Here is a 144,179-nt window from a genome sequence, read left to right on the forward strand (position 1 = left end):
GTACACAATAAGATGTGTGATGTAATAAGAATAGATAGAGAAACAAAGTGGGAAGTGGAGGAGTTTGCATCAGAATATGCTTTCCAGTGAAGCATTCCAACTAAGACTTTTGGTAATCAATTAATTCACCTCTTCTTCCATCTTATTGGACAGACGGCTAACACGTTTCTCATCCTTAACTTAATTTTCACTGTTAAATTATTTTTTTTTTTCGATTTATACAGATTTTATTATTATCTCAAAGTCACAAGAAAGAGCAGGAAAAAAATGTCTGATTTGGATTCTAGTTTTGATCCTTGTAAGATTTAGTTAAGCATATGAAACATATATGTGTTATTCAGACTACTTTTACTACGATATTATATATTACCCTCGCATGTATCAAATAATTGTAAAAGTTCAACAATAGACATCAAATAATTGAACACATTTAGCATGTCATAAGTTGTTAATTTGTGGACATTCATAGTCTTATTAGGTAACAATAAGGTTAAATATGTTTAATCATAAATTACAACATCAAAATTTTATAATATTTGATAGTGAACGGGTCGTTTGGTTTGAATATAAGTTATGATATGAGATAAGTTATTTTGAGATTAATTATGATAGAATAAGATATGTTGGGATTAGTTATGATTAGTTAAATTATGCTCAAACTATTTCTTATTGAGTGTTAGTTTGTTGTATTCAAAATAATATGCATTACATAGATTTTAAAAATAATTTATTTCTTTATGAAAATACACTTTATGAATATGAACAGTGATTAAAAGGGGTTTAAAGGAATATCTTTGTTATTTATCTATTTTATTTCGGGATAAGTTATCCCGCGATTACTATACCATCCAAGGCGAAGGATAATTTATCCCATTACTAATTATTAATTCAAAAATAAGTTATTTCAAAGTTATCAACCAAATAACAGATCAAGTAACACTATAATTTAATCCTAAAATTATTTGATGTTATCTTTCACTGGATTTATGGTGCAACTGATCAATTCAAGACTTGAGGATAAAAATCTTTAAAAAACAACCTTCACTTTGTACGAATTTGAATTAGTCGAATTAATAGTATTGGACTATTGAAGGCCTAAAAATAGAGAAAAGTAAAACTTAGGAATAAAGGATGGCCTGAAACTCAAAATGATGTACAAATTGCAATAGAGACTCCAGAGAATGAGATGTGGACATCCACATGCAGCCTCTTGTCACTTTCTTCTTGGAATTTTTCACTATCTTAGGATATGTAAATATATATCTACTATAAGTTTATGCAAACACTCCAAAGTTTCCTTCTTTTTTTTTCATCAATTCATCAATTTTCATTATATGATATATATAAAACTTTCCCCCATTAATTTTTTCTTTATAGGATTTATTAAAATTATCACAGTACATTTATTCCCCAGTTCCATAATTATTGTACGTTCACGTTATTTATAAAATCAAGATCGAATTAATTTTTAAAAATCATTTTATCTTTACATACTTTTTTGTAGTGTAAATAAGTTTGCAAGATTTCAGAAAAGGTATTTTAAGGGATAAATTAGTATAACTGTTATTTTTATTTATGATTTCTTAAAAGAAAGGTAAAGTAGAAAATAGACGAGTAATATAAAACAGAGCGAGTAAGATATAATGGAGAAAAAAATATACATATCGCATTCAAACCCACCAACAAAAAATAGTGCATTTGCGGGGACACTTCAGAAATTGTTTTGTCCATTCTTAGAATCTAGATTGAGTTTGCCAGACGCTACATATTGGCTACGTTAAGTTTGATCATAGTCTCCATTTATAGGTTGTGAATTCTTACCACAATTTAATATTAATATTACAAAAACAATCGAGTTTATAATTAAATATTTATGGATGTTTTGTAGAGTTTTTCAGAATCATACGAGGTCTAAGAAAAGCTATTGAACTTACTTGAATCGATGACCAAACTTCTAGATTTTTCTTCGATATTAATAACATAAAATTTTTAAAAAATTATTTTTTTCTCGTAAGAGAAATTTAAGTTTGCAACCAATTAATTAGGTGATCGGCAAGTACTTGGAATGATTTCTTTATTCAGATTTAGATAATTTTTCGCTCATAAATTAATTTTTGGTGGTTAAATTAGACTTATTAATAGTATAATTTACATAAATTAAATTTTATTGTATTGAGAATTAATTATATGATGGGTAACGGCTTAGAATATTATTATTTTTAAAAGTTTAATTTTCAAAGTTACATAAAAAATGTTTTATACATTTATGTCATTTTGAAGAATTTTTCGATAAAACATTGAAGGAAAATAAAAGTACATAGTGTACTGTAATTGATGCATTGGACACACAGGCTCAATAATGATATTATGCTGCCACAATATTGGATGACAACCCACCATGTAATATAATATAACAGACTATACTAGCTAGATCATAAGATGAGGTGACATTTTCCATATAGAATTGCACAATAATTAATTATCTACATACTAATTTAGCGTATATCTTATAGTATTAACATTATCACCCACACATAATTTAATTAATTAAAGCTATAGTTATACAATATTCGACACTAGTTTAATAATAATAATAATAATAATAATTTAATTAAAGTAGTGGAGTGGGATTTGCTGTATCGTGTTTGTGCCTTGGATATTGAACTCTAGGGATTCCCTCCTATCTAAGTATGACTCTCTCTGTTCAATCAAATTTAAAACAGAGAATTTTTGTTTTAAGTTATTAAAATTAGTGATGTTGATGTTGGATTATTCAACTACTAGTTGTAGTACTAGAGAATATTTTCTTTCTTTCTTGAACCTCGAGAGATTCATCTACCATATGCTCCTTGCTTTATCTCTCTGTCTTCTTCTTTCTTTCTATCTCAATTAACGTGATAGTTAAATCTATTAATTTATTCAAAATCGTTTGATCATGAATTTTGAGAAACAAAATCTTAAATTTAATAGTTGAAATACAATTTATGTAATTGTAAACCAAACAAAATATATTATAAATTATAATAATTGAAAAGAAATAATATTGTGATCAATTCTTTGAATTTCATAACAATTTTTCACTCATTATTCCAACAGATAAATAGTACTTCCTCAGTGTTTGATTTACTTTCATTTTTAGTTTGTTTAAAAAAATGACACGTTGCTATATTAAATAATAATTTTGCACTCTATGTATTTTACTCTTAGTGAAATGTCTACAGACACATAAGTTTCTAAAATTTATTTTGGACCACATATTTTAAAAGTCTTACTTTATTTCTTAAACTCTATATCGAGTCAATTACCTCACATAAAGTGAAAAAAAAAGTAGTAAATGTTTCATCTGAATTAAAAAAAAAAAATTAGTTCCACTATTTCATGAACGCTCTATTTGTTTTCCACCATAAATTTTTCCAACAAAGTGATTTGATGAAATAACTATCATATTTTATAATATAAACTTTAATAAATAACGATGACAAAAACCTTTGTTTAGTAGAGACATTGAAAGTAAATATTAAAGTAATAGAGGACATAAATTTATTCTAGACCTTACCCTTCACGTGAAATTAGCGCAAAAGAATTGATTTAAAAGAAACAAGGAAATGTTAAGTTTAATTAATTAATGAAATTATTATTTTTTTGTTTTCTCTTAAGTATTATATTTGTCTCAAACCGTGAAGAAAGAAGACTCACGTCGCCACCTAGCTAACTTTGTCTGCTTATTCTTTGTTTCAAAACGATTCCTTTTTTTTTCTTCTTTTTTTTGTGAAAGAAGTAAAATGGTGGGAGAATGTGAGAAGATGGTACTCATCTCTTCTTCCACTACTAATCAAATATGGCCACAGGTTTTTTTCCTTTCTCTTTCTCAATTATTAGTCTAAATACCCACCACCCCCATGACCCCATCTTTGTCTTGTAGCATTTGGATTTAGAATATCTCTACATTGGTCTTGTTATTATTTTTACCCTAAACTTATCACACATCCACTCTTTTAATTTCTCTGTTCATATTTCATACGATATTTTCTTTCTTTCTTTCTTATTCTTCAGATAGATGAGAAAAATAACTTGATGATGGATTCAAATGGTACTAATGCTGCTACTAGTAATAATATGGAGAAACCAATTCAAGATCCATCACAACAACAACAACAACAACCACCACCACATCTTAAATGTCCTCGTTGCGATTCGTCTAATACAAAGTTTTGTTACTACAACAATTATAGTTTGTCTCAGCCAAGGCACTTTTGCAAGGCATGTAAAAGGTATTGGACTAGAGGAGGAACATTAAGGAATGTACCAGTTGGAGGTGGATGTAGGAAGAACAAAAGAATCAAGAGACCATCAGTTAATTCTTCTTCTTCTACTACTACTACTAGTCATGATATAATTACTACTTCAACTCCAAATATTGTAAACCCTAGCCACCATCATCAACTTCATCATGGAGTAGTCCATAATAATATTGATCACCTATCTACTACAAATTCACAAAATCATCTTAACCCTTTATTTTATGGGTTGACACATGAGAGGTCTGATCTCAACATTCCATTTGCAAGGCTTTTTAATTCTAGGGTTTCGAGTCATGCTGGAGGAGTCGACCCTGAGGGACAAGTGTATTCCTTAACCGACAATATCCCGGGATTAATGGATCGTCGTATGGGGCTAGGGTTTTCAAATTCTTCTGGAGGAGTAGTCAATATGGGTCATGAGAATAATAATAATAATAATAATAGTAGTAGTAGTAATTATGGGCATGGTGGGTTCAATCCTATTAAGCAAATCCAAGATGTTCATGTCATGAGTACTAGTAATTGTACAACTTCAACTACTTCACTTCTTTCAAGTTACCCTAATATGTTTGGATCTTCATCATCAACATCAACTATGGCTTCTCTTATAGCTTCAAGTCTTCAACAACAAAAGTTCATGTCTAATATTAATGGTAACAGTTTTCACAGCTTGTTGACTCCTAATAATTATGAGGAATTGCAAATGTCAAGGGGGGAAAACAACAATACTAATATCAATAATGTCCATGAAGGTGGTGGAAATGGGATCACAATGTTGAAAGAAGAGAAAATGGATCTATCAAATCATCAAATTCATGAACAAATTATTAATTCATCTGATCCTTCACTTTCTTGGAATGGTGCTTGGCTTGATCCTTCAAATATGGGGTCTAATTCAGTCCCTTCTCTCATCTAGGACAAGTACATTTAAATTTGTCTTTTTTACCTTCTTGATCTCCCTCTCATTTTTATTAACATGTGTCTTTCCTAGCTAGGTAGGTACTTTTTCGTCTATGTTGCTCGGATCCTCCAAGAATGTTGTTGTACTCGTATCATATACACATATCCAGCAAATGAAGGATCCGAACAACATAACTTCTTTTCTCTCCCTTCTACTAAAATATTGTCAAGACCATATATAGAAGAAGAAGAAATATCAGGGCTTCATATTGATGAGAGGAATTGGATCGGAGTGATCATGTCAGCTGCAAAAAAAAAAAATCAGCCCTACTAAATTTTTACAGTCAAAAGGTTGAAAAAGTCTCTCATTTTTGCGCTGAGAGGAACCTCGGATCCTATTCATCCCACCACAATATCAAGTTAGCTTTATCATGAAGAGTACAACATTCAGAGTTGATGAAGAAGCTGCTTTCTAGTTCCAGTGAGTTAATTAGTTTTAGTTTTAATCTTAATTTTAATTTTAATCTTATTTTGTATGTATATAGATGCATGACATTGCAATTTTAATTTCTTGATGTACTTTTCAGAATGTGTATTAGGTTTTGGGTGGGGGTTACAATGTTGGAGTCCTCATTATAAGAGGACTTAACCAACAATGTTAACTTTTTTTCATTTGAGTTTTTTTTTTAATTCTAAGAATTTTTTCCTCCTTGTAGCTTAGGGGAAAATGGTTGGGGTATATTTTGGGTATAGAAGAGAGGGAGACTTTGTTGTTTTAATATGATTATCATTTTATTAAGTTTGCCATGCCATTTTCTTTTTTATTTCCTTTGCTCTTGTTAATTATTTTCCCTTAGCAATATTCTTGTTTTTCTATGTCAATTTGACACCAATTGAACTGAGGTATTAGATATCCATGATAATTGAAGTAGTAATTCATCAAATCATATGATAAATTTTAAAAAATATTTAAGGTGTATATATATATATATATTATATATAAAATCTACATTAAATACCTATAAAAATCAAATCTTTTATAGCTAAAAACAGATTTTGTAATGTTTTTAACTTATTCTTGAATAATAATGTCTATTTTAAAAAAATAGGAAAAAGGGAATATACTATTTTTTGAATACAACTCAAGGATAAAACTAAAAGACAGTTATAGATTCCCTCTAAATAGGTAACATCAATGTGGCATTTTTAATAGATGAATAAACCCATATATGATGGATTAATTTGTTGTAATTGATTGGTATGGAAGGTCTAAATTGATGTTAGAAATTATTATGGCATGGTGACCACACACAAAAAAAAATTAAAAAGATAGGGTGAGACAGAGAAAAAAGAAAAGATTCTCTATGTCAGTATATATCCATGAGAAAAAATAATGGAGTAGTAGTACTGATGGTTTACAAAGCTGAAAATTATTGGGAAGCATGCTACTACACTAAGCTTATGTCGATTCAATATTATTATTATGTTATGTGTTGGGGGTGGGGTGGGGATATTCTTCTTTACCCTGACAATTTGCTTTTTTTTCTTCATATAAACACATACACACCACATTCTAAAAAGCTTCATTTCACGTTTTTTTTTCGACTTTATCCTATCACATTATAAGCCCCCCACCCCCACCCCACCCCACCCCAACACACACACTCCACCACCACTTATCCCACCATTTTTTTCGATATTTGATACTTGTGTTAGAGTCTGTTACATTTAGATTCATGCTCCTTAATAAAGCTGACTTTGTATCTATGATGACACAAATTCGAGATTTTTAGGTTAAATGATGAATAAGTACTTATTACTCTATCACAACTTTAAGTGGTGCGTAAGCATTTTCATTTTTACATTGATTGTTATCGATCTTGAAAGGGGAATTCTAAATTTTAGTTTAAAAGTTTTGAATCACATTTATTTTTATTAGGTTCTGAATATATTAATTATATATTTTTAAATAAAAAATTTAATACCAGAATACATAGTTTAAACTGAAGTACTAGGTTGTGCTGAATTTGTAATCACAATATTGACTTAGGGCCTTGTCAATCTATTGTCATTTGTGACAACTCAATTTGTAGATACAAATTTGAATTTGAGCTCTATGAGGTTTAAAGTTGATGTTTAATTTGCATTATTATTTCTAAATAGTTTCACCTACTGCTTATAAGTTGTTTCAACATACTCACTAATTGATTACATGTGTCTTTGGCACCACAGTATCAAACCACACAACAAAAAACTTAGAAATTTCAGACAAGAATTTATTTGTCGAAAATATTTTTGACGGATTTTTTTCTCAATAAAACTTTCATATTTTTGATGGTATCTGATAGAAATATCTATTCAAAATTCTCGTTTTTATATATGTTAAGGATGTCCAACATCATTCTTGATGAAATAGTATGTATAATTTGATTGTACAATTAACATATATAATTCACTTCTTGTCATCGTATTACACTAATAATGTTACATTGTTGTGTATGATATAAACATTAAGAATAAATTATTTTGAAAATTTTGGGACACATCGATTACAAGCTTATCATTTTAAATAGTCCACTGAGTTTGTGTCAATTTTAATGTGAAGGAATTAGTTTCATTAATACATGCATGTGTCAAAGATATACGTTAATAATTTGGTACTGAATAAGTAAATGCCACTTCAAATTAGCATTATTTGATTGTTGACTGAAATTCTACAGTTGATTTTTGCCTCCATTAAGTGATGGACTTTTTGTGTGTCCCTATGTTTTTTTCTACCTCCACTAACACAGAATCTAGTCAAATTGCAAATTTCCATACTAGACTATAGTTTTTATTTTTATTTTTTTTAAAAAAAATCCACCTATTATCATGCACCTTGCCTTCTTCAACGTGATTGACGGTGTGATTCAACATTAGTTTGAATATTCAATTTAACAAGGAAAAAAAATTAAATTACGTTCTCGCACGATCATTAGTAATAATTATCTCAAAAAGTTAATTTTATAACAAAAACCCATTCAATTATTTGTCACATCAAAGTCACTTGAGTAACTAATTTACGTGATGTTCTTTTGTACATGTTGATTAAGTGAAATTATTTCTTTGAGCCATACTTTTGGAAAAATGAGAAAGGTCCAAATATGCTTTAAAAGTATTCAAAATTATGTCCTTCATTAATAATTGAATTCACATATGCACTAGATGGTCTAAACATGCTTTTTAATTTAACTCAAAACCTCAATTAAGTGAAATTAATAATTGAATTCACATATGCACTAGATGGTCTAAACATGCTTTTTAATTTAACTCAAAACCTCAATTAAGTGAAATATATGATTAATAAGCAAAAATAAAGTAAATACTAGGCTCTTAAAATATGTGAAATTAACATGGTTTTATTTTACATACATATATTCATTCCTAAAACATATACTTGTTGAAGAGTAAGTCATTTAAACAGACAGCTAGAACCTAGAGATGACCCTAACTTAAAGGAGGAAGAAGACACAAAAATAGCCCTATACTTAGCGATAGATAAATTTTATAATTAAATAATAATATACTTTCCTAATTTATTTAATGATGAATTGTTTAAAACTTATGTTAGCTACAAACAATTTAATGATAAAATTTGTAGAGACTTTCAAAAATTTTGTAGAAAATAAAAAAGGTCAATCCCCTACACTACACTATATATTTACCCATTTAATTTTAACAAGAGGACTGGATCAATTTAATAAAATAATGGATAATTTTTAATTTTTATGATATTTTAATTTAAAAGGTAAATAAATTATCCTTGCATTATCTATTGAAAATATAACATGAGTGACTATACAGGTGAGATTAAATAAATAAATAACTCATCTATCACTTAAACAAAAAGTTGACTTTCTCAAATAAATAACCTTTAAAGTGAGGTGGAAGAGTCTTGGTTATAATGGGCTTTGCAGTCTATCAATACTGATATGGGCCTCATGCTACGTCTCTTGGTGAAAAGCCTTTTTTTTCAGGATACATTTCAGATATATAGCTACTATCTAATTTTATTTTATTTTATGGATATAATTAAATACTAAATAGCAAAAATAATTATATTCAAATAATTTTTCTAATATATATGCAAATAAGTACTAAATGATAAATTATTAGCACACGCCTAATCAATTATAGTTAGGCACATTTTACGGTTATGTTCCCATGTTTATCGATTTTATCACTTTTCATTACTCTCTCGTTCAAATATCACAGATTTTCTTTTCCTTTTTTTTACAAGTCTTTGAAATTCATAATTTATTTTAAGAGTGATTTTCATGATTCTTCTTTATTAAGATTCTTGTAATTGTATTTTTTCCCCTTTTTTTGACGATTATATTTGTATATATCTATACTTTTTTGCTATTTTCATAAAGTTTTGCTTGAAAATTTTGTTTTCTCCGTTACAATGACGGAAATTAGTATTGTGATGAGGGTTATAAAATGTATACATTTATTTGACGAAATTTTAGATGAACTATCCTCTTTTGATTTGTGTGTTACTCAAAAGTATAGCAAAGAAAAATTTGAGGCTCTATTACTGGAGAATGAAAGAAGAACAAATAAAGAATCACAATTGCCCTATACCTTCCATCGTGTTGATATATTAATACAGTGGAATACTTATACATTTAAATACTTATATTGTATTATATTTCTTTGTTTTTTTTGCCTTTTTATTGTCCATTTATATTGAAATATTATCACAAGTTGATAGGTTGATTAACTACACAAGTACATTTGGATACATAAACACATTAAGTTTGTATTTTTTTTTAAAATATACTCAAAGCAACATTGTTTGCCCACTGTATCCAAATTTTGTCTAACAACAAGAGTATTTACACTATAAAGTTTGTCTGATAAGGTAAATCATATTTTAATTATCTTGTTCTAATGCTAAATTGCTATACTTTACTTTAATATATTGATACATTAAGTTTTATAAATATTTGTGTTCATTTGAAAACAAAATATTCATATGCTAACCGTTTATATTGAAATATTAACACAAGTTTAAAGATTGATTAATCATAAAATACATTTGAATACATAAATACATTACGTTTGTATTTTTTTTTTAAAGTACTTGAAGCAACATTGTTTGTCCACTGTATCCAATTTTTATATAACAACAAAGGTATTTATATGTATATTATATAGTTTTTTTTATAAGGTAAATTATATTTAAATTGTCGTGTTCATATGCTAAATTGCTATACTTTAATTTGTTTGATATATTGATACATTAAGTTTTATAAATACTTGTATCCATTTGAAAACTAAATATTCATATGCTAACCGTACACATAATAGACTAACCGTGGATAAAAAAATAATTTTTTTTTTATATTAAATCGCCTGATTAAAGCTTATGTAGATATACATACAGAAATCATGACATAGTTCATGATTTGAAGAGAAACTTATATCGGTACTATTTAATTAATTTAAGAGTACATGTTTGGTGTATATTCTTGTTCTTGTATGCATGAGTGTCACGTTCAAAATCAAACTTTTAGATGCTTAATGGTATGTGAATTGAAGAATAAATACAAGAAAGTGATAAATTAATTTAACTAAACAAAATTAATTAAAAACCTTTATGTTGACTAAGAAAATTAATTTAACTTAACAAAATTAATTGAATACCTTTATGCTGACTAAGAAAATGGAGACAATTGAAGAATTGAATATGACGTATCTCAATCTTTTTGTTAAATTGATTAGAAAGTTAATTTATGCATTGAAAGATATTTATAAGTTATTAATCTAAAATTGAGAAGTTGAGAATTTTGGGACGTAATTAAAGGTACTCAGTTATATTAAATACCATATTTAGTGCATTCTAATTATAATTATATCATTGTATAATTAAGAAAAATACATAAATATATCTAAATATACATATCTATAGTCGTTTTTGATAAATAACATACTTATAGGTGTTAAATTTCAATAATTCTATAAATATAATTATTTATGTAAGTTACTCTTCTTTTTATTTAATAAAAGAAATCTAAACTAAAATATAACTGTGACCTAAGTTTAGAATATTTTTTTCTTATTTAGCATAAGTTACTAGCATAAGTTACTGACTTATGCATGCATAAAGTTTAATTCAAGTTTATTGAGTTTAATCGCATACTTAATTTTTATCATTCATCTACCTCTACTTAACTACTCGTTAGATATCACTAATACAAGTACTAAGTAATTATATTCACCAAATTAATATTACTCTAGGTCTACGACCGCTAGGTTACTTAGAAAGGGCACGCATATATTATAAATAAATTATGGAGTACTTCTATAACAAGTACAGAACGTTGGTTCGTTTGATATTTGTCGGCATGTCAACCATTCATTTCTACCTAATAAATTAAATTAAACATTAGACAACATTTTAAAGTTTTAGGCAATGATAATGAGAAACTTCAAAAGATCAAAATGTTTCACGGACTTTACAAGGAGACACTTATATACATATTTAGAAAGCTAGGGAAAGGTCTATCAAATTCTTGTTACGACTTCTTTTATAAAATATTGTAATAGATGTAATTTTTCAACAAAAGTAATTCAAAAAATATTCTCATCGAATGTATATATATTTGACCATCCTTACTAATATAATAACTTAAAAAGAGACGACACACAAAAGAATAGCTGAATGATATGGGTGCCCACAGTTAACATCCAAAGAATGATCTTATAAAGCTATGGGTCATTAAAACTTAGTTCACGTTCACGTTAAAAATATCTTTGAAGCTAATAATGACTACTATGTTAAAGAGTGATAAAAAGACTCTAATGAGATGGGTGAACTAATTATAATGCTTGGACAATCCTCCTCTATTTGAGCTAGATTTTGGTGTGTGAGTTAGGCCTAAAATCTAATTTAACATTGTATGCGAGCAAGACTTGTCTCACTTGACGTTGGGACCCTTAGAATCATAATTGTCCACGCACCATATGCCAAGCACTGGGCGTGAAGTGAGATGTTAAAGAATGACAAAAGTCTCATATTGATGGTAAATGAGACGAGTGGACTCCTTATAAGACTTGTGCAATCCTCCTCCTTTGAACTATAACTTTTGGGGATGAGTTAGGCGTAAGACCTAATTTAATATACCAACTAAAAGAATGTGAAATAAGTAATTGTCAAAAAAATTATTACCGTTATTACTCTAAAAGGACAACTTGAAAGCAAAATTATATTAGAAGTTTTAGACGAGAGGCCCATTACATATATTTAGACATGATCAATTGAAATTTTCCTTCAAAACATGAGCAATTAGCATTTGATGAAAAATATTGGTTGAATCCATTGGTATTCTCTCGAAGTTGGCATCAAATTTTATTTAAAAAATTTAATTAGATTTTTTTGTTCATTTTGAATACTTATAGTAAGCTTTTATCGTGTCATTTCGATATTTTTTTTATTTCCAGATCCAATTTAAGTGCGTGTTGACAAACGCCTTTGTTGGAGGAAAAAAAAAAAGACCAATCTTCAAGTGACAAATAAATTCATTTTTAAAAGAAAAAGAAAAACATCACTTTTTTTTTCTCCAGATGTGTAATCCTATGCCCCAGACCCCCTTTCTTCATCTTCTTCCTATTCCAACAAGAACATAAAAATCTCCCAACCATTTCGTTCTCAGAAAATTCATTCTTCATCTTCTTTTTATTTTGTGCCTTGAAACTATTATTTTTTTTTAATAAAAAAAACCTCTTCTCCTCCGTTATCGATGTATAATCTCTTCTTATCCAACTCATTTCCTCCATCTTTTCTATTATGTATTTTCTTTTACCGGAAGTCATTATGACTTGTAGCAGCAGATACAAATATAAGAATTTCACTTTTTTAAAATATTCATTTATATTATAGTGGAAAAGAAGTGAAAGAAAATATAATAGTTGTGTATTTTAATATTTTGTACTAGTATTGAATGATGGATAAAAAATTAAATTTAATTTTTAAGAAAAAAGAAAAAACTAAGTAATGTACAAATTAAACTTAAAACCAACAAAAATTATATGCTTTTCCAAAAGTTATGTGATGATGAGGGGCGATCTATGGTTCTATAGATGCTCATATGAAAAAAATTAATAATTTATCACTATAATTTTTTTCGTTTATCCTTATTATTAGCTATGATAACATTTCTCTAAATTATAAGAAATTGTTATTCTATTTATTGGTCACTATTAAAAATAAAACCTGTGAACCGGTGAAATTTTATGTTATGAAATATGATTTTTTTGGTTATCCGCATCAGTTCGATGAAAAATGTAGGGTGAAAAATCAATTCTAACTAAAATAGTGAAAAACTTCCTTAAGTTTCAATAGGAATACAATGCTATTTTTTTCTCACCAATTCAGTTAAAATATCTAAAAAAGAACATTTTTCTAATAAAAAAATTGATTTTTTTTAAATATGTCTTTTATAGAATAATAATGAACAAGTATAAATTTTTTTCCGAAAAGGAGAAACAAAGTTGCCTGAAATTAAAAGTAAGTTGTTAAGGAATGTCACCAACTAACGTTATATTGAACAATATCTTCGTTAATTATACGTGAAATTCTTTATAAAAAATACATGTCAACAATGAAATATGAACCCTGATTAAACAACACTAAAATAGTACTAAATACCCATCCAAGAGCCATTGGATCAATTAGATCAGTTATTCATTAGATTTTTTATGTTAATTTTATATAAACAATATTTAATTTTTATACACGTATATATATCGTAAAAAAATTAATAGGTGCTCGAATACCCGACGAACTCCACCTAGGTCCGCCCTGGGATTACTAACCTCATTCTGAAGTTGAAACATCCGTTAGTAGAATAAAGTAACTTCAAAAACATTTTAAACATAAAAGAGAAGGGAATAATGATCGAACCCTTATATGTACACATTTCCTCCTCCTTTTTTAAAATTTAATAATAATAAAAATACTCCCCTTATTGTTGTTGTAGAGAGTGGTCCAATTATCTATGTAGTAATCCTTAGAATATTTCTCCAAATTCGAGGATCCAAAAATGTCATTTAAGAGACACCAAAAATAGGGTATGAATTATGATAATCTTCAACTTCAAAGACTACTCAATTATCCATAAGCCACATGTAAACGTGCATATGGATGGGTAAACTAAAATACTAGTACTTCCTTCAATTATTATTTAAATATTAATAGTAATATATAGGGCATTTAATTTTCTAAATTTTTTGATGATGAAAAATGAAACGAAGTGATATAAAAAAAATATGAAAGGAGAAGCAATACACGTGGGCTTCAATGTGGTAGGATTTAATCTATTTCGTATCAAATTGAAAATTACCTATCATTAGAACAATTCACAACATCGTAGGGGAAAAAAATGGCAAAAATTTAGCTAGAATGATAATTTTTTTTATGTTATTTTATTTTTTTAATTTCAATATATTTAAACTAAAAAAAGGATTAACTTATGTTAAAATAAAAAATATTATAATTTTTTTAATTTTATTATCAAATTCTGATCAAAATTTTCTGATTGTTTAGTACTTTCCTAATTTTACTTACTTGTAAAAACATGGTTATCTCTAATTGGCCAATCCAACCTAAATCATTAAAAGGTCCATAATATATACTCCTTTCATTTCATCATTTCTTCTTTTAAGTACATAAATGTAAAAATTAAACAAGATATTATGGCAGTAATAAGTATGTTGACAAAATGGTCCTGCTGGAGCTTACACGTACGGGTGTGTTTCGTACAAAGAAAGTTATTTCAAAAAACAAAATTAAAAAATTATGAGGAATTCAATATTATGAAATCTATTTTTTCATTAAAGGAGAAATATAATGTTGTTATTTGCTCTTATTTACCCTAAAAAAAATAATACTTCACTTGAAGAAATTTCATCAAAACATTTTGAACCCCCATTGACTTTACAGTTATATCAAGTATTAATAATCACAACAAAATACATATAAATAATTTAATTCATCTGGCTTTCCATGAGAATGCATGTATATGTAGCCCCCATTTGCTTCAAGTCTAAGCAAATTCAGCTAATTATAATTTTATAAATTTATTAATACCATTATCTTAAATTCCTTATGTGACACTATTTTATTATTTATTATTTTGTTCACATAAAAAAAAAGTTAAAAAGTTGAACCAGGTTGTTCAACCACAAGACTGGCTGACCAAATGATGGTGGAGCTGGGGTCCCACCAAAGTCCATAGCAATGTGGGACCCTTAAATATGTTCGAAAGGGTAATTAGAAATGATATATGATGGGGAAAAATTGTCGCACACTAGAAAATCATCTACTTATGAATGTGTCAATAAAGCCACACAATGGATTATTATTCTTGCATGCATCTGTCACTTGATCCCTTACACTTGTGCTTTTCTTTTTTTCCTTGTAGGTGAAAAAAAATATAATTTATTTATTTAAATTAAAAATATTTATATTTAATAGTTTTATATAAATTGTTATTTTTTATATTCAATAAAATAAATAAATTGAATCGTGTAATATGATTCTACTCCACACCCATCTCAAGATTGTTATGGATTATCATATATTTTTATATGGGACCCTCCAAGTCTCACACCATGCCCCTTTCACCTCTAAATTAATTTCCACTCAAGATAGATAGATTCTTTAGACCTGATAGACCTTGTCCCTTTCACGTCTCTTCAATTCCCACCTCTTGAAATTTCTGTTTCCAAACTATTCTTTTTTGTTAGTGCACAATTAGAGGTTATTCACTAATTAGATAAGAAATAAGTTATTTATATATTATTTAACTTTAGATAATTCTTGTGACGTTTGATAGATTGATGGATAGAAAGTAAATTATTTGTATGTAAAATTAATATAATATTTAGTACACAAATTTAAAAAATTGAGATAATTAATACATGTATAATCTTGCATAACTAAAGTACATTTATACACGTATAACCTTCGAATAACTAATATCCATGTAACATAATACATAAGGTCCTTCGTAACTAATTCTTATATTGCTAATATTCACTAGCTCTAATCAGTTATAGCTTACTAAAAAAACTAATCAACAATTAAGATGTAGGAAAAGTATAATCTTAGGATTAATAATCACTAAAACTATGTTAATGCTTTTATTTTCTTCGTTCGAGCTCGAAATTTTCGATTAAAAAAAGAGGATCGATTTAAATATGTCAGTACACCTTTTGATCGTCATGTCTCTTAAGTTAAGTGTACCAAAGAGTGTTCCTTGCGGAGAACCAATCAATTTTATTAGTAAAACGATGACGTTTAAACTTAATTTTTTTAAACAAGCAATTAAAAGTACGATTATCTTTGCATAAAGAGAAACATTAGTTAAATTTCGGAGTAACCATTTGCTTCCAGTCTGTTAGAGTGCAAAGTGCATTTGCATATACTCATATTCACGTGGCAATAACGATAGTGAAATATTTCCTCCATTTTATTTTACTTGGTCCCGTTGAGATAATATATTTCTTAAAAAAATTTTAATTAGAAATATATTTTATTTTCTTAGTAATATTTTGAAACTTCAAACCTAACTATTACTATGTTAATTTTTAATAATGAGGATATAATATGAAAAAAATAATGTGATAAAGGTCTCTTAAGTTGCTGAAATCAACCAGCAAAATAAAACATCAAATTTTGTATAGGACCCAAGTAAAACCAAATAGAGGGAGTACTTAATTTGTTCCAAATTATTTACTTAAAATAGAAATCTCCGTTCGTTATTATTTGTCATGGTTTTATTTTTAGAGTCAAACTATAAAAACTTTGAATAACATTTTAAGATGCATTTTTTCATCATATTAATATGAAAAAAATTGTAATTTATAGTACTTTTCATATAATTTTAGAATATCTAATTTTTTTATTTAAAATATCAAATTATTGTAATTTAATTTACCTTTAAAAATTAGTCAATTTAACTTTCGATAAATACAACATGACAAATATTTCCAGACGGAGAGAGTACATTTTACACATTTTTCTCAAAATTTTAAATTTTACATTTAAATTTATGACTTGCTGTGATACTTTATATTAATTAATTAACTAACTTTAATACAATCTATTATGTTTATTTCATTATGTGGCAGTTTGACTTCGACAGAGAAGCAGCATTTATAAACGTTTACTCTTTTAGACATCTCATTTATAGTTGCATCAGAAGTTTAGAACTCGTAGCAATCAATTTTGTGAATTTTTTAATATTAATAATGACTGTTATTCCATTATAAAACTTAATTAAAATAACAGACTCAAATTTTAAAATGTGTGAATTCTAGACATATATTAATTTATAGGTACATCTTTCTTGAGTGAACTTTTATCCAAAAATATATAGGATTTAAACCAAATTAAATTAGTGAATTATACCCAACTTGTACCTTATATGCTAGATTTTTTTATTTTTTTTTAAATAAAAAAAATTAGAGGAAGATGAAGGGATAATAGAAAAGGGATAAAAAAGATAGATAATCAAACTCTTACTATTTATTAACAAGGTAAAAATCTAGGTAGTCGACTAACTAAACTATTTAGTTTCTACAATTGAGCTGCTAAGATTCCTCATGAACCTCTGAAAAAATTGTCTTCCAATTTAAACACATCCAATCAATTTAATTTTCAATTATTTTATCCACGAATTTATTTATTTCATGTTGAAGGTAAATATTGATGGTTTGGGTAAAATTTAGAACCATCAAAATTAATTGATTTAATAATGAACGAGTTATTGACACATTTAAAAATAACTTAGGCTGAATTGTTGATCATAACAACTCATTCAATTTTTATTAAGTTTTATTTGCTTTGTTTATTTATTTTTTATTTTTTTAATATTTTTTTATTATGACGATATATAACATATCAAATTAAAAAATATTTTATTAAAAAAAGTGACAAAAAATTTATGAGCCAATTTGAACTATAATCAATCTAACTTTTGATTAATTAAAATATACTAAATTAAAATATGAAAGAATCAAAAACCTATCAAAGGACAAGTTATATTTTCGAAGCTAGTATTGCCGTCTCTAAAACCTACAAATATCTAAAATATTCCAAACTTCTTGTTTAATCAAATTTAACAGCTAGTGGAGTATTTTCTGTAGTACCATCATGCAAATTAATTATAGGATCCTCAAATAGTGGAGTATCCTACTTCTTACGAATAAAAATTATCATTATTTTAGTGTTCGAGTTAGGTGGTGTATTGAAATTATTCTTATTATATATATTTCTTATGTTTTATAAGTATAAATATCAAATAATTTTATTTTTTATAACTTTGATAAACAAAAAGCTTAATTATTTCCTTCATCTAATATTATATTTTATCCTAATTTTTAAAAATATTGTCTCCAGTTATTTGTCATTTCAATAGTTCAAGAAGATGTTAATTATTTTTATCCATTTTATCCTTAGTATAGTGATTGTTTTCTAATACTAACAATAAATCAATAAAGTAAATATTTAATAGAGAAAATAATATAATAAGAAATGCATAAGATCGATTATTAAAAGGAGTAATATGTTTGCATTAGAAAGTATAATGACCAAGTTTATTTATATATAATCATCCTCGAATAGGAGGAAACCATAGTGATTAGTCAGAGAATTCCTTTTTGCTTTAATATAATATAATATTAAACGTAAAACTAAAATAATAAATAAAATTGTTATTCTCCCAACAGATTTGATCATCCCATAGGAAAGAAGTCTAATTAGACCCAAGAGATTTTCATTTCCAACCTGCCAATATTCTCTGATGAAGATCTAAACCCATGGCAGACCAAAGATATGCCTTTGCTCGAAAACCGCAGCCCTAAATTAAATTACTTTATCTTTCTTTATTCATCATGTACTTCTAACTAACTTTATTAATTTAACCTAATGTGCTTTTAAATACTAGTATTCTCTTCATCTCATCTTTACAAATTTTCAACTTCAATGCTTTTTTTTAAAGATTAATCGAGAAAAAAAATTAGATAAAACCTTGAACTATCGTAAATGATATTTCGATACTTTTTGTCATACTTTTGAAATATTGGTGTCTCTGCCATTCAAAAAATTAAAACATATATATCATTTATACTAACAGACATACACGTGTAATAACCTTATCCATCGATCTGATATTTATTAAATATCGGGTCAACGAATAAAATTGTGTCAGCTTGTCCCTATTAAGTCTACTGTTTGAGTGAAGGACATACATGCTCTAGTTTTTGAACAACAGAGGTATCAATGTCCCAAAAGTATGACGACAAATATCTCTATAACATGTATAATAGTTCATAGATTTTTTCAATATTTTTTCTCAATTTAATTTAGTAACATTACTTTGTTAAAATTAGTGTCAAGTCAAAAACCAGATAAGTTTGAAACAAAAGAGTACTCTAATATTTATTTTTTTGAAAAATAAAAAACTCAAAGGTGCATAACTGACGTGTCCAACTTTAATTTTTGGTTCAGGTATGCCCACCCTCTCCCCCCATCTACCAAATCCATTTGATGATTTCAAAAGGGAATGTGTGCGTGTTGCTTTCAATTCATCATGTCATTATGAATTAAATATTCAAACCAGTACAACTGTTACTCCTTATATATTAACTACTGTATATGTAACTAGTTAGGCTAGGGCATATGCTAATTAATATCTCAAATTAATGCACAATATATATATATAGTAGCCCAAGCTAAAGAACTTTAGGAATTGAAACTTGCCCGTTGCCACATTAATAGAACTCCTAAATCATTCCATTGAATAGTCCATTAAGTCTTGTAATATATCAACAAATTAAAATGATCATGCATGCAAGTTCATTTACATATATATGTTCTAGATGGAATTAGCAACCTACCCCTCCACAGCTTCTACATAAAAGAGGCGTTTTATAGTGCTGGTTCGTGTGAGGTGGTGAGAGTAAACGCGAATTCAAGATTTAAATTTAATTCTGTCACACACTTATATATGATTAATTTGAATGGAAAAATAAAATAAATGAAGGTTTAGGAGGGCACATGCAGAAAAGGCAGAGAGGAGCCAAGTTGTCTATATCACTTTTTTGCCAAAGAGATGAGCTCACCACCAATCTCTCATCAGCTCCATGCAAATACTAACATTCTCTCTTTATATATATGGTTGTTTCCTTTTTGTAGACTTTTTCATACTCTATAAACCCTAAAAATATAACAAAGCAAAAAGAAAGTGTTTTTTTTCTTCTTCTTGCTTTTCGAACTACGTAACTGATAGAGTTAAACATTAATAAAGCTGAATTAAAGCAACAAAAAAGATAAGGCTCTAATAACATACAAACACATTTAACTTTTTAGATTAAAAGTTTGAAAAATACAAACCTAACCCAATCCAGAATTTCTCTATAAGAAGGTAAATACATCATACAATAATTTTAGCTAGCTAGGCTAAGGTTAACTCCCTTTTTCCCCTTCATGTCTCTTTGTATTATATTTTCTGCGTTTTACTAAAAAAACGCAGAGATTAATTACCATTGAAAAGTTTCTCTCATTGAAGAAACCTTAAATCTCATGGAGATGGGCCGAACCCTGGAAGATCAGGCCACTGATGATCATTCGGACCAAGAGATGCATTAGCAGCGGAGCTACTAGCAGCTCCGCTGCTAGTGTTACTGGCTGAGTTATTTGGCCAAATATTATTATTGTTGTTGTTGATGAACCTTTGTGTCCATGAACCCAAAGGCCTTGCAGGTTGAAACTGCAACGTTTGATCAGATGGGAAAAATGATGATTCCAAATTGGGCTTTTGGTAAAATCCAGTACTCTCCATTTGTTGATCAATTTGAACCTTAGGAGGAGGAGTTGGAATATTGAAATTACCAAATTGGTTGTTATTATTATTGGTGCCTGAAATTACTCCTAGCTGAGATTGATTATTGATACCTTGGGATAATTGACTCATTGATTGCATGGCAGCTAAAGAAGATAAAAATCCCCCACCACCAGCAGCACCGGTATACAGAGAACTCATTGACGGAAGTGGTGGCGGTTGAGATCTCGAATTGTTACCTGAGAAAAAAGCAGCTGCAGCAGCTGATAAATTCGGTATCTGCGGCGGATATAGTACTTGATGATGAGATCTAGATGATGAACTTTCACCAGCTGATGAAGATGAACCGCCGCCCTTCATTGTGCGTTTACCTTTACGGCAACCACCGCCGACGGGGACGTTCCTTAGGGTTCCACCTTGAGTCCAGTACCTCCTACACGTCTTGCAGAAATAGCGAGGCTGAGTCAAACTGTAATTATTGTAGTAGCAAAACTTGGTATTGTTTGAATCACAACGAGGGCATTTCTGCGGTGGTGGTTGTGCTGGCGAAGCTGAGTTGTTTTCCGGCATCTTCATTCTTCTTTGCTGCTGATTCCGATCATTCTCTCCCGATGATCTTCCACCTAATTGATCCTCCATCTCACTCTTTTCCACTTTTTCCTTGATTGAGAAAAGAAACTTATTTCAATCAGTTTTTATAGTGAAACTTCTCTTCTTCCACAAATCACAAATTCAGATTAAGTAAATGCACACACATGCAAGTCAACCCCTTCAGTCCCTAGAGATATGATTGTAATTAAATCTCAAACTTCTCGTCAACGTTTATACGGTCAATCCTTCCTTTGAGATTATCTAATCATATATATAAGGAACTAAAAATTGAAGAGCATGAGAATTTCTATAAAAATCCAACTAGTAGATAATTACCCTTTTGTAAATGAGGAAAATAGAGTTAAAAAAAAGACATATATAAGGAAATAAATAATAACTACCACCACCTGCCTGCCTTTTTATGGTTAATCTTCAGTAAAAAAAAATAGTCAGTTTACACAAAGACAATGTTTTACTAGTAGCTTAGACAAGTTTAGAAGGAAAAAAAAAAAGAGTTGGGTTGGGGTAGGGTGGGTTAAAGGGGGTGGGGTAAGAGGCGTGCGTGGCTACATATGAATGTTCAGAGAATAGTGAGATGGGACCGAACGAAGAGGTATGGTTTATGTTGTGTTTCTGTTGCGTCTGTGTTCAATCTCGTCTCAACAAATAAAGGAAAGAAGCCATAATTTTCAGTTCAACAAACTTCTGAGCAGACAAGAATTTCCCCTAATAACGACAAATTAGTTTTGCGAATTTTAATTATGGACAAGTACAGTAGCAATAGGAGTATGTGGACCACTAGGGGAGGAATTTTGAGGCGGCGCCGGCGCCGGCGGAGAGAGGGCGGCAGGAGGTGGAGGATCTGGCGGTTAATTGTTATATCAAATGGGTTTTGTGTTAGCTGTGTCAGCTTATTAGTCATTTTTTATTCTCCACTTTAATTTTTTTATTTCATTCTCTTTCTCTCTCTCTCACACACACACTTGTAACTCTGTCATGTTCATGCTTTATTAAAAAGTAACAGACCCACGTCCATGGTTCATAAGATTATTTACACCGAAATTGGCAACTCGATTGACTTGACATAAATTACCCTAAGGCAACTCAATTTATTTCACGCAAATTATTAGTTTTATTTTTGTATTTATTGATAAAATATGTCTTATGATAACTAGCTTAACGTGGATATATTATTGATTTATTACATGATAATAACATAATAATAAGTGACTTCAAATTTATAAAAAGTTGAGAATGTGCTGGAAAGTACTTTTAAATTTAACGAGAATTTAAAAGATAGATTTTACTTATATTGTCAGATTGATAACGTATTTGAAATCTAATTAATCAAATACATGTTTTTAAGACAATTGAATGATTCAATACTTTTCTCTTGTTAATAACTTGGAAAAGGGTTTCCCTCTTTTCTCATTTGAGAGTTCCTTAGCTATGTGTTTTAAGATGTTTCAGTAAAGATTTGATAAATTTATTATATCTTAAGCTTTGAATATTTCAGCTACAGTTTGTTCTGATCGGGTATCAGAACATAAAGTAAATTATTTTTCTTAAAGTAATATTTATAATATAATTCTGAAAAAAAACCTTTTCATGTAATTTCAAGGGTATATTTAGCAGTAAGTTAATCACAGATAACATACAGAAGGACCTTATTATTTCAAAAATAATAATAATTAAATTATATAAACACAGTTTAAACTCAAATTGAATAAGTTAATAACATAATATTTCCCTGGAAAAAAATAACATTATATTCCTCAATTTTTTGCCCTTGAGCCATTTAAATTTATATTCATAAAACGAAACAGAAGCGGATGCTAACTTACACGTAATTCGATTAATTAGCTAAGGAGGTTAAGTGTACGGATTGAGCTGAATGTATGTTTACTCAAGCTAATACATGTATAACCAGCTCAATTCACACTAAGTTTTAGTTTTATCATCTGTATGTATAATTTGTTATCTACTAAATTCTAGTTATTTGTAATTATTATTGTTATTACTATATAATACATCAGTCATAAGAAATCTTTTGTCCAAATTCTCATGAAATAACTTTGAGTTATATATAGACTCAACTTTTAGCTAGATGTATCAAAATGTATCGAATTTATAATAAATTAGACGAATTAACGATTCATACAAATTTAAATTGATATCGATATCGATATGGCACTTAGGTGAGGCACGTGACATAATGCATAGCTTTATTGTCGGAGGAGCTATGGATGTGGTGCTAGAATTAAGCCAATGGAAGTTACAACTGCCCCCAAACCATACAAATTAAGCCCATACTCCTTATTTACATATGTTGTGAGAAAATATAAATTGAAATAAACCTACTCTTCCAGTTATAAATAATATATATTTATATGCCTACGCCGTATCTTCAATGAATCATATATATTTATATATTTATTTATAAGTAACTATGCTATTCCTAGACGTGGATAATAACTATTTGTAGAGGTTGCTAATTGAATATAATAGCCCCTGCTTGGATAGCACCAGCGGTTAAATGTTGAAGTCTAAATTATTTTTTGGTTATCACATGATTATTAAATTAACTAAAAAGAATAAGTAAAATTTATCATTTCCAAACGCACTTTGATGTCGCTGCAACATTTTGTTAAGGCCCAACACTACTGGGCCTATCTTCAATTTTTTCTGAAAGATAGGCGGAGCCGGACATTATATAAAAAGTGTTTATAATTTTAAAAAGTACTTTTTGATGTGAATTTTAACTAATAAAAATGTTTAAAAACATTTGAAGTGATGTGAATTTTAACTAATAAAAATGTTTAAAAATATTTGAAGGGATCATACGAACCCTCAACCTTCAGCTCCGCACTTTCAACACTCATTTTATCATTGAGCCAACTCCTATAATTACACAAGTGTGTGCAAACCCAAATATATATTAAAAATATCGTAAATTTATTTCGTAAGTACGATATAACTTTTCGAGACAAAGGGTGCTCACTTGCGCACCCTTTATTAGTTGTAGCTCTGCTCCTGCTTCACAAGTTACAACCAATATATCGATATCGATAGTTCATAACCTACGAAAATACAAATTCGTATGAATTTTACTTGGAGCTTAGGTGAATAAACCTATCGAAGTTGGACCCAAATTGCAATTTCTCAACTCTTTGTTTGGATAGTTATATTTTGTTGTTAAATTAAATATAATATTTATTTTTATTTAAATTCTATTATTTTATATCATTCAAGTTCATTATTAGGTACATAAAAAAAGAACACATTTTATATAACAACTAATTAAATCACATCACTATCCTTAACATTTTCTATCATTCATTAAAATACAATACTATATAATAACAAACGATCTAATCTATCGATCGTTGAAACAAATATAATTCGAATACAATATATGAAGCAATACATTACAACCATCCAAAAAAAAGTGTAAAGGAAATAAACTTAAATTTCTTTTTCCCTCTTCCAATAATCTTCCCTCTCCTATTCCACCTTTAAGAAAATAATCTTAATGTCTATTCTCCTCTTTCTATAATCTTCCTTTTCCCACTAACTTCCAAGAAAATTATCTAATTATCTTAATGTCCATTTTCTATAATTCCATAAATCTCCCATTCCCTATTTCACCGTTAAAAGAAATAAATATTAAACGTCCATTTGCCTCTTCCATAATCTTCCTTTTCTCCCTTTCCTATATATTGCAGCTTACCTTAGATGCTATTTCAAATTCTTAACACAAAATTTATGTTTGTAAAAATGGAAGTGATATTTCCAACTAAAAAGAACTCCTGACATTAGAAAATATTCATACTTGTATACAAAAATAAGCAAAAAGGAAATAAGTCCTGCAACATATTAGCCCAAAAGAAAAACCTTTTATCACTAAAATTATTCAAATCAAACTTCCACTTCCTCTTTTCCTCAAAATTTCTTAGAATGACCTGAACCCCCTGCTGCAGGCCTCCTCTGCTCCACCACATCTTCATCCATAGTTTTCTCCCTCGTACGATCTTCGATATAATCATCAACGGACTTATTCTCGTCCTCCGCTGAACCAACAACAGTTTCCTTGATCTTCTGACCCGTCTCTTTCGCCGCTCCCATAGCATCCTGCATTGCTTGCTTAGCTTTATCAGCTATTGCCTGTGCTGTCTCAGCAACTTTACTTGCCCCTTCCTTCGTGGCCTCTTTCGTATCGTGCGCGTAGTCTCTCGTCTTATCAGCCATGGACTCTGCAGTGTCTTTGGTCTTCTCCTTCATGTCGTGGGCTCGCTCTTTGGCATTCTCCTTAGTGTTATGTGCCATTTCGGCTGCCTTGTCTCTCCCTTCTTTTGCTTTATCGGCTGCCTTTGCAGCCATATCGTTTGTCTTGTCCTTCATGTTCTCTGCACTTTGCTTTGTTTTATCTTTCATGTCTTTGGCTGTACGCTTAGTTTCGTCCATGGATTCTTTTACATCGTCTTTCGTTTTATCAGCCATCTCTCTCATAGGAGATTTCTCTTCTTTAACACCTCTATCGAAGTCTTGTCTTCTTTTTAAATCCTCCGATGCATGGATTCCCTTGAAACATAAATTGGAGACGCAGAATCAATGTAAAATATATTGTTGAGGGCAATAAATAGTACTTGCTCTGTCTCAATTTATATTGCTCTGTCTCAATTTATATGAGTTAGAACTAGACTTTTTTATATTAAATAAAATTTTAACTATAACACAAATTTTTGTCATTTTTCTTTCTTAAACTTTGCGCCAAATCAAACTAGGCGTGGAACGTAACGAAGGGAGTATAATCTAAATCCAAAGTTAAAAAGTATAAAAAGAACATGTACTAATTATTGAATATAGATTCCATCGGTTTAATACATGCATAAGAAGACACAATTTAAACATAAAATTAAAAGACATTTGGTACTATACATTTCAAAAAGAAGAAAAAAAAAATTAAAGAGTACCTCAGAGTGATTAGGGGAAGATGAGAAGCAGACATGGGAGATTTTGTGACGAATAACGAGAGATGTTGTTCGAGGAATCGTCTTCGAAGGGTAAAAAAAGGAGACATTGCGTCTAAGGAAAATTGAAGAGGTTCTAGGAAGTGACTTTGACAGGTTCAAAATGGCGTTTTTAGTGATTGACATCGCTGCCATTGTTGTTGCTATCACAAAATTTAGGCTCGATTCTCTGTGTGTGTGTGAGAGATCTGTTGCAGTTTCTGTGTTGCAGTTTGCACAAGTTGAAATGATTTGGTAATTTGCTTTGATGTTATAGTGACAGAGTTGCAAAGGATGAAAAAATTGGTGTCCTCGTGAGAGTATGACACGTTTGTCTTGTAAACGCCACGTATAGTGGATGCATTCAAAATTGTTACACGACGTACAAATTGTGATTGGTGTTACCGAGGGATATAATTGACCTTTTTTTTCCTCTCTCTCTTTTTTTTTTCATTGGCACAGTTGTGCTTTGCTTTTCTCTTCTTCATTTTTCTTTTCTCGCATAATTTTTGTACATATAGAATTAAAAAATACGATTCTGCGATGTTTTTATATCTCTTACACGTTGAAATGATTTTAGTTTTTATTTATAATGAAAATATAATAAGACTACTATACAATTGAAGCCTGAAGATGTGGTATTGCTGATATACTGTCGTGCCGAGTCAAGAATCAGTAATTGACTAAAAAAAAAAAACTAATTAATGAGAACTGTTTCATCAAAAACAGATTTTGGAAAAAAAAAACAGAGAAAATTATAAGCTAGCTTATTATTTTAAAAAGGGAAAATGTACCATGATTAGACACGTACATTCTATTATCTTCAAATTTATTTTATAAATAATTTTTTATTTCTTTTTTATTTATATGACATTTTATAGACCTAGTATGTGTTGATAATTTTTCAATTCTGATGCTACGTAAATCAAAAAAGAATAAAAAGTTATTTATAAAATAAATTTAAAAAAGTAATAAAACCTTAACAAATATATTTCTAAAAATTTGAATATAAATTAAAAGATATTTACGTATTTTCCTTTTTTAAAATTAAAGAAAAGCGAGAACGATATAACACTAAATAGAGTTTATCTTATTGTTAAGCTTTTAACTTCCAAGAACTTCAAGAGTTTGGGCTTTTTTAATTATTAACTTGCTTAGTACTCTTTATTATTAATTATTTATTCATTTTTAATTAACATATTTATTAAAATCGATATTATTTTAATTTTATTAATTATAAAGTGAACGAATTAAAAAACTTTTATCAGCATTTATATCTTACGAAATAAGTGTACATCCAGATTGAGATTTATCATACATCAAAAACGTATATCAAACTTATCATATATATATATATATATATATATGAAGTGGATGAATTAAAACTTTTTTATCAGCATTTATATCTTACGAAATAAGTGTACATCCGGATTGAGATTCATCATACATCAAATATATATATATATATATATTATTTTATTATTATTTTTTTGTTTTTTTATTTTTAAAAAAAGAGCTAAAACCCTCCACTCGGGCTTTACAATTGTGCATGACACTGTCTTGAGATTTGAATATTGTGTGAAACTTATTCTGGCTATCATTCATACTAAGGCATAGTGGTTTGCAAAAGTAAAGCTAGCTAGCTACTAATTAAGTCCATGGTACTTAACTAGTCAAAACTACAAATAAAAAAGCTAAAAGAGAAAACGATCATTTTCAAGAGGGTTGTGGTTTCTTCTCAACAATGGGTCTCCAATTGACATTCAAGCCTTTATCTTCATCCACAGGCTTTCCTCCTGCTTCTTTAGCCAATTTCTTCTTAAGCTCTTTCTCATCTTCCACCACAGTTTCCTCTTGAACATTCTCTGGATCTATATTTCCCACCACTTTTTCTTTCAACTCTTCAGCAGTATCCTCGATAGCTTTCCACGCATCTTGAGTTGTTTTAGTAGCTTTATCCTTCACCTCCTTCGCTTTATCAGCCATTTCAGATACTTTACCACCCGTTTCATCACTATCGGTCCCGTACAGCTTCCTGCTCTGTTTTTCCGATGGCTCCTCTGTTGCAGCAACATATCCTCCCTTTAATACATGAGTAGTATTCTAAGCATGTTTAGTTTCATGCCACAAAACAATAATTTAAATATTTTTTATGATTAAATGTGGATTCAATTATTAATGTATGTAATATTTGATAAATTTCAAATTCTAGGTGGATTTATGGCTTGTTCATTATATTTAGTGGTACATCTAGTATTTATGTAGGAAGACTCACCTTCCATATTTGACGACCGATGAAGACAGTGGAGGCTCGATGTGGGAAGGCTTTAGAGAGGTTGAAGATTGATTTTTTGCTTAACGATGCCATTGATGCTTCCTTTCCAACACTTTTTCTTTTTGGTTAATGAAATGAAAACTCAACATGATTTTCAAGGTTTTAATTAACTCTTTTTCGTCACACTTTTCTTGAGAATTTGGTTTACATAAAGGAAGGGGGTTGGGGTTTCTTGAGAGTGACACGTTTAGAGGTTTATGTGCCACTTAATTGCTACTGCTGGACACGTGTACAGGGTGCCCCCATGTTAATTTAAAGATCACATCAGTGGAACGAAATGATAACTATCCGATTATATCATCATATTTAGCATGATTTTATTTAAAAGATGGAACAGACTGTTAAAATGTGCTAAAAATGGTCTTTTTTGGTACTATATGGATGATGTTTGAAACAATAGAATAACTAAATGGATGAACAGTTCTAATATGTAATGTGAAATTGGTCCAGGCTGAGAAGTAGACAACTAGTGTTAAATTATGAATTTATAGAAGAAAGAACCTGTTTGAGAAGGCTGCATTTTGAAATTTACATAATTAACAAATAATCACTTGCAGAAAAATTAAATGGTACATCTGCAGCTATCCCAGTTGAAACATTTTTTTTTCTACAAAAATCTTAAAAGATACAAATCGAAGCAACAGGAAGAAAGGAAGGTCTTCATTTCCAGAGTTCTTCCATAGGAATGCCACGTTCTTGAGCAACTTCACTGAATTGCCTCATCTGCTGAACAGCAACAACAGTGGCTCTTGCATTGTTGAGGGCATTGTTACTTCCAAGCTGCTTACCCAAAGCATTCTCAACACCAGCCATTTCAAGAACGATCCGCACAGCACCACCAGCAATCACTCCAGTACCAGGGGCTGCTGGTCTAAGCATCACCCTTGCTGCTCCAAAGTCTCCCTCAGATCTGCAATTTAGTTGTTCATAAATGTTAGATCCCCAACTTATATACCAATATCAACATGATTCTTCTTTTTTGGACAATGGTGGTGTCCCCGCCAACTTGCAGACTATTCATCAGCTATCTTAAACTAATACACGTGCATACGAGTAACTCTACCCACTAAAACTTAAATAGATATAAAGAAATCTTCTAAAGTTTTTTTCTCTACTGAAATTTGAATATCATCCACTTCATTGGTACTAATTCTTTCACAATGAGCTGCATAATTCAATCAATTTTTTTTGCAACTACAGTCTAAATACATGGCAAGGCAAATGCTAAAAGAAGATCTCCTCAAGGCAAGATGTGGTAAATCCTTTAGACGAATCAATTTTACTCATCAAAAGGCTGCAAATATGTGCATCCCTCTAGGACAACAGTAAATTAAAGAGGATCAAAAAATACAATGATCTCACATAAATGTATCCATCCACTCCAGGCCTCTCATTTCATTCCTCCAGATTTAGCAATAGAGGAGCAAGGATAACCATGACAAGAAACTCAGAAAAAGACATCAACAGCTAATGATGCAACCAGGGAATCCTTTTTTACTTTTTCACTGCATATCCTTTCTTAAAGTTGAAGAGGAGGAGAAGCAATCATTTTTATGACTTTTCACATATTTTGGACTCAGATAGATGAAATAGTGGACATGTACATTATGTCACCTATTAATTCAATGAAAACAAACACAGAGACCAATAACACACACTTGTGCACATCTCATTTTTTGACACAGAGTCAACAACATGAGAGGTTTGTCATAATACAAAGACGTAAAATTAAATTTCAAATGCTTAAGATAGAGCTTATCAAGCATTCCAGTCTGTACCTCATGGGTGTTGTCTAGCGGTACTGAAGTGGGTGAACATCATGGGACACCAAGGTCAATTCCTACCCATGGTTGAGGTGTGCACGAATTGGCTTAATATATGAAAGGAGTAGAGGCGGCGAGATTCCAAAAGTGTTCCCAGGTAAATAGAAATTTTATATTTGCTTGTCTTAGGCTCAGTCCATAAAAGGAAAGGTCAAACCACATAAAGGAAGTTTTTGAATAGAGATCAATCAAGTATATCCATTACAAGAACCATATACAACTGATCTAGAAGATTCTTTGTAATTATATTTATTGGTTAAGTTTAAGGTAAAGAGGCACAACTAAAATGGGTGACTTTTTCTGAGCGAAAATCTGTGATCATGCCAACTTCTGGTTGCACAAGAAAACCATGGCACAATGAAAAACCTATGCAAAAATTATTCAAAAGAAGAAGAATAAAGAATTATCCAGCATCATTAATATATGGAAATGGAACTACTCTACTTCTTTTTCACTGAATAATCAGTCTTTTTGCATCTTCGAGCGACATACATAATGTCATCTCCCCTTACACCTCTATCCTTCTTCACCTTACTAGGATTGGTTCACCACAGGATTCAAACTTGTCCGCACTATACTACCTTTGACGAAGAAGAAGAAGAATAAAGAACTATCCAGCATCATCGATATATGATAGCAGAACTACTCTACTTTTTCTTTTAACTGAATAATCAGTCGTTTTGCATCTTTGAGCGCATAGATAATGTCCTCTCCCCTCTATCCTTTCTTCACCTTACTATGATTGGTTCACCACAGGACTCAAACTTGTCGGCACTATACTACCTTTGCCATATCGCTATACGAAGTACAACGACTCTAGCAACAGTTTGATCCTAAGAAACAAATCAAATGGCAAAGGTAACAGATAACTGATCAGCCATAACCTCAACCTTAGAGGAGTGAACTTTCATAGCTTTTGCAGCCTTATTAAATTGAACAAATGCATAAAATGGACCTCAATTCTCATAATTTTTAATGACATTAGAGGTCTGCAATTCCTGCACCTCAACTAATTCATAAGTACCTGCTACAGTCCACAAAAAAAAATTCCAGTAACTATGCTAGGTAGGCAAGAGCAGAAGGACTCGCACTGAGTGATATAATTGGTATTCTCTATGTTATTACTCTTAATTATTAACCATAAGAAGTAGCTGAGAGACCCGGAAAAATGTAGAGACAATTCCTGCCTGTACCACTAAGACTAAATGATTTGGTGGTTAAATACATTGACTAGACAATTTTGGCATTTCTGGTTCTACAGTGATGATCAGAGTCTACAAACCAAAATTCGCACCATGTAGCTCAATTTATAGATTTTCAAGCATCCAAACTAGCTGAGAACTACACAAATGTCCTACATTAATGCCAAAACTTAACTAGAGAAAGCACATAGCAGAAAATGAGAACATCACACAATTAACCATTTACCTGTGGGGGAAAGTTAAGTACTTAGTCATAGGCACAGTAATGAGATTCCTCCTGGCATTAACAGCAGACTTTTGCACTGCAGCAATAACCTCTTTAGCTTTACCAACTCCAACACCTACTTGCCCTTTTTTATCACCCACAACCACAACAGCCCTAAAATGCAATTGCTTTCCACCTTTAACAACCTTAGTAACTCTCCTAACTTGCACCACTCTCTCGTCAAACCCATCTTTGGCCTTCTCCTTCTTGGTTTTCCCAAACGAGGTAGTCTTTTTCACCTTAGAATCCATTGCATATATGTCATTCCCAAGAAAAGTCTCTCCGCTATAAGCAGCCCCATAAAGCTCTTCATACGCTTTTGCAATTTCTTCTTCAGACTCCATTGGACCGTCATCGAAAGATGCTGGTTCTATAAAGTCTTCAGGACGCTCTGGAGGGTCATAAGTGGAGATCTCCTCTGGGTCTGTGTTGTCAAAGAAAGTGGTTTCAGCAGTTGTAGAATTTGGTTTAATGGGGTCGAATTTTGTTGGGTTTAAGAGGAGATGAAATGGTGACTGGATGGTTTTTGGGATGAAGAATGTATGGTGGGGTTGGGATTGAAAAGGAGAAAAGCGAGATGGGGCGCGTAGAGAGAGAGAAGAGAAGGTGGAGAGAGAAGACGCTGCCATTGTTGTTTTGTATCAATGGCGAAGTAGAGAGGAAGAAAATGTAGAGAGTGTAATCTTATCCTTTGGATAAAGAAGGAACATGGGCCGAGTTGGGCCTAATTTTGGGCCTCCTATCATGAATGTAAACTTGTAAACCCGCTCGGAAAAAACTTATCTGCACTGGGTGTTTACATCCAATTAATGCAAGCTCCATTATTATGTAATTTAATAAAGTAAAACACATGTTAATTAATTAAGATTAATTAAAATGAATTATAAATTTAACACATGACATGCATGTATTGAATTGATGTAAATTATATACGAAATATCAATTATACTTGGCAAGCTTGATAGATTTATATAACGAGCTTGTACAGTAGCTCACAAACCACACATCAAATATAAATTACATTATGAAAGTTTAGTAGACTGAAAAGGCCTTTGAGGGGAAATAGTTCCTGATATTTCTCTATAGAATACTACATGTTGCATTAACTTCAATCACCCGTAAGAGTAGACGTATTTGAATGAGTTCTTTACTTAAGGCTAACATTTGAGTCTTATTTGAAGGTAGGTCACTCAAATTCTTTTTGTAGAGTATGACTCTAAATTACTGTTAATTTTACAAGTCTCCAAAGTTTCTTAGTCTGTACCTCCCCTTCCTCTTTTCCTCCTGCACGTCTCTGTCTCTAGTTTCTGCACTAAATACAATGAGCTGTGGAAACTATACTTCACGATGAGTCGATGACGGCACTCCTGGAAGAAAAACGCATCGAAAAGGCATGACACCAATGATACATGGAAATTATACTTCACAACTTGAGGAATTGTAATTTTTTTTGACAATATCACGAATAGTTGGCCAACAATCAAATGAACAGAACGCTGAGATTAATGCATCAGAAGGAAACTGACAATTCAGGGACTTGACACCAATCTAATCATTCAGGAGAAAAGCAATCATGAATAACAAAAGGTAGCAGGAGATCTATGAAAGTTTTGTGGCTTAACAAGAACAAGGAGGTTTAGTCACTGATACAGCCTTGCATTCATACATTTAGTTAAGTATCAACTTCCAAATGATAAAATAGAGCAGAAAAGTTTGAAAGAAATGTCGAAAGTTGGTGTCTGATACAGCCTTTCGAATAACTCATTATTCAAATAGTGATGTAATTTTGATAAGAGAATGAAGAAGGTGGCTGTTGTATCTTGATCCACAAAGAAGCATCAGGTCCATATCTTGATCCACTGGTCATGGCTCACTGAAGCTATGGTTCCACCCAAAGGTGAACCTGCTAGTGAAGTAATTATATCAGTATGTGCACTATATGACTGAGTTGTGCTGCTCTGGTAGAAAGGATTCCACAGCTCTAGGAACTGCAACAACATTAGACAGGTATAAGACGGAAAAAGAGAAAGCAAATCAACGACTATACATATGAATAAACTTCAAACATGTAAGCTTTCATCTGACACACCAATAACTCCATTAGGAGATCTTATATTCATGAATTTCCCTCAACGAAGAAGTTTCAAGCGCCGTGGAATGATCAGACACAAGTAGGAAAGCCAAAAATGTTCAGATGAAATCAAAATATGCAATTATCATTTTCTTTATTGAGACGAAAATATAGCAAAATAATCAGAAGCAAACCTCATATCAATCTGAGCATTTTGAGACATTATACGGGCAATAGAACCCAAAATCGCAGACTTCGCATATTCTTACCCTCCTAATGTTCTTTTTCCAGCTCTTAGATTTGGCTGACCAAGAGAGAAGTTCTTTGTTTTTGTTTTTGTTTTTCTTTTTCAGGATTGTTCAATATCCAAGCATCTTAAGTTAGGTTTGTTGTTTTTAAATTCTATGAGCTCAAAAACCTCAGCATAAATGACCACATTGTATTAACCATACCTCAAAGGAACCAATCACCAACACTTGAACGTGCCCTGGGTGAAAAGTGCATGACTGGAACTTATTGCCACCAGAGCACAATTCATATAAACACTTCCCATCACTAACAGACCATATCCGTGCACTATCTTCACTCACGGATGCCAGGTATCTCCCAGTCACATGCCAGCAGATTGAGCGGATGTCTTTGACATGTCCCTATAAATCGAAGGAAACGAAACCACATTGATAAAATATGGTAATGCAACAGAAAAGAAATTTTGAAACAAGTTTGATCAATGATCAAGAATGAGTATCTTACTAGTAACTTTTTTTGAATGCTGCTAGTTTCGACATCAAAAATATTTACAACATTTCCACTAGAACTTGCCAAAAAGTCCCCACGTTGAGGTTGAAATCTAACGTGTCTACTACCTCCCTGCATTTGTACCAAGAACTAATCAAACAATTTTGCAGTGAATGATAATAGCAAGTTCTTTGTAACCCACTCTGTTTAGAACAGTGAACAATGCATTGTTGAATGTGATATGGATGTTGGTTCATATAAGATTATGAAAATCCTTTTATTTCCTCAACTATGTATTTGTATGTCTATTCACACAACTTGTATGGACTTCTTTGTCCCCAGACCCTTTTTAGAGTTTTGCCATCGGAACTCGGCCTTCTAAATCACAATGATGACCAACCTGGTCTTGAAAACCTTGAATTTTCTCAGAATGAAGAAGAAAAAATAAAGAGAAACATTTCCCACAATAAAATGCAGGAAGTCATGAAAAAGAAGATTCAAGAATGATTTAGAATCAAGTAATTAAGTAATCTCCAAATTGAAATGGAAGCATAAAAGGAAGTTAAATATCAAATTATGGAGCCTTTTTATCAAATAGAGAAACCTCTTTATAAATATCTTTAAAAAAAGAAAGGAACTAGAGCCACCAACCTTAAAAATGAGGTCGCATTCACCCCTACTGACATCCCACAGTCTAATGTCGTTGCTGGTATCACAAGAACTGAGGAGGCCCAACTTTGTTGGATGAAAATCCGTAGACATTACGTGCTCAACATGCCCGACAAGGTTTTGGAAAGGGTTGCTTGGCTGGATAATGACAAAATGGTGAGATATGTACAGTATCAAAGTTGTAATAACTAATAGACACAGGTCAAAAAGTACCAATTCAAGAGATTAAGTCAGTTTTTGAGAAATCCTGATAACCAGAAGAAAAGACAAAAGGTTCTGAAGGTCTAAAGACTTCATAAGATGTATTAGTAACAGCAAGTCCTCAAATATCGACTCAAATGAAATGTATTATAGATAACATAACATGATGATGCTGATATTTGGTATAATTGCGATAAATCTTTTGAGTATCCTTACTACAGAGAGAAAGAATGTTGGCCATAAATGTCACGTTACAATTGTCTGAGCAGCTAAGAAAATATATATGTTCACGTTTAAGTACAAGCAAAAGAATCAGGATAATATCAGCACAAAAATCAGAAGAAATAATGTGGACCAAGAACAACGAAATCATAGAACTGATAAATATATATCCTGGTGATTGGACTCTCTGCTGACTGCTACTTGTGAGCTGTTACAACTTAAGAGAAGAGTAACTGAAAGAGTCATTCGACCAAAGATCTGCAATGACAAATAGAGCTAGTACCTTGGCTGCATCCCATATCTTCACAGTTCTGTCAAAGGAAGATGTTGCAAACACTGTTGAGTGTGGTCTAAAACGGACATCTGTAACGTGGTGAGCATGACCTTCTCCACTATAAACATTGTTAGTTCTCAACTTCCAAATCAGTACCTAAGCATAAATTGCGTACAAGTTTGTTAACAGGAGAAATTGAGATAAGGGCTCGCCTATTCGACCAACTAGAATCCTGTTGAAGATTAATTAGACAAACCTTCTTGTCGTGTCCAGCAGCAGCCAACAACTCTCCTTCTGAATCGAAGTGGCAACATAGGAGCTTGCTAGTGTTTGTGTGAAGGTTGCTAATCGCTTTCAATGAATTGCCTGCATAGCAAAATGAAGTCAATTATCCTTTATGCCGATATGAGATAACTAGCAATTTATCCATCAGGGTAAGAGCCTGACAAAGTCAGAAGCTACAGTGTTTAATCTCAAAACCTTGGTGGGACATCACATTCTTGTCTTCTTTCATTTTAAAAAAGAGTTATACTGAACAAATGTAAGATCTGGCAAATTTTTACGAGAGAAGCTTACAGACAATACCATCTATTTGTCACCGTGAGAAGCTGACAAACACTACTTGCTTTTAGGAAAAGAGGTTTATCACAAAGAACAATATCATATATCAAAGGTCAACCATATACCATCATATATGTGCTATGAAGCTTCCAATACAGTACCTAAAACACTACTGGCACCTGGAAGAATGAATCAGGGTATAATGCTAATAAACCTGCACCATTGGGTTCTCTTGGACAATTTATTTCTTCAACATATTAGGATTAGACACAACCTAGATGGGCGAGTATAGAACCTAACAAAATGGGACACCAGTTGTCTAAGGATTAACTATTTCTGTCAACCATCAATAATATAAATTGCAACCTTCTTAATATTAATCTTCTTAGGGACCATTAAGGTTGTTGTCACCTACCTTCCCGTTCAGCTTGAGTGCGTGCAGGCGCAGCAAAACTAGCGACAGGAGTTTTCTCTTTCCCAACCTACAACTCAGGAATATATAAATGAGCCAGGAATAAAAGCAGATGAAGAACATATAGACATTTCATACGCAAGCGTCCAAGTGAATATAATGGTGAAAAGATGATGATGTCTATCAGTGACGAGTGAAATAGAATCACCAGCACATGAAGGGCATAAGAAGTAGATGCAGAAGAATGATCTTACAGGTTCCAGAGAATTCAATGGAGTTTTCCTCTTTGTGCCACTCTGATACAGAACGCATGTAAGAAATTAGAAGCCAAATAAGGGCGTAGACATGTTTCCTCAATTCTGGTACAGCTAAAAGAAATTTGAAGACATTCAAATAAGCCAGATACTTGTGACAGCCTTTATGATCTAAGACCAACCTTATTTGGATACTGCAGTCCCAGCTGGTTTCTGTGCTCCTGCACTACAGGTTGCTTTCCGAACCTTCTCATAATTCCTCCTATTTGCTGGTCAGCTGGTGAATTCTCTGGGATTCTTAGATTTGTCTCACCAAGCATCTGTTCACCAGAAGAAGAAGAAGAAGAAGAAAAAGTAAGGCAGGAAAGAAACCTCAATCACATCAGTTTAGTAGGATAACCCTAAGTTTCTCGGACTCGGGTGGGTATCTAGAAGTCGGATCCTTCATGATTTTATTTTTAAGATTCAGGGACATGGATCCATGTGATGGATACAGGTGGGGGGATTTGCCTAAAAATAATTAAAATATGATATTATGTGGAGAACTTTGAGGAGAATCCTGGAAGGATATTAAAGAAAAAAGAGTCGCATAAAAATTTATATATAAAATGTATTCCATTTTCTTCAATTTCACCTTAGCTTTTGTATTGATCACAGAAATCATTAAAATTGTCCAGACTTTCCCCATTGATTTTGGTCAAAGTACCCAAAATCAGTTGACTAAATCGGATACGGATCCCACACACATACCCACGTTGTGTCGACACGGGTGCGGCACCAAAAGTAAAGAGTCCGAGCAACTTAGGGATTGCCTATTTTTGGCCCTAAAAATGTTGATTGTTGGACTATGCAAAAACTTCGATTTTTTTTGTTGCAGTTTTCTTTCTGCTACATAGGTTACTCCTTTTAAAGTTGAGTTTTTAACGTATGTTACCTTATTTGACTATTAATAACTTAATATACAAGGTCTTACACTGTGATTTCGAAGGCCAAAAAAATCTGAAAACCAATGGATGGTCTATTGCACGGCTAAAATAATTGCAGCATGATACAACCCTAGGAGCAGGATGGTTACTTCAGTATTCAACTTACCCCTGCATCTTTTACACTTGAGTCAGCTAGAGTGAGCATAGGAAAAAGATCTCCAGAACATGCAGGGGCAGGAAGTCTGAGCTTATCCCATGTTTGAACTGCCATGCTTGGTAAAACATTCTGTTGAGCGAAGAATGTACTTATCGGGAACTGTTCCTTTCGAGTTGGCACTATCACACTGGGATGCACAACTTGATGGCTAATGACGCGGGGAACTGAGCCAACGTCCTGGGTTAAATATGAAAGGAATGAATTAACTTAAAGTTGACGGAACCTAAACATCATAATGGACTAAACATTTCTATTGATGCAAAAGTTTAGGGTACTCACAATAGATGGCCATCCTCGATGAGATGCTTGTTGGAGAGATCTGTTGTTCCCTGCATGTACAATGCAAAAAGAAGATCAAAAGGAAATCTGACGGAACATTGTACAATATATCAACAACGACTAAGCCTCAATTCCGAGCTACTTGGTCACATTGTACAATTAATCGTTAAGAAGAATTAAAATTTCCTGTATATGATCACTGCAAGCACTTCTCATGGTGATTATTCTGAAGAGAACATGTAATGAAGAGCACCCATCACACTGACTATTTTGCTTTGCTGAATCTAAGTTTTGAAGATAGATTGTTTATTTCATAATCCTTCCATGTTAGTTTGCCTAGTGTCTTTTGCTGTGACAACTTCCAATTGATAATGTATCAACCTTCAAAATGAAACTGGAACTAACTAGAACTAAGAATCCACAATAATTAAATGTTGCTCAGCAAGTGAACGGAAATTAATTGCACATACAGTATCATCGTCAAAAACCAAAAGATGCAAAGGGGAAGTGCATTGTATCGAAGTTCTATTTTCAGAACTTTACTGAATGCTTCTGCCACATACTTCCTTTGGTGGATCGTATACCTAAGCTGTCATATGTTCATCCTTTTCTTACTTCAATCAGCAACATGGATCTTTACCAAAATGGGGAAGTGTCTCAGATATATTCATAGTTGTAAAGATTTTAACAAAGGTAATCTCCCATTGGCATAATCACAAAGCGAATGGGAATCAACTATAGATATTACAGGTGTAGTTTGATCAAGCCGGGCTCAGCTGTTCATCCTTGAGCTATATTATAAAGTTGAGCCCAAACTCAAGCTCAGATATCAAACTGGCTTCAAATTGGAGCAGAGCTCAATTCGAATATACGTAGACAAGTTCAAGAACGACTCGATATAGTAACAAGTGAATTAACAACCTTGAACTTGAGTTCAAGCCCAAACTAAAACTCACATGCACATATAGATGTAGTATAATAAATTTATACCTTTAGATCAAATTAGGAACTATTTTCATCTTTAATAAATATGTAACGATTTTTGTTTGCTATAAGTGTAATACTAAAGATAACTCTTAAGGTTGAGCGAGTAGAGTTATGTCAAAACAATTATTTTCGAGATATGAGTAGGCCTTAAGGCTACACACACCAAAATTGTTAAATAAACAGGCATATGTACTTATTAGTTGGATAACTAAGTATTTTTTGATAACTAATTAACAAGAGCCACCTTTGACCCATGCGAGTTGCATTTATAAATCTATATCACATGTCATTTCCACCAGAAGTGGTGCTTACGTGGCCTGGCTGGGTTTGGAAGAGAATCACATAGAAAGAACTACCATTCAAGAATCTTTTTTCCATGTTGGCTCTACGTGAGGCCTATTAAAGGCTAAAATGACAGTCATCAATCCTCCATATTCATTCCTTTCCTTTGATCTGAATTCGAACAATGGCAATTTAAGGATGTACCGAGGTCCCTCTTCTTTGAAGAGGTTAAACATCCTTACTTGTCTCGTATTGAGCAAGCAGGTGCCGCACATGTGATATGGAAGCACTAGCTTAAAGAATCATAGTGAAAATCGTACTAGTGATCGTCGTATTGGGCTAGTGTTTATAATCCAAGTATGTGATCACAATTAAGAAACTCATTTATAAGCTTACGCTAGTTAAAGAATAAATGATTAAGTTCTCACCACAAATAGTCCAGGTAATAGTCATATCAAGGTAGCATGACTCACCAATATATCATTCTAAACTAGTGTTTGTCCACATACTCCCAAATATTTTTGACAAATATTATTTGGGTGAAATTTCACCATGTGTTTGACCATAATATTTTTGATGACATGTTTTTGGCCATAATATTTGGGAAACATATTTCACATATGTCACTTTTACAAAACTAACTGTAGGTTTGTATTATACAGCAAGACAGAAACGTTGACAACAAGATCCATGAATTCCACAACAAGTCAATTGGATAATCATAGCAACAAATAGCAAGTAATGTCCATGATACTAGAGTAATGTGGTAGTTTCGAGTGAGTGCGACAAACATCATGCTATACATTGTGAAGTAGACAAAGCACATGATTTTATTACCCTGAGCCGATTGTTTGTCATTTTCAACAACCATATCATCACATTCATGATGTTCACGTCAAAAGTTATGTAATACAGTGCAAACAACTACCATAAATAGTGTTGTAAAAGTTAAAAGTTTGGTGTAGAATTTGATTTTTTAAAAGCTATAAAATAATGAGATTTGGCTCAAATACTATTTTTTCTATTATTAGGGAATTTAGGTTTTTTGCCGAAAATATAACAAATTATATGAACAAACACTATTTGTCAAATTTTTTTCAAAATTTCACTTGGGAAATCTATGGCCAAACGGGTCCTAAGTGACAACTTACCAAATGATCATTCTGGAGCAACACTATTGATAGCATCTATGTTGGCCTACTTGCATTAAAGTTGACGGGCTTCAATGAGAGATCAAGAAGGTATGTATCATGGAAGAGAAGCCCAAGAATGATGATGAAAAGTGGGTTAAGTGCTACACGATTTCATATCAAGTCCAAGTCTAAGTCCAAAAGGGGGAAAATTGGGGCTACATGGAGCCCAAGAGAACCCACATGGACTCCAAAAGAAGCCCAAAGAGAAGCTTATTTGCATGCTGAAAGTGCAGAATGTTTTTAAGGCCAAAAGATACTGAAGTTGCATGCCAAAAAGTGTTGAAGTCACTTGGGAGTTTTGGTGGAAATTTATCATTTCTTTCCTTTTTCTTGACAACTAATTTTTTACATGTTCTCCTAGTTTAAAGTTTCCTAATTATTATTTCCATAAAAGTAGGATTTGAATATTATGCTATTTGAGATATGTTTGTGAGTTTGTCTTATCTATAGGGGTGATTTGTTATCTTTATTAGACACGATTAATATTATTTGAGAGGTTTTCCTTCTTTACACCTTTGTGTGTGGTAACTATGGATTTACCTTCCAACCATATAAGAACGATTATACAAGAGGTTAGATTAATTCCTAACTTGATATCTTCGATTTCTATTAAAAATAAATTAAAAAAGACAATTAGTCTTTTACTAATTGTTGTTTCTAATTTCTTCGAATAAGAGCTAACCTAAACCATAACTCCTTTGTCTCACTAAAAATGACTTTGTTCATATATGCTTCAGTTGATTCTCATTATAAACTCTTTTACAAGCAAGGACTACTTGTAGGAATATACTTCTTTGTCAGCTCTAACCTCAAAATATTCCAAACACGCACAAGTGTAAAGAGGGAAACCTTCTATTCTATACTCCAAGATTAGTATATGATATAAAACGCTCCGACGTACAAACTTTCTCTCCTCCAGAAAACCCCATCCCCCCACACACACACAAAAAAAAAAACTATTCCAAGCCACACTATCGCTTGCATGAGTTGCATTCCAAGTTAGGATTCCTAGCGAGAAAAGTTCTATACGCACATTCAAACATATTGACGTGCATACCATCTCATCTACAAACATAAGCGGTTTGAGAGAGCATACTTTCATTTTATTTTATTTTTAAGACAACATACTTTCATTTACTTAATTATATTCTCAACACTCTCCCTCATGTGTGGGTCTAATTCTTTTTTTTTTTGGTCAAGCACGTGAAAATTCTTCATGACGATAGGCTGCGGCTAGGACGGTCATAGGCTTCGATGTCATGTTGAAGTGTGTGACTATCTCATCTAAAAGCTTAAGTTTTCATAAAGAGCATAGTTTATCTGCTTAATTATATTCTCAACAAAGTTGATGCAACTGCATGATTTTGTTCGAAAGTAGATAGTGTGGTTAGTAAAACAAAGATACTTGAGTAATTACCACATTAAAACTACTTGAAGAAGGTTAAAAGAAAAAACACTTTGAAATGATAAGAAGTAGATGGAACGCCATATCACTTTAAAAACAATATGAAGCGTTGTAAACTTCGATTTTTAAAGAACAAGAAACTTACTATACATGTAAGGCAACAAGTTCAAGGTCATTTGGAACAAACTTAAGTAGAAAGTAGGCCCTTTTGAATAGAACTAGTGTTGTAGATTGATGGTAAGATCAACAATCTTTTAAGATGAATGACAAAATCCTATGAAGCTATGCAATGACTACCGATGTTCAGTATCTCTTAGTTATGAGCAAGGAGTTGACATGTTGAGGAGGACACCTTGTGCTGCATCTAACCATTCAAATTGCCCATAATGTGATTCATGCTAAAGAGCATGATATGGAGATTTGTGAACAAAATTGTTGTGTCACAAGTCACCCAAATGAATATCACAAGGGCGCGATGTATCAGTTTGTTTTATGACCATTTTCTTGAAAATATGATCTTGGTCAAGCTTATCACAAATAACGCCACTTTGAATCCATTATATCTTTATTGATTCAAAATTATGGTTCTTACAAAATTTGTAGCAGAAGACACAATTACCTTTACGATACAGAATAACATTTAAGCCTTTATTGGCTGAGCATATTTATTTAAGACTTGTGTAAGAGAAAAATATAAAAGGTTTCTGCTTTAGTATGTATTACATTAATTTTTCACTCTTACAAAAATTTAAAAGGGGAAGACAGAATTTCTCATGGGATGTCTGAGAATTTCTCCATACTGACAACTAGTAAAGTCGTAGACATACTTAGAGCTTCTAATTTGACCTTGGTGAAATCAGAAGGACCTTGATTAAATGATTACTGACCACTTGCAGACGAGTAAACTTTGAAATAACTTACGTTGACTGGAAAATACTTCAGAATTTGTAGTACTTGATCAAGGTTAGGGACAACAACTTTTAGACACTTTACGATGGCTTCAAGCTGAGCTTCATTATCTGAGCTTGTTTGGAAGAGAGATCAGCTACATGACAAGGTATGGACGGATATTGTGACATGAGTTTCCTTTTGGATCCTTTCTAGCTTAACAACATAAAAGTCAGGTCCCAAGTTGAGAAATCTTGTGAGGTAGCAGGGACACCGTAGAATTAATTGAGGTGCGCACAAGCTGGCCCGGACACCACCGTTATAAAAAGAAGATTTGGGAAGTCTTTGGCAGCTCTTAAACCATTCTTGCTCCTCCTCTATGAGATATCATGAGACAATGGGAAGGACCCTTAGAAGGTAAAGCTTCTCATTTAGGTGGATCCTACCCCTTTCTCTTTGCTGATAAGGTCTTGCTGGTTCTTTACCACTGACTGACAGGCAGTGAAGTGACAATAGAGCAGGTATTTCTGTAAAAACTTCTGTATGTAGTTTGACCTGTGTTTTCTGAGCTTAAAATAGGGAAGACTGGTAAGTTTTATGGAATCCCAAGGGAACTGAAATGTGATCTATTTCCCTTTTACCAACCATTTATAAGTTTCCTTCATATCCACCTTAAGATATCCAACAGGCCAACAAGGTATTCCCCATCCCCTGAAAAATCATTATTCCAGTTTTCCCTTTCAACTAAACCTTGAATCACAGAAACTTCCTCAATGATATGCATCCTGGTCCATCACACAGCCAATCCAAAAAGATCTAAGATAAATCACTTACCCAAATAAATCTATCTCATCTGTTAAAGGTTACTTCAAGCCACAATGGTCAATTATCCATCCTAATACGACTGTGAGGAATCTTAGCCTATAGAACTTCAACTAAGAGACTGGCCATGCACTTCATCAGCTTCATCTTTTGTATCAAGCAATATTACTAACCTTCTAATAGAATATTCGTTACCTGATATATATCACAACTTGTGACTCTTCTACGTCCCTATTTGGATTTACCTTCATAATCTATTAAGAATACATCAAGAGTTCAATTTAATTTATTGTATGACACAACAAGGATAAATTAAATTGTCAGAATAAAAGAACATCAGCACTATAGCTTCAATCATGCACCATTCATTCATTCTAGATGTAACTATAGCCTCAAACTTAATTAAGCTTCATGCTCCTATGTGAATCCAACAAATGTACCATTACTTTATGGGTAAAGGCTAGATAGACAAAACATCTAAATGGTCACGGTACGTTTTGACCTGTGCACTGCAATAGCATTGCGTCCTTTTTCTACCAATAGCTAAAGCAATAACAACTTCTTGAAGAGATTCTTCTCCTCCTTATCAAAAGAAGAGCTTTTTCTCCCAACTCTCCAATTTGATTCACAAAATAGCAACAAGCATTTAATAATTTGGGGGAAAACAATCACCATCATCGAGTACTCCTTTAATACCTTTTGAAATGTTCGTATCAGAAGTTATTCAACACAATACACTCAGGGGGTACTCATGGATAAAGCTGGAATTACACGAGCATATAAGGCTCACTCAGTATATCAAGAAGTAACAGATTATGTCTCTTCATCCTTTTCAAGGATAATAGGTCACTCTCTCTTCGCACGACATCCTTTCCTAATTATAGTAACTAACAAAGTAGCAAATTTCTCAAAATGTCAACATCTTTATTTGGATGGAGAGTTTGATGCATTCAGAAGCAGTTGGTTGAAGAGCCTGATAGCAAGAGCAGCAGAGTATCTGTTATTAGTTTCCTACTAAAACAGAGGAGTGTTTAATTTGTACAGGAGGGACTGATAGCTAATTAGGAGATTAGCAAAACCTAATTGACATTTTCAATATATCAGAAAAAATTGAACGATTTTTAATCTGATTACATATGCATCTCTTAATTTGCTACACATTAAAAGGTGAGACAGTCTTCTTCAATATATGCACATTTATCCATCTAATGGATTGTTTTATACTAAAAGATTTTGCATATTATCATAGTGTTCAAACAATCAACATTATCAATGCAAAAGACAAAAATTATACCAACTAAATGCAAAACATAAAAGCTAAACTACAAACAAACCTGCATCAGAAAGTTCAGGTAAATCAGGCAAAGCGCTTGTAGCCGCATGAAGATGTGGTTCCGTTCGCATAGGTCCTCCCCAGTTTGCACCAAGTATGTCAACCTGCAAAGAATAAAAACTAGTCAATTATTTTCAACTAATTATTTTTTATAAATCTTGAAAATGTACGGGGAAATGTAAACGTACTCTCGCATTCCACTCTGCGGGAACAGTTGGCATTTGCTGCATTTGATAGCTGAAGGATATGGACATACAACACAGAAAATATGAAGATTCTGATAAGAAAATTACATAAACAAAGAAATGGTTCCATATACAAAAAATATTTGGACTATCAAGATAATGTAAAAAATCTTTCTCATATTACAGGCCAAACAATTGGTTCTACTTATTAGACTAACGAGCATCCCTTAATAGCCAAGTTTTGCAAGAAACTCTTCACATTTCACATATCAGAAGGTCATAATTAATAGCATGACACAGTCGTGATTTTGGTCAATATTCTATTGTTGCCTTAGAAGCTTAAGGCAATGATATCACATCAATTAAGTAAAACAAAACCCACATCGCGTTAAAGGCTATACCTTTATCCTCGTCGAAGTAACTAGGCAGACGTTGTATTAAAATGAGGCAAAAATAAACAGTTTAACAATAAACATAACATGCTATTTACCCAGCATTGCTTGCCAATGGAAGCATGTCACCTATTTCACTCATCTCGGGTAAGTGTAAGCCTGATGTCATGTCCCTTGGAGGAGATAAATCCAGTGACAGATAACTGGCATCAAAAGATGACAATAAAGCTGAAAGGCTAGGGTCCATAAGATCAGGACTGCTGGATTCTGGCATCATAGCAGATATGTTTGCACCTGTAAGATCAGAAGCATATGATTGATTTGAAGGACAGTAATCACCCACAACATTGTCCACGCTTTGTGCGACCTGAGAATTTAAAATCAAACATTTAGTTAGCAATTATTTCATACCAGTTAAAGATGAACGAACAGAGCATAGAAAAGGTCCACAGGTAACACCTTATCAAAGGATTCAACATCGAAGACAGGAAAGTCAGGAAACCTAGAACTGTATGCTTCATAAAATTTACTCCACCACGCTTGCAGAAATGCTTCATGAGGAGAATTTATAGCTGAAACGAACCACAAAATCAGAAAACATTACACCAAGCTTGATAGTGGAGGACAATTAATACAATAAAAACATCACAAATTATGTAATTACAACGTATTTACACAATTATCAAAAACAACAGTTTGACAATCCACCATATGGTCATATGTAGCAACAATTCTTTCAGGTAAACAACAAGCCATTATTAAAACACATATCTCAATTCATTATAGATTTGTTTTGAGCATCTGATTAAAAGAATAAAATTCATTGAAATCAGTTACTTACCGACAAGATTTTGATTAGCACGAATTTCGTTGGAGAACGCCTCACCAGTCCGATGGAAACCTCTTTTAGACATATAATCGAGAATGGCAAGTTCAAGCCTAAAAAAACACAAACAAAAAAGGGAAAACCATGATTAAGAACAGTCAACCAAAAGGAAAAAATCACATTCAACCAAATCAAAGAAAAGTAGACAGGTAAAGGTTATCGAGAGTATCAATCATTAAAAATGTAAGTATAAAAAGAAACTGAGGACAGTAGATTTTACTATAAATTAACTAGTGACCTAACACATAAACTTACGAGCGTTGAGCCTCTAAACTGGCCATGATCATCAAAAGCAAAGCCTTAATTAATCACAAAAAAAGGGATAGAAAAATTGGGCAAGAAAGATTGGAAAGAGAAGAAAGAGTCTCAAAAATCAAAATTCACTTAGATTACACAAAGAAGAACGCAGAGAGAGAGAGAGAGAAAGAGAGAGAGTTGAATTTAGACAATGAGATTGTGGCAATAAAAACAAAATGTATGAAAGTGTAGTAACTTGGTAAGTGACATACCATGCAAAAGTTAGAGAAAATAAAAAAGAAAATATTTTCTTTTTGGTATTTTAATATTTAATAATTAATTATTAATTTTTTGAAAATATATTTTGTTAATTGGATTCAAAATATATCTTCATTTTATTTCTCTCATTTTAATTTAACCCTTTAACTTTTTTTATTTTTAAACTTATTACCCTTTTTTCTTTCTTTTTGTTATTTTTGGTGTAAAGACTCTATCTTTTGTAATGCTGTCTCCAGGGTGGAGGGGTGGGGGGGGGGGTTGCGGGTGGGGGGTAGAAACTAATTTTGTTGATAACCAACCCATATAATCACTGAATTTTATTTCTATTTTATCGAAATTATAGTATCTGTTAATGAATGCACCAATATGTATAAAGATAAAAATTTATGATTTACTTCTTATAATTACGCTTTAATGAGTAAATAAGTTCCTCATTTTCTTTGTTAAACATTTTCTTTATCATAGAATTTTTGTTCTTTATAAATTCATACGCATTTCACTAGGTATGTTATTGTTATAGTAATAAGTTCTTATGCATTGTTTATTCTATTTTTTCAAAAAAAAAGAACAAAATATTTCTGTTGAGTTTTGTTCCTTTTCACTTTATCATTGAAAGTTGAGATAAAGTACCTTGAGTTTTTTTTTCCTAGGATATTTTAACTTTTTTATAGTAACAACAAATGAAGAAAGAAAGAAACTTAAATAAAGGTGTGAATGAATACAAGAAGCAAAGTCAAAACACAAGCCAATTCTAAGAAGGAATCAAAAGAGGCAAATGAAATTAATTGTTTGTACAAGTGAGAGTTTTTTAGGTGACAAACAGACAACAGGCTTTACTACAACAGTTAACCTCCAAAGCTTCGAACCATAAAAGGTGACGGTTAAATTTAGTGAACCTTCTTAAATTTGAGCTAGTTTAATAGACTTTTTCTAAGTGGCACGGATTCTTCACTTTCGATCCAGCAACCATGTTGGATCCTACACAAATACATTATGCTTGGAGAATCCGCCACACATCCATTGACATTTTTGAAGAGTCTGAGCAACATAGGACTTTTTCACAATTGGACAAAAACAATAATATATACCTAGTGTAATCCCATAATTTTTCTCACAATTGGACAACTATTCATTAATTTCTGAAAATGCCATTTCTGTTTCTAAGCAATTTCTACATTGAATTCCATTTAAGATGCTTAAAGCTCATAAATTCTCAACAAGAAACAACCCCCATCTTTTAAATTATTTAGGACTAAAAATTAACAGTATAAAAGATGATTACATCATCAGTGTTTTAATTTTGTATGGAAGTATTTACCATCTTATTAAGATTACCAGCCTATTTATTATAAGAAAAAGGGAAAAGGGACAAATATACCCCTTAACTTTTTGAAATGGAGTCTTTTGTTAAAAAAGTGATCTATATATACCTTGTCTTTAACAAATGAAACATATTTACCTTATCGTTAATAGACCTATATTTATTGAATTAAAAACCAAATCCTAAAACTGGTTTTTTAGTTCCAAAAATGTCGCATGACTATAACAAGTTATCGCAACCATTTTTAATCCCTCCAAATATGACACAAATGAAAAAAAAATCAATCCCTCTTCTATTCAATCATCAATCCGATGACTTGAGACCTAGGACGCTTGTTCGACTAAACTAGATCATCATCACGACTATATGGTGATGACTACATAACAGAGGGATTGAGTTTTTTTTAGTTGGGTTGAGTTTGGAGAGGTAAAGAAAATAGGTGAAATAATTTTTTTAAAGCCACGTGACATTCTATGGAATTAAACAACTAGCACTACACCAAAAATAATCTTTAGCGCTATAAGCTAATGACTATAGCTTAGTTGCCGCTAAATATGTTTCTCTTGAGACAATTAACACACTTTGTAAATGTCACTAAAGGTTACAGGGACATTGTTTCCAATGTCGATAAAGACTTTAGCATTCTCTATTAATGTGCATATTTGTTGCCGCGAAAAGCTATTTTGTTATAGTCCAAGTAACTATAGATCTATTAATAAAAGGGATAAAATTGCACCATTTGTTAAACGACGAGAGTATATATGTATAACCTTTTTAACAAATATATTTGCCCTTTCTCCCTAAACTAATTATTTTAAAAGGAAAGAAAACTACCAATCAATTAAAAAACTATAAGGGTATTGACTAAATTTGAAATGCTTGAGATTATGTGATCTAATTTAGATTTAGATTTGATTATTGCTATAACTTACCATATATTGGTTTAATTGTTGCTATAACTATTTTCAAAGGTCAAAAATCTTTTTAGTTTAAATTCTGCTACTTAGAGAGCCTGCTTGGCGCTGCTGTTGGAAGGCCAAAAACACTTATTTTAGGAAGAAAAACAGTATGTTTAAGAAAAATTAAGGTGTTTAGCAAATTAGAAAAACTATTTTCAAATGGAAGCAAAACCAATTTTTAAATTGTTGGGATGAAGCTAAAAAAATTTGCTTCTAAAAAAAACACAAGCAGAAAATTGTTTTTTTTTTCAAGACCAAACATCCATGAGATATTCACTAATATATCATTAATAAATTAGCATATTATCATTTAAAAACTTATTTTTATTTTTTATAATATGTTTATATATTATTATTTTATATCTTACATTTTGTATATTATTTATTATTTTATGCTATTTTGTAGAATTAGAAAAAAGAAAAAAATTAGGACATTATATGATTTTGTGGTAAATTTTATGTATGTAGTGATTTAATTTGTAGAACAGTTTTTAAATTTATTTTACCTTATATTTTTTTATTATATTTAGATGGTTGTGTTAATATAACATCAATATTTAATTTATTTTATTTTATTTATGTGTAATATTGATTGAAAATTTGAATATGTTTATTTAATTTGATAAAAAAAATTGATTAAAAAAATATAATTATTACAAACATATTTGTATTATACTGAATGTCTATTATGTGGAGTCCTTTTAGGATATGGTTAGGAATCTTATTTGAGGACCAAGTTAAAGATTGAAATATATGTTAGTTTGTCTAACATAAGGGGGAGATTAGATACAACAGAAAAGTTGTAAATACTCATATTGTGTCTCTTAAGGATAGAGTCTACGATATCCATGAAGCATGATAGACTAATCAATTCTAAATAAAATAATCTTTGAAAAAAGGGGAGGATCAAAGAATCAAAATGATCACAATAAGGACACAATGTGCACTTGAAGAGCCTACAACATAACACTTTATGAAACCTCATGAGGGGTTAGCTACCTAAAAATAATGAAGTGATGAGATCTCAATAAGTTAATGCCGTATTGTAATTGATACAAAATGATATATCGTTAAAGATATCTTTGATACAACAGCGCAATATTGTAAAAGATTATGATGATATAAATTCTACGTCTATTAAAGCATGCTGGTGTAGAAATAATTATCAAATGAAAAAGTGGAATGATGCATCTTGGTAAGCGTAAAGCTTATTTTACTTGCAATCTAGGCACTAGAAAATGTCATACGTTTAATATTAAATGTTGTCACTTGACAAAAATTGATATGAAAATATTCGTTGGGCTCAAAATTTAAAGCATATACAATTTTTTGGAGAACTTATTTATAATCCTCAGGAGGACTAAATAAATTCAAGATGCATAAAGTATATACAAGTATTGTTATGCAAATTGATGACTAAAATTGAATATCTTGAAGAGCTTTCAAAAGGCAATAGATTATTTGCTTAAAAAATTTGAAGTAAGGAACTTGTAGAAATCTTTGATCTAAAAGGTATAATTCTTAAAAGGAGATAGAAGGAAGCATACTTTATCAAAACTTTCTACACACATGAGCTCCCAAGAATGGTGATATCAACATGCAACCGTTTGTTCAAGTAATACTATTAGTTGATTTATTCACCAAGTCTCTACCAACTACAACTTTCAAGAAGATGGTGCACAAGCTTGAAATACGAAGATTCAAGTCTCTGGATTGATGTTCTCATTAGGAGGAGGTAATACGTGATATACTCTTTTTTCCTCACAAAGTTTTGTCTCATTGGGTTTTCTTGTACGATTTTTAATGAGGCATCCATGATGTGTATTATTGCATGTGTACTTTTTTTCCTTCAATAGATTTTTCTTCCACTAGGTTTTATCTAGTAAGGTTTTAACGAAGCACATAATCTACTGACATTCAAGGGGAGTATTATAAACATATTTGTATTATACTAAATGTCTATTATGTGGAGTCCTTTTAGAATATGGTTAGAAATCCTATTTGAAGACCATATTAGATTTTCCCTATAAATAAATGAATTTTCCTTCGGTGTAAATAAGATCCATGAATCCTGAATATAATTTAAGATGAATAAGAAGTCTTTTCTCTTCTTCCTAATTCATTATTCTTCTTGTTTATATAGTTTCATAATAATAATAGATATATTGATACTTGTAAACAGTTTTTAGCGTCAAAGTCAAACAAACACTTAATCTAAGAAAAAGCATCAACAGTTTAGCCTAATGGTCCATGAAGTGGATTGAGCACCGTGAAGTGTCAAATCCAATTCCCATCAAAATAACACTATGTAATTTCTTCTCATCTATTTTAACCTTGGTAAATAGAATTACCTGGTACATGTTTATGGGAGGTGACAAATACCCTTTTGCTAGAAAATGTAAAATATTTTAATAAATCTCAAGGCATTAAGATTATGTAACTTTTATTACGAAGAAAAATGCAACAAAAAAGACTTGATATGATGATATACCTAGGTAAGAAATGAAATTATTGTTCACTAGGTACCTTTTTTCATCAAGTTATTGAATTGCCTACTAAACTTCATGGGTTTCTAATGGTACTAGTTGTCAGAATGGCCTTGTCAAATTACAATAACCCAAGATTTTCATCAACTTCAGTCATACATGTATTCACTTAGACATAAGTAGTAAGTCTATCCTATCTACGCAATTTTTAACAGAATATTTTGGTGGAAGGACCATCAACTATCCTAGACTTCAATAATGGTAAGCTCGAGTCAAAAAAATAAATGAGCAACATATTTTTAAAAAAATAAAGATTAATGAACGATATTCTTTTTTTCTAATTTAAATATTAGTAACTTAAAGTTAGGTGTGTCAAAAGATATATCCAACAAGGGGTGTTTATATTTAGTAATAAAGTAAAGGTCAGAAACTTTTGTCTGAATGATTTTAGGTCTTCTGTTAGTTTATATTCAAATTAATTAATTATTATCTATATAATAATGTAATGTATGGATTTCATATGTAATTAAGTATTTTGGTATGAGTATTTTATATTTCAAAAAAAATCATTAAATATTGAATATCCTTTTTTATTAAATACTGATATTTTCGACCTCTAAGATAACTCTTTTTCGGGTGATGATGATGCAAGACTTGTTAAGAATTAATCACCAATTTAATCATATATTTATATAAAAGAGAACCCTAGGCCCGCCTACATGGCTCCACCGCAAGAAAAAAATTCCGTTTTAATTTATTTATTTCCAAAACTGATCTTCTTCTTTCATGAAAAGATGTGACTTTAATGAAAAGTTGCAACTCTAATGAAGAATTGCGACTTTTATCAAAAGTTGTGACTTTAATGAAGAGTTGCGACTTTTATCAACAATTGTGTTTTTTGTCAAAAGTTGGGACTTTAATGAAGAGTTGCGACTTTATGAAAAGTTGCGACTTTTATGAAAGGTTATGAACATTCCGAAGGGTTGTAACTTTTTCAAATAGTTGTAGCCTTTCTGATAAGACACAGTAAAGATTTGTTCACACTACCCTTTGTTTTTTATGAATAGTAGGATTTCCTCTCATTTTAAAACGACAAAAATTATGACTTCTTCTACTTCCGCAAAATTAAATATTCGTCCACTATGCTGCTGTTGAGTGTCTTACTAACAACATTGTTTTGTCTCTCATTTTAGAACAACCAAAAATTCTGATCTTTTTCTTCTACTTCCACAAAAATTAAACATTCGTGTACTTTGCTCATGTTGAGTGACTTACTAACACCACAATTTTTGTATCAATAAGTTGGTCAATAAAATCGTTTCAATCCTGAGAGGATGTAATTCATTAAACCCTTCGTATTGGAGGAGAATAGTTTTAAGGGGACATTATGCATTAAGTGGACTCGATTTTTTCCTTTCTACTTCATTCTATTTTTACATATTCTGGCATGTTTTTTTACATTCATTAATTTATGCTTATGATAATAATTATTGTTTTTGAGTACATGTTTTAAACTCTGTTGTTTATATTTCTGCAAAGTTATTATTTATGTTTCTGCAAAGTTATTATCTCATGTTATAATGAACATATAAACATATCGTATATATATTCAATGTGCAGAAAATAATTATTGTACTCAGTTCCAAGAATTTATGTTTTGATATTCTATATTAAAATCTATAACTTAAAAGTACTATATATAAGCTTACATATTATTTATTTTTACATAGATATGAAATTTCTCACTTTTCAATGAACGAAATTCATTATACAAGCCCAAAAGTTACAATTGCTTTCATGTTGAAGCATAATTTGTTTATTGAATATGCTCACAAATTTTTGAATTTTCTCCTAAGACATATATCACAATTGTATAATCTATGCAACTTAAATGTTTCTTTTAATTACGAAACGCTTTTGTATATATATTCTTATTTTCTTTTTTATTTCCCTTTTAATGTTGATTAAAGAACCAATGATTTATTATTTCATGAATAATTCATTCATTAGAAGTTCTTGAGTTTTGTGATAATAACAAATAATCAAATTCATGTTGGAATATTGTTAATATTTTTTTTAAAACCTATTTTTGTATTATTTTTAATTTATGGATATTAGAAAAAAAAATTATCTTTGCAAGTTCAATGCAATTATTATTTATGACCAGGCAAAACACGGGCATATTACCTAGTTAATATCTAAGACACGACAAAGAAAAAGAGTTGTAAAGAAATGAAGGAAGATCTCTAGAATGAGTATTCTACATTGAAAAGTCTAGAGATATTCTAGAAATGCTAGTTCTGGAATTAAGTAGTTGGAGGAACATTCTAGAATGAAATAGCAAATATCCTAAGCTAGATTTGTGATGTATGTAAACTAAAATAAAGTATGTGTGGCTCAAAACAAGAGCAATTGCTGAAGTAAACAGTGTTGCTGAAACAATCAACAAGAAAGCAAGCAAGAAAAAAAAAGCGAGTGCAAGAAATATTGAGGGTAAGAATTGTAAGATCAAAGCGGGTTCTAAGAGTCAAGTTATGAGCAACCGATTATGTCTATCAAAAATATTCAACAGGACTAACTTGCATATCCCTTGGCTATTCCACCACCTGCATCCTCCCATAAGTAAAAGTGTGTGATAACTCTTGTCCACCAAAAACTTTAGACAGATGACCAGAAATGACTTCAATTTTTTACTTCTGTTAAGGATTCCACCTCTAATCTTAATCATCTTCATACAACTATACTGATTGTAAAACTTCGCCATAAAATAAAATCAAATGAAGTTAATAAGATAAGTCATCACCTTAGAAAAACCTTTTTTTAAAAATTAAATAAATAGGTAAATCTGGAAAAAATATTGGTTCTAAAACAGTCTTTGTATCAATGGACTCTCAAGTTATCTGAATAAATATGTAACTTAGCATATATCAATTGCTTAGTAAACATGAGACGTAGCTTCACTAGAAACCAAAAACTAGTATGTACTGTGTTTCTTTCTTACAAAAAGAAGTAGTAATTACTCAAAGTGTTTACTTCCTAGTCCGTCTCAGTGAAATGGTCAATTTACTAACTGGAAACTAAAAAACATCCATCATGCAGCATGCTTATTTTATTATATTTATTTGTTTTTTCCATTTTTCCCAACACATATATGATTTGGATAGTATATTTGATATTTCTAATCTGAAAGTTTATTTTGTAAAGACTTAACACATTATTTACCTGAATATAGATAATATTTTATAAGTTCGAGTCAAACTCATTCTTATTTACTTTTTTGGTAGAGCACATGTTTTCTAAAATTAAAAAAAAATCATAGTAACGGCATACCCAAAATTTGCAATGGGATGCCGGATGGTTGAATTCGGAAGAAAAAAAAAAGAGCTGGCTAACTGCATTGGTAACCACTTTAGGGCTATTGTTTAAGACATACCCAAAATTTGCAAAGTACTTGAAAGTCCCAAACATGTTCAGGTCAGTATCATGAAGTTCAAAATGTGAAATTCAACTGTTTTTCTCAATTGTGTTGGACATCTTATTCTAGTAACGGCTTCCCTGGATTGGTTATTTATATGTGCAACAGAGGCGGACAGTCTGTTCAAATGGGGTGCATACTTATGTAATGTATACTTGGATAGACAATTTAATCCGGTTGATACTAGTTCTCGCTGCTTACTACTCTGTATACTTTAGTTTTTAATATGCCTTTCCACAAACAAACTTCTGCTTACAAGAAAGTTATATTTCTTTTTTTTAGCACCATGATCAAATTTGAATATGCAGTCGTTAGAAGAATCATAAGACCAGATTTCTTTTGAGTTGATTCTCGAACTTCTCAGATAAAGACACCACCAGCAGGCAGCAGTGACTGGTTGATAGTTGCAGTAAGAGAAGTGTGACTAAATTTAAATACATCACAGATAGTGGTTATAGTTAACAGCAGTCCTTAAAGTGGCTTTCAGAAAAAGATTTTCTCATATAGCTCACACAGGAGGCCCAATTAATGAGGAAGGTAACCATGTACGTCAATATTGTAGAGGCCAAAAACTTTCTGGCAACATAAAAACCAAAAGATACATTTGCATTCATTAATGTGACCTTCCTTTTCTCTTTTCCTTTTTCGTTAGGTGGGAAATGGAGCTTATTGCATTGTTTAAGAATAAAGTTAGGTTAGCATTAAGAAGTCTTACCTTCAAAGAAAGGAAAGCAAAAGGAACCCCTTTCCCTCAGGCATACATCAACTTGGTTAGCTTATGGCTCCCAAGAAAGGCATCTTCATATCTGTAGGGAATAGGTAATAGAATCACAGGACAAATAAATAAAAAGATAAATACAGATCAAGGGCATGAAGCTCCCCTATATATACATAACGATTTTCAGTAACATTTGTGAAAGACTAAACAAGAGAAAAATGAAATTCTTGTTGCAGCTTCCCTGCTGTTCGTGTTTCTGCTTCATTAAGAAGAAAAAAGGGAAGTCGAAGGACAAAGAACCGAAGGAACATTGAAAGAGCTGTTTTACAAGACCTTGAGGATGGCAAAGATTGAGCACAGGATCTACGGCACCCCTTCTTTTGCTTTTCTGACAAGACATATAGCTCAAGCTTGAGCTTTCACTCATCATGATTCTCACGCGCAAAATGTAATCTTAATGGAAAATCATCATGTAATGACAAATCTGATTTTAAAAGCTTCAACTGATCTTCTTGCTTGTATCTTCATCTCTGGGTGCCAAGCCTATTTCCTCCATTTGATGTTCAACGGAAACAAACCCAGTCTCTGCTAAAAACCTAAAAGGGACAAACATAAATATGCATTAGATCTATGCATTACATTCAACTATTGTAATGTAATTGAAGAATATAATAGTTCATAGGATTAAGTGAAACTTAAATTGACTAACAATGCAAAAGCTAGATGTTATATTCAATAAGTAGCAGTTCCACAGACTGTAGAGTGTAGACAAAAGCCAGTCTGCCACTCAGCGCCAATGGGAAACAGGAGGAAAAGAGAGAGGAAGCAGCTTTTGTAACATAAAACTACCATGAAAAGTTGAAAGCAGATTCATATGCAAAACCATAACATAATGTTAAACATTATGACCAAATGTGTTCCATAACTTTTTTTGATAAAGGTAATGTTGTATTCTTATCAATCTTCAGAACAAGTTATGTTTGTGATGATGGCGCACAGTTCAAAACTCAATAGATAATGGCTGCTCCTACCCCTACCCTTCTCAACTTAAATACCAAGCTCTTTTCTGTTGTAGGGTTTGCACTCATGATGTGCGTCTAAGACTCTAAGTCTAACTCAAACGTCACATGTTGCACTCTTACCACTAGACAAAGCCTTGAGGGGCCAGAATTAGTTCCAGAACTGGATGAAGCTAAATACAATTTAATCATCATTTCAGATTGCTCACACTGGCATGCAGAAAGATTGTAAGGCTAGCACAAGCTTCACAACTATTCTCTTTAACGAGTTGTGAGAGCATGAAATAATTTGGACTCAACAAACTACATGATGGAAGAATAAAAACAAAGCTACTTGATCAGCTACTAACCCAGAATCGTAAACTAAGAGCTGAAAGTCAAACAAGTATTCAATCTATAATTTAGAGGTTTGTCCTTTACTTTCATTCACAACAATCAGAATGCTTTTTTACGCCATAATCAACAAGCTAAATTCAGGTTCAATATCTCAACAAAGTAAATCCATTCTAACCATTAATCAAGGGATTGATCATACTCAACGGACTCTGAGATTTCAAAATTGTTAATAACAATAACAGTATTAAAGTTTCTCCAAAAGAATATCAAGTGAGATTTTATTTTTCCAGTCTTAACTTTTTTACTACTGTGCTAGGCAACAAGAAGGTCTGACATGCATTAACAAACAATCTGATGAACTGCCAACTAGCAACAAGACCATGTCAGCCAATTAATATTTAGTTCGTCTACCGTACTCTTAAATTTTCCAGTTCACCTCTCCAGGAAAATGGAATACTTCTCTCCCTGCATCTTGTAGAAGAATATGATACACACGGGGATGAAACACCTTAAGGCGGATCATTCATCCACTAGTGCTAATAAGTCTACAAAAACCCTTCTTTTTCCTAGAGATCAACTTCCCTTTCCCAAGAAATAATTCAACAAATGCATTAACTGGCTATTCATATGGTCCTGGAATTCTATAGTTCATCACTAACTGCGGGTACTACGGGAAACACACCTGGAAAGTAAGGATTCTTTACTTATTTATCTAAAATACAGAAATCAAATTATACAAGCTTAGTTAACAGTTTTGAAGTACATAATACATTAACATGTAAGCAAAAGAAGTAATACAAGTTAAATCAAATGATAAAAGCCGCAACATACCTACTAAGAAGTACAAAGAGGGTTCCAGTTATTAAAAAGAGGAACGCAACATGGAGAGTCAAAGAGAAGTCACTTGAAGAAAAAGCCAACCCCAACATAACAGCAAGACACACAACAAGCATCAAAAATGCCATCTTTAGTGTGTTCCAAGTAGGAGCCTGAATCCGGAAAAAAAAAAGTCAACTACTTGAATCAACAAATTTTAAAGTGAACGCATATTGTAAAGGAGGAAATTATACAGACGTTGACTCCTGGAGCCAAAGCTCCAACAAGAACTGCTTTTGCTGATGATAACTCTTCTCTGTTTGATTCTTTCGACTCCATATTTGTGATTTGTGAGTGATGGGATCTGATCGAGATTTGAGTGCTCCAAAAACAGGAAGAAAATAATGAGGAAGATTTGGGAATCGTGAGGGAAATACCCAGTAAATTGGATCAGTCACACCTCGGCCCAAATTAACTTTGGCCCAACATAAGGGTGTCGAGGTTTCAAAACTTTGACAAAGTGAGATTTGAGTGTTTACTTGTTTTAGCTAGAATTATCTTTTAAAAATATTAAATACAAGTTACTACTATATATACTACCATTACTTATACTTTTAAAATATTACGTATGTTATTGCTAATTAAAAGTTCTCTACATATCTAACATGCATGTATATTTATTACTAAATGCACAAAAATAAGCAGAAAGGCGAGCGAGATTGGGAAGAGAGGCGAGCGAGATTCATAGTATTCCAGATACATGCAAATCACACTAGATACGTGTTTTTATATGTATCCAGAGTAATTTACACGTATCTGGGATACTAGATACATGGGAGAGTGACGCACGAGATACGCTACGTATTCCAGATATATATATATATATGAATCCACTTGGATACAATATATCTAGAACAAATAACATCTAAATTTGAGTATACGTATCTTGAGGCACCAAAATCCGATAAGATATATAATGTTACATATTAGAATGTATATAAGTAACTAGCTCCTAAACTAGTGGGATTTATATATGTTTCTTTATTTTTTAGATATTTATTTTGCATTAGAAAGAGGCTAAACGTTTAATATTTGGTTAAAATGCCTCGTATGTGTAAGTACCAAATGTTTCTGACAATTTAGGTTAGCAAAAAGTTCAGTATTTTTAAAGGCACAAGCGTGAGACTAGGCGTTTTGCTTGATGCGAGGCCAAGCAAACCTATATGAAATGAGTTAAATTTTCAACAAACAACAACATATCTAATATAATCCAATAACAACCGTCTTTATGCTCATGTTCTACAATTCTTTGCTATAAACATCCACTGCAGATGACTTTTAAAAAACAATACAACTTCACAAAATGAGAAAAGTGCATTCATCTTCAACATTTCTACAAGTAAAAATATTCCAGATAACACTTTCTCAGTTCACAACCAATTAAAAGCATACATTTCTATATTTCATCCATCTAAATTGGTACAGATTTCACACTTAGAAAGTTTGTGATGCCACAATTCATGTATTTATAAGCTGAGAATTAAGGCAATGCAGGTGGAAAAATGCCTGATAGATATGAGTATTCATAAAGCTTAGTTCCCCATAAAATTAGGACCTTTATATTGAGACTCTGGTGGTATTTGCCGTTCTCTCTCTTTGAGATAGTTAAGAAGTGTTGGCTGCTCCTGTCTAAAGTCCATTCCAGTGCCACATACATACGGGGATGCTCTTTCGTAACCAAGAAAATGTTTACCCATTATTTGTTCCTCTGCACCATAGGCAAGAGGAGGACTTGGATGCAACTGTGGGCTCTCCAAGTACACCATGGGACTAGAAGCCAAGTGATTTCCCCACTGATCTAAGACATCAAACCTGGTAAGGTTGGTCGCGTTCAGGTTTCCATAGGTTGCTGGTGCATTTGAGTGAACAGGCCACACCGGATTGCTGACTCGCTCAAAGTTTTGACTGTTTCTGTAGTGATACAGCCATTCAGATGAACTCATTCCAAGTAATGGTGGGTACCCCTCAACAAAGCGTGGAGCACCTGCAACAAAATCAAGTGGTCCACGAACTGTAGATGGACTTGAGTATCCACCCACTGGTGATGCACCAAGAATACCGTCCCCTTCCTTGGTCCCAAATGCACTCTTGTTAGGGAAAACTGATGAGTTTCCCTTAAACCAAGATGCATCTTCCGGTAACAGTGGAGCTGAAGGCACTGGAGTGACATACGGAGAAGGCGTATCATGAATAGCTGCAGAAACTAGCATGGAACGAACATTGTGATCTCTAGTTTCTTTCAAGGAGAGACCAGATAAAGATTCAGAAGCTAGTTCATCAATTGGGCTTAACTGCTGCCTATTTATATCCCTTAGTCCCCTCTCATTTCTTGGAGTTTCCTTCTCAAGGACCCAAGCATTTAGAGATGGAGGTCCAGCAGGGAAAGCCGTAGATTGCTTCAGTGGCTTGCTGTACCTCAAGTTTGTACTTTCTGGACGGAAGCTGAAAATATCATTCTGTGGATTGCTTTGCTCAGAAATCAACGATGTGGCACGGCGCAAGGATTCATCAGAAGCCGCAGTTCCATTGATAACATTGATGGAGAATTGATCACATGAAGTGCCTGATGTATATATTGGTTCTGAGTTATGTCTAGTGATGGGCTTGAAAAGAATGACTTCTTCCTCATCTGTGGTAACGGATTGGCTGCTGAGACAAGAATGATCTTGACTCTCTCCGTTTTCCATGGCCATTCCACAATTATTTTGATACGTCTCTTTTAGCGGAAGAGTCGAAACAGATTCAGCTACTCCTGGCTTTCCCTTATCTGCTAATTCTGAGTCCATGATGTGGAATCTTTTGCCTGTTTTATCATAAGAGATCCATTTTCTTGAGTGACTGGATCTGTGAGCCAGTTTAGTTGCTGCACGAAAGATACGCTGTGAACGACATACACTCTTACTACTGAAATTATCAATGCATTCCAAATGGCTCGTGAAGTCCAAAGACTTGTGAGCATGGGCCATGGGATGAAACCCCTTCAGTTCATAGTCTTCCCAAAGAGCAGTACTTTCTAGAGCAAGTTCATTCTCACAAGGATCAAGGCGGTTCAGAAGATCAGCTAAAGCACCAAAAAAGTAAGATATAGCACTCTGGACCTTTTCATCTCTTGCGTGTGCTTCTGCTCTATCAAGTATGTTAACTAACCATTCTACAAACACACAGACGGTGGGTAAAAGGGGGCAAGTCTGTGTGCTATTTCTTGTTGAAGCTTTCTCAACAAGGCGACCAGCACAAATAAAAGTAGCAGCTACTGCCAGCTCTGTCAATGCAGATTGCTGCTTGTTATCTTTCTTTGGATCCACTCCATCCCCACTCTCAGTCAGGCTATGGAAGATAAAGATGAAAACAGAGACAAGTTGAAGAGCACGATAAGGGCCTTTTCTCGATAGATCCATTAATTGGTAAGACTCTAGAGAAGCCTTTAATTCATCAACATCCATTACCACCAGGCATTCCAATTGTCGCACAGTGGACGCAAGAGTAGATTGAAAGTCTTCCAAGCTGCATTCCGGAAACAGCTGAAGTCTTAGAGTTTCTAACATAAATATTGAGATCATTTAAAACTATGTGAAGGAAGCCACTAGCTTATCAAGATCTAGAAGCACCAACTTATATCCAGAACAAAATTAAAGTTAGTAGTAAGTAAAGGAAGAAAAAAAATGTTCAAAGGAAAAATTTGGGTGAAGAAGGGTTTAATGTGAGAAATCAAAAGGACAAGCCTAGTTGAGAAAATTTACTCAAAAGGCATGCATTTAAGCAGCCTAGAGTTGATCAATCAAACAAATTAGTTTCAAATGCAGTGTTTCACTAGAAACAAGGGATTTGAGATGCTGCATTACTTTTCCTGATATCATTGATTCAGATATAAAGAAAGCAGTTACTTAACGAGGGAGCAGCTTCATCAGCTTGTGTTACATGAAGCATGATATCCATGGAGATGGAGGCAAATATAAAACCAATATTTTCACCTTGTGTTTGGCATGGAAGTGTTTCAAAATACCACTCAAAATAGCAAAAAGAAACTAAAAAAAGATTTTTTAAAAAGAGAGAAAAATAAAAAGTCCACAAATTGCTCATGAAGCTATAAAAGACGAGAATTGATCCCAGGTAGTCGAAAGGAGTAGCAGGGGTCAGGGGAGACCTATTTAATCTGCACCTGGTATCAGCAAGCCACAAATAGCTGAGGTTACCAGTGACAAAATAATCTTTCATCAGACAAATACAACTAGAGAACAGTACATCAGTTTAATCCTTATATATGCTTTTAATTTAACAAAAGCAAGCAAATTTGTCGATGCACTAATGCTAACCTCGGTTTCCAGTTTTTAATGCCTACAGTGCAATGTTTATACTTGGAAATTACTGTTGAAAATATACATATCTTTAAGTTGGTTAAATCACGCAGAGCTAGTTAACTTCCCCCATAAAGAAAAAGCAACTACAGGGCGAAAAGGGATTAAGTGAAAAACAATAGATGATACATGTGAACTATCTCAAATAACTATTTGAATAACTTGAAAGAGTTAATGATGTGTACCTGGAGTACACGAGAAAGAAACTCATCAATCTAACAAACAGAAGCCATATATCAGCTTTTCCGGAGGTAACAGTTTCAGTGGTTTCTGGCATATTCTTGTTAAAGGAACCACTGGTTACGCGATTTATAGCATCCATGGAACACCATACTGAAGGTTTTAGCAAATCAAGGCAAGCTCCACCAGAATATGAATGCAAAATAGATGACCTGTTCTGCAGATTCGCAAGAAACAATGAAAAGTGGTTTTAGTCCGTAGACTTAGAAGGGATCACAGCAGATGGGGAAAACACTCATAAGGGAAATAATACACTTCAAGTTTCTTTTGCTCAAGAAAAGAAGAATGAAGACTAAGAGAAAATCTTTTGACATCACCTCTTCAAAGAGTAGCATAAGATTGTTCCAGGCATCAGGGAATGGTTCCTTAACAGCTAAACTTCTGACGCAATGGTATAAGGCAAGGAAAGGGTCACCAGTGTATGTTGCCAATAGTGCAAGCTGCAGATGAAATTTAAATACCTTAATAAGAGCCTCAAAGCGGATTTCTCTCAACTTTGATGCAGGAAACGAGAATTAACAATCTTGTATCTTAAAGTTTGTAAAAGACGAAAAGAAACATATAAAAATACAAGGTGTCCACAATCCAACAAATTTAACCATTGAAGTCTACCTGATTATGAGGATTTCCACTGTCTGGCCATATCCTAGATGCCTCGAAGTAGTATGTGGCCGCTAAAGACCACTTAAATGCATCCGGTTTCTTACAAAGTTCACCATATCTGGCCAGGTCTCCCAGACAAATTAGAAAACGGTGGCATGCATATTGGCATTGAGGCAGCTTCATGGGTACAAGAGGAAGTGACATGCTACCATTCTTACAGAGTAACAATTCCCTGGGGAGCCCACAACTTTGTCTGAGTTTTTTAGTTAACTCCTGATAGAACTCAGTAGCTTCAGACAGAAATGACTTGAGCCCTTCCATATGATTGTCAATCTCTCGGGCAGCACTTGAATCACCTTCTTGTGTTTCAATTTTCTTTTTTTCAGCATTAGCCTGCCGAATCCTTTTACGAAACTCATCAATGTGTTTATAGTGAAGTTTCCACAGAGAGAATTCAACTTCCTGAAGCCCCACTACTTCATAATTATTTACAATAATATTCTCATAGCTGGCACGGGCTTTGTGGTACAATTCTTGGACATCTTTGTGCAACAGGCCTTTAGAGTAGATTGATGTTAACAGTTGCTTTTCTGTATTGGCAATCTGCCATATGGATGAGAAAAGTGAGCAAATTTTCCATCACAAGAAGCACAAAAGGAAAGTAAAACAATCTGAACAGATTCAATAAGTCACCTCAAGAAAAGTACTCAATTTTTCCTTCTGATCGTTAAATGCTGCAGCTGAATCAGCATCCATGACTGCTAAAATAAACCTTAGTACCAATCAATATCTCATTGATGACACCAACAAAAATGTACCTACATAAGGATTCAACTACCTCTTTAGCAAAAGCACCAGCAACCGAAAGAAAGTAAAGGGAATTTTGTATGAACTACAACAAGAAAATCTATTAACTTCCGATGTTCTAGCATTGATCTTAGGATGCTAACCTCTCCTTTAGGCTTTAACTAGTTCCACAGCAACATCACATACATTTTGTAACTTGTGGAATTTTGAAAAGTTTATTCATAGGTCAGTCAACTAAACTATTATTCAACACCCATAAATATCAAGGACATTTAAAAGAAAGCAAAAAGGGTCAATATCCAACTTGATAGCCTTGAATTAGTGAATACTAGATCATCACAAAGGGAATTTCTTGCACAACCTCAGTTCATCAAACCTAAAACATATCTTTTCTACTGAATTTTTTACCACAAAAAATACATGTTATATATCCATTTAACTTGACAATAAAAATGATCTCTAAAAGCCAGTAGCCATATCTCCACAAATTCATTACAAAAAAAAAACAAAAACTATTTAAGATGTCTTCCCTTGTGCCCTATAAAATTCCAAAAATGACCAGTTTGAAGCACAAAGTCAACCAAAACCTAAAACTGATAAAGACTTTCAGATGACTTTCTGACTCCATACCTTAAGCAACACAAAGGAATAGAAAACTGATAAGAAAGAAATTAATAGTGATCATTTCATTGATCACCACCATAAATGAATACAACTAAGCTAGAAAATGATGCATTCAATTGTCAGATACATCCATACCAGTTCTCTACATAATTTATCTTCTTTCAAGCATAAATACAATCTCTAGAACAAAAAAAAAATTGATTTTTAAAATCTTGAAAGAGAAAAAAGGAAATTGGGGATAGAATGATGAACAGAAAGTAGCTATAGTAACTTGAAATTAGACCTATAAAAAAGAAGAATCTAGACAAATAGTCAAGCAAACAAGAATCAAACAAAGGCATAAATAAAGCTACTACTTTTGATAGAAAAAGTCAAAAACATGAAAGGAAGAAAACTACAATACCTGAAGAATTGAAGAAAGAAACTGAAACTTGAAATTCACAGATGCAGCAAATCGATTAAGTGGGTAAGAACAAAGAAGTACTTTTGATGAGCATAGAGAGAGGGAGATGGGGGAGAGGGAGGGAACAGTAGGACAGGGGAAGAAAGAAGTAAAACAACAGAATTTTTGGCCAACTGTTGTTGTATTAGTTGTGTGAAATAGACAAAACAAAAAGGTGGCTGTGTATTAATGAGTAGAGTGAAATGAATAAATTGCCCTTTGTCCTCTTATACTAGATGTTTCTGTTTTGTTCTGTTTTTTCTTAATAAGAGAAATGACGTTTTTTTAATTTACTTGTTATCATTATAATTATTATAGCATATAAATTTTTAAAATTTTTTGTTTTTCTCTTTTAAGTCATTAATTTATCTGATTTTTTATTAATATACTTGACTTTCCTTTTAACATAGTAGTAAATGTATTTAACTTTTTCTATAACGCTCTAATTATTCGGTCATTAATGTATTTGATCCTTTTCTTAAATTTCAACGCTTATATTATATATCTGTTTAAGAGATTTTTGCAATTATAAATTTTTAAGAGATATATTATAATTTTACCTTAAAAAGTATGTGAAATTTGTAATTTATCCCTTTTCTTCTTCTAATAATAATTATCTTATTTGAATATTTTTTATCAAAATTTTAACTTAAAGATTTCTCTCAAATTAATAGTTCAGTTGATTGATTACTTAAATATTTACCTTAATAATAATAGTTCAATTTCATATCTTCTGATTCATCAAACTCTCAATTAAAATTAAAAATAAAAAAGATTTTATAATTTTCAATCAACTTTATTAATTATCATATTAGGTATCAGATTACACTATTAAACATACATTTAAACCAATTTATATATACATCAATTATTCAATCTATAATCACATATTTTATTTTTGAGATTTGAATGTAAATAGAATCAAAAATGATTCTAACATGAAGTGAATTAAAATTAATTGGAGTTCCAATATGAATATCCAGTTGCCAATAAAAAGAAAAGACGGAATCATTTTCATTACTCATTTTCAATCTGTTTTTAGTTTTCTGACCAAGTAACTCCATAATGTCCCTTATAATCCAAGCTAAAATCCATTAAACTAAGTTAGATTCACAACTTTTCTAATATAGCATCCCAGTTTATGAATTTTTCAGTGATTCCCTGAATTTATTAATATTAGTTGAGTTGCATAGACAAGTCATGAAGCTACTTGTCCTTTTTCAAATCATTAATTACTAGAAGAAGTTTTATAAAATATAAACTGTATGTTTAAGCTGGTGGGTTGGTAGGATGTTGTCTTTAACTTTTTTTATAGAGCTAAAATAATTTTTATTTATCATGGATAAAGAAGCTTGCTTGCTTTGTAACCCTCTCACTTATCAATATAACATCTTTGGTTAACTAGAAAAAACCTTCATGGCTCTAGATATTTTTATACATTAAAATTACTAACATAAATTTTGGCAAAAAGCCAATGTAATTTTGACAGCAGAAGCAACCAACTCATAAGAATATATAATTTGAAGAAATACATATAGTGAAAAGATAATGGTCTATATAGTTGGTGTTAGGTTCATGTCTTGGTCCACATTTGGATATATAAATAAATAGATAACATTAATTTTTGTGCAGGATAAAGTGTGGGCTCGCCAGGTGGAGTCATCATATTAGACCCTCTACCCCACTTAGACATTTTGATTTGGGCTTAATTCAATCATGCTCCTATAAATATATTTGGCCTAAAAAAGGGAAAAACAGTTAACTAATCTTTACCATGTGCATTGTTCTATTATTAGTCTAAAGATAATACTTTGTATGTGAGTAGTTATGATACTCTATCAACACGAGTATTGAGTCTTGTGGGACAGTGCTGATAATATTTTACTTTTAATTAAAGATTTTGGATTTGATTTTTTGGTGTGAATAATTTTTTATTGAAAGTGTACTAATCTCAAAATATATTTAGTTATGTATAATTTAAATTTAACTAGACTTTAATATAAATATCGAATACGTACAAAAATCTTTTTTTAATGATATTCTAATATAGTATATGGCGGGTTGTGGGGACTTGAGATGTTACAACTTGATGAGGACCTTTATGTTCAAGAACATTAAAGAAAGAACAAAAAAGGGACATTGAGCATCCTAAATGTCAAAGAGACTTGACACATCTTTCATTTGATTTACATGATTAACCATAGTCCCCTTGTCTAATCAAAAGGTTAGAATTCTAGAAGATGGTGCATTATAAAATAAAACATAATTTTGGTTCTTTTGTGACAATATGTTTTAGAATATTATAAATATCTATTATTTTAATTTATATCTGAATTCTTTCTAATCTAATTACCAATTATCCTTAGAAAATGTCAAGAAAGACTAAGAATTGCATGTCTAACTCTTTTTATTACTCTAAGATCGACAAAATGTCAAAACGGCTACATGCACTTTATTTTTCATTAGAATGATTTAATTTTGCTGGTAGTTCATAATTAAAATTGTTGATGTCTATCCTTTAGGATGGTCCAATTATTTAGGTTTGGAATTTCCATGTTAGTAGTTTCAAGTTCCAAAATTTTTTGTCAACGAAGGTAAAAGATTACTTTATGGGTCGAACACTCAGTGCGGGTAATTAGTAGTAGTATTGCTACTTAGGTCTCATTTGTTTGCACTTAATTGAATTATGAATTTTAATCATTCAGATTTAACCCATTAACTGTGTTTGGTTTTTGGATTTAAATCAGAATCAATCAGATTCAGCCTATTAAGTTCATTTGTTTTATTTTTTTAAAAAAAACTCTTAATGGGTCTGAAGAGGTCTAAACTATGTTTGGATCATTGTTATCCATTGTATTGTATTGTATCATTACTATACCTACAATGTTTGTTGTATTGTATTATAAAACGATGGGTAATAATGATTCAAACAAAATGTTAACAACATTCAAACTTATTTGATAAGTTATCAAATAATAAATTCCAATTCTCTGCTTTGGACTTGCCTTTTTATCTCATAACTAAAAACTCTCTCTCTTTTCTCAGTCAAGCACCATTTTTTCCCTCTTGAATTGGTAAGTTGTGTTAAAAACCTGATTGCAATAATATTTTTGGTGTTATTGTTTATCAAGGTTTTTGAATGAAAAAATAGTACTCAAAATCGTTGATTATTAAAACTTTTGAATTTTTTTTAATCAAAAGTGGTATATTTTATTAAAATGAAGATTTATAATATTTTATTAATATAATGTTCAATTTCACTTGCACATTCAAATATTGAAAACAAACAACATTAATTATTTAGTATCAGATTTAGAGATAACATTTTAATATTCTGATGTGTATTCAGATCAAAACACCTAAATCTTAATATATATCTTAATATTCAGATGTGTATTCTGATTCAGGCCTCTTAATTTTAATAGAAACAAATGAAATCTTACCAGAAGCTAATAAGAACTTAGAACTATTGAATTCTTATACATGGGCTTTTCAGATCATGGGCCTGTTGACAAGTCCAAATTCATTCTAGGGCTTGAGTTTACATTTTGTATTTTTTTTCCAAGCCCAATTTGACAAATTTTTATGAGACATGATCAAATGGTGCATCTCAAACGTATAATAAATACAGTAGTTATCGTTTGATTTATTGGTGCTCTTTAGCAAACAATTGATTTATTTGTGTTCCTTAGCAAACAGTTTGATTTATTTGTGTTCCTCAGCAAACTGTTTGCCAGTGTCGCTTACCTCTCTCGCTTTATACAATATAACTGTATAAATTGTGTTTCTGTTTGTATAAAGCGAGAGAAAATTGTATATACACATGCAAATACATATATCTCCGTCCTATATACTTATAATTATGCAACACAAATATTTCCCTGCCCAAGTCTTTTTTGTCGTTCTCTCTTTCTCGTTTTATACAATTCGATTATAATTTCTCTGTATCTCTTTTATACAATTCGTTTTAATTGTATATTTCCTACACAAGTCTCTATTGTATTACTCTCTTTCTCTTTTTATACATATTCAAATTATATATATGTATAGCGAAATGGGCATAACTTTCAGTTGTATATGTATATCGAATTATACATTTATATATTTGCTACGGAGTGTAATTATGCAAACTTTACTATAATATATAAATTTAAATTTTATGTTTGCTATATGTGAAAGTTGTCCTATACTTTTTTGGGTTACAGCATGAAACATTATATTATCTCCAGGTCTGGACTTAACTTGTTTGTTGTCCATGTATAATGGATTTGCTAGGGAGAAGGAAATAAATAAACTAAATTATGGCGTGTTCGATACGAAAGAAATGTTTTGACTTTTTCATTTTTGATTTGGTTAAAAATTTTAAGAGTACTTACTCCAATATCATAGACATATTTGGAAAATAAATTTCACAATGTACATTTCACTTTAATGATGTCCCTCACACTATTACACCTCATCTTCACTCCTACCGTGTAGCACTCACCTCTACTTTTCATACTATTTTTCAAAATTATATATAAATAATTTTAGATAATTCCTTCGCATCAAGCATATCCTATCAAAAATTTTAATTCCCCATTTGAATCAGCAACATACATAGTGAAATTCCATTCAGTAGAATCTATAAATAGTAGATTAATATGTACACAAATCTTATCATTATCTTATTAAGATAAAAATATTGTTTCCGAAAAAACCTCGGTTCTCAATTTGTATTTTTGATCTGGATTATACAATAATGCACTGTACACCCATATAATTCATTTTTTTTTCAACAACTACTCTCATCTGTCTGTTTCTGCTTTTTGTTTTTGTTTTCTGACAACTATATACATCTAGTAAAGTTGACTCTCCAGAAGTGTGATTGTCACTTGTTATTGTCCACTAGATTCATTTGATTCACGTTATCGAATACATAAATTGACTTATTTACAAACGTAAATTTGGTAACAAATAATCTTATTTTTCATATCGACTCTGTATTGTCTACAGCCTTCTCAGTTCTTACTATGAGTTTCATTCTTTTTCTAGATTTATGTACATTAAAGTATTTAGTTAATAGGTCGATTTAATACTCCCTCCGGTCCTAACTTTAATATTTAACCAAAAATAAGTATATTTTACATAATTAAGAAGGTAGGAATTTATTTATTGAGTTTCTACCTAACAAAAAAAAAATCAAATTAATTTTGTTCTAAGCTAATTTTGTGTGAGAAAACTATTGATGCATTAAATCATAGACGAATGCTGCTATAAGAAACAAAACTTTTTTTTTTGGTTAGATAATTTTTTTTATGTATTTTTCATCAAATCTACTCAATTAAAAATTATACAGTGAAAACAAATTCTTAATGAAATAGTGAAAAGCTTTCTATTTTCTATGTTACAACACTACTTTTTTTTTTCATTAATTCAATAAAAAAAATTATTGAATTAAAAATCAATCAAAATATTTGTTGAATAAGTGACTGATCATTATTTTTGAGTGGAAACTTTCAAGAGGGAAATAATGTTCTTTCTAATAGTAGAGAAGTACGTGCACAACAGCTTTGAATAATGTGTTTCAAAATTTTGGTTTTGTCGACTTTTTAGTTTTTAATAAAAAATCACTTCAAATTCTGCACGGCTTTGAATTCAGAATTCAGACTGAAGTTGTCAAATTTTTGATAATTATTAAAACGAAAAAAATATCTATTTCTAAAAGGGAAAAATAATATCCTGTGGGGGGTTGGGGTCCACAAGCTGCCTTATGACTCATCATAAAGGCAAATTGAATTAATTAGCTTATTATCTTTGAATTAACTTAGATATAGTAATAATTAATTATTACAACTTGCAAGCAAACAATTCCCACATTTTTCTTCAAACGTTGAAAATAACAGAACTAACTAATCTGTTTGACGTATCAATCAGATGAAGATAAAGGGGAAACAAAAAGATCGCAACTATAAACATATATGAATAACTAAAAGGCGGGATTCAAGATACACGTATACTCATTAACGTTGGAAAAAATCATATCTATATATATATATATATATATATAACAAGACACTTGGTACTACGATAAAGAAACCTTCCACGCTACGTTTAAATTTTAGTGACCATATATGTTACTATTACTAATTATAAGGAAATAAAAGAGAAAGATAACAAGTAATCGTTCCTATGATGGAAGTAAGGGGTATGAACAATATATTGGGTAAGAATTTACATTGAAAAATAATACTCCTTATTATCCTGAAGAAAGTAATTACTTTTTTATTTTCTTCATTTGACAATATGAACAAACAAATAATTAGCTAACTTTGAATAAGTTTCTCTCTTGGTGTATTTCTTTTCTGAAGTATCACGCAACAAATAAATAAAGGATAAAAGAGTGACATCTTTCTTTTTGCACTTTTTGAAAGTATTTTGCTACTAACAAAATTGTAAAATTTGGAGCAGATAAGTATTGGACCAAAGACAATATGTATGGCTGGAATAACGTCCCTTTTGTTCGAAAGCAAATCTTAATGAAAATATCTTTCCATTATAAAACTAATGTATTTTGTTATATGATTTGAGAAATTTTATAACAATCATATTTTACCCACATATACATTAGATATTAAAATTGGGGAAAACATTTTTTATATTTGAGATTATGCAAATTAACTTATACATGAGCATATTGACACTTGGCATATTATTTACCCTACGATAAAAACAACTTTTAACAATATTACATATTGACACTAATAAAGAATGTTAAAATCTTTACCGATATTAATTAAATATTATTAAAACTAATGACGCTAAAGTCTATAGAGACATATATAAAGAATGACAATTGCCGCTAAAAATACATATTTAGCGACAATTAAAAATTAAATACCGTTAATGGTCATTGTAACATAAGCTTTGTGCTGCTAATCTTTACAGCCACTTTCATACCACACTTTTTTTTCCTTTTTTCTTTCTTATCATACCAAAAGATAAAAGACAACATACTGAAAGATAAAGAAAAGTATAAATTGAACAGACTTATTTTATGAAAATAATAATAATTATACTAATATCACTCGATGATAAGTTTTTAGTGTTCATAAAGGACATTTACTTATTTTCTCTTATTCCGTAAAGACTAGGTGGAAAGCAATTAAGCAAATACTCCATGTTTTATCCCAGATGGTTGTACGAATGTGATTTAAAATCATGAGTTTATATCACATGTTCAAACACAAACTTTAGTGAATAAAAGCCATTTTTTAATAAGAGACCGTTGCTCAAGTGATACTATTATATCCAACATATTTCTACATCAAAGGAACCATCCTACAACATTAGATCACAAGAAAATAAGCCAACACTTACATTAGGTCACTATCTAACCAAGCTTAAAAATACCTCGATTAATTCAGATAGAGTAATTTTGTCTGAGACAAATAAAAAGAATCATCCTGTTATATTTTCTTCCTTTCCCAATTCAAAGTGTACATCTTAACCTAACGTAAAAAGTCATCACATAGAGCACACAATTTCAAAGATAATCAAACACAAGAAAGTAGAAAATAGTAAAATTTCAACGCCGAAACTTAATGTAAGGTTCAAAAACGTGAAGATGAATTGCGTCAATACAACTGAATATAGCGACAATTGACAAGGACTCTACCATCACCCTATCTTACCAAGTCAAAAATATCATGCTACAATATACAATTATTTTTTTCTATTTTCCAAAGACAAGCTATCAATTTTATTAAAAACTCAAAGACTAAAGAATTAAACTAATAAAAGATGAAAAGTAGTCAACAATGACGGATGAAAATGTAATCATTTACCAACAAAACAAACTTATGAGAAATGATTGGGAAAACCAAAGGGTGACAAAAACAGTGCACATGTAACTCTGAAAGTTTGCATTCAATGACTCACCAACTTAGGATACTGAATCATAACACCCACATAGACCAAGAAAGAAGCAAACAAAAGAAAAAACAAGGCCTTCCCCACCTCAAAGAAAAAAAAACACCATTGTTTCTGGATTTGCTTTCTCCCTAACTTTCCCTAGCTTTATTTCCCCCTTTTTCCCTCTTTCCTCTCATAATGACAAGTCCCACTCCCACTTTCTCATGTCTCTATTCATTTGAGCAACCTACCCCTTTTTTGACCACCAAAAAAGGGGGCTCAAGGATAAACAAGAGAGCAATTCAAAGTAAGCATTAAAAGTGGTTCTTGACTTAGGATACTCAGCTAAATAATTATTATACACTTTATTTATGGTTCTAGACTTCATTTTGGTGGACCCAATTTTTATTTTCCCTTGGAACATTACTTTTGTTGAAAAATTCATGTGGTTGATACTGTTTGCCCTTTATCAATACCTGTAATATTTGACTATATTTATTGCTATTCATTCTCAGAATTCAATATCTAACTTCTTCATACCAACAAATTGTAATTATTATCCAAGACTTTTCTTCACTAAAAACAATTTAGAAATTAATACTAACATCTTTCTCAATCAAATTAGTGATGACTGGTTGACCTTAAAGGAACATACAGGGGAGCAATGGAGAAACAATCAACTATCTGTCTGTGATTCTCACTTGTAATTATTTTACCCTCATTGGTATTTCAACAATTCGAAGTTTGTAATCTTCAAAAATAATAATTGCAAGTTCACAATGAGAAGATAATGACTTTTGTGTTAGAACTTCTAGAACGAAAAATAATTTGACACAACTATTTTTAGAAATCACGACAACTAATTTGTGACGAATGGAGTACTAATTAGCAAATATGGATCATGCAGGAAACAGTACTAAAATGACACAGAGAACCACTTCTGAATCAAGCAGATGCAGAGATAAGGTTTTTCAAGTTATTGGTGAGCTGCAAGTAGTTCACAGTACTGTTGCCTCAAGCATTATTTTACCCTTTAAATACATCAGTGTGATCTTTTTAGGTAAGAGAGTACAATCAAGACTTTCTACAAATTTTCTACTGCATTTTTCTTGTTCTTTTTTACCATTAGAAACAGCTCCAAAGGCTAGAAAGGCTTGATGGATAACGTTTCCTCTTGAACATCTCAAAGTAAATAACTTGATCCATAGAGACTTAAAAGTTTTGAATTTTTTACACCCTACATTAGTTGAGAGCAAATGTTCAAACCTTTTAAAATTTCTTCTTTTATTTTTCAAACATAAAAGATGTCAATGCACTACCTTGTTTTGAAAGACAAAACTCTTTTCTTTTCACTTTAGATATCCAATCTCTGAAATTCGGGGTCGGACTAATTCAAATTCGTGCCAGATAAACTTTTTTTTTTTATGACAAGAGAAACCTGCCGTCGCAATCCTCTAGCTGCGAGGTGAAAACCCCTGCTCCTATTCAATGACTCGCAAATTACATAGAAGAGGTAATTCGTACTAGGCAAATCCATGCTTACAAAAGAAGCATGTACACTAACATATGCCTTTTTATTTGTCATTTTTAGCCTAAAGTTATCATGGAGAACGAAAGAGTGAAGATTCCTTGCCCATTCCTCTACTCTTCCCTCGACAGCTAGGTCCCTTTGCTAATCCTTAGTATCCCCATTGATAGCACCTTCTCTCCTTACTGTTCACTCATGTGAACTCCCAAAGAAGAAAAATTTAGTAATTAATGGCTAAAGTATACTAATTTAATAGGTCTTCCACCAAAAGAATTATGATGGCTTCCTGATTATACAGAATACAGAAGAACAGAGATAACTTGAATACAGAGAATTATATTATAGTTTTACAAAAAAAGAAGGAAAAATAAAAATATTTACACTGTAAGAAGCAAATCTTGCTGCCCATTTCATATATTTTTTTTTTGCTCATTTTCGTCAATTGTCCAATACAAATATCAAATATGTAGTAATATAACAACATCTGGCTTCCACCTTGATTCCAGATCATATTCTATGTGGGTAATATATGAAAATCATACATGAGATGAAGCTCAAAAAAGGGGGGAAAAAGGATCAAAAATGAAAAAAAGAAAAGCACATTTAAGAATCAGAAGAACCTGAAACTCTAGGGGAAGTCACTGGAAACAAGGGCAAAAGGCGGGGCTCCGATTCCCTTGGAGTACTCGCCGGCGATGGATGCAAAAAGAACCCTTTTGTGGCAATTGCTTTCTCTTCTGCCTCCAAATCCAAATTCTCGGTACTTGCAGCACTGTGAGGCGACCGGTTAAACGGGTCGGGTATGAGAGGGGTTACCGGGCTAAGCGCCAGCGCCGGAAAATCGAGAATGCTCGGGGACAGAATCTCTGGCGTTGCAGTTCTCGGAGAACCCGAAAACCCAGCAGAGAAAATAGATTTATTGACAACCCCAGGACCCAATGGGCTAATTTTGAAATTCTTCATGCTGTTCCTTCTCTCATACAGCTTTGAACTTGATTTCTCCTTCTTAGTTCCAGTTTTAATTGGAGGGATCGGATTCCTAACGGGCTCGGTCCGGCCCGAATTAGCACCAACCTTGGCGGTTTCAGAGGACCCAGTAAGCATTTGAACTACCTGTTTGAAAGACGAAGCGTCAGCTTGAACGAAGGTAGTCGGGTATGGGTTGTTCGGTTCGGATCTGGTGATGGGTAGTTGTGGTGGTAGTGGTTGTGGTGTAGTAGGCGTTGGGGTAGTGGGTGGTGTTGGGTAGCGGCGGTGATGTTGGTGAAGACCATTGTTGTGGTGGTGGTTAGAATTGCTGCTATTGCTACAGCTTGAACTGTTGGAGCTATGGCTATCTGGTGATGAAATTAGACATGGGCTGTGAAATTCTTGAGGTTTTGGTAAGGTTTCCATTGATGGGTCTGTTTCTAGAGAGAGAATAAATCTTGCTGAAATAAGGTGAACTTAATAAGAGAAGCTTGACAACAGGGGCATTAGGGGGTGGGGGGGGGGTTATGAGGGTGGGGTAGGAAAGAGTTGAAAAAAATGAGAGAGATCAGAGCAGATGTAAGTTTGGCATTTTTGCATCACTTCGTTACTTTCTTTAGTTTGGTAAGAAATGTTTTATAGCAAAAAAGGAGACTCTTTAAAATACAAACAAGTAAATAGCACACAAATTAATAATAAAATATATACATAAAAAAAATAATTTTAACTATAATAAGCGCGTATGTAATAAATCGACATGGGTGTAGGCGACTTCTTTAGTGGGGTGGCACCGGCCGTTTTGAGTGGTGGTACGCGGCGGTGTAGGGCGGTGGTGGTTAAAGTCCACCCAATTGGTGATTATTGGAAGCTAGAGCAAAAGGAGAGAAATAAAAAATTGTAGTATGAATTAAAGTTTCAATGTTTGCCATTGACTTAAAAGGGACCTACTTGAAATTGAAAGCTGACTATAGTCATAAAAATATGTGAGATGGGTTCCTTATTCTTTGTTTTATTAATAATAATATTTTTGTTTTTATATGGTCTTTGGCTTTGGGAGAAGTGGTGCACTAATCAAGATTAGAATAAAGACTTGATAATAATTTTAATACTAACTGTTGATTCTTTCTTTGATTGATCCAAAGTTATATGTAAACTAATCCAAATTAGCCTTGTGTCTGGAGTTCTTAATACCAAATCCCAACTCACAAGCATGAGCTACGCTATTGAGTTTTCTAATGGTATTTCCATAAAATTTGACAAAAAATAAAACAATTGCTTTCTTGTCCATCCTAGAATTTAATTTTAAATTTTCCTTCTAAAAAAGTGATTGTTCCGTCAATTTTTACTTATTTATCATAATATATAGATTTTTTTATCATTTAATTTTTAATTTATTCACTGTTTCGTTGGAGTTTCGTCATTCAAAGGGACAAAACAGATAGTGAGGTAGAAAGCCGCGCAAACAAAACTCAACTGGAAAAGTGTATTTTCTACCTAAGCTGATGATTTTCTTTAGCCATTCATTGCGTCTTGAGCCACGCTATTCTCTAATCATACCCCTTTCCATAAGTAATTTCTTTTTTTAGTCTGAAATTTCATATTCAAATAATGTTATAATAAATTTTATGATTTTATTTATTGCTTCAAGAAAATATGTTATATTAGGAGTATTCCATAATATCATTTTCGTTTAATTTTATTTATTGCTTCAAGTGACGTTCTAGTCTTTTAAATAAATCTAAAGTAAGTGGTTTTTCCTTATAAAATCAAGAATGTGCTAGTGGAATATTTTCCTAAATTTATCTACTCTTCTGAATACTGATAAATGATTGAACAAATTTCTATTAAAAAAGGTCTTTGAGGAGAGATAAATGGTCTTTATGTAAAATAATTTATATAATTATATCATCAATTAACTTTCTTAATAAGCATGTTAAACCTTTGAAAATCATTTTTAATAGGCCCGGAGGAAGTAACATTCTATTAACCGAAAAAATGGTAAATTTAGAAAATGAACAATTATTTTTTTTAGTATTCTAAAAGATCAAACTTTGAAATAAATTCAATCTAATAAATTTATAATATTTAAAAAGGAGGTGGTATTTTTCAATTTCAACCAAATATTATCCAAATGTCTATATTCTTTCTAATTAATGATTACGAATTGAAGACACAAATGGGGTAACTTGCATTTTGTTTTCACCTATAATTCTTCATTCGAGTAAAAACTAAATAATATCAATTGATCTGTGGAATAAGTCTTATCTTATAGTAAACATAAACGTCTCGTCACATTTGCTTTTCGAATTATATAAAGAAATTTGAATCTTACGCAACTTCTCTTTTTTGTTCGTTCACAATGCTTGAAAAGAAGGAAACAGGACAATTATTTAGCTAGTATTGTTTTGATTATATATCACGAGATTCGTATGAACAAGGTAACAAGTAAATCGTTTTAGACACAAACAAATATAAAATTATATTAAACTTAAATAACAATTATTAGACAACGATTGAAAAACAAACAAACATAGTCTATGTTCAAATCTATTAAAATGATCATAGTCATGTAGGGACACATTTTTTAATTTTTTTTTTTTTTTGGTAAATAGATGTGGCAAAGACATCTTAGGATTAATAAATTGTAATGCATAAAACACATTTAAATAAATCCAAATTCACCATTAGAGATGCTACCACTATTTACTATAATCTCTTAATGGACATTTGATGTATTACCAGTCAACTTGACAATTTCTTTACATGTAGTGTGAGCTCAAATAATTGACATATTTACACATTTAATTATTAACCAGTAGCTTTCTAGACTAACTTTCTAAAACACGTTTTAGCAAGTTGGCCATATTTTTGTTGACTCATTTGCATCTTTGTAATAAGGTTTTGTCATATGTAACAAATTGTCTAACTTTCCCATATGAAAATAACGGCTCATACATTCATACGTACTATACATTATAATTATGGGATTAATTAGCTTAACTCATCCCGCTAAATACTTTAATATATATTTTTCAATAAAAGAGACATTTTATTTCTATTGAAAAAATTTAAAGTCTTCATTTTGCTACCGGCTCATTAAAAAAAATCACCTACTTTAATTTATGTAAATTAAATTGATTTTTAACTTATGTCACACCTAACTAAAAGGTCAATATATAAATCCATATTTTCATCCTCTAGTTACCGTTGCTGCATTAAATTACAATAATGTATATACGAACTATATAGTACACAATAATGCTGCATTCATCCTCAAGGTTTTCACAAAAGTCACTCGATATTTTTATACATCCAGTGTTAAATAAAAAGTCCTTTTCTCAATCTTTTTAACCGTGATCATTTATTACAATATATTATACTTCCTCCCTCAGCCCTTAATTGGTTATCTATTTATGAATTGACACACTTATTAAGAAAATAATGATTGACATATTGAGTTTATCAGTTTATACCTATTAAAAACTTAGGAGTTTCAAGAAGTTCTACCTTTTTCAAAATAATTAATTGAGGGTCTGTAATAGGTAAAATAAAAATTGTTCTTTCTTGATTTGTCAAAATACACAAGTAACTATGAACAATTAAAAAAAAAAGAAAAATGGACAACTAATTAGGAATATAGAGACTATTATTATTAGTATGTAATATTTATCATCTCTAGAACATTGGGAATTATTGTCGTTGCAATGACTCCATCTACCACATAATATTCATTCAATCTCAAGAATCGTTTATTTGATGAATACGAGATTATAATTTGAAAGTTATAAGTCTATTCTATATTTGGTAGAAATTTTGATTATGAGATTAGCAATCCTTCAATTGTTCTCACTATAATTGTGTTTTTTTTTCTCATACTTCATGTGGATAACAACATTTCCGGATTTTCATCCCGAGAATAGACATCAAAAATGACATATTTCTCTTCACTAAAACTCTTCGTTCAAAGCCCTTAAGAGAGTCAGGGTCAAAATTGGAAATAAAAGTTTGTTCCAATTTACCTAATTTAACACATACATATTTTGCATATTCCAATGTCAGAGCTACATGTATTAAAGTGGCGTTAATTAAGACTTCTATGTTGAAAAATTACATTATATATCGATAAATATTTTTTTTAACGTTATATATCATATATTAACTCCTCTTAGTTTTTGAGTGACCCCCTTGATAAAAATAATTCTTGCTCTACGTCTTATTCTCAGTCTAGTAAGGTATTAAATAAGGAATAATCACATCATTATTAATCTCAATATTATGTTTCCATCACTTTTAATCTCCAAATTACTTATTCTTTGATCAAATAAATTAATGTATAGCTTTATCTCGAATCTTATTTTATTATACTAGTAAACATGGAAAGTCATAGTCTAAATTTTAGGACATGATTCCCCTAAATCACTTTTGTTCACGAGAACAATGAGGCCTCCATCTTGTTCGAACATTTCCATTTTAATTTGTCAACTAGCATAGTAGGGAGCATATATAATTGGAACTAGAAATTGAAAGTGAGGTACAAGATGCCCAAGAATATGTATTTTAGTGATTCACTCTAGGTCTCCACCTAGAGCCCCTCCCAAAATAAATTCAAGAATATGCTAAATTAGGCATTTGACAAGACATACAAAACGGAAAGAAGAGAAAATAAAGCAAAAATTGAACTAAAGAATAGTGAATCAAATTCTTCACTAACTTGAAAGACAATATGAATTTCCACAAAGAAAAAAAAAAGTGACCACCATTAATATATCATAGAGCTGCTTTTAGAAAATGGACATGTTCTTTAGTTTTGTGCTGATCTCACTAGAATATTGCATCTTTTTTAAAATAAAATAAAATTATGTACTTATTCGCTAATAATGCTTTTGTGAGGGAGGAAATGGAGAAGAAATGTTGAAATTTTTTTCATTTGGTTTTGGTAGTATTTGGCAATCAAAAGATAAAGGGAAAACGAGATTGAGCATATGAAGAGGAGATGTACAAATGACTCAATAAAGAGATTAAGAGATTGACAGTGACAAGTGTTGGGTTTAGCAAGTGTGAATGAGAGAAAAAAAAGAGAATACGAAAAGTGAGGGAATTATTTTGGAGGGAAAAATAAAAAGTCATTTGCAAAGTGCAAATGAAAAGTCATTTCTCCCATATCGACATAAGAAAGGGAAATTTATTTAATCAGTTTTTGTTAAATCAAATAAATCCTATTAATATTCTCTTATAAATTTGCGGGTAACGGTAACATTTCGAAAAGTTGTTACTTTCCGAAAAGCTGTTATTTTCCTAACATACACGTTTTTTCAAAAAATTGTTATTTTTTTCAAAAGACAACTTTCTGGATAAAACGGGTCTGAACAGATTTCTCTGAACAGACACGTTTCTTGCTAAAAATGGCTATAAAAGAAAATCAATTTTCGTTTTTTCAAACACATATATTTTTCTCTCAAATAAATCAAAGTGTCGATCGACTGAGTCTGTGTGACTTGTTCTTGTTCTGAAGTTCGCTGAAGTTAAAGAAGTTTGAGGTACCGCTATTTCTTTAACATGGTTAATCCGTTTTATCTTGGGAGAAATTAATCCATAACCTCGGGTACAGTGAGAGAATTAAATTTCTTAAGGAGACACAGTAATTTTTGTGGACTCGGATTATTTTGTATTTTTTCTGCTTAATCTTTTTTCTGTTTCTGTTTATTGGTTAACCTTATAAATACATGTTGAATATAACAACAAAGGTTAAGGAGAGATAGAAAATGTCTGAAAAAGTATTGGCGAGAGATAATTAGATAAGATATGATGCACCTTTCGTTTATCGAAAGGAGATGTATAAATGACTCAATAAAGAGATTGGCAGTGGCAAGGTTAAGGAGAGATAGAAAATGTCCGAAAAAGTATTGATGAGAAATATTTAGATAAGATATGATGCACCTTCCGTTTATCAAGGACATAAGCCTAGATAATTAGGAGTCGTGAAGGTTAAAAATTATGATAAAAAAAAAATTAGTATATAGTCAGAGTGTTTGTATTAGTGCATTCCAATAGCATTATATATTAATCTCATTGTTTCTTGCTTTTTGGTTTATGTTTAATACCCGTGGTTCTTTTTTCACTTATCACAATGTTTTTTTATTTCAAATATCACATTATTTTAATATTATGTTGTTATTGACTAATATTTTATATGTTCTGTAATGATTTTGTTATTATTTGTCGTATCTGCTTTGCGTTTGTAGTGAGACAAATACACTACCATGTGTGTTGTTGTTATTGTTAAAATTGAAATAATTTAATATTCACATTATCTTTCGATATAAAAAAGAATGCAATACAAGTTTAATATAACATATGAAAATTAAATAATGAATTATTATTAATTTTAAAAATTTATGAATATTCGTATGGAACTAGGAAGTGAACAAAAGCGCACACTATATGATAAATCATTTCTCATAAATGCACTTGCTCATCAGATAATATATCAAAAATCAAATTCATAAACCATTGAGGTGCCAAAATTATTATTTTAAACCAAAAAATTATGGAAAACTCATAGTGTTTGGTCTGAGCAAGAAACTTAGATTAGTTTTATCTTCAATAATTTTCTTGTTTTACACCAAACTAAACAAAAGGATTTGTCTATTCTTGTTTCTTTCCTTTTATTTTCCTCCATATTCGTAGTTTCCAAACGTAATAGTCAAGAAGCTACCTCGTGAGTCGCAAGTCACAATGAATTATGGTTTTTATTAATATTGTAATGTAATGTAATAGAGTTGGTAACATATTTTAAGAAATATAAAAATGAATATAATAATAAATTAATTTTATAATACATATGTGGATTGAGAAAGTCATACCATATGAATTAAATATATAGTTGGTTTTATCAATGGAAGTACAAGTCGTATATTGAATTAGCAATATATAATAATTCAAAATAGAAGCATCTTAGTAGGAATATGTAATTAAATAAGGCATATTCGACTATTTAATTACCACTATGAAAAAAATTGGAACTAGTCCAATATTAAAATATCAAGAGAAAACAATTCAAACTTCAAACAACAACCTATATTTTTAGATCTATAATTGATTTGAAAAAAATATAATTTTCAACCTAGATTTAGACAATTTTTAACAATCCTATAAACATTAGCCCTCATACTATTCAAGATAAGATTAAGACATAATTAAAAAAAATTGTACACTTTCACTAACAAAAAGTTATGGTACTAGATCTCTACCTTGTCAAGTCAAATTTTATATATATATATATATATTCACCCTAATCTTGAATAAAAATAAGTTGATTATTCCAAATGGCAAAATTAATATATGCAAAGGATCGGATTTTATTATATGTAGAAAAAAGAATCGTTCTTTAAGTGGAATAAAAAGTCACTTGGTTTTTTTTTCTTTAAAAAGATTAACAATTACCTCAAAAGCCGTTGAAATTTGGTGCCCAAAATTAAGAATAAAATAAAAAGCTCATGTCTTTTCTTTACGTGTTAAAAGAAAAGCAAGATTCCAACTTTTATTTAATAAAAAAATTATCCATATACCAGTTTATATGAAGCTATATAAATTTATTATAATTAAATAATTTACGAGGTAACACTGCATGCTAATTAGTCATGATTAAGTGCTAAAAGTTTGATGCTTATTAATTTTTTGTAAATACATATGTGAATAAATATTTTTACCATGAAGACTTATTTATGTTGAAATATTTGTGAAGATCACGAACAATGGCGTATCTATCACAACATTTCATAATTTTTATACGAAAATTTGTACAAATCTGAAATTTAGTGAGCTATTATTTAATCTTTGTCTCCATTTATAGTGTTTGAGTGATAAAGATGGTATTCATGCAACTTATATATATGTTACATAACTTAACAATTAGACACATAAATTTTATCAATCTTAATACGTATATGTTATAACTTATGAACAATTGCACATGTATAAAATAAAATACTAAAGTCATAACTTGTGAACAATTGAATACAGATAAACTTTGTTAATCCTACAAGATTTATATACTATCGAATATGAACTTATGAAAATGAACTACGTGCAAATACTATTAATCTGATAAGACTCAATGAACAATACAACAAAATAAGAAACGTGATTTTTCGATATTGCATCGGACAAATGTTATACACCGGTCGTTTGATGATCATATTTTATTAAAGGAATCATCCCTTTTAATACTTACCTGTATCAGTGATTTATGGGCTGGAAAAGTTGTGCAACTGTTCAACCACACATGTCCATCATTATTATTAATTAGAGGTCTGAGATTTGAGTCATACGTATAGAAAAATCATATTGAGCACCACTTCAGAATTTGTCCAATAGTGCATGATTTAAATTTTATCGAAGCTTTAATATAAACTCGAACATTGAATGAAAAATCAAAAAAAATATGTCCTATCACTCGTACAATTTCAGATGCCTAAGAATATGTACTTTTTTTTGTGAGACACCTAGAAAAACAAAATGTATTTCAAGAACATGCGCAAAAAAATGTTAAGCGCCGTACTTATTAGAAATAGAAATTCACAAAGTATGTATAAACAAAAGAAGAAATAAAGTATTAAATAAAGAAGAAATGAATCAAATTCTTCACTAACTTGAATGCCAAAAAAAAGATTTCCACAAAGAAAATATATAAAGTGACCACAAATTTCGTAGTGCTGCTATCTTTTCATAGAAAAAGGAGAACTTTTTTTCTCTTTCGTGCTGATATCACTATAATATCACATCTTATTTTCATGTATTTTTTTTAAAAAATATATAATTATCTAATTAAAGTGATTTATTAGAGGAAAAAATGAAAAAAAAAAAACAAGAAATTGATTTATATGCATTTGTGTTTGAATTCTACGCTCCTAAGTTCTTTATATACAACGTATTTTTATTTGTTTAAAACTTAATAATAAACAAAACAACACTTAAAAGTAGACTCGATTACAGAACTCCGTAACCTAAGAAATTATAAACTCTAATTTCTTCTACCTCAAGACACAAGACACAAAACTAATCCCTAATTTTGTATCTACTAACACTCTTCAAGTTCGTTAACTTGTCAAGCAACTCCAAACAAGACTCTTGAATACAACCTTACAATGCTCTCAACTCTCAACTCGCAGCACAATCTTCATAAGCAAAACCATTGCCTATTTATAGACTTTGATCTTCACCTAAGTCTTGTTCAACACAACTTCCTCAACAGAAGTTACACTCGAAATCGAATTTTTCGTAAAGCTCCTATTTTGTATTTGACTTGGACATAAACTCTTCCAGCAACTGCTTTCCTTTTTAATTAAGAAAACACGTTTTCTGCCTCAGGAAAAATTACCTCAACTTTCTTTAAATAACTTTGCTAAAAACCTGTTGAAAACAAAATTAAAAATTGAACTGCTGGACGAGCTTTTACTACCTGTTCTTCATGGAATTTACCATAGTTCAAAACACAGAGATTTAACAATTTGGATTGATTAGGATTTAGTGATCTAGTCTATAAATTTTTTAAAAAATAAAGCAATTAACTCGTGCCAAGAATATTTCTTCCTGGGTCAACTGGTCTTATCTTGTAAATAAAAAATTAAAAATATGATATTTTAAGGATTTCATATGATAATTATTAAATCAACTCGATCGTTAATTTATTTTAAGTTGAAGAAAGTTAAATTGATGGTGAACGTGGAACAAAACCTAATCTTTCTAGTTTTCTATCGGTGGTTGAGAAATTTCTGATAACTTCACATGTGATTTGTCATATATTACGACTCATTTTGTAATTTTATACTATGAAAAAAAAAATCCAATAAATTGACTTCAATCACAGTGAAATTTTATTATATATGTAAAAGATGTATAATGTGTTTTGTTTGGGAACTAGGGAAATGAAGATAAAATATACAAATGATTTAAATTTTCTTTGTTTGGTATGATGAGAAAATGATTGTTAATTATTCATATATATCGTGATTTAAGTTTATATAAATTTTAATAAAGAAAAGATTATTTTTTGAATTAATTACCTATATACATATTTTTATTTTTTATAATTTCCATCATTCCCTACTATTTTAAAATATTTTCAAAATTCCTCTTTTCCTCTCTCAAACTCCACTTTTCTATATTTTTCTTAATTTTCATTAATTCCTACCATTTCAAAAATATTCCCAAAATCCGTCTTTTTCCTTCCTCATACCCTATTGTTCTATATTTTTCATAATTTTCATTAATTCCTAGCATTTAAAAATATGTCCACAATTCTTTTTTTTCCTCCTCAAACCCTACTGTTCAAGATACATAATTCGTCAATATCCAAGCCTCTTCCTCTTTCACTCTCTCAATCTATTTCTAGTTTTACTCACTCAATCTTTATTTTTTTCATTTTTTTGTTTCAAATTTGTTCACTCTACGATCTTTAGGTTTTACACTACAAAATGTTATGTTTCTTTTGTTTTTTTTAAAAAAATTATAATCCAAGATAAACGTTAAATATTTGTGTGATCGTAAAATCCTTTTAGTAATAACTTTCCTTTTCTATTGCATTGCCAGCCTGATTTATGTTGTTGGTTTGTACAAGTTGACTGGTGGGCTGGATAGGCCGGTATCCATCACGGTCCACGATTTGAAAAGGCTTAATGGGCTGAGCGTTAGTAATTGGGCTTGCATCTTAGATCACATCTCTCTAGCTTCTTTGGGTTTCACTGTGGGAGGAAAATTATAGCCCAATGGCTAAGTTTTGAAGGAGAGTTTCATAGTTTATTGAAATCATATGGTTGGTTGCAGGGGTGTCAAATGGGTGGGTTGGGCTGAAATTTGAACAAGTTAAAAATGGGCTATCTGATAAAAAACGAGTTGAATTATAATCCGTTCAAATTTATTTTGGGCGCAAATGTGTTGGGCTCAAATGGTCTAAAACTCAGATTGGCTCATGACCCGGCCAATTTGGCATATTTTTTTTAAGAAAAATACTATTAGCAAGTAGAAATACAATACGATATTAAAAAATAATACAACACGACATTAAAAAGCAATACACACGTCATTAAGTAACAATAATCACACGATATATAATTAGCAATACAATACGATGAAATAATAAGAAGATATTAAACATCAAATAAGTTGTATTATATGAACTTTAAAACCACAGAGCAATATTATGTTTGTTTGTATTAAAATGTATCAAAATCTGCAATTGGATCAGTGATAGCATTAAATAAAATATGATAGCTTAAAAAAATATATCAAAATTTGACCGATACTTTTTTGCAGAAGGTTTAGTTTTATTTATTGAATGTGTATAAATAATAATAAAAATTTATGAAATCCATTGCATTTATAAATATGTACATATTCCATAAATTCAATAATACGTTAATAGAATTGAATAAGATCCTTATAAAATAAATTGTCAAATATTTAGATAATTCCTTAATTTTGACTAATTTTATAAGTTGTGTCACTTAAAATTAAGTATTGATCAGATTAATATAGATATTTTTATTCGATAAAATGAGTCTTATTAACACATTATTTTGAGATGTCAAATCAAGTGAGGTTCAATAAAATTTGATAGCGTGATATCTCAAATATTTATTACAGTATTATTAATTAAAATTAAAGTAATAAAATGTGGCCCCAACAATTAGAAGAAGAAGAAAGAGCTGATTTTGTTCCTTTTTGGCTTTGTTCCTTAGAAACTAGAATACAGTTTTAATGAAGTGGGTAGAAGTGGAGAATGTATTGGGTTCTACTTAGAATTAATTTAAAATGGATTTATTTGACTGGGTAGAAAATTGATCCAAATCTAAATCATGCTATACCCAACTCATAAAAGTATGAACGAATTATTAAGTTTAAGCTCATTTTTAACTAAGATTGTTTTCATCTCTTGTAAATATTTATTTCTCGAATGAACATAATTATCTATTTTGTTTCATTAAGCATGAGTGGTCAAACCTGAAATTCATGGCAACTTGATCAGTAATAGCTTTAAATAAAATAGTGATAGCTTCAAATAAAATGTATCAAAATTTAATCGGCACTTTTTTTATATAAGGTTAGTTTTATTTATTGAAGGTGTCTGAATAATAATGAAAGATTTGTGAAATGCATTGCATTTATAAATATGTACATATTTCATAAATTCAATAATACGTCAATAGAATTAAGTAAGACCCTTATAAAAAGATAATCGAATATTTAGATATCCCTTAATCTTGACTGACTTCATAAATTGTGTCATTTAAAATTAACTAGTGATCAGATTAATATAGGTATTTTTATTTGATACAACGAATCCTATTAACACATTATTTTGACATGAAAAATCAAGCGAGGTTCAATAAAATTTGATAGTGTGATATCTCAAATATTTATTACAGTATTATTAATTAAAACTAAGGTAATTAAATGTTGGCCCAACAATTAGAAGAAGAAGAAAGAGCTGATTTTGTTTCTTTTTGTTTTTGTTCCTAAAATGTATCAAAATCTGTAATTGGATCAGTGATAGCTTCAAATAATATAGTGATAGCTTCAAATAAAATGTATCATAATTTAAATAATTTAGGGACAGTAATAATTCTTCCCACAAAAGATGGTCTATGGTACTCAATGACATGGGATCTTCATTCAAATTAAGAATAATTTCACCTCTTTAGTATCCCATAATGATTGTGAAGCTGACAAATTATCACATGGATTTAATTATAATGATATTTGAGCCAAGGTGATGATTGTGTTTTGTGAATGTGGAAAAATGACCAAGGTGAACGTTGTAGAAAAAGACCCCACATCTCAATTATTTACCGACAATAATTGCGCGGTCAATGCCTTTAATGTTTATTATATATTGTTTCAATTTTTTTAAAAAATTATAATATATTTTTATTTTAAAGTTAAATGAATAAAAATATTTAAAAAAATAAAATAATATAAGAAACTATTATTATGATCAAATTTTCTGATTAAAAAGATTTTTTTTCTATTGAATATATTAATTTTATTATTAACATATAGTATTTAACAATGGAAAATACTAGCTCACCTAAATAAAATTACAGATAATTGATCTATATATACTAGAAAAATAAGGATGGATCCCATAAACCTTTTTATTTAACTTCACATGCGACGATTAATGAAAAATCCGTACAAGGTTCACAATACATAATTATTGAACTGGGAACTCATGCATTTGGGCATGAGCTTGATATTGACAGGACTTTCAATTCCCTCCCATACTTCTGTAAGAAACTTATTTTCTACCCGACGGGTGTATTTTGTAGGAAAGAAAATATTTTTTGATTTTATTTTAAAATATTTACATAAATTTTAAGAGATCAACACACCATTAAAAATAAAGGCTATTTTCATTTAAAAAATAAAAATTTGTGTTATAAAATATATTATTTTTAACGAACAAGTTCATCGGAAAAGTTATTGTCAATAAAGTATCGTAAAAGCTTCCTAATGTTTACATAAGTAAACACCAGTATTTTTTTTTTCACTAATTTAATCGAAATATCAGTAGAACTGGAAGCCAAATGAGGGGGTTTGGTTGGCTGATATGAAGTTCTTTCGGTTTTGATTGTTTATAAATTATTTACATAAAAAAATAATTCAAGGTACCTACTTTTACTTAGACCAAAACTGAAAAATCTTCCGAAGTTCCCTATTAATTCAATTAGAAATTTGCCGACTTATCGTTAAAAAGATTAATCATTCTATAATTTGAACTGTTGAATCACTTTGTCGGAGAACTAAAAATATTTTATGAAACTTACATTTTTAATAAAGGTTCAAAATTTATAAAAATAAATATATAAAGTAACTAAAAAAATTCGATAACTTCTATATATAAAATTATTTTAATCATATATATATAAATAATATAATTTCAATAATAATCTTAAGCTCCGCCCTTGCCTGGGATGTTGGTCATGCAAAAGGTTACTGCCAAGATTACTTTTTCTTTTCTTCGTTTTTGTAAAAATTATTTTGTAGCAACATTTTGCGACATGTTTCTGGGGATATGTATGATAGTTTCTTTTTTGACCAATTACTTTATTTTAACAAAAAAAGGGCGTAAATACTCGTAAACCAACCAAGCCATAATCATTAAAATTCACAAAAACTAGATAATTAATACATAAAACAAGAATTTAAAAAGTCTCATTTCCCAATAATGTAGTACTAGTAGCTAGCTTCTCACTTTCTCACTTCCCAACCATGTAGTACAATAGACCACTCGATCAACATCTCACAGTGTTTTGCAGGGCAGTTTCTTTGATGGTTCAAAAGCAAAAGGCCCCACATTAAACAGCTTTACTTCTGGCTCTGATAATGTCATTGGAGATGGTGGTGCAGGGATCAACATGGCTCCACTTTGCCCATTGTGGAAATTTGTTGGAACACTGCATTCTGCTTTTGGTGATTTTGCTAAGAACACCTTGCACTTGTGGTAACCTGCTGTGGTCAACCATTTTGGTTGAATAAAGAAGAACCCATTCTTGTCTGTTGTGCCTAGACTTGTTAAGTGATACTTTGTGTTGTTACATGCCAACTTCACTACCGCTCCTGTAACACAAATGAACATAGTCAAATTTAATAAAAAAAAGTTATCACAACATTTATAAAATATTTAGTACTTTGAAACTGAGACACGTAGAATGAAACAAGAGAGAGAATATGATGTAATGAAAAATTTCACCTTGGATAGGAGAAGCTCCTAAGAGGGTGTCAACTCCTCTATACTTGCAAGCTTTGCAGTAAACAACTCCTCTCACACCTACAAACTTTCTGACCGGAAGAGGAGACGGTGGTTTAACCGGTGGATGAGCTGGCGGTTTAACTGGTGAATGAGCTGGTGGTTTCACAGGAGGAGAAGGTGATTTGGTAGGTGAATGTGCTGGTGGAGTTGTTGGTATGACTGGTGGTGGAGATGAGTGGGAGGGAGGAGAAGCAGGGGGTTGGGAGTGGTGCTTAAGGTGGTGGTGGTGGCCACCTTTATGAGGCTTAGGGGCTTCAACAGGTGGGGAGCTAACAAGAGAATGAGGAGCTAATTCTGAAGCAACAATGCCAGCATCATTTTGGCCAAGCACAGTGAAGGAAGTAATTAGTAAAAATGCAAGAATAAACCCAAGGGACTTTGTTGGAACAAAATCCATTTTTTTTAGACAAATGGTGTTGTAAATTGAACTCTAAGTAGGTGTGGTGTGCAAGGGGAAAATGGATGAATTTATAGTGAGGGTTGAAGAGTCATATTTTGTACGGATTTAACTCTTTTTTATTATTTATTCTTTTCTTTTTCCACATATATACTTGAATAGAAGTCTCGTGTCAATATTTTAAATTAAAGGTTCAAATTTAAAATACAAATAAATCTTCACCTTTAGTTTTTAATTATGATATATGATTTCATTCCAAGTGTATAGTTAGAATAACAGAGAGAATAAATAATGGAGATGATACACTACCCCCCTCTTTTACAATTTATTTTTCAAAAAATTAATTTTTTTATACATTCTATATATCTTTTTAAAATTTAAACATCTTCTATATATCTTTTTAAAATTTAAACATCTTCTTTTACAACAAAAGGATGAAAAGACATATAATTTTATAATTTATAAGAATAAAGAAAATAAAAAGGAGCATGAATCATGAATTAAGGGTCCATCTGATCCTGTTTAATGGCCGAGACGTGAGGATTATGACAAATAAAAGGGGTAAAATTCATAATGAAGAAAATAAAGATATTGTACAGGTGGCTAAATGCTTGACATGCAGAGGACAGGATGGGGCATCTTAATTTTGCACATCTATCCATACCCTGTACAATTTTCCATAGGTTATGTGACATCTTACTCCTTTAAATGATTATAAAAGGAGAAATAGTCAGATCACCAGATTCAAATTGGCTTTTCCAATTCCAGCAAATTATGTTTAAATGCTTCTAATTAATATTACATATTCTGCAAAAATAATTAATACTTTTTTAATTATGTTAAAATAAAAGCACAAAAATATAATTCATTTTGAATTGGAGTAATAGTATACCTTTTTGTCTGGATATAAACAGAATTCCAGGAGTAACGGCTAAATTGGAGCAGCAGCTTGCCTCTTCAATTTATGGTTTACTTCTCGAGGAAACTCTCTTTTACATTTCAAATTGACTAATGTATATAGTTAAGTGAAGGATCAGTATTCCTAATTCCTCTTTAATCATATGTTAGCGATTTGAATTTTAAATATTTGAATCCTAATTAATTGAATCTTGAAATGATTGATATCGAGTTACATAGCTCTTATGTTAAATATTTTAAAGTTGAAAATTGATGGTTTTTGAAATTTAATATTTTGAAACTATTTAATATATCCACCTTTTAGGTGAAACAAATTTGCCTAAAAATTATTATTTCAAAGATAATTTATGTTCGATATCAAACGAGTCCAAAGAATATACTGTATTACTTTGACCCTCCAATTATTGAAAGCTGTGTAAATGCATTGATTGGAAATCAAAACCAAATTACCCGTTGGTATCAAACATTGGACAAGGGATAATTATTTTTCCTTTTCCATCTTTGCTACATCACGTGACAACAACATTTCATCTTATTGGGTTAATTTTTTTGAGATAATTTATTTCACTATGTATATATATATGAGATAACTTATTTCATCATTATTATATAAATAATTAAATAAATTATTCCAAACATAAGAATCAAACAATATATTTTCAATCTCTCATATCAAATGATCCCTCAAAACATACTTTTTAACTTCAAAACTGAAAATACTCTATTTATTATCTTACCACATAAAATTGATAATGTGTATCAACGGAATATGAGAGTAAGCATACATGTATCACTTTTGATTAATTGAAATCAATAGATAAATGCAGATTTCACAAATTTTCTCAGTAAAGGTAACTAAAAAAAAAGATACTTTTTTTTCTCAGTTTATTGTGCTCGAGGCCTCATCTAAATATTACAAGAGTTTAGATTTGAGGAACTTTGCAAATAGCTACTGTAATAAATTTTTTAAACTCATTATTATAGTACACTCGGGTCACCTTATAATTTAATTATACACAAGGATAAACATGTGTATAAAAGACATATATGATGCTATATTAATTAGTTTGATATAAATGTCGATTAAATTTCAATCCTAAACTTAAAGTACTCTCATTATCACATTTTTACCTTTCCTTTTTTTTTTAAAGAAAAAATTTATATGAGACCTCTTTTTCCTATTCAATTAAGAAAGGATTTAGACATTTTTTATATATAGCAACTCGTTTATCGTAGTAATCTCATATTTAGACTATAAGATTCTAAAGATACTATGATAAATTCGTATTTAATATAACATGGTCACTAATATAATTTACTTCGTTTTATCAAGAAAATTAGTACAATTTTTTAGATCAAATTACAATATAATTTTTTTTCAGGTTTCAGGTCTAAAGTTGCAAGACAGAGGGAAACAAAATTCATAAAATGAAAGTCAGGACAAGGCAATATTATAAACTTTTAACTTTTTTTTAATTGAAGTTGATTTCTAGCGCAAGTACAAAGATGTATCGTTCATGTGAAACTAGAGAAAGGAAAAGATAAAAGTATTTTCCTTGATAAACTCCATACTTTTATTTTCCTAGCTAAGTACTCCATTAATATTGAAGGGCTCAATTTTTACTTTCTGCATGGGAATTTGTTTGGGGCTTCGAATATAAAAGGCCCAACACCAAAGAAATCAAACATTAGGCCATGGCCTGGGCCATGATTACCCGGTGGCAGGATAGGTTTCAATTGAGCACCCGATTTTCCATTGTTGAAATTTGTTGGCACATTGCAAATTGATTTGGGTGATTTCACTAAGTATACTCTGCATTTGTGTACATCTGCTCTGGTTAAAGATATGGGTGTGATAGAGAAATCACCATTCTTGTCTGTCAATGCTGTTTGAACATGTGCCTTTCTTCCATTATTGTGACAAACTAGCTTCACTGAAGCTCCTGCAGTGAATATAAACAACAAAACCATTGTTAATTTTAAATGTAATAAGCTTGTAAATCACAATAATCAAGCCTAATTGTTCTATTAAACTATTTTAGTATGGCTATATGTAACCTATAAAATTGAAAAGAAAAAACTTTTTCGGGTGGCATTGTGTTTGTGTGTTGAGTAAAATGCAAATAGAATGAGAATATGGGTAATGAAGAGAAAAACCGTGGAGTGGGAAGGCTTTAAAGAGAGAAGGAAGGCCTCTGTTACTGCAAGATTTGCAATTCACACGGCCGACGACGATTAGAGGCTTTCCGGTGGGATGAATTGTTGGTGGTGGAAGCTTAACTGGTGGACTTAGAGTTGGTGGAAATGGTATAATAGGTGGTTCATTAATTGGTGGTGGCTCATGAGAAACGGGTGGTGGCTCCTGATCAACGGGTGGCTCGATGTCTGGCGGTTCATCATAATCAGTTGGTGGTGGTGGTGATGACCTGATAGGTGGTTTACTAGTTGGTGGTGATGGCGGTGGTGTTCTCCTTATTGGTACCTGAGTAGCTGGTGGTGATGGCTGCGGCGGTCTGTTTATTGGTGGCTGGGTAGGTGGTGATGGTGACTTAGTTGGTGGTGGCGGTGACTTAGTTGGTGGTGGCGGCGATGATTGTGATGGTGACTTAGTTGGTGGCGGTGGCGAGGGTGAAGGTGACTTAGTTGGTGTTGGTGGCGGTGGTGGTGGTGACTTAGCTGGCGGTGATGGTGGTGGTGATGACTTAGCTGGTGGTGATGGTCGTTTAGCAGGTGCAGGGGTCGAAGGACTTTTCTTAGGAACGCGTCCAATCCCTAACCCTTTGGTTGAGATGATTTCATTGTCCTCACGATCATTGTCTAATGATGAATTTTCAGCGACTTCACCAAAGCTGAGCTCTGAGAAAGAGGCAACTACTAATGATAAAACTTGTATGAGCACCATGGCCTTTGATGACCTAAACGCCATACTTAATTTGTTACCTCATGTAAAATGAAGGAAGGTGAGAATGAATTTATAGGAGCCATATATGTCACACTAATAAATGAAAGGTGATACACATTCAAATAGCTAATTTTTAATTAAAAATAAATTACTACTTATTACTTCACCACACCCCGTTAGTAATAATATATCTTAGATCATCGGTATCTATATGCTACAAGGTTAAGTTATACATAGATGCTGATATTGCTCTCTTAAAATTAGTGGTGTAAACCTAATGTTTTAATTAGTTTCCTCTTAAGTTTGTTTCAACGAGGAAGGAGTGAGAAGGACAAATATTTCTTATGCAGGAATCAGTTTGACTACAACGCAAGATTCAACAAGTAAGTAAGTAATTATGAAGTTACTTGCATTTCGCAATTACCTTAACATGTGCGTAATTGTTTTCTTTAGCTTTATATTTGCATCTATTAGTTATTTGAGTTGTGGTAATTAATTAATTAATTTTGTTGTTCCCTTTATACTCTCTAACATTCTAGGACCTGCACTTTTACAGAAAGAACTCAATCACCATAGCAAAAATTTGATGAAACATGGGGGCATGGACGTTATCTTTCACTGCCGGAATAAGCCATGTGATGAGAGTATTTCAGTTGGCTTACGAATCACCAAACATTTGACATGACATTGTTTTTCTTTTCTCATTTTGCTGGTTCTTTAAATAACACAGTAATTAATGTTCAATAGGTTATTTAGAAATATATTATAAGTTATTTAAATTTTATATTATTGACTACCTATAAATATAAATTTCATATTCAATTAGATTAATGATATCCTTAAATCATAAATTTTAAATTTTGAATCTAATAATTTTCGTTTTATGTTTTTCTTTGTCTTTTCTCGTAGCAAATAATGTTGTAATACAAAGTTATCCGGTATGAAAAAAAGATACTCACATGCAATTCGTTGCGGATTAATTATGTCATTAGAAATTTTACTTCATTGTATACATTCATTCTTGAAGAAATGCAAATGCAGGTTGAAACTGTAAATAAATCTTTGTCCGTAATTTGACTCTATTTTCCACCCCTCTTTATCATGCAAGGTAGGAAGTTTTTTGTATATGTTTCAAAATTTAAAATCGTCAGGTAGACTCCTGCTATTATGTTACAAAGTTTTAAATTAATTCCATGTCAAAAAATTTTGGTTTTGTTTGTCGATTAAGATCAAAGGTGACAAATAGACGGATTAAATTTGAAAGGTTCAAAACGTGTTGCAAGTTGATAAATAAACAAGTTGTTGATCCGTACTAAAGTTACTATGCTAACTCACCCAATTTTTATTGCATTTTGATTGCTTCATTTGATCTTTTCGTTGGGTATGTTTCAAGAATTGATGGAAAATAAAGGGAATAAAGAGAAACTTGAAAAGTTGAGAACTTGAAAAGTTATCTTATGCTTTAATGAAAAAGACATTTATCCCTCGTCGGTGGTCGAAAGTAAAAATAGGAGAGTTTAAATATAGAAATACTCCTACTAATGGTTAAAGGGTTGGAAAGAGGGACCCTCACGTCGTCGTTGTCGCTCTGCTTCAGCAAATCATCGAGAGATTATTTTTTGGACAAAGTTTATTTTAATTATTTAATCAATTTTTTTAGTTGATTAACCCAACCCGACTCGGATCCGCGTGCGGCCCATTTTATTCGGAAAGGTTGAGACATTTTACCCTGGGAGGTTATATTCCAAATCAAACCTCGAATACTAGAGGGAATAATTTCCTTAAGGGGACGCTGTGAGTTTAGTGGACTTGATTTTTTTCCTATTCAAAAGTTTTCCAGATTCTTGTACGTTTTACAGATTTCAATTTTTTTATTGTCAATTAAATTTCTGTTCATCTTTCTTACTGTTCAATAAATTTATTACTTCGTGTTTATTCTGGTTATTCTAACATAGATTGTCAATACTTTTACGAGTATAAACAATCGATAGAATTATGTTTTTATGAGTTAATTTTCGTATTAGAGATCATCAATTGTTCCAAATTGACTTAATTTTCGTATTAGAGATCATCAATTGTTCCAAATTGACTTAACAATACTTTATCATCTCCCAAATATGGACCATATATGGAGTTTATTGTAAATGCGTCGGAGATATTTGAACATATAGTTCTTTAACAACAACAACACTTTTAACTTTTCATATATATAATTTTGAGTTGTATATGACTCATTTGATTTTTTTTATACGTGTATATAAAGTTTTTTTTCCCCTCAACTGTGTATTGAAAACAAAAGAAAAAAATTATTTGTCATAGCTCAATGCCCTTAAACTTATTTATTTTTCTGTAACCGCATCCCATAAAATGGGACTGATAGAGGAATCGTGTATTTTTTACTTAGTTCAATAATACTATTAGCCTATGTTTTCTGTGAACAATGCTGTTATAATTTTCTATGCATAGCACATGGTATTTTGCTTGATGCTTCAAAAATAAAAGGTCCAACACCATATAAATCAGACATGGGTGGTTGTACCACTGCAGCGGTAACAATCGGTGGCTTAGGAGGTACGACATGTTGCAATAGAGCACCTGTTTTTCCTCCATTGAAGTTTGTCGGTACATTACAAGTAGGATTTGGTGATTTCACTAAGTATACCTTGCACTTGCCGATATCTGCTCCCATTAACGATTTGGGCGTTATTCGAAACTCACCATTCTTGTCTGTTATGGCTGATTGAACCATTGCATTCTTCCCGTTGTAGCAAACGAGTCTCGCAGAAGCTCCTGCAAGAAGAGGAGTATTAATTAGCATAACCTTGGAAATATAGTAAATTTCAAAAGAATAATAGTATTAATTGCAATTGTGCATCCAAACAGAACAGAACATGTGTAATTACATTGTGATAAACAAGCAGGTCAGTAGTAAATTTTATAAATTAAGGCATATGTGTGTAGCAATATGGAGAAAAAAGTGTGTTAATTAAGTAATTAGTACCTTGGATTGGGATAGCGTTGAGGAGATTGGGAACTCCATAGCTATTGCAGGGTTTACAGTAAACAACTCCATTCACCGTTAGAGTTGTGACGGGAGGAAGAGATGGTCCGCGTGGAATAACAGGTGGTTTCGCTTATGGTGAGGATGGAACTGGGGCTATTATTACAGGTGGATGAGGAGATGGTGATGGAGCTGGTGCCATTACTGGTGGATTAGCTATTGACGGAGGAGGAGCTGGTGGAGGCGATTTCTTAGAAGGTGGTGGCGGTGGTCGTGATGGAGATGGTGGCTTAACTGGTGGTGGAGTTGGTTGTCTTGCTGGTGGTTGTTTTGCTGGTGGTGGTTGTTTTGCTGGTGGAGGTGGTGTTAGCTTAATAGGTTGTGATGGCTTACATTGGGAAGGTGAAGGTGGTGACTTATCAACTGATGGTGATGATTGTGATGGTGGCGTCGTTGGGTTAATAATAGATGAGACGATGGGCATTAGAGGAGCAATTAGAGGAGATTTATCAATAGGGGGGATTAAAACAGGAGGAATAAAAATGGATGGGTCTGTTGACGGTGGTGGTGGTGACTGTTGACACGGCGGTGGTGGTGATGGTGATGGCTTGTTGTCCCATGGAGTTTGTCCTAAATAAAAATCGAAAGGTAAATCATGAATTGGGGGGAAAAATATATCACCCAAGTCAAAGCCTTTTACATGGGTGAATGAAGAGAGTAGTAAAACTAAAAGGTAATGTATTAGCACGCCTTTCCCTGCCATACTACTTAACTTAATTAATCATATCATTTCAAGAATGTCAAATTGTGAATGATTTTATACAAACCTAGTACACAGACAGAGAATTAGGTTCTCGAATTTATTTAATTGAAACATCATTAAGAAAATAAAAAAGAAATATTTAAAACCATATACTACAAAATTAAACAAGTCCTCTGGCTGAATATTAATACAGTTAATTACACATAAATATTTGATATAGAATATTATCTTATCTATAACTATACTTTGTAATGTTTTTATGACTAAAATCGTTATTTATCGTGAATATTGGAAATTTTATGATTTTATTATGTATAATTTTTTTTTATAACAGCTGATTTTTAATCACAAATCTGAAATATTTTTTCGCAGTTTACCTCTCTTTCTCGCACATAAAATATTTAGTAGCACAATACATAAATATATATCATTTGACTCGTTTTCATTTTATATTTATATTCTTCAACTTTTACATATATATCCTTCAATTTAGGGTGTGGCAAATAAATGTTTTGAACTTGTGTAAAGTTGAACAAGTAGACACATGAGTCATATATGATATAATTCACGCAGTAAGATTCAACCTGTCATTAGGATAACCCGTATGACGCGTGTGTCTATTTGTTTAAATTTATATAAATTTAAATGTCTATTTATGCACACTTAAAACTCAATGACATAAACGTGAAATGTTAAACGATATATTTATGTAAACTAGATTGTAAGCAGAATGACAATTCAAGTATTTTGCACTAGTAAGTAATAATACATTGTACTATGTAGTTCTTCTAAATTACACATTTCCTTCAAAATCTTCAAGAGAATTTTTATGAAGCGCTAGAAAAAAAGTACTTGTAATTAAAATTTGGAGTCTTTACACTAATTAATTTGGTTCGAAGAACCATTTATCTTTGTTTTAATTTTATGTTAAATAAAGTATATTACTAGAACTTATTATTTCTTTGATCTATTTCTTTAGTTAACAGTAAATAAACCATCAAACATTGGTCATGGCCATAAGCATATACAAAAGCCATGTCGTGAGAGTTTATCAGTTGGCATAAAATTAAAATGATGGAACATTAGGCATGGGATTGTTTTTCTTTTATGCTTTTGCTTTTTCTTAAAACGGACATACTAATTAATTTCTCTCTAATTTTAATCGACGTCACGTGTAAGCGCTCTAGCTCGTTACGATTTCTTTCACAAGAATTTAAAGTTAGATATGTTTCTTTTTATATAGATGCAAGTTTAAAAACGGGGAAGGAAAATATAAGCATTGAAATGACGGCTACGGATAATTATGGATATTTACTTCATGCCCTTGGCATCCTTATTCAGTTTGTAGGGAAGGCCAAAACGACTATTGTTCTAATATAGAAAAGTTGTAGAATTTAGAAAGGGTAGAATAATCTTATACATAAAGTTAGTTATAACTATTTTTCAAATAGTTAGTTACAAAGTTGTTATTAGTTTGGTATAATGAAGAGTTATATATAAAGCTCTTCTTTGTATATGTTACTCACGTTTTTTGACACAAGAAATATACTACTCTTTCTTCTTCTTCTTCTCAACTTCTTGAATTTTTAACCAAACTAAGTCATTATATAAAACAATTTACCAAAGTAATACATTTTTCTAAAATTTTACAAAACTAGTATAAACGTATTTCACGGTAACGTTTTAGGGTATATTTATTTTAAAAAAAAACTAACAGCATTAGGTTGATATACGTTACTGTAAGTAACGTTTAACTCCTAAAACGTTACTGTGAGTAACGTTTTAGGAGTAAAACGTTACTGTGAGTAACGTATATCAATCTGACACCATCAACTTTTAAAAAATAAAATATATCTTAAAACGTTACTGTGGAATACGTTTATACTAGTTTTGTAAAATTTAAGAAAAACATATTATTTTGGTAAATGACTTTATATAATGACTTAGTTTGATTAAAACCTCCAACTTCTTCTTCCTCTTCCTAGCTATCTCTTAGCTGGTTTTTTCTTTTTCTTCTCATCATAATGAAGCTTCCTTCATTAACGAACATGGTATCAGAGCTTTGTGCTTCTCAGTAAACACTGATGAAGCTAGAGAATCCACTGAATCAAAGAATCACAGTTGATTCATAGATTTACAGTTTTATTTTTTTAGAAAAATTGCAAGATCAAAGAATCAATTACTGATTCACAGAGTCACAAGTGTTACAAGTTCTGCTGGAAAGATCTTTAAGTTTCAGTTTATTGAATTACAGCTGAACATTGTTTCTCTTGCAGCAGCTAGGCATTGGCATATTCATCAAATGGATGTATTCAATGCTTTTCTTCAAGGTGATTTGGATGATGAGATTTATATGCAACTACCTCAGGGATTTGTTGGTCAGGGGGAGAAAGTATGTAGACTAACAAAGTCCCTATATGGTCTGAAACAAGCTCCCAGGCAATGGAATCAAAAATTGACTGAAGCTCTTAGGAATCTCAAGTTCAAACAAAGCCAACATGATTATTCCTTGTTTATTAATCAGTCAGAAGAAGAAACTATATTAGTGTTGGTTTATGTTGATAATATGCTAATTACTGGCAGCAGTCTTAAACTAATAGAAGACACAAAAAAGGCACTACAACAAGCATTCAAGATGAAAGATTGTGCCTAATTCACTTTCTCGTTAAATAATTCACGAGTGATGTTTGAGGAGTTGGTAACGCTGGTGGAGGAGATGGCGGTGACGGTGAAGGGCTACTGGGAGGACTTTCGGGATAGAAAGGAAAATCCCATTTATAAAAATCACTTACCTAAGCTTCTACAAGACTCAGCTCTGAGAAAGAGCTAATAACGACCAACATTGAAAGTTATAAAATCACACTAGTGGAATTAATTACAGCCATACTTGTTAACTCAACTCAAATATTGTGCCTAAAAGAAGGCAGATGGGAATGTATTTATAGGAGCATGAAAAAACAAAAGAAAGTACCTATTCCATATGCTTTAATTTAATTTAAGAGTCTTAATTTAAATAGACATGAAATTTATAAAATAAATAGAAATTTTTGAATCTTCTGACTTTAAGGAACTTAGAAAAATAAGTAACATAGGAATTACCGGAACCAAAAGAACAACAAATTTTTTCAAAATTTTCAAAATAGGTAACTCAATATATTATGATACAAAAAGGGTAACATTTTCTAACTTTTTCTAACGTTGTTTAAAATAAGGTTTTTGAAATAAGACTGAAATCCATATGTATTTTGTTGTTTCTTAATGTGAGTAAAATTATACATCATATCAAGTAACATTATACTTCATATCAAGGTAAAAAACACTCACAATATTTTAATATTTATAGTAAACATGAACCATGCATATATGTTAGGAGTTTGAAAACTTCAATTTTTTATTTTTGAAGTGTTTATTTTGAATTTTTAAAAAAAAGTACATGTAAAGATGATTAGTATTAAGTTTGAATGCTAAACCAGCATGGCCTACAACATCATAATATGTAAATAAATATTTATAATTTGATGAATAAAAATGACTTTCTAAATTTGTTAATGAACCATTGAAAGAATATTTGCTTGTCAAAAACTATTTGATAAAGATGATCTATTTAGCTTAGGTAAGAATTGAATTACTATTGATTTATTTCGTAGTCAAACCCACTATATATCACTTCAAAACCGCTTTATATAAATATATAGCTAATTAAGAACTATGATTCCGCTTTTAGGTCTTACATTTGTTTATATGTTTTCTTATATTAAATTTATCATTAATGTCATTTCGTCATGCATAAATACAAGATAGAAAAGAGATTAGTAGATTCAGAATCTAGAACCATATATTGTATTAGTACTTGATACTTTAACTTTATATCCATTTTTCAACATATTAGTACTAAATTTTTGGTATGGCAGGTAGTTCGTCACTATATTCGCAGCGACATGGTGGGAAGCATTGGAGGCTCATCACCTTGTGGCGGCATCACTGGTGGCTCCTCACCTTGTGGCGGAAGCACTGGTGGTGGTGGAATCACTGGTGGCTCCTCACCTAGTGGCGGCATCACTGGTGGCTCATCACCTAGTGGCGGAAGCACTGGTGGATCCTCACCTTGTGGCGGAAGCACTGGTGGCGATGGAATCACTGGTGGCTCCTCACTTAGTGGCGGAAGCGCTGGTGGATCCTCACCTTGTGGAGGCATCACTGGTGGCTCCTCACCTGGTGGCGGAAGCGCTGGTGGATCCTCACCTTGTGGAGGCATCACTGGTGGCTCCTCACCTGGTGGCGGAAGCACTGGTGGATCCTCACCTTTTGGCGGAATCACTGGTGGCGGAATCATTGGTGGATCCTCAACTGGTGGCGGAAGAACTGGCGGAGAAGGTGGTTGTTTCTTAGTCCGAGGAGTAGGGGGACGATGTCGAGGCTGAACTGGTGGCGGAAGAACTGGCGGAGAAGGTGGTGGCCTCTTAGTCCGAGGAGTAGGGGTACGATGTCGAGGCTGAACTGGTGGCGGAAGAACTGGCGAAGAAGGTGGTTGCCTCTTAGTCCGAGGAGTAGGGGGATGATGTAGAGGCTGAACTGGTGGCGGAAAAGGTGATGGCCTCTTAGGGCGAGGAGTAGGGGGATGACGAGGTCGATATCGATGTCGTTGTGGAGTCGGAGGCTTAAATCTAGATCTTAAAGATTCATGAAGAGCTACATCATGAGATGAATATTCATCACTGAATTCCTCTCCATTAGTGAGCTCTAAGAATGAGATAACTATTAAAACTGAAACTACAAATAGCCACTTCGTTGATATGATACCCATAATACTTGTCGTTACAATTTTTTCAAAAGTAATGTATGTTGAGTACGTAAAATAACGTTAAAAGGACCAAATTTATAGGACCATGCAAAAAGAACATTTATGAAATTGTAGTTGGGACAATGGGCTAAGCTATTAAATGAGTTTGCCCTATTTAAATCAAATTTATTGCAGCATATATTATCTAATATTTTTAACCTTTATATATATTATCTAATATTTTTAACCTTTATACTTATGTGTTCACGTCAAAAATAATTATTACTTTAACTGTTATTAAATATATATATTTTTAGCGATAATTAATATTTTTTATATATGTATTTAAAGCGTTTAACGATATTAATTCTGATAATATTTAACTAATATCGATAAAATATTAGCACTTTTTATTAATATTTATATGTACTGTCGCTAAAAAATATTTTTATTGAAGTGTCACACGTTTTATTGCTTTATTGATCCAAAGTGATAGATTTGTTGTATCAAGATTTAGGAGAAAAAATAAGTATATTTAAGTAGTAGCATTAGCCGTAGAAAAATTCATGCGTTCATTTCCTTTTTTCTTTTTCTTTTTTAAGGGAGAGAGGAATGTGATTTAATCCGGTTAAGTACGAAGAGCCTCAACCAATCGAACAAGGACACATTACTGTGCACTTTCTGTCCCAACTAATTGTTTATCTATTAATGCAATGTGAAATTTTATTAATAATTAGAAAAACTAATTTAATTTTTACTTAATTAAACCGATCAAGAAAATGTTTAAGTTCTACAAGCTTCCCTCAGTTTAGCATAATTTCCATTTTATGTGGGTAAAAAAGTTAATGAACCCTTTGCCAAGTTACCAGAATTTATAAGTGGAGTTGAAATTTCCTTTTATTGAACTAGTCGTAGTACAAAATATTAGTTGGTAAGACTGCAGATAATTTTAATAAGAAGAAGTAATCTCTGCAATCACCAATGAAAAAAGTTGAACCCATTTGTATACTGTATTCTTCATAATTTATATGACAACGTGTAATTTAATACAAAATTTGATAAATAAAGACTTTTGAAAATTTACGATCTAAATTATTCCTATATTATTTGTGTAGCTACAAATCATATATTAAATGATTTAAAATGATGTTTAATGTTGTTATATGAAGTTTCGTGAAGTTTGGAGGTCAAACGCCCAAGAACGTCCAAGGCGTTCGAAAGATAGCCCCTAAGACGTTCATCGTATGTTAGTTGGGGCCAAGGCTGTGTTGGACGCCTTATAGGTGTTTGTTTTGGATAAAATTTATGTGGAAGGTCTATAACTTGTTAAGGTTCGTAATCACTTTGGAAACGTCCGGGTACGACTTTTAAAGGGCCCCATAAGAAGGACCCAAAATCAGTGTGCAGGAGGTTGTCCCAAGCAGACCCTGGCGACGGAGCAGTCAACGGCCAGTCATGGCTGTGATGCCCCGTCAAAGGGTCCTATCGTGAGGGACTAAGCCAAGGGTGAAGGGAGAAACCTTGGGCAGCCACTGTAGCCAATGACGGAGGCCTGTGACGGCTCGTCGTGGTTGTGACACCCCGTCACTGTCGCGGGTGGATTGATCATCATCAATTCAACATAAATTCATGTAAATAACAACATATACAATCACTTCAACGATAATAGAATCATAATTCAATCGATAACAAATCAAGATCATAACGCCCATGCAAGGCTAAATCGTTTTGGTGATAGAGCATGGGTTTATCATGCAATTAGATTGAAAACCACTTCCGAATCGGTAGATAATCATCAATACATTCATATTATGCCTTTGAAATCAGTTTAGGAAAGAACCCATGGAAGATTGAAGAAGAAAGTGTGTGATCATATTTTTCTCTTTTAAATCTTTGAGAATGGCTCTCTAGATGAAAAGATAACTAGAGATGAAGATCACCATAGCTTTGTCAAGTTGAAAAGCTTTTAAACTTGATGATTCATCCATGAAAAACCCATCTTGAATCTATTCTTGAGCTTCACCAACAATGGTGGTTTCTAGAGAGAGTATTTGTGAAGGGGAAGGCTTAAAACATGTATCACACACTTATATTTTATCGGGGTTCTAGTGGTGTAAACGCACCCTAAGTGTTGACATGACATAAATAGTGTGCGAGTTGAAAAAATTGATAAAAAGATTAAAATATTTTAACTTTTTTACATATAGTTTTTCCCCTCCCTCTTCTCTCTCATCACTAAAAAAATCACCCCACATGTGTACATGTTTTTCATCACCATTGTGGAACCACCACTAGTTCACTATCATAGCAGCTCTCTTCATCCATCTTTTAATACTTTCCATTAATTGTCTCATTATTTGTTCACAATTTGTAAAATTATAAATTACTATCGAAATTACCAAGTAAGCATTAAGATTATTACTCATATAGTAAATAAAATTAAATGTCTTTAATCTTTTTACCCTAATAAAATTCACCAACCTTCAGATCTTATCTCTAATCTCTATTATTGTTCGATGAAGAATTTAAACTACACTAATAATGATTTTAGGAACTTGAGCGGCAACCACCAATCAATTATGTTCAAAGAAATGACCTTGATTGTATAGTTGGAAGAGATGGTCTTGATCCTTCAATGGAGTAGAATTCATCAATGAAATCCTTATGTGATAAATTCATTAATGAAAAAGACCCAAAAATCGCAATAGGTTGCTCAACATTGTTAAATTCTAGCTTTAATAGAGAGCATCAAAATTTTACCAGTGTTCATAACTCCGATGAAGCTCGAAGAAAATGGTGACAATCAAGAATGTATCCTCCAATCTGAAAAATCAATTTGTCAATATAAAAATAAAAGAGAAATGGAAAGGAAAAGTGAAGAGGGAAATATAGATGAAAAATTGCAAAATAAATGAGTCTTTTTTTGAAAAATCCCAATATTACATGGCAGGCGCGTGCAGTTTAAGGGTATAGATTATACTTTTAAATTTTCTAGGGGTAATCGGACTCTCTTAAAGAATAAGTGTGTTGTTTAGAATTGAGTAATATATTGGGGGAATTTTAGATAATTTTCTCTTTTACATTTGAAAAATTTAACGGAAATTATTGAAATGATAAGAATTTTTAAGAAAATAAGATTTTTTTAAAAAAAGTGCATAGTTGTGTAATCTTTCCTATACACACTTTAACATTTCGAAATATTAATAAGGGTCTATGGTCATTAAGACACTCAATATAACAAATGTCACTTTAGGAAAACAAAATAAAAAAGGAACAAAACATTTCGGAAAATCCCGCATGACAAATATCTCTTTCCTCCCAAACCCCAAAACCACCCATAAATCTCAATCCAAATAAACATGGTTGTGCCAAGAAATTTATGTTGTGCTTTTGAAACAATGACTAAGTCTTGTGGTGATTATATATTTTAAAATTTACGATGTAGATCGATTCGTGATAGAGATTGATGTTTTTGATAAAACGAGAATGAATTGGAAATTCCGTGAAATTCTGCTGGCCAGCACAGTTGAGAAGTTTGAAGTTTTATATATTAATGTCATTGTTATTAACAAACATCTAGCACACGACGATAACGACGTCGCAATAATTATAAATTTAACTCCTATTACTCTCCAAACAATTACAAATTCATATCCAATAAGTCACTATATTTTGATAATTCTTTGCTTGTTTTTTATAAAATAGAGCAAAAAATAACGCCCATGTGCATGAGCCGTTCAAGGCTCCGGCAAGCATCCTCGCATGCCAATTTTCTCATCTCATGTTGTTTGTCACATAACAAAAATGAGATAATTATTATTAAATATCCCTCATGCAACTATCTAAATTAATTATATTTTGGACTTAATAAAAATTTGTTACAACTAAATTTAAAATATTTTGATAATAGTTTTTTTAAAATTTTAATTGACAATATATTAATTTCCATAAATTTTCAAAAACAAGGATAGACATATATATAAAATTGTTCTCCGTCACATAAGATTACAAGTGTTTATAGCTGAGATAAGTTACAGATTTTAATTTTGAAAAGTTTGTTCAGTTTATTTAGTTGTTCCAAAAGCTAGTAAGTTATTCTAGATATAGTTAAAATATTTTAAAATAAAATTAATTTAATACCATTTTTATTTATATAATGCTTCATATTAATTTTTAATTTAGCAGCTATAAATAATTAATATCACAAAGACATTTAAAATTTTAGTTAAGATAATTTCTTTTTAAATGTAATTATGAGAAACTCTCACATATAACCATTTAAAAATAATTAATTACTCTCCACAGCTATAGTTTGATAATTACAATTTGTAGCTACGTGTTATATGGAGAAGAGAGGTGAGCGAGACTGGGAGAGAGAGGAGAGAAGCGAGAGGGGGGGAGAATGGAAGAAAAATGAATTGTATATGTATATTGGTTAGATTATTGTATATTATACATATGTAATTGCATATATGACTAGAGAGATTGAGAGAGGGAGGAGAGAGGCGAGCGAGATCGAGAGAGGGAGGAGAGAGGCGAGCGAGAGAAGGCAGAGAGGTGAATTGTATATGTATATAATTGTATATTACTGTATATTACTGTATATTATACATATACATTTGTATAAATGGCAATCGAGTTTGGGAGAGAGAGGAGAGAGACGAGCGATATTGAGAGAGGGAGGAGAGACGCTAGCGAGAGAGGGCAGAGAGTGGTAGAGAGGTGAATTGTATATGTATATAGGCTAAAAAATTGTATATTATACATATTTATTTAATTTGTATATCCTGGCAAATTATACATATACAAACATGACTAATTATACAAACTCGAAGTCAGTCCACGTAATTAATGTATAATGTTAGTCGCGAGTGGTAATTATAGCAAACTATAACTATGATGAGTAATTAAATAGTATAAATTTGCTTATCAGCATAAATTTCCCTTTAATTATTTGTTAATAGAATTATTTCGAGTTTGAAATATTTAAAAGGCATTAAAAATATAAGAGAATCTTCAAAGTCAACTTTAAAAATATGATTATTCTAAATTGAGGTGAATTACAAAAAATTTAAAAATTAGAAAGTAATTGTAAATTTGATAATTACCTACGCCTTTCAATCATAATTACATCATTCGTACTTCCATAAATAGTGAAATCCTAAAACTATGTTCTTAATGATTGATAAAAGGTATAAAAAAAAAATTGAATTAGAATCTATTCCATTAACTCATATCTCAATGTTGTCCATAAATTCACACACATATATAGCTTATGTAAGCCATCGACTTGTCCAGAATTCATGTCATAATTCATAAAAGGCTAGGTGGCATAGGAGTTGGCCCCAAACCCGCAAGTTCAGGGAGCTTGGACATCTCTTTTTTCTTTGTTTTGTTTTTCATCGTGGGTAAATTGTGCTTCCAATAAGATTTTTTTGATATTATTAGATAAGGATTTCAATTATTTCATCACAATTCATAATGGTAATTGTGCTTCCAACAAGATTTTTTTGATATTATTAGATAAGGATTTTTTTGATATTATTAGATAAGGATTTCAATTTGTAATCCACGGAGAGAATTGTAAAATCAAGATTTAGGGGTAAAAAATAAATATTTTTAAGTAGTAGCATTAGTTGAAGAAAAACTAATGGGTTCACTTTCTTTTACTTTTCTTATTTTTTAGGGGGGATTGAATGGGATTTAATCCTTCAGCGGTGAATATTGTTTAAGCTATTTACTTTCTGTTCAAGCTAATTGCATATCTATTATTGAGATGTGAAATTTTATCAATAATTAGAAAAACTAATATCGTTTATACTTAAATTAAACTAATCAAGAGAATGTTTAAATTAAACTAATCAAGAGAATGTTTAAGTTCTACAAGTTTCCCTTAATTAAGCATAATTTCCAAATTCTGTGTGTAAAAGTTTATAGACCCCCTGCCACGTCACAAAAAGTTATAAGTGGAGTTGAAATTTCATTTTATTGAAACTAGTCACAGTACAAAATATAAGTTGGTATGGCTTTAGTAAGGAGATGTGATCTCTGCCATCACCGGTGAAAAAAGTTGAACCCATATATATACTTTATTCGTCCCAATTTAGGTTATGTCATTTAATTTAATATAAAATTTAAGAAATGAAGTGTTTGAAAAAGAAATTATGGTTTATTACTCCTATATTATTTGTATAACGATAAATTATATCACTAAGAATAAGTGAAATGTTAAGTTAATTTTTTTAATTTATAGAAAAGTGATATTCCTTTTGAAACGGACTAAAAATAAGTGTCATGTAAAAATTGGAACAGAAAGAGTACAATATATAAGGCTCTCGTGATTACTCACTAAAGCCAGAACAGAAAAATTCCAACAAGATTTGAAGAAAAAAAGGAAGTACGTACCATGAACTAAAGTTGAGCTTTTATGAAATTAAACCCAAACAATATCCCTTGTTCATGCAATATTAATATGGAAAATTACATAAATATACTATATTAGGAATATATTTATCATCTGTAGCAATAATATAGCAATAATATGGAGTAATTTATATTACGAAACCAACACTATTTTGGGCTGGTAAAGCCCAAAGTGTTCAATGGATTTGTAGCATATCTGTAGGCCCAATTCATTAATTCAAGCCCAAACAAGGCTTTGTTGAATAACAAGACAACACAAAACAAGAAAAAACATGTAAAAATTTAAGGAATCCCATACTGTAATTCAATAATTACACCTTGTCCCGACAAATTTAGTATTTACTAAAAATCCCTTAAAATTTTTGTGTCGTGATACTTTAGACTCTAGTGATACATGGTAAATGATACATGGTAAATTTAAACTGTTAAGAAAAAAATGGGGAAAAAATGGTACATTTAAACTTGTTAACTAAAATAGCTTAATTTACGGTAACAGATCATTAATCAGCATTAAATTAGCATGTAATTGAATATTAATTTCAAATTTTGAAAATCAAAGATTATATCATCTATTTTGAATAAAATTTTCAAAACCGCATGATACATAGAAAATATTATACTACACAACAAATTCATGTATCAATTCATCGTCTAAAATTCTATACACACTGATTCAAAATGTATCAGCAAGCACACTTGATGGATTCAAAATGTATCAATGCATCATCTAAAACACTATACACACACGATGGATTCAAAATGTATCAGCAAGCACACTGATTCAAAATGTATCAGCAAACACTTTATGTATCAATGCATCGTCTAAAACACTATACACACTGATTCAAAATGTATCAGCAAGCACACTTGATGGCGCAGTTATTAAAATTAATCACTGATACATGATAAAAATTTACGGTAAAAATTGGGAATAATTTAAGATTGAGTTAGTAGGTTTCTTTTTTTAACATTAAAGACAAAAAGGAACAGAGTGATTTTTCAAAGAGTTCAAAACTATAAACAAATATATATAATTTAAAACTCTTACATAGAGAAAAATTAACAAGAAAAATTGGGATCGTCTGTGATAATTGGGTCGGCATCGACCCGATTTTTAGCAAAATCATCAACTTGGATTTGATCAAGCACAAGTACTAATCCCATGGCAAAGGCACAATCAAACCCAGGCTTTATTGAGAGAGAGAAAACGTCTTTTCCAAGCATCACATGAGCACAAGCATCCAATTTTCAGAAATTTCAAATTTTTTGAATTTTGAAATTCAAAATTTCATATTAAATGTTGTGAAACATTTTTAATTAAAATTAATAATTCAAAATTCAAAAAGTGGAAGATTGAGTGTGTTAGTGGAGAAAAAATAGGCATGATATGGGGAAGTGTGTGTTATAAGAGAGAGAAGACTATGTATCTCTAAACTTCTACTAAAATTAAAAAAAAAAAAAGAATTATGTAATATTTTAAAAAAGAAAGGAAAATTAGAGAATACTAAACTTATAGTTGTGTATTTAAGTTATTTTTCCAAAAAACATTCCTTTTTTGTTCAATTCAATGTCATCAATTGATTTAGAAAACCGTGTTTAATATTAAAATCTTGTTTTAATACAATGATAAAGTTCAACAAGTCGGTGAAAAGAAATTACACAGATTTGATGCGACTGTCCCATAAACTCATAAAATCCTAGTTCAAATAGTCTTTAATAAATATATAATTTTTTATCAAATCCCATGAATTTCCACTCTTTTTGGAAAAAAAAAAACTAGGATTCTGGAGTATATTTAGCCATTCGTATTTACAAGTATTATATTTAAATTTTGAGGTAGGTAGAAACGTTCTTATACTAATTTTATTAAGTCTTAAGAGTAGATATATTCGTTCCCAGACGATATCAAACTTTCATATACACTACTTTATATTTTCGATCAATGAAGTACGTATATCCAAATACAAAAAATTTAAGTACTTCTTTTCAATTTCAACTTTAAAATACAATTACTGTAACAAATAGTAGTATTTTAATTTATTTCTAATTAAACTGATCAATAAAATATGTAAGTTATACAAGCTTCCTTTATTTTAGAATAATTTCCAGGTAAAAGTTAGTAAATCCACTAACCATACCAAAAGTTAGTGTGGCGTTGAAATTTTCCTTTTATTGAAACAAGTCATGCAAAATACAAGTTGATATATAAGACTGCGACAAACAATTTTAGTATGGAGCTGTGCTAATCAATGGAGGAGTTGATCAACTAATAAAGTTAAATCCAATTAATATCCGTTGCTCATGTATATTTATATTATATACCTCAAGCAAGTATGATACACAATTTAATTAATTATATCAGCTTAATGATGATCCAAAAATCCGAATCCATAAGTGTATAATGAGTTTGTGCCTATTTGTATCTCCAAATGAAAATCTCGTACGAGCCTGACCCTCCTCATTTCATAGAAAATTACAACAAAAATCTCATATATTTAGAGGCTAATTATATTTTATGAATATAATATTGTTTAGGAGGTTATGATTTATGTCTCCATTCTAAAATGTAGTCACCTTTTGGATTTTATTTTAAATGGTAGGGATTATTGTCAAAAACCCTATCAAAATTGGCTGGCTATATGTATATATTTATAGCTAATTAAGAAGTAGGATATATATAATTGGCCGCTTGTAGGCCCAATTGTTCTTATATTTGTTTATATGTTTTCTTATAGGAGTATAATATAATGTTATTTCGTTATGAATCCAAGACAGAAAAGAGACTAGTAAATTCAAAATCTAGAACCATTATATTTATATAGTGCATTATATTAATACTGGATACTTAACTTTATATTAATTTTTCAACATATTAGTACTAAATTTTTGGTATCTATGAGCATATCTCAAGGCTGATCATCAACTAGTAATGGTAATGGAGACGGCGCGTCACAGCGACATGGTGGCTCATCACCTGTTGGCGGAGGCATTGGTTGGCCCTCACCTGACGGTGGAAACACTGGTGGCTCCTCAATTGGTGGTGGCTCCTCAGCTGGCGGAGTAGGTGGCTGATGATGATGTCCATGTCGATGTCCAATCCTAAATCTTAAAGATTCATGAAGGATTTGATCATCAGTGAGTTGATCTCCATTAGTGATCTCTAAGAATAAGCTAACTACTAAAACTGAAACTACAAATACACACTTTGCTGATATGATAGCCATAATACTACTTGTTATAATTCTTTCAAAATTGTATGTTGAGTACGTAAAACAACGTTACAAGGGACCATATTTATAGTGCCATGCAAAAAGAACATTTTTGAAATTTTAGAAGGGACAATGGGCTCAACTATTAAATGAGTTTGCCCTAACTAAATAGAATTTCATTTACATGATTATCAAATATTTTTAGCCTTCATTAGTAAATATTCCATTAAGATATTTAATAGTACTATAACAACAAACATTGTCTTTTAAACCTGTGTGTTCACACGTTCTAAATATTTGTTAATCCACAGTGAGAAATGTTTTATCAAGATTTAGGGGTCAAAAATAATATCTTTTTAAGTAGTAGTATTAGTTGAAGAAAAATTCATTGCTTTCTTTTACTATTCTTATTTATTTTTTTTTAGGGGGGAAATGAATGGGATTTAATCGAACAATTCTAAAATCCCTATTCACTTTCTGTTCAAGCTAATTGCATATCTATTACTGAGATGTGAAATTTTATCAAAAATGTATATAGTTTATACTTAATTAAACTGATTAAGAAAATGTTCAAGTTCTACAAGCTTCCCTTAATTTAGCATAATTTCCAAATTATGCGGTAAAAGTAAATAAACTCGTGGAATTGAAATTTCTTTTTATTGAAACTAGTCATAGTACAAAATATAAGTTGGTATGACTTGTTGGTAAGACTGTAAATAGTTCTAGTAAGGAGACGAGATATCTGCCATCACCAATGAAACAAGTTGAAACCATATATATACTCTATTCGTCTGTTATATTACATCATTTAATTTAATATTTAATGTAAAGATATAAAGACTTTGAAAATTTATCCGATTATTTGTATAACAATGAATCACATCATTAAGGATAAGGTGATATTTTTAAATAAATATTTTTTAATTTATAGAAAAATGACATTTTTTTTTAAGACAGAACTAAAAAATAAAAAAAATAGTGTGTCATGTGCCTCAGGTAATTTGGAGCAAAAGGAGTACCATATATAAGGCACTCGTAATTACTCACTATAAACTGTGTCCGAATTAAAAAGATACCCAACCAAAACTAGAATGGAAAAATTCCAACAAGATTTGATTAAATAATATCCCTTGTTCATGCAATATTAATTGGAAACTTACGTAATTATACTATATTAAAAATATATTTATCGTCTCTAGCAACAATATGGAGTAATTTGTGTTACAATCCAACACTGAATTTGGGATATCTGTATGCCCAACCCATTAATTCAGGGTCAAACAAGGCTTTGTTGAAGGACAATTTTCACATATATCAAACATAAAATTCATATTTGTTTATTATAGCAAAGTTTGTAAAATTGCGTTTTATAGCAAGTATATACATGTATAATTCGCTATATATATACGATTGAAGCGAATTATATAAAACAAAGTGTATAAAACGAGAAAGAGAAAAAAGATTTGGGCAGAGAATTTTATAACTCGCCTCCCTGCATTCTTCCTCTCTCAATCCCACTCGCATTCTTCTTCCTATAATATATGATTACGAATCGTAATTAGTAAATTTATAACTATAAAATATAATCAAAACTATTTTAGTGACTATTTGTGAAAGTTCCCAAAATTAAAATGGGAGTATATGACAATCCATGAAGGTTTTTTAGATGTGCGGTGGCATGAAACCAGTCACACAAGAGTCAAGACCATAAGCCCATAATATTATGTTAGAAAAAAGCACAAACATAGAAGACAAACATTTTATAAATCCATTTCACTTGTTTGGACTTTAAACATTACATAAACCAAATTGAAAAGAAAAAAAAAACAAGAAAATTAAACTACATTCTTCTTTTCTTCCCTCATACATGATCATTTATTATTGGAAAATAACAAGGACACAATCTTTAATTTTTTTGTTTTCTTTCTCCAACACTTGAAATTAACTCCTTCAACATTCATCATTCCCTTCCTATCTTAATATCTAATTAGTAATTTGCCAAGTTAATTAGTACTTCTTGCAAGGCACTTTCTTTGAGGGTTCAAATCCAAAAGGTCCAACAGTAAAGAAATCATATTTAGGGGTGGGTGGTTTAATAGGGAGATGAGTAGCTGGAGCTGGAGATGGTGGCATGGGTGGTGGGGTGTACTTCAATAGTGCACCAGATTTTCCAGAATTGTAGTTTGTTGGGACATTACAGTAAGTGTTGTTTGATGACACTAAAAACACCTTGCATTTGTGGTAGGCTCCTGAGCTCAAGAGTTTAGGAAGGATCCAGAAGAATCCATTCTTGTCTGTTTCAGCCTGTTCAACTAATGTCTTTTTGGTGTTGTTGCACACTAGCTTCACCTTGGCTCCTGTAACATCATGATAAAATTGAGTCATTTAAAAGATAACTATATTTAATTTAATCGATTATATAAGCGTAAGTTTGTTAATAGGACTTGAGACTATATAAGGAGGTAAATGATGGACATGTCTACCTATATATGTGGAAACTCAACATCTATATGAATCGGGTCTAACCTTTACTAAATTATGAATCGGAATGAAAATGGTTTTTGCAACTAGTTTAATCATAAAATACACGAGATAAGAATTGTTCAAAACCGTATAAGCTAAAAAAAATATAAGCAAGGGAGAATTTATGGGCAAGAATTGGGCATGTAAATACGTGTTCATTTTGTTCGTAAAACTGGATATTTTATGCATATATTTTTTAAATTTAGTATAATATTATTGATTGATACTCATGGTACCAGAAGGATTAAGATGAGTTTTATTTTTTAAATTTAGTATAATATTATCGATTGATACTCATGCTGCCAGAAGGACTAAGATGAGTTTTAATGTAGTAAAAAAGAAAAAAAAAGGATATTGAAGAAATTACCCTGAAGTGGTTTAGCTTGGTTAAGAGTATTAATCCCTCTAAACTTGCAAGGTTTGCAGTAAACAAGTCCTCTAACAGCAACAGGTTTTCTAGAAGGATAATAAGGTGATGGTGGCTTAGCTGGTGGTTTTGATGGACTATAAGTTGGTGGCTTAGATGGAGCTTTAGTTGGAGCTTTAGTTGGTGGCTTTGTTGGATAATGAATTGGTGAAGGGGCTGGGGAGCTTATGGGGTGGTGATGGTGGTGGTGGTGTGGCTTAGGGGCTTGAGCTGGTGCAAGGTGGTCAACGTTTTTGTCTAATGAGTACCACTCATCTTGAGCATGGCTAAAAATTGTGAATGAGCTAAGTAATAAAACTGAAAGCTGAAAAAGAACAAGGCCCTTTGCCATTGTTGTTAAATTTTCCTCAACTCAGTTTAGCTAGTTGTGTGTGTAAAGGGAAGTAAGAGGCATGCATTTATAGGGGCACAATTATAAACTTCTAAATTCTTTTTTTTTTTTTGGGTATTAATTTTTCTAGGTAGAAGTGAGTTTTAAGATTAGTCTATTTTCAAAAATATTAAAGCATCAATTTGCACTTCGTTAACATTCTATTTGGATCATTGTTATCATTGTTTTATTATGTATTGTATTGTACTTTACTTTATTGTATTATACTACATGATAGATACAATATTTGGCTAAACTATATTATTTGTTGTTGTTTAACAATATTTTGTTGCTTGATTTGACTGTGTTGTAATTTATATATTTACCAAAATATCCTTAATTAATTATTCTAGGATATGAGGTTTGATTAAAATTAAATAATATATGGTAAAGGGTAAAAAAGTATTATGAAATATTATGTTAGGATATAATTGAAAAAATAAATTGAATAACAATGAGGACACACCAAATCGATTGTTCCATAAAATGAGGATTTTCATGATGTAACAACGAGATATAACAATACAATACAATATATTTTAAATAACAATCAAAATAAATATTGTAAGTATGATAATAATATAATGCAATGGATAACAATGATCTAAAGAGAGTGTAAGATTCCAAAAGTATTTCTGGAAAAAAAAATACTTTTAATCACTCTGAAAAAATAGTTTTTTGAAACTATTGAAAACCACTTATTTCTTTGTAAAATCTTGATCAAAATTTAATATTAACATTTTTAACTTCCTAAACACATAGACCAAAAAGGATATACAATATCTAGATGAAGCTGGTTGGAGATAACAAATATCTAATATAATTGTCGCGGTGCGTTCAAACTGACCTAGATAATCAGGGTTAAAGAGTCATGGTCTTTATAATTTGTTTTGTTTATATACATTGGATTATTGTATATTACTCCATCAATGTGTCCTTAAATCTTCATTAAAGCAAGAATCTAGCTATAGAAGTCTTAACTAGGGAAGACAAGTGCTTAAATGCTGCACATGCAAGGATTGGAAGGGCATGTAGAAGTTTCCTATAAATGATATTGTTCATGTACACTGTAAAAGAATTAAACAAAAAGGGTGGCAAAAGAAGACCTTGTTCATGCAATGTTTTCCTCTTTATCTCCCTTTGAATATAGCAATTAGATGTATAGTGTACTATACTAATCCATTGTTAGTTAATTCCAAATTATGCTTGGTTTGGTGTAAAATAGAATTTTTCATAAAATTTATGGTTCATAACGAGATTAATTAATTTGTAATGTCTACGAGCTACATTAATATTTCAATCTCTTTTCTAAAATATTTTGATTATGACTTTAATATTTCAATCACTTTGTGAAATAGCTTGTAAACTAACGCAAATCACACTCATTTCATGTAACGAGTTCATTGCTGAATAACAGATCTAATCTCCCGTGTAAAAGACACATCTCCCAACCACTCAAGCACGTCATTTGTGGTTAAAAAGAAATCACTTTAGATAGGGATTCAAAATAATTTATAAAGATTAATTGAGAGACCCAATGTAAAACGAAGATTACTTATTTAAATTGGTCAACTAATATGACAACACAGGCTTGGCCGCATAGCTTTTAAATCTTGTGAAGATGAGTCTTATCCAAGCAACCAATGGAAATTTTCTAAAAGGAATTTTTATTCTCACATAAGTGTTACATCATTTTTTCTTATTCGATACTTGATATTTATTTTGGATTATAATTAATTTATCTTCCCGCGTTTAAAGTGTTTATTAACCTAAAGATCTCCGCTCTTAAAAATTTTAGTTTAATTTTTTTTTCTATGGACATAAAGCGTCTTGGTCAACAAATTGTAATACTCTAATTTTGTCTTTAGAAATAATCACCTATGCATGTGTTCACATTAAAATTGTGAACAGAAATAATAGCTTAATTATTTCTTTGTACAGGTGCATATGGCATTTTCTAGAGTCTAATTTCTATATTTATTTATTTATTGACACCAGAGTTAAATTATTTTTTTACTACAGAAGACGTATCTAATGTAGTTTTTTCTGCTATACCAATTTAATGCATCGTCGTATCATATTCGAAACTTGGTTAAACAATCATAACATAAGGCATAATTCACGTGTTTGTACACGCAAATTCATGTTGCAATTGGTCAACCAAGAAAAGGTACCCAGAAAAAGAAAATTCTATTACCTATGGCCTTTTTTATATTTATCTTTATTACGAAAATAGTTAGTTCATAATACTGTCATTTTACAAACTTCATGTATAAATTATAAGTTATTAGTTTTGAAAATATATATTTAATCAACGTAGTAAAATTGAGTAAATAATTCATGTTGATTGATTAAATTAATTAATTAAAAAAATTAATTCATATTTATTAATTGAAAAATTACCTTTAAAAAAGTTAAATAAAAATAAAATAGTAAACTTATGTAGTTCAAATAAAATAAAAAATAATGACATATAAATAAAAACAGACGAGTTACAAAAAAAAGAAAGGAAAACCTTGGAATAGAGCATAGATTAGTTATTAATCAATGTGGATTCCAAAATGTGCTTCGTCGTTTGACCTTCGCTTATTAAACAAGCATAATCCATGTTCCTCGCACACATCTCCATGTATAAATGTTGATAGAATTCATTATCTTATACTTCAAATTAAGTTGAGATAATGTGCATGCTTTTTACAAAAATATAATTGGGAATGTGAATTTTTTACCTTTAATAGTTAGCGAAATATATTTTCATGACTAATTTCTAATGACGTGCGTATATTTTTTTGTTTGTTTAAAAATTATGTCACATGACACTTTGTATGAAAAAATAATTTTACTATGACAAATTTTAAATAAATTAATATTAAATTAAAATAACTTAAAGGCTAAATCAATTATCGTATAAATTAGTGTATTCCAAATATGACATCTATCATCTTCTTTTTCACTTTCTTAGCCGTGACATCGATATTTCTAACTTAAAAGCGTTAGTGTTTTAAGGAAGTCAATAAAAAATATATTTTTTTTAAAATAATGTGTCTACAAATAAAGTCGTTATATATGTCAAGTAAATGAAATTTGAGTGGAATTCCTTGACAAACATTTGTCTAATCAATTACATGTAGGTACGTTTCGTTAATCATTCAGTAAAAATCTCACTCTATAGTTGAGGTAGGAACCTCCAAAGTAGAGATAGTTGGCCATAAATTTTGCAAGTAAAACTTGGGGAAAAACTTGGCAAATTTTTTTAGTAAATTTTTCAAATTCCCAAATACTAGAAAAAACTAGTATTTGGGCCAAATTTCATTATTTGGAAAGTTTTGGAAATTCAATTTTTACCCTTAACTTTTTATTTTACAAAAATAATATATTTATTGACACCAACCAATTCAATTAGCTCCCTTCTACATGCATTCTTTTGATTTCATACATTCCTTTATTACAGTTAGTCTTAATGAACTAGCTACTAAATAAAATATGAATTGCATTTATTTTATTATGGTAGATAAATATTACGTTGTTGATGCTGGTCTACGGAACACAAGAAATTTTTTAGCTCCATTCATTGGAATGCGCTATCATTTGCAGGACTACCGAGGAAGTGAAAGAGAGCCTAAGAATGGAAAAGAGCTATTTAACTATAAACATACTTCTCTGCGCAATGTAATTGAAAGAACTTTTGGTGCATGGAAAAGTAGATTAAGAATACTAAGACAAGGCATGAACAACTATGAATGTGACATGCAGGTGAAAATAGTAATTGCTTGCGCTGTATTGCATATTTTTTTACGTGAACACCAAAGTAGTGATGGAATATTCAATGAAAATGAAAATGATGATATGGTTGTTGATGAAACTGACGAACTACTGGCTCAGGGTAACAACATCGCTTCATCTTCTCGATCGTCTTATTCGAAAATGTAAGCTCATCGAGAAGAGATTGTTCATAAAATGTGGGAATATTATATTAAAGAATAGGTTGAACTCTTTCAGATGAGAAAACATATGTTCTTCAGTGATTGCAATATTTATTTCCTTTTGTTTTCTTCTCTTTTTTTCCCCGAATTTATATTAGTTGTATTTTCATTATCATGATTTGTACCAAGACCTTTTCACTTACAAATATTTACTGTAATGATTCTTGTTAATTTGTTGCGGAAGTCATAAATCTTGTTACGTGAGATTTCTATTGTGCTATGTAATATAAATTTATGGTTAGTTTGATAGTTTTAAAAACTTATGGGTATAAATCATATTTCTTAAAAAAATGAAATATGTTTCTCAAATTCTATGACCAAACACATGGTAAAATTTCACCCAAATTTTTATCCAAATAATATTTGTCAAAAATATTTGAATATCTATGACCAAACGCTAGCTAAATGTATTTTTATCCTTTTTAACTCTATGCATTTGGGATCTCAAAGGAGAAAGAAAAGTTATTATTATGATGAAATACTGCTCTATTGTAGAAAAAATAAAAACGTTTGTTAATAAAATATCTAAAGTTTAAATTGAATAAGAAGCACTGAAAGTTGAGATGAAGACAATTCATCTCGTGTATCTTACGTAAGTTTCAAGTGGCTGTGGACTTCCCCTTTCTAGTGAGTATTTTCAGCAGATACCAACTTTTGTGGCCTCACAAATTAAATCAACGGATCAAACTTGATTTTTGTTTTCGTTATTTTCTCAAATATTTTTTTTAATGGATAAAAAAAAATTAATTTAATTTTTTAATTATTTTTTAAAAAAAATATAAATTCATACATGGGGTATATTTAATCCTCCTCACCCGTTTTCTTTTTTTTAATTTTTTTGTTTTAACTACTAATTTGAATTTATTATTTTGATGGTCAAAATTATTTTTATTTTACTAATTTTCTTGTAAAATTTATTATAGCTATCCAATTATTTATTTTATTTTTTACAAATACACAAACTAAATTACAATATAGCTACAAAAATAGTTAATTTTTTTTTACACTAAAGAATGAAAGAAAAAAAATAAGAAACTCTAGTAATAATAATCAAAAAAGTCAAAAAATAAATTTTGTTAAAGAAAATAAAAATATACCTTGAACTTTGCTAGAAGGATTATATATATATCCTATATGAATTTTTAAAAATGTAAAGTTAAAAAAATAAATTTATAACTAAATTTTTCAGTTTTATTAGACAAAGGGTATATGTAAACTCCTATTATAATAATAAAGATACAAATAATTATTTATATAATAACAAAAATATATATAAATTATTTTTATAACAATAATTATATCAATTATAAATGACAAAATTAAAAGGCGTATCGATCCTGGTTTTTCCGTGGTTTATGTACTATTTATTCTATGAGAGGAGTTTCAGTTAAGTGCTCATCAATAGGCCAACATGTCATGCCTGCTTAACCACTTTGAGGGTATTCCTATAATCTTTTGGAAATTCTTTTGTTTTAATTTGTAGGTCTGTTTTACTTTTTAGTTTTTTATGTATTTAAAAATTGCGCAAAACATATTACTTATAAATTATGATAACTGTCTGTTTATTTAAAAATATTTTAAAAATCAACTAATTCTTGAAATTAATATATTATTGAAAATTGTATTAAAAATATTATACATTATGATAATAGATAACTTAAAATATATTTAAATAATATAAAAAAAATTGATCAATTCTTCAAATTAATCTATAATGATACATAAAATAGGACAAAAAGAAGTATCATGTGTTATTTAATTTAAAAATTATGTAAAGTATTACAAATCTCAATAAAAACAATATTGATTCGGTCTATCTATGCTATACACATTGAGACGAGAGTAAAAATTATAAAAATATATTATAAATTAAAATAATTAATTAATGTAAAAATTCTATTAAATTTATTTCTCTCTACACAAAAAAATAAATATTGAGCGCTAGCACGAACATTTGTATATGGTATATTATTGAAGAGAAAAAACTTGGAAAGTCGTGTTTGATTATATAACTTGGTAAATATATTTGTCAAGTATGTCAAGTTTCGAAATACTAGAAAAAACTAATACTTGGGTCATGTTCTAATATTTAGGATTTTTTTAAAAAAAATAAATTATCCTAAAACTTTTATATTTTATTAAAAAAAATACCTTTTAACTATTAATTTCAACTAATATTTGTTAAGTTTGAATTCTAGTTTGAGTGCTAAAATCGAGAAAAACGATGTTTCATGAGTTATACTTATATTTGAATCAGTAACAAGTTTGAATATGAGAATATTGCATTACCTATACATTGTTACTGTGTTATTGTTAATTGTTATCAATTACTATATTATAAGGTTATCTTTTAACGAAATAAATTTATTATAAAATAATAATATAAATTTATGAATATTTTTTAAAAATTTAAATTTATCATATTTTTTAAAATTATTAAATATTTTTGCAAAAATTTGAGGTCACAGACGTAGCGAAACTTCACCCAAATAGAATCTGTCAAAAATATTTGATACATTGGAGCCTAACGCTAGTTTAGTCTTGGCAAGCTTAATTTTAGCCGTATATATCAGAAAAAAAATTTGGCAAAGTAAAATTTCTAACGCATAATTTGAAATGGCTAAACTTATACAAATTTATAAAAATAATCCGTGGATTAATAAAGGCTCCAAAATTTTTCTGATGCATAGTTAATTTTTCTGTTTCAATTTATAGAATGTCAAATCATAATAGATAGATTAGGTGTATTAGATATTTAAATTTACATAAAATTAAATAAATAAATATATATTTTACGGCATCTGTTAAAAAAATATAAAAATATTATTAAAATATCATGTAGAATGAATATATTATTTATTTAATTTTATATAAACTAAAAACATTTACTCAGATAGAATCAAGGTTGAAGGACATTAGATTCCACCTAAATTTGTAAGAAAGAAAAAACTTTTGAAATTTGTGATAGTAAATATGCGCAATAAAAATGAATTATATCATTTATTCAATTTTATAAAAATTCAAAGCGTCTACTCAAGTAGAATTAATGTCGAAGGGCATTAGATTTCAACTAAAATTGTAAGAAAGAAAAAAAATAGAAAGAAAACTTTGAAATTTGTGATCGTAAATATGTCCGGTAAGATTCCATGACATTACACTTAATTTGATGTATAATTAAAAAATTAAAGTTTCAATTATTTTTAAACATATAATTTTTTTTCATGTTTTACGAAGAAAAAGAACATAATATTATAGAAAATGAAACAAATGGTAGTGCTTAATGGAAACAAATGGAATGAGAAAAACAGTAAACAAATACTAAGATTCATTTCCTGGAGAAAGATAAGATGATGACATAATTATTTATTAGTGAATAGAATAATTACAATACAATACTATTTTTAAGTCTTAAAGCCAAACAAAATCAACACAAATTTTGGGAAGTTCTTCAAAATCCTCAGCTAAATTGAAGTCAGTGTTGAAATTATTTGAGGAATTGTTGAATACCCTTTTGTTGGAAACTCCTTTGGCAGCACAAGAATTAGCAACTGAAGAAGAAGAAGAAGAAGTTAAATAGTCAGTATTTTCATGTCTAAGTAGCTCAGCTAACAAAAGAACAAGAGAAGCCATTTGATAATATATTTCTTTTCCTTTTGTTTGATACAATGAATTGAAGGCACACAAATTCCTAACTTATAAGCAATTAAAAGTAGGTGAATTAAAAGCCGGTCTGACTTAAATATTATACTGTGTGATATTTATTTAATATAAGAAAACAAGGGGCAAACAAAAGCAGTTGGATCAGGAAATGTGTGGTGAGTCCTTTAGCTTTCGATTTACTTTTCTTGATTTATTTCTTTTTGCATTCGGTATTCGTATTAGAATCGAACTAAATTTAGATTCACATTGAAAAGTAAAGCGCTTTCTAATAAAGGTGGCTTCGTACGCAAGGAGCTCGAACTCAAGACCTCTCGATTAAAGATAAAACAGTACTTATCAACTCCACACAGCCCTTGTTGGTGACGAACCTAAATACTTGTCATTTTATAAAAATAATGTATAAATGATATTATGAATAAATGTTTATAGATCAAAATAATTAATCAAAATAAATTAAATTATATTCATTGATTGATAACTTAATTTCACGAAAATATTAAATGAGAATAAAATAATAAAAGTATCTAATTTTTTAAAACACGTAAAATCTAAAATTAAATAGAAACAAGTATTAATTTAATTAGTGAAGACATGATACGTCATTTGAATATCTTTATTCATGAGTAAGCTTAATAGTTTAGTTGATTGGCGAATTATAGCGATGTACTGAATCCTCTCCTATATTTTCCCTTTTTTTCCTCTTATTTAAATAATATAATCAACTTTTATAAATTTGTATAAATATAAAATTAGAATAAATATGTTGGGTTAGACAGCACAAGTTACCTACGCGGCCCCTAGTAGTGTATCATTGTTTTTGTCAACAGTTTCGTCTTTTTGTGTATCTGCTTTTCATTTATGAATTATGGAGACCTCAGACACCGCTACCTGTTTCGCAAAAGTACTACGCTAAAAACCATGGCTTTTTCATGCGGTGCTATTCTTTGTTATTTTTATTAAAATTTAAAATATATATTTAAGCGTAACACATAAACAGAAACGAAAATTAATTAAACATTTAATATATACCATTTAAATTAACGTGTTTATTTATCATGTAGCTGAGATTAAATTTAAGGGTGTATTATATTTTTATGCTTTTTTCTAATTCTATTTTCTTCGATCAATTCAGGGGGTTAGACATCGTTTTTGACTCAATTAAGCTTAATTGGGGTTCAAAAAAAGTAAGCTTTGCTTTGGGCTTTCTTGTGGAATATATTTATATTTTAGTTCTAGGATAGGACGTATATTTATTTATATAGAAGTAATACTATATCTTTTTCGATAATTGCAGATTTAAAATAATTACAAGTATATAGCCTTCGGCGCTTCGAGCTATATGAAAACTGCGGTAAACCCAAATATTTTCAATTACGTGATCGGACTCTCTTCTTTCTTCTATCATTAAAGAACAAATTTAATACCATTATCACAATATTATTAAGTATAAAATTCGTATTCCAAAAGCTGCATAATTAAGATGTTGTCAATTTGTAACACCTTCATGATTTTATTCTATATAACCGAAAAATCCTCACATTAGTGATGTAAAGTGTTTGAAATCGATGGATAACACACATCGACACCTTATACTTCACACATGTTATATCTTACACGCACCATGCTCTAGCCATTGGGCCAGTCTCCCAGGGGTGAAAGGTCAATAATCCATCAACTAAAATGTATAACTTTAAACTGCAAGTAAAAAGAGAATCCTATCACAAAATTATCCTCGACAAAATTTATCAAAACCACAACAGGTGGGAGAAATGAAGCCGAACAAGTTTGCTAAGATGGTTAAAAAAAAAAAAAAAAACTCTCCAACAAGATGCCTTCCTGTTTCTAATCAGACACCAGAGCAGAGTCACCTCACAAAGCTGTTGATAAGAGAAAGCTACAGGAGGTTCAAGCAATACCCCACTTTATTATCCGACAACCTGGATCACGCTTGAACAATCAGAGAGTATTCAAACAGAAAGAAAATCAAGGGGAAAAATTGACTACAATCTCTTTCCAGTATTCTCAAATAAAATTATAGAAACAAGAGTTTACCATTGAGTCCAACTACTCGTTATTCAAATAAATAGTATTCTCAAATAAAATCATAGAAACAAGAGTTTACCATTGAGTGCAACTACTCATTAAATAAGGCGCACAAACAAGAAACCTGAGAACCGCATGCAGGTTGATACAACCCCACCACAGATTTTCCACAAGGCCACAGGTAACACTACATACACTTACAAAATGAGCGCTGTAGCTATTCAGTTCAAGCAGTAACCACTTGAGAAATCAAGTTCCACGAGAGTCTGAGGGAAGGAAGAGGGGAACAAGAACATCGATTCTGCTTTGCGTTAAGCTTCTCTTTAGCATCTGTTATGGTACATTCTCCTGTCAACACTCTTGATTCTTCTAGATGGCATGCATATACTGCATGCCCATGAAGTTTCACAAACAGCTAAGTACAGTTTTTATAATCCATACATAACAGAGAGTAATACTACTCATGAGGCACCATTATCTTAAACAGTTGCCCATGGGATGCATTTAAGTTTTTACCGTTGTCCCATGAATCAATAGTTGCAGTCAGTAACACTATGTGACGACGCAAACCTCTAATCACCCAGTGTCATGGACAACCTTCTAATCTCATCATGCTTTAACACGTGCAATTACAACTATTTCCATACCAACTATAGCTCCAGCCCAAAATGCCCAGGGTCCATTGCACCAGCCAACAGGCAGTACTAATTCACATATTCAACAGGCTGCCCTAGCAACACTCAACCCATAATAAAGTCGTTGTGCCTACAATGCTGCTCTAACAAACTTACTAGAAACTCCATTAGAGCCACAATGCTCTAAAAATAGCTAAAAGACCCTCAATATAAGTATCAATTTTCAAGTCCATCTTCTAAGGAAAAAAGGTTGACCATTTTTAAGTGGATTAAGTGTCATTTATAACTCTATTTGAACCTATCTCTTGTCACGACGTCTAAAGCTAGAAATCCACAAGATTAATGTTTCAGAGGCAAATTATAAGATGAACATGTGCTCATACAAGATTAGCAATGATAGGAAATGTCCACAACTGTCAGAAGGCGCTAGTAGCACATATGGAGGAAAAAATGAGAGAATGTTGCTTGAGATGGATAGGACATGTATTAGGTAGTCTTCCAGATGAATTGTTTCTTAAGATGATTAGAGGTGTTACAAGAGGAAGAGTTCGACTTGAAATCACAATGAAAGGAGGTGTCTTAAAAAATTAAAAGTATCTAAGAGACTATGTAGATCTAGCAAAAAACATAAAATAACGATACTTGAAAATCCATACAAGTAATACGGTCTAGAAGACTTGTGCTCACTAGATGACTCACAGTATACCAGAGAACAGAGATAAAACCAGTAGTGTATATTAGAGAATACTTCTACTATATAGTCTTAAGTACCACCACACATTAAAATATATGGACCCAAACAAAGCATTTATGAAATTAAGGTCCCATAAAGCCAACTCCAACAAACAAATTGATGCGTACTTGTTGTAATTTCATGTCAAATCTAGTAACTAAGGACTTCTTTTTGTGCATAAATAGGGGAGAAGTAGTCGGAAGCAAGCAAGAGACTAGTACTAGCTTTTCTCAAAGAGAGTCTTGTATAGTCTATCTCCAAAAATATTCGTGTATAGCCATTACCCCTATGCAACATCCACTTATATCACAAAATGTCCTTTACTACCAAATAATGACACCCCCTCCAGTGACATTGACACCAAATTATTTCAACTCTCCCATTTTTCATGGCTCTCCACAGTTTTTTAAGTCTAATTAACAAATTCAATGATTCGGCTTCCTCCTCTTAAGGGACTTCACACTCTTGGAGGAAAAAGAGTAGAAAAATATCCTCGGATACTACACAAATAAATAGGCAATTACGTGGCCTAGAAGGCATAAGTGAAAAGCTATAGAGAAAATATTGAAGCTATCACGCAGGTTACCTATTCAGCTCAACAAATTATTCTTAGGACACATAAAAGAGGGAAGATAAAATCTACTACAAGCTATATGTATGGAAGATCAACTTTTCACCTTCTTTAAAAGAACCAACATCATCCACAAGAACTCTTTGTACTAAAAGTGCAAATAATAAAATCATTTAAGAAATTAAAGTGTCTTACATTCATAGCAACAAAAGAAACAATAACTCTAAAACTACAAATGGCAGAAACTAATATTTTTTTTTGAAACTGGTAACTTATGGCAGAAACTAATATAGCGATTGTTCTTAAAACTACAAGAGCAGGAGATTAATATTGAGAGTAAGGACTATCATGCAAGTGCAGTATCAGATTACCCTTATGCAGCCTCAGTGCTAGTCTCCTTTTCCTCTACTTCATTTGCAGCCCCGTTTGCCTCCGCAGCACCTTGCGCATCTTCAGTAGGAGGCTGAACCTGTTCATCTTCTGGCAATGGCTCCTCAACATAGTCATTCTCAAACGCATCTGGAGGCACCTCATAAATTCTAACTTGTGGCTTGGTTGGGTCCTTAACAAGCACATATTTCCCTTCATTCAACTTCATACAGAGGTCCACAATACTTTTCACAATACCCCACATGTTTGATGTGTTCAAATTAATTTGTGTAGCAAAGTCTTTAGGCTTATATCCTACAACAGCTAATATCACATGGTTAAAATGATCCCTGGGATGAACTCTTGATACATAACCCAACTTCATCATATCAGCATTAGCTAACAGTGCTTGTGCAGTCCATTTAGCAAGTTTATTAGCATTGTTCTTCAACTCAGTAGCTAACACAGCACCCCTTTGTGTCTCAAGCTTCTGCCTCCAATCGACACCAGAGTACTTTGGATCAAACTCATTCAAGGCATTCAGAGTCAGGAATGATCTCTGGTTGTTCACTTCAGCAACACTTTGCACTTCACATCGTGCAACCAAATATGTATCATCATCCAGTTTCCACCTTCTGTATCTGTAACCCACTGATGCCACCTCTTCCCCTTCAGTTGCAAACGGGTTTGGCTCATCATAACTCAACTTCTTCCCATCTCTAATCAGCACCTGTTGCGAGAAATTCTGATTGATGTAAGCTGCCTCGACACTCAATGAATAAGCTGAATTGATATCATCCTTCACATCAGGCAATGGTTCTTGCGAAGTTTCATGCACAGAAAGCAAATCCAGCTGTGACCCATCACGCTTGTCGAAAAACAACTTATTCCCAACACGCTGAACAACAATATCCCATGAGTAAACAGACCTGGGAGCACACATTAAAGTAGACAAGATTGTATCTGTGGCGAAAACAGTAGCTTTATCCTCATTAGCCAAACGGCGGATAACAGGATCATCAGTAGTAGTAATTTTGAAGAAATTCCTGTTCTTGAACCTCTCCAGACGACGTTCGTTCTTTGGAGTAATACGGTCATAGGACCGGTCGTAAAACTCAAGGCCACCGCAGATTAACAGGTCTTCAGGCTCTGGAACGGAGAACGAAAGCTTTGAGAAGGTAGAAAACGGGATCTGATCAAGCATGTTCCATTCAGGCTGAATATCAACTGATGACTTGAACACCGCAGATTCCCTTCTCTGGCCAGCATTGGTGCCTGAACGATTGAGATTATACAATCTGTCCCGACGAGCTCTTTCTTTCTCTTGCTCACGTTTTTTGGCCTCGACTTCCTCGTCGCGCCGCTGTGGAAGCTGAGAACGGTTATTATGTGGATTGAACCGCCACCTAGGGTTAAACTTCGGACGATGTTGTCCATGGTGATGGGATTTAGCGGCAGTATCAACGAGACGGAAAGATGAATCTTCGTCAGCGTTGAGTGTAGCAAAGGAGTCGTCACCGGAGAAGTCGAAAGCGGAATCAGTAGGGTTCTGCTTGGAGTTAGATCCAGGTCGGTTTGAGAGAGACCGAGTCCAATCAGCGATTCGGCCGAGCTTGTCGGAGCGGGAGAAAGGGGCAAAAGGGGCGTTAGAGATTTGGTTTGGGACGGAGACGGATGAATCCGGTGGACCCCATCCGTCGGAATTGAACGGCACGGAGCCCAGATCAAATCCTGCCATTGTTGATAGGATGAAAACTTATCAACTTTCCGGCGGGTATCAGGAGTATGAAGAAACGAAGCAGAGAGTAGAACTATGAATAAAGTTGATAAACCCTAGCACTAAAAGAGGATTATATAACTTTGAGAGACAGGTCCCTTGTGAATATGCAAACTTCAATATATAGCCCCTAAATTTATATGATTTGCAATTTGCTTTCCGTTATAAAATTGTTTACTTTTACTAAAAATTTCAAAACTTTTCCAAAGAATAATGATTTATTACTTGTGCTATTGCGAAGTTGTATTTAAATGGTTTTAAGAAAATTAATATAGAGCTATACCACTTTTGATCAAATAGAAATTCAATTTGTGATAACTTATTCCTCCTTTTTTAATAGGAATAATTATACATAATAGCAAACTAATAATTTAAAATAAATAGAGTAGCTACTGTTTAATTTAATTGTGCCCATAGCAAACGTTTGCAGTCGTCTATCTTCCTAACTCTCGCTCGCCACTCTCGCTTTATAGAACAGAAGTGCATAAAATTGCATTTCTATTCTGTATAAAATGAGAGAAAAATGTATATACACATGCAAAAACATACATTTTCTTTCTATACACTTATAATTATACAATATACAAACATTTTACTTCGATTCAATTGTATACAAGTGCAAATTTTATACAGATATTCCAGCGAAATAGGCCAACGAATTATACAATTGTAGCAAAATAGGCCAGCGAATTATAGAATTGCACCGAAATAGGCGAGCGAATCATTAAATTGTATATGTATGACGAATTATACATTTATATGCTTGCTATGAATCATAATTAAGCAAACTTTGTTATAACTTACAAATATGACTTTTTTTGTTTGCCACGTGTGAAAGTTACTTTTTTTAATATTGTTGAGAAAGTATTATACCATCACAAAAGATCAAACATGTCATATTCTATGTTAAAATTGTAATCTTAGTTGAGCTCCTAAATAACTTAATAATTCCTTCGAGCAATCATCTGTGATTTATAATATACAGATTTATAGTATTTTGTTGGGTATATGCTGACACGAGTCATATTTTTCTAGTATTAAATACAAAATGAGTTGTGTAGTTATTCCTTGTTATCAATGTAAATAAAAATATGAAATGTTATTTTGAAATTTTATATATTTTATTTTCTCAGTATTATTGACACGTTTTGAACGCTCTAAAGATATAGCTAAATTGCAACATAAAATTATATGCTTATTTCAAAAATGAAATGCCCATTAAATGTTGCGCAAGTAAATACTCTCATAGATTTTCAAATATTTTGGCAAATATTTTTGGATAAAATTTCGTCATGAGTTTGGTCATAATATATGAAAAATATATTTTATATTTTTAAGAAATATAATTTGTACCCATAAGCTTTAAAAGTTATCAAAATTAATCATATGTTTGTATAACATGGCACACGACTTTATTATCCTACGTTGATTGTTCAGCATTTCATCAACTATATAATTACTTTGATATTCACTGAATATGCCACACTTCTTTGATGTTCACGTAAAAATTTATCTGAAACAATGCTAAAACTACTAAAGAGGGTATTTTTATAAAAGTTAAAAATTTGGTGTATAATTTGAATTATTAAATGTTGAATAAATTTTAGGTTTAGCAAACATAAAAATTATGTGTATGTTATAACTATAGTTTACATAATTACGCTCCATAGTAAATTTATGTTTACTATGGAGCATTAGATTTGTATAACTCACATACAGACATTCGATTGTATAAAAGCGTAACGATTTTATAAGTATATCAATTAGATAATGGTATATATATATATATATACACACGCACATCAATGATTGTGTTTGTAGACTTGTATACAATTAAATCAAAAATAAAATATTTGAATTATCTCTCTTGCTCGATTTATATAACACAAATTATACATTGTAATTTGTATAATTTATATTTGTATAGAGCAAGAAAAAGAGAAATACAAAAGAGAACAGATAGAACCTAATTGCTCACGAGATATCTCATTTTTTTTATGAAAAAATAACTTAAATACACAACTATAAGTTTAGTATTCTCTAATTTTCCCTTCTTTTTTTAAATATTACATAATTTTATTTTATTTTATTTTAATTTTAATAGAAGTTCAGAGATACATAGCTTTCTCTTTCCTATAACACACACTTCCCCAATATCATGCCTATTTTTTCTCCACTAAAACATTCAATCTTCTAAATCACTTTTTGAATTTTGAATTATTAATTTTAATTTAAAACGTTTCAAAACATTTAATATGAAATTTTGAATTTTAAAATTCAAAAAGTTTGAAATTTCTGAAATTTGGACCATTGTTCTCTGGTTCTTCTTCTTCTTACTCCATCATCCATATATAGTTCTTCTTTCTTCTTAATCCATCATCTGTTCTTATTTTCTTCTTTTTTTCTTCTTGTTCGTTGTTATATTACATCAACCGTCTCTAGGATTTTTTTTCTTCTTACTCCATCATCCGTTTTTTTTTCCATTGTTCTATTACACCATATTAATGAATCCTTTTACTAATAAAAGGATTTATGATTCGGACGATGAAAATTGGAAAGAAAATATAAAAAAGTCTTTGCATGATCCTATGAATGTTCGGAAGGATTCAAACAAAGATTTTGGCAAATCATCTAAATCAAAGGTTGACAAAATACACAAAAAAAAGAGAGAAAAGAAGCAGCAACCATTGTTGTTGAAATTAGTAAAAATTTTAGTAAAGAAATCCCATATGTATCATGAATTTTTGAAAATTATTATCATGTATCAGACAATAAGTTTAATACATAAGTACTCAGTGTGTTATAGTGTGTTTGTCGATGCATTGATACATGAATTAGATGTGTATCATATGATTTCCTATGTATCAAGAGTTTTTGAAAATTGTTATCATGTATCAGTCAATAAGTTTAATAACTGCGCCATCAAGTGTGCTTGCTGATACATATCGACGCAGTGTGTTATAGTGTTTAGACGATGCATTGATACATGAATTTGATGTGTATCATATGATTTTCTATGTATCACGAGTTTTTGAAAATTGTTATAATGTATCAGTCAATAAGTTTAATAACTGGATGTTCATAAAAATGTCTTCAAACTAGATGATATAATCTTGAATTTTCAAAATTTGAAATTGTTATCCAATTACGCGTTGAATTAATGCTTATTAATGAACTGTTACCGTAATTTAAGCTGATTTAGACAACAAATTTAAATGTTTCATTTTTTTCCCTTTTAATCTTAACAGTTTTAAGCAACTGTGTATCATTTGCCATGTATCACAACATACTAATGTATCACACTACAACAATTTTAAGGGATTATTAGTAAATACTAAATTTATCGGGACAAAATGTAATTATTATATTACACTATGAAATTCCTTAAATTTATACTTTTTTTGTTGGGTTTGCCACGACCCGGACAGAATGTCCAATTATAAAGCCCAACTACGCTACATATGGGTTGAATCCATCTTGAATTGTTGGGCCATGTTCCATTTGAGTCCAATACACCAATCTTGGGAGAAAAGGTGGTTAGGGCTTATTTACAAGTTCATACATAACTATTCAAATTTCATGTGAATTGAATCTCAATTATATTCTCATGTCCAAAACTTAGCTTTGTCTTTTACAGTTGACTCCTCATTAGTTTAATCTAATTTAATATAATATAAATATAAATATAAGCATAATCACCCTTCACCTATTTCTTTTCTTTTTTTCTTTTTAGGTACATAAATAAATCCTCTTAATTATTATACCTCCTAATACATTTAGATCCTCTTTTGACATAGAGCACGAAGATGTAACTATAAAGAAGAAATTACAGAAATATATAGTTGGTTAAAAACAATTATCATTGATTAACAAAAAATACTGTAGTTAATTTTCATTATATCAACTTTTTATAGACAAACTAAACATTTATTTTAGTTATGATATTGGTGAGAAGTCTTTTTTTCCCTCTATACATCATTTAATTAGCTGGCTTGTAGCAGACAGCAAGAATTTTGTGTATCTAAAGTCACTAAAAATTAAAGGTGTTTTTAAGTACCATTCTGCAAAAAAGAAGAAGAATATTGGATTACACTAAGCCAAAATGCTCATTTTATCAAGTGAATTGGAGAGTTGGAAAAGTCCAGGAGTAAATATGAAGTCAGAATTTTAATTTTATGTGTTCTGAATTTTATAATTACCATTTCAAATATTAACAACTAAGTAATAAGCTTAATATTCGTATATGTATTTAAGTGTTATTAAGTAATTAATAAACTTAATGTTGGTGGTTTTTAAGTTAGGATTTGAAAATTCTAGATACATCAATATTAAGCACTAAAAAGAGGTTTTTAGCTAGGATAGAACCAGGTCAAGTGGGTGAATATAACTTTTTTTTTTTTTGAAAAAGTTAGTGAGTTGATCGTATTCAAATTTGACCATGAGTGCAATATTAGGATAATTTTTGAAGCAGCTCCGTATCTAACGACGACGTATCACTTTCTCCAACCTAATAATACCACAACAAACTCATCATGTACTTTTTGCTGTTCCAAAATAAGCTTTGGATGTCTAAATTATTCGTTCCACAAAAATAAGGATTTGTCTTTTGGAAAAATTGTATATAATAGCAAACTAATAACCTAAATTAAATTTGCCAGCGTCTCTCTCCCAAAAGTCTCGCTCGCCTCTCTCGCTTTATACACAGAAGTGTATAATTCTGTTTCTGTTTTGTATAAAGCGAGAGAAAATTGTATATACACATGCAAAAATGTATATCTTCGTGTTATACACTTAATTATACAATTTACAAACATTTTACTTCAAATATTGCAGAGAAAAAAGCCAACGAATTATACAATTGCGAATTATACAATTGCAGTGAAATACAATTTTCTCTAGTTTATACAACAGAAGTGTATATATTATGTTTCTGTTTTTGTATAAAGCGAGAAAAACATATATCTTCTTGCTATACACTTATAATTATGCAATATACATACATTTTAATTCGATTCAACTGTATGCAAAACAAATTATACAATTATAGCGAAATAGGCCAGCGAATTATACAATTTAGGCCAGCGAATTATATAATTGTATATGTATAACAAATTATACAGTTTTATGTTTGCTATCGATCGCAATTATGTAAAGTTTGCTATAGCATACAAATATGAATTTTTTGTTTGCTATATGTGAAAGTTGCCCTTTGTTTTTTTACTTATTACTAATTAAATGTATTAAATAAATAATTAGAAGTGATTCTACATGTATTACAACAAGAGTATACAATTTTGAAAGAATGAGATCAATTCCTTCTTGAAATCCTAAAATGCCATTTATTTTAAAACATAATAAAAATACGTAAAATATCACTTATTTTTAGATAGATAAAGCATGCTAATTTAGAATTTAATTACATCTTATGAAATTTGAGTTAATAAGAGCGGTTAGGTTTTGAATAACGTACTATCTAATTAATTTTTAGGGTGTAACTTGTATGCCATGCCTTCTTCATGAAGCACACGTATGATATCGTCGAACATTAAAATAGTTTATAATCAAAATATACTAAACAGTAAATTCGGTCAGCTAATGGCTCGATCTTTCATTGGATTTCTTTTGATCAATTGTCTTCCCTTAATTGTATACTATAGGAGGACCATTAATTAATATTTTTGGAGCTATGAAACGGAAATCGTGATTCATGAGGAGGCTCAATTAAAGTTGTGGAATAAATAAATAAATTAATGGAAAGCAAAAGGCAATATCTGCAGCAGAAAATGACATGACTATAGTAGCATGTTTGGATAATTCATTTTAAGCATTTGTAAATTAAATATGACTTTTAAGCATTTTTATAGTGTTCTTGTGTTTTCTGATGATTGATATAAAAATATTTTTAGATAATATTATCTGTTAAATTATCATTTTTTTAAAAAAGAATATTATATATATTTGTTGTTTGTAAGTCAAGTAATGATGAATAAATAATGACTTGCATTTTCTCATGAATCACGTTCATTCCATATGAAACTTAGGACTAAACTTTTTTCCATTTAATAATATTGAATATTGAAAGAACTTTCTTTTTCACCTTTACTTTAATGATTCATGTTTAGTAATAGTCCCACTATGATTCTTTAAAAATCCCAAATTTTGAGTTCGTTTGGCATTATTGCACCTCACAATCTTCTTAACTTGTTGAGATTATCCCACAACAAGTCTCTTTAACAGTTTGTATGGTTGTTGCTTATTGTGTGGTATATTATTATCATATTGTGTTGTTAATTTAAATATAATATTTATTTCAAATATTATAATACAAATTTTATCGTATCGTTGAGTAATTATATATAAGGTCTTCTGTAATAATTAATTTGGTGTGATCGTATCGTTACTTTATGAAATTAAATCCTTAATAGTCTTAATTAGTTTTTACTTTGCCTTTTTATAATAGCTTTCATTCTTGCCCATACCATTTTTTTTTTGTAGTTTATTGTTCGTATTGTTGATATGTAAAATTATAATATGTAATGACGAAAATGAATATAATCTATTCAAATATTATATTTATTATAACAATATATATTTGATACAATACAACACAAGATTTTACATACAATATATAAAATACATTATGAAAACAATACATTATAATAATCTAAACTATAATTGATGTCCATATATTTTAAACATTAATATTTCTTCTATTCACATGTTTAGTCTCATATATTTCAATCTTTCTCGAATAGACGAAACTTATATTTAAAAAAAATAAAAAAATAAAAAAAAACTGGAAAAAATAAAATAAATTAAACATGCGCCATGCTTATTTATTAAACGAACAAATTAAGAAAGGATAAAACAGGTACTATCACAACAGTATATATTTTTCACGTGATGTATATTGCTTTAAAGTCTAGACATATATTGCAGTGATGAGTACTTGTTTGTTTTCACCAACCACTAAAAGTAACATTATAAAGCTATATTTTAACAGGTCCAGTACCCAACGTTAGCCTAAGAATTAATTATTTCGGAATAAATTATGATAAGGTTGGTATGTTATTTCATCATATATATATGAGATAATTTATTCTATTACTATAATTTTTGAATGATTGAATAAATAATTTAATAATTATCCAATACATCTTTCTAAACACAAAATAAAATAATTTTACATTTTATTTTTGAGATTACTATACTTTATAGCTTGCAGAGTGAATCACGACAAATATCGTGGAATCTACTTTTATTTATGCGCATGAGACCCTCACTGTATTGATGTCTAAACTTTGTATAACATCTTATTGAAATAAATGAAAAAGTAATAAACTTTGTACGGCATCTTTGTATTAAAGAAATAGTACTTCGATAACTTATCGCACATCTTAATTAATTTGATGACCCATTCGTAATTTTTGTATCGTTAGATAATTTTGTCCATCAACTTGTATATATATGTTCTAATAATATTTAAACTTAACACCTCCTAATTCATTACTAGATCGTACAATTGATGTCAGTATATCATACATTAACTAATAATTTACTATATGTTGACTAAAATTTATGAAAATTAAAAGCTAAGATAATTTTCTGTCAATAGTTTTTTAAAATGGGTGATTTTATCATTAGAGTCATTAATTTCACTAAGAAAAAAGTTAAAGTATAACCTATTTATTTCAATAGAATACAGTTACATATTAAAAAATTACGGCAAATTACAATTTTTTTATATCAATTTGATGAAAATACATATCGCAAAAATAAAAAGATTGATAATTTTAAAAAGAGCGTGGTGAAAGCGGAAAAAAAAAAGGGACATAAAAGAGTAAAGTCGAAAACCTTAGAACAGAGGCTGGATGAAGGGTTTCTCTTTACTTTTTGCTACCCGCTAACGTGTTCTCATCTTATTAATTATATCCTTTTCCCCCACACACTCCAAAATATTCACAATCAGCCAAACTCGAAAGTTATAATATTTCCGAGTTCGAAGTTTAAAAGATAAAAAAAAATTAATAAAAATATCAAAAGAGCACAAATCAGCCAAACTGGAAAGTTGTATTATTTCCTCCATTTTCCCTCCTTGGAAAGTTCTAGTCAAGGATTAATTTAATTTAGTCTGTAAAGTTGATTAATTTCAAATCCAAACAACTAGTAATAATTAACGTTGCCAAAACTTTGTAATTTTGACCATAAAGTGACAACAACTACATACAAAAATAGGAAGTTTGATATTACATATGATTGAGGATAAATAACAAGAAATTATTATCAAATTATCAAAAAATCTAATATTCGTATAGAGAGCAATCGTTTCGATCAATTTTTAGTTTCATAACATAGGCAAAAACAAATTGTATTGGTTAAGCTAGAGAAGAAATAATAGAGATACATGAAAAAAAGTTACATTTCAAATATTTTTTTAAAAAAAATTAAATTTAAAAATGTAATAGGACGGATTTATGATCGTAGAAATATTAGATCTTGTTCACATTATGATATAATGTTGGTGCACTTTAATTGTCTCCACAAGTCGTGTCTTATTGCACACTTTCTAAGATCCTTTTGTGTAATGGTTGATGATATCAGCATTCGACACGCCATTCCCACACGTAATCCGAATGACATCAGGTTTGACACACAATTTAAAAATAATAATCAAAAAAACTTTTATTGCTAAAAATTATTTCATTAATATTAAAATAATATCTTAAACTTAAATTATTATTATTAAAATATAAAAAATTATTTTTTTGTATTGACTTCAAAGAATAAATTATATCGTATAAAATAGAAGATAAGGTATACAGTGTATACCAGTAATCTAATATGATTAGAGGCAGTGTTCAAAATATGTAAAAATAACCACATGAAATAGCGGGAAGAAGTATAATATCTATTATATATACTTATAAAATTATTTTAACTATATATAAATAAAATAATTTTTAGTTGAGAGAGTTTAAATCGTACAAAATAGTTTCGCCTCTGAATATGATAACATATTACGTTATGTGATATAATTGAAGTGAGAGTATATTTCAATTAGCTATAGCTAGATCATTTTTTATTTAGTTATTGACATTGTTTTAAGAAGGAAAAGGAAATGAAAAAAAAAAGGGAACTTGTTTCAAAGATGGTAATAATGCAAGAAACGAAGTCACTATTGTGAAATAGTAAGTGCACGTTGCTTAATTAGAGAAACCTAAAACAAAAAAAATGTGAATTTAAGTATGGATTTTCATCATGAATGATGGTGTCACCGTAAATCATGTTCGCTCATTTTTGTAGACAGCTAGATAAGGTGAACATTTTTTTATATCGTATTATATGATACTTAAGAAATCATAAATAAAATTCTTAGTTTACTAAGTTACTCTTTATTTATATTGGTGAGTATGAGAATATATTCATGAGCGGATTTAGAAAGACTTAAGAGGTGTCGTATGATATTGTTTCGTTAAAAATGTGATATTATATTATTCTCCTGTTTTAATTTATGTGTAACGTTTCAAAAATTTTGACATTCAATTAAGTCTATCTTTGACCATAAATTTCTCATATATCTTTCAAATATTTCGAATCATCAATTATTGTAAATTATAGTATTTCTTACGTAGTTTATAAATAGATAAATTTTATTTCAAAAAATTAAAAAAATTTATGCATATATTACCAGTCAAATATAAATTGTTTAGCTATTTAAAAAATAAAAAGTATCATGTAAATTGGGATAGATTAAGTATTTTTTTTATTGTTTCTCATTTTAAAAGGTGACGTGTATTTGGTGTCACCCCTTAAGCCTTCCTAAATTTGGATTTGGAACATGTACTATTTGTTGATCGAGTAATTTAAGATGCGGAAAACGTCCTAAAATATTTTTGAAGTATTAGAAATGGTATAAGATTATTTTCATCTATCTATTGGCTTAAAATATCCTTCTCATCAACTTATTGATTCCAAAATATCATTTCCATCCACCATTGTGTTCAAAATTGATACTTATTTAACAGTTTTAAATTTGAACTATTTAAATATTTTTATAATACGTGACGCTTTGTTATAATTTAGTTAATTAATCTTATTTATAAATCAATCCACTATCCACCTACTACTAATTAAACTCTACCTAATTAATAAACCCACCCCATTACTAATGCAACAACATGAAAGTTACTGCAAATGAGTGTTTCTAAATATTTGAGGCGAAAATGTCTATAGAAGTACATTATTATACATTCAATTTCTCAATCAAAATATATCATAATTCAAGTGTCTAAATAAAAATTACTGATAAATTTAATAATATATTTTCATCTTAATTATCATTTATCTCAATCATGTGATTTTACTTAATAGATAATTTTTTTAAAAAATATACATTAAAGTTTTAATATTTAAAACAAATAATAAATATTTATAAAATTATATTTAAAAGTGCATGATTTAATTCGGGATGTACTTCTTTAGCTTTAATTATAAAGTTCAAATTATAACTCGAAAGAAAATCCTATTGAAAGTATCCTCCAAAATAAGCGGGTCAACCTAAATTTATCGGGGCTTCAATTAGGACTCGAATAATTTTGGATGTTATTTTAAGGTTTCTGTACTTTCGTCGTGTTTTAGTAGTGTTTAGGGCGATTTTGATATTATAATTGGTTTATTAATTGGAAGGAGTTTAATTAGCAATTGGTGGGTAGTGGGTGATTTATCAATGATACTAATAAAATAAATTATATCCAATAGTTGAGCACCAAGTATTTTTAAAAAGATATTTAAATAGTTTAAATTTAAAACCGTTAAATAAGTGATCAATTTGAACCCAAAGATAGAAAACAAAAGTATTTTGGAGCCAATAGATGGATGAGAAGACATTTTGGAGCCAATAGTTGGATTATAAGACATTTTTGAGTCAATAGGTGAATGAAAGATAATTTTATAACATTTTCAATATTTCTAAGATATTTTAGATCTTTTTATATATTTTTAATAAGATGATCAAGAAATATGGAACAAAAAGTATATTTAATTTATTGTGTTCATACCTTAGGTAGTTAGGTTATAAAAACATGTGGTTGATCAAATATATTTCCTCCTGCTATATTAGATGAACATTTTTTACTTTACAAATTAATTAAAAAGTCATGAATAGGATCAACGGTACTATTTTGCATGTTCGTACACACTCCATTTTATTTTTTGTGACAATCAATTTTTTTTAATTCGTTCCAACAAGAATGTCACCTTAATATAATTAGAAACATTATAACTTCAATATTTTCCTTTTAGCCTTAATAAAATGATTTATAACACAAATATACTATTTTAGATCAAAAATTCAAAATTATTCCTTTTTTCTTAATCACTCGTGTCAAGTCATATGGTGTCACATAAAATCAGACTGAGAGAAAATTAAACGCTTGAAAATAGAGAAAATTTTTGGTTCTTCGAAATTTGTTTAACTTTCAAAGGTCATATTAATTTTAGGGACAAATTAAAAAAAAAGAAAATTAAATCTATGCTGATTTAGAAAATAATGAAATAATATAATAATAAACATTTTTAATAAGATGCATAAAAGTACTTATTAGTTGCTCTCAAGTCTCACCTAAGCTAGGCGATACAAGTAAGTTTCTACATTTACTAATTTCAGATGATGACCTTCCTAACACATTGGATCTCAAATCTTGAAATAATATGATTAATGATGTAAATTTTATTTTTATTGCACTATGTAATTATATTTTTTCGTTATTAATATATAAAACTTAGATATTATAAATTTTAAGAATGTCCATGAGAAGTGAAAACACTGAACCAAATTAAAAATCAAATCAAAAATAATGCAACCACAATTTGTTTTACTTTGTTTATTTTTTTGGGTACAATCTATATAAGGAAGTCTGATATATTCTGAATTACCAAAATGACTCATTCCTTTTAGTTGACTTAGAAGTCTTTAATTAATTATTCGTACAATAAGTTTAAGTAAACATAAAATATTGTTATAAATGTAGAAAAATATAAACCAATTTTATAACAAGGCAGATATTGGCACAGTACTGTGTTGGATGCTTTCCCATTATTGCAAACATGGTCAAAAAAATGTCCCGTGTGGGACCAAAAATGATTAAAAAAATAGTCAGAACCCTACCATACAATTCTATCATCTTTTTTTTTTTTTTTTAATCTTCACATAATCATATCTTGTTGTATTCTCCTGCACTTATTGCCTTTCACTTTCAACTTATTACTCAACTTTAGATTCCTCTTTTTTCTATTTCAGATCTCCAACAAATTATTATATGCTATATTTTATAGTATATAACATAGCGTTATGAATTAATTTCGTTATCGATTTAATAGGGAGACGATCGATCGATCGATCTTGTTAGTTTCCAAGTTTGTTGGAGAGATGGAGCAGCAGTACTGTTCTAACAAACCTAGTTCCTCATCATCATGTAAAGCAGCTGATAGAAAAACAATTGAGAAAAACAGAAGAAATCAAATGAAGGATCTATATATGAAGCTCAATTCACTTGTGCATCATGATCAACACACTAAGGTTCTACTTTTTTTTTTTTTACTATTTTTAACAGCACTATTCAATCTCCTTTTTGTATTATTTGTCGTTTCTTCGTCTAACTCGCGAAGCCAGAAATTTGATGAAGGGTATGCAAAATTAAAATTACACTCATAATCATTAACATTTTATCTCTATACATCACATAATTTTCCAGTAAAGGATATGTTGACCATCATTAGTCAAATTTCTGACTCTGTCACCATCCGACTCGATCTCCTCTTCCCGAAGGATTAACTGACAGGACATTACCTTCAAATAAAAAAAAAGAAGAGAGAGAAAAGCCTCATACGGTTAAGAAGCTACTGGACATCCTCAATGATGATTTGATAATTGTTCAAGTTAATATATTGAGATCTACTAGCTAGACATCCTCATCATATTACTTAATCGAATTAACAAGACTAGTTGTTAGAATGATAAAAATTTTATTAGTCATGTTTCCTTTTTTCGATACAAATGAAAAATATGAAACGACAGCACTAACATGCTTCTTTAACAAAAAAAAAGAAAATGAATATTTGGAATTTGTCCATTTGTTTGCTTGTTATAAAGATTATTTCTCTGTTTATCTATATAAATTGAAAGACATAATAAAATTTGAA

The 144,179-nt window shown here is 30.8% G+C and overlaps 16 protein-coding genes across 19 annotated transcripts in view; 3 read left to right on the forward strand and 13 right to left on the reverse strand.

Moving 5' to 3' along the window:
- Positions 1–207: 207 nt before the first annotated feature.
- Positions 208–6,000, forward strand: LOC101255951 (dof zinc finger protein DOF1.4). Its single transcript, XM_004232850.5, has 2 exons — positions 208–3,848; positions 4,054–6,000. Exons 1-2 carry the CDS (start codon positions 3,783–3,785, stop codon positions 5,215–5,217), a joined length of 1,230 nt encoding a protein of 409 aa, XP_004232898.1. The 5' UTR covers positions 208–3,782; the 3' UTR covers positions 5,218–6,000.
- A 14,594-nt stretch (positions 6,001–20,594) lies between these two features.
- LOC104645831 (dof zinc finger protein DOF3.1-like) lies at positions 20,595–22,571 on the reverse strand. Its single transcript, XM_026029383.2, has 2 exons — positions 22,093–22,571; positions 20,595–21,754 (listed from the first exon to the last, which is right to left on the reverse strand). The coding sequence occupies exon 2, from the start codon at positions 21,731–21,733 to the stop codon at positions 20,834–20,836; it is 900 nt and encodes a 299-aa protein (XP_025885168.1). The 5' UTR covers positions 21,734–21,754; positions 22,093–22,571; the 3' UTR covers positions 20,595–20,833.
- A 2,903-nt stretch (positions 22,572–25,474) lies between these two features.
- LOC104645830 (late embryogenesis abundant protein 1-like) lies at positions 25,475–26,953 on the reverse strand. The gene is made up of 2 exons (XM_010318457.4): positions 26,659–26,953; positions 25,475–26,266 (listed from the first exon to the last, which is right to left on the reverse strand). Exons 1-2 carry the CDS (start codon positions 26,848–26,850, stop codon positions 25,628–25,630), a joined length of 831 nt encoding a protein of 276 aa, XP_010316759.1. The 5' UTR covers positions 26,851–26,953; the 3' UTR covers positions 25,475–25,627.
- Positions 26,954–28,138: 1,185 nt separating this feature from the next.
- LOC101255654 (uncharacterized) lies at positions 28,139–29,274 on the reverse strand. Of its 2 annotated transcripts, none has more exons than XM_004232849.5 (2): positions 28,970–29,274; positions 28,139–28,754 (listed from the first exon to the last, which is right to left on the reverse strand). In XM_004232849.5, the coding sequence occupies exons 1-2, from the start codon at positions 28,974–28,976 to the stop codon at positions 28,411–28,413; spliced, it is 351 nt and encodes a 116-aa protein (XP_004232897.1). In that variant the 5' UTR covers positions 28,977–29,274; the 3' UTR covers positions 28,139–28,410. The 2 variants fall into 2 exon arrangements, with proteins under 2 accessions (XP_004232897.1, XP_010316758.1); XM_010318456.4 differs by having other exon boundaries at positions 28,139–28,776; positions 28,970–29,161.
- Positions 29,275–29,496: 222 nt separating this feature from the next.
- Positions 29,497–33,034, reverse strand: LOC101255358 (small ribosomal subunit protein uS5c). The gene is made up of 2 exons (XM_004232848.5): positions 32,281–33,034; positions 29,497–29,939 (listed from the first exon to the last, which is right to left on the reverse strand). The coding sequence occupies exons 1-2, from the start codon at positions 32,946–32,948 to the stop codon at positions 29,690–29,692; spliced, it is 918 nt and encodes a 305-aa protein (XP_004232896.1). The 5' UTR covers positions 32,949–33,034; the 3' UTR covers positions 29,497–29,689.
- Positions 33,035–33,917: 883 nt separating this feature from the next.
- On the reverse strand, positions 33,918–57,465 carry LOC101255055 (transcriptional corepressor LEUNIG_HOMOLOG-like). The gene is made up of 18 exons (XM_019212304.3): positions 57,325–57,465; positions 56,989–57,079; positions 47,472–47,569; positions 47,090–47,202; positions 46,729–46,997; positions 46,242–46,290; positions 46,055–46,157; positions 39,144–39,193; positions 38,814–39,041; positions 37,904–38,041; positions 37,722–37,763; positions 37,471–37,537; positions 36,751–36,860; positions 36,504–36,650; positions 35,780–35,935; positions 35,144–35,260; positions 34,843–35,040; positions 33,918–34,307 (listed from the first exon to the last, which is right to left on the reverse strand). The coding sequence occupies exons 3-18, from the start codon at positions 47,542–47,544 to the stop codon at positions 34,158–34,160; spliced, it is 2,010 nt and encodes a 669-aa protein (XP_019067849.1). The 5' UTR covers positions 47,545–47,569; positions 56,989–57,079; positions 57,325–57,465; the 3' UTR covers positions 33,918–34,157.
- Positions 57,118–59,630, reverse strand: LOC101254754 (uncharacterized). Its single transcript, XM_004232846.5, has 3 exons — positions 59,421–59,630; positions 59,178–59,335; positions 57,118–57,587 (listed from the first exon to the last, which is right to left on the reverse strand). The coding sequence occupies exons 1-3, from the start codon at positions 59,499–59,501 to the stop codon at positions 57,491–57,493; spliced, it is 336 nt and encodes a 111-aa protein (XP_004232894.1). The 5' UTR covers positions 59,502–59,630; the 3' UTR covers positions 57,118–57,490.
- Positions 59,631–60,517: 887 nt separating this feature from the next.
- Positions 60,518–66,493, reverse strand: LOC101254445 (nonsense-mediated mRNA decay factor SMG7-like). Of its 2 annotated transcripts, none has more exons than XM_010318455.4 (6): positions 66,255–66,493; positions 65,114–65,178; positions 64,430–65,023; positions 64,135–64,257; positions 63,763–63,974; positions 60,518–62,726 (listed from the first exon to the last, which is right to left on the reverse strand). In XM_010318455.4, exons 2-6 carry the CDS (start codon positions 65,174–65,176, stop codon positions 60,755–60,757), a joined length of 2,964 nt encoding a protein of 987 aa, XP_010316757.1. In that variant the 5' UTR covers positions 65,177–65,178; positions 66,255–66,493; the 3' UTR covers positions 60,518–60,754. The 2 variants fall into 2 exon arrangements, with proteins under 2 accessions (XP_010316757.1, XP_004232893.1); XM_004232845.5 differs by having other exon boundaries at positions 65,114–65,238.
- A 9,537-nt stretch (positions 66,494–76,030) lies between these two features.
- Positions 76,031–78,013, reverse strand: LOC101254158 (VQ motif-containing protein 4). The gene has a single exon (XM_004232844.5). It carries the CDS (start codon positions 77,107–77,109, stop codon positions 76,318–76,320), a length of 792 nt encoding a protein of 263 aa, XP_004232892.1. The 5' UTR covers positions 77,110–78,013; the 3' UTR covers positions 76,031–76,317.
- A 12,802-nt stretch (positions 78,014–90,815) lies between these two features.
- On the reverse strand, positions 90,816–91,987 carry LOC101253856 (non-classical arabinogalactan protein 30). Its single transcript, XM_004232843.5, has 2 exons — positions 91,436–91,987; positions 90,816–91,302 (listed from the first exon to the last, which is right to left on the reverse strand). Exons 1-2 carry the CDS (start codon positions 91,890–91,892, stop codon positions 90,986–90,988), a joined length of 774 nt encoding a protein of 257 aa, XP_004232891.1. The 5' UTR covers positions 91,893–91,987; the 3' UTR covers positions 90,816–90,985.
- Positions 91,988–94,261: 2,274 nt separating this feature from the next.
- Positions 94,262–95,768, reverse strand: LOC101253344 (pistil-specific extensin-like protein). Its single transcript, XM_004232842.5, has 2 exons — positions 94,968–95,768; positions 94,262–94,753 (listed from the first exon to the last, which is right to left on the reverse strand). The coding sequence occupies exons 1-2, from the start codon at positions 95,734–95,736 to the stop codon at positions 94,431–94,433; spliced, it is 1,092 nt and encodes a 363-aa protein (XP_004232890.1). The 5' UTR covers positions 95,737–95,768; the 3' UTR covers positions 94,262–94,430.
- Positions 95,769–98,007: 2,239 nt separating this feature from the next.
- On the reverse strand, positions 98,008–104,344 carry LOC101247694 (pistil-specific extensin-like protein). Its single transcript, XM_019212058.3, is given in 4 exon segments — positions 98,008–98,502; positions 98,714–99,485; positions 102,155–102,224; positions 103,400–104,344. Coding segments are annotated over 4 exon segments (2,067 nt in total). The 5' UTR covers positions 104,281–104,344; the 3' UTR covers positions 98,008–98,158.
- Positions 104,345–115,633: 11,289 nt separating this feature from the next.
- Positions 115,634–117,221, reverse strand: LOC101253046 (pistil-specific extensin-like protein). The gene is made up of 2 exons (XM_004232840.5): positions 116,779–117,221; positions 115,634–116,245 (listed from the first exon to the last, which is right to left on the reverse strand). The coding sequence occupies exons 1-2, from the start codon at positions 117,167–117,169 to the stop codon at positions 115,896–115,898; spliced, it is 741 nt and encodes a 246-aa protein (XP_004232888.1). The 5' UTR covers positions 117,170–117,221; the 3' UTR covers positions 115,634–115,895.
- A 3,491-nt stretch (positions 117,222–120,712) lies between these two features.
- On the forward strand, positions 120,713–121,138 carry LOC138342182 (uncharacterized). The gene has a single exon (XM_069294388.1). It carries the CDS (start codon positions 120,713–120,715, stop codon positions 121,136–121,138), a length of 426 nt encoding a protein of 141 aa, XP_069150489.1.
- A 5,203-nt stretch (positions 121,139–126,341) lies between these two features.
- On the reverse strand, positions 126,342–131,086 carry LOC101252350 (eukaryotic translation initiation factor 3 subunit D). 2 transcript variants are annotated; one of them, XM_004232839.5, is made up of 2 exons: positions 129,205–131,086; positions 126,342–126,546 (listed from the first exon to the last, which is right to left on the reverse strand). In XM_004232839.5, exon 1 carries the CDS (start codon positions 130,938–130,940, stop codon positions 129,207–129,209), a length of 1,734 nt encoding a protein of 577 aa, XP_004232887.1. In that variant the 5' UTR covers positions 130,941–131,086; the 3' UTR covers positions 126,342–126,546; positions 129,205–129,206. The 2 variants fall into 2 exon arrangements, with proteins under 2 accessions (XP_004232887.1, XP_004232885.1); XM_004232837.4 differs by having other exon boundaries at positions 126,342–126,788.
- A 12,092-nt stretch (positions 131,087–143,178) lies between these two features.
- The window catches only part of LOC101247399 (transcription factor bHLH162), a 1,893-nt gene continuing 892 nt past the window's right edge, over positions 143,179–144,179 (forward strand). Inside the window, exon 1 of the mRNA XM_004233787.4 lies at positions 143,179–143,556. Within this exon, the coding sequence (XP_004233835.1) occupies positions 143,407–143,556 (150 nt within the window). The 5' untranslated portion in view covers positions 143,179–143,406. The remainder of the gene's footprint in view (positions 143,557–144,179) is intronic.

The sequence above is a fragment of the Solanum lycopersicum genome, chromosome 2 (assembly GCF_036512215.1).
Source record: "Solanum lycopersicum chromosome 2, SLM_r2.1".
Lineage (NCBI taxonomy): Eukaryota > Viridiplantae > Streptophyta > Magnoliopsida > Solanales > Solanaceae > Solanum > Solanum lycopersicum.

Bases quoted from the DNA above. Each gene is read 5' to 3' on its own strand.
- LOC101255951 (XM_004232850.5), top strand. From the start codon at position 3,783: ATGGTGGGAGAATGTGAGAAGATGGTACTCATCTCTTCTTCCACTACT. The intron at 3,849-4,053 runs GTTTTTTTCCTT...CTTATTCTTCAG, and splicing joins CTAATCAAATATGGCCACAG to ATAGATGAGAAAAATAACTT.
- LOC104645831 (XM_026029383.2), bottom strand. From the start codon at position 21,733: ATGGAGGATCAATTAGGTGGAAGATCATCGGGAGAGAATGATCGGAAT.
- LOC104645830 (XM_010318457.4), bottom strand. From the start codon at position 26,850: ATGGCAGCGATGTCAATCACTAAAAACGCCATTTTGAACCTGTCAAAG. The intron at 26,267-26,658 runs GTACTCTTTAAT...TTATGTTTCAAG, and splicing joins CTTCCCCTAATCACTCTGAG to GGAATCCATGCATCGGAGGA.
- LOC101255654 (XM_010318456.4), bottom strand. From the start codon at position 29,062: ATGGCATCGTTAAGCAAAAAATCAATCTTCAACCTCTCTAAAGCCTTC. The intron at 28,777-28,969 runs GTGAGTCTTCCT...CATGTATTAAAG, and splicing joins TCGGTCGTCAAATATGGAAG to GGAGGATATGTTGCTGCAAC.
- LOC101255358 (XM_004232848.5), bottom strand. From the start codon at position 32,948: ATGGCAGCGTCTTCTCTCTCCACCTTCTCTTCTCTCTCTCTACGCGCC. The intron at 29,940-32,280 runs GTAAATGGTTAA...ACTAAATTGCAG, and splicing joins TACTTAACTTTCCCCCACAG to ATCTGAGGGAGACTTTGGAG.
- LOC101255055 (XM_019212304.3), bottom strand. From the start codon at position 47,544: ATGTCTAAAAGAGGTTTCCATCGGACTGGTGAGGCGTTCTCCAACGAA. The intron at 46,998-47,089 runs GTGTTACCTGTG...TTAAATTCTCAG, and splicing joins ATGTTGAATCCTTTGATAAG to GTCGCACAAAGCGTGGACAA. The intron at 37,538-37,721 runs GTAAGATCATTC...CCTGAGTTGTAG, and splicing joins CATTGAATTCTCTGGAACCT to GTTGGGAAAGAGAAAACTCC.
- LOC101254754 (XM_004232846.5), bottom strand. From the start codon at position 59,501: ATGGAGTCGAAAGAATCAAACAGAGAAGAGTTATCATCAGCAAAAGCA. The intron at 59,336-59,420 runs GTCTGTATAATT...TTCCGGATTCAG, and splicing joins CTTTGGCTCCAGGAGTCAAC to GCTCCTACTTGGAACACACT. The intron at 57,588-59,177 runs GTATGTTGCGGC...TGTCCCTTTTAG, and splicing joins CTCTTTGTACTTCTTAGTAG to GTTTTTAGCAGAGACTGGGT.
- LOC101254445 (XM_010318455.4), bottom strand. From the start codon at position 65,176: ATGGATGCTGATTCAGCTGCAGCATTTAACGATCAGAAGGAAAAATTG. The intron at 63,975-64,134 runs GTGATGTCAAAA...GCGAATCTGCAG, and splicing joins TTATGCTACTCTTTGAAGAG to AACAGGTCATCTATTTTGCA. The intron at 62,727-63,762 runs GTACACATCATT...TCCGGAATGCAG, and splicing joins TTCTTTCTCGTGTACTCCAG to CTTGGAAGACTTTCAATCTA.
- LOC101254158 (XM_004232844.5), bottom strand. From the start codon at position 77,109: ATGGAAACCTTACCAAAACCTCAAGAATTTCACAGCCCATGTCTAATT.
- LOC101253856 (XM_004232843.5), bottom strand. From the start codon at position 91,892: ATGGATTTTGTTCCAACAAAGTCCCTTGGGTTTATTCTTGCATTTTTA. The intron at 91,303-91,435 runs GTGAAATTTTTC...TTTGTGTTACAG, and splicing joins AGGAGCTTCTCCTATCCAAG to GAGCGGTAGTGAAGTTGGCA.
- LOC101253344 (XM_004232842.5), bottom strand. From the start codon at position 95,736: ATGGCGTTTAGGTCATCAAAGGCCATGGTGCTCATACAAGTTTTATCA. The intron at 94,754-94,967 runs GTTTTTCTCTTC...TATTCACTGCAG, and splicing joins TAAAGCCTTCCCACTCCACG to GAGCTTCAGTGAAGCTAGTT.
- LOC101253046 (XM_004232840.5), bottom strand. From the start codon at position 117,169: ATGGCAAAGGGCCTTGTTCTTTTTCAGCTTTCAGTTTTATTACTTAGC. The intron at 116,246-116,778 runs GTAATTTCTTCA...ATGATGTTACAG, and splicing joins CCAAGCTAAACCACTTCAGG to GAGCCAAGGTGAAGCTAGTG.
- LOC138342182 (XM_069294388.1), top strand. From the start codon at position 120,713: ATGGTAGATAAATATTACGTTGTTGATGCTGGTCTACGGAACACAAGA.
- LOC101252350 (XM_004232839.5), bottom strand. From the start codon at position 130,940: ATGGCAGGATTTGATCTGGGCTCCGTGCCGTTCAATTCCGACGGATGG.